The sequence below is a fragment of the Vidua macroura genome, chromosome 8 (genome assembly GCF_024509145.1).
Source record: "Vidua macroura isolate BioBank_ID:100142 chromosome 8, ASM2450914v1, whole genome shotgun sequence".
Classification (NCBI taxonomy): Eukaryota; Metazoa; Chordata; class Aves; order Passeriformes; family Viduidae; genus Vidua; species Vidua macroura.
Genome location: NC_071578.1, coordinates 3,951,458 through 4,095,636, shown reverse-complemented (window position 1 = coordinate 4,095,636; position 144,179 = coordinate 3,951,458). Strand labels below are relative to the sequence as shown.

Below are 144,179 nucleotides of genomic sequence, written 5' to 3'. Positions count from 1 at the left end.
TGGCAGAAGAGCCCTTAGCAAATCTTCAGAAGATGGTGCAAGCAAAATGGACTGTGAGCTTTGCTCACAGCCCTGCTCTCATTAGCAATTAACACTCCTCCCTGCTGGAGAGGAGTTAACGATTCCTTCACAGGGGTTGACATTTTCCCATCTCCAGAAGTTGCTCCCTGTAGGCAGAATGCCACAAACTGTAGGATTTCCTCTCTAAAGTGACTTGTCACTGAGAGAGCAACCAGGGAAACAGGCAGCCAAGAGGTTCACCACTTGCAATGACCACATCTCCCCTCCTGTTCCTATATCCAAATCCATCTGGATCCATCCTGATCTCTCTGGATTGCTCTATCCCCAGCTGTCCCACGACAGCCACCCCTACTGCACTGCACGTGTCTTCAGCCAAAAGTAGCAATTCATGAATAAAAAAGGGATTTCTACCCACTACATCCTATATTCATACTGCATGCACAGGATTTATTTAGCCTGTGTGGAGTGGTTTTATTTGATGGCACAAGATACCTGTCCTGTGCTGCAGGAGCTGAGTGGAGCACAGTGCTTCCCTAACACCTTCCCACTTCTTGGAAACACCCTGCAGGCAGCTCCGAAGTTGCTCACCTCAAGATTATTTCACACACATGCTTTAAAAGTTACATGGTCAGAAGTTTTCCATGTTTTACACTATGGTGAGAGGTCAGAATTGGCTTTTGCTCTTCTGACAGTGCAGTAATGCAAGAGGATCCAGGGGAATCAGAGAGTTATGGGATATCCAGGGTTGGAAAGGACCCACAAGGATCATCAAGTCCAGCTCCTGGCCCTGCACAGACACATCAAGAATCCCACTGTGCTCCCTGCCATGGGAAAGACGACGAGGAGCTGATGTGCAGCAGCAATCCTCCCTCACGGGCAGCCAGCCCAGTGTCTCCAGGGAGCAGCCAATGCTTTTTCAATGCCTGCTGCTTGCTGCCCAAATTTTTACCACCTGGAAAACCCAGCACATCCCCAGAAGAGGGAGGAAGAGCCCAACAGCAGTGATTTCTGGAGTTTGGGCAGTCTGACACCTTCCTTTGGATCCATTCCCTCCTGGGCACCACTATAGCTCAGGGTGGCAGTGACTCCCCCCTGAGTCTGTGATGGATCAGTGACGTCCATGCCTGGTGGTTGGTGCACAGCCTGAGCACATCCCTTCATCTTTTCCAGGGAATCCTGGAATTTTGAATTCTTCTGAATTCATATTCTGAGCAAATTCTGGTTTTACTGGGAAATGCTGCATTCCTGGAGACTTTGAGAAATGTCACATTTGTGGCTCATTTAATCTGCATATTTGTATTTGGAGTAACATTACATTAGGTCAACTGTTATTATCATTCCAGATATTTGCTGATTTCCATGTTTGTATCCAGCTGCTGTGTCCCATTTGATGTTGCAGCAGGAGCTTTTCCTTCTTTATGTTTAATCTTTACTCCTTAGAACATTTTAAGGAACTGTAACCCCCCCCCATAATATGGGAGATAAGGTAGTTTTCAAGTATAGCAGACCAGAGGAAGAAAATCCAATTTTTCCATTATTTTTATTTAAATTCACTTTATAACCAGAGAGCGAGGTTTTATTGCTCTTTAGAACATGATGCTGAATTTGTCTGGATTTCTTGGTACAGACATTCATCCAGTTACATTTATTTAATGTGCTAAATGACCTTTTAAAAGTGCTTTTCAATGTCATGTAGAATATCAGCAATACATTTTAGAACAGCAACAATTCAAGTTCTTTTTCTTTCTTACTTTTGCTGTAAATCAAAAAATGAAACATGCTGGCAGGTTTTTTTCTAACAGTTTTTTAGACCAACTACAATATCTGTTTTTTAAAAAAGAAGATAAAACAATGTTCAGTTCTTATAGTCCATCTCAGGTATTAGAAGAAATAAAAGACTGAGAATTAATCTGTAATTTCACTTATTTGACTAAAATTTTCATGTTCATAACTGAAGGGACCTATTAGTCCTATTCTTCTACAATTTGCTGAAAAATACCTGGAGGAAATGGCCAGAACACCAAACCCCAGAGGTGTTTAAGATGAGTTATACTGGATGGAAAAGCTTTAACAGAATAATCTTTCAGCATACTAATTGGTTGGTAATGCTGACAATTAGTTGCCTCAACTCTGTTTTATTTCCTTCAATTTAGACAGTTAAATATAGATGCAAAGTTTGATAATTACACTCCAATTGGGAGATGTACTATAAACAAATAAGATACAGTGTCTAAATTGATTAGCAAATCTGCATAAAGCTTTCTTTAAATGCAAGATGTATTTTTCATTACTGCATAATTATTCATTAAACACCAGCTGTTAAAAGTCAAGTTAATGAAATATGAAAAAGTGTAGGATAACAACCAAAGTCAACTCATTTCAAAAGAATTTTCTTGAAAGGGTTCTCTGAAAATAAACACGTTTGATTTGAGCCAGTGCAACTTGTCACACTAATCTGAGGAGGAGAGGATAATGTTTGCTGAGGATTTCACTGTGAAAACAAAACCATTCCCATTTCCAAATACCATTTTTATGTTGGTTTTTGAGAATCAAACATAACATTTTACCCAAAGTCTCCTAGAGCACAGTGATATTTAAGCTCTTAGGAAGTTTATGGGAAAGCAAAACTCACCACTGCTTTTCTGTCTGAAATAATTCCCAGATTTTCACTGTCAATTACTTCTCATTCTAATTTAAACATGAACTTAATTGCATTGAGCACACTCAGCTGCTTCCATGTGGAATAAGACCCCAGTGAGGTTTGACAGAGCACAGAGGTGCTGCCATTTGGAATCCTCCCATGAACTGAAGAGGCAGGAAAATGCAAAGGCACAGAGGAATTCTTCTGTGTACAGCTGAACACTCCTCAAACAGCAGAAGCCTTTACATAAGGACATGTGTGCTCATCAGCTGTCATGGGGGAGCTGCAGCTGGCCCGTGGAAAGCTCCTGGTGCTGGTTATTCAGCAGAATTGCAGAAACACTGGAAAATATTTGAGTCCCTGCTCCTCAGTTTCCTCCCTGCTGCTGATCTGGTGTCTGTGCCAACCAGTGCCACTTTATTCAGGAAAACCAGCAGTTTGGGTGTTGGAATCCAAAATGCAGGGAACTCTCAGAACTTTGGGCCTGTAAGCCAAAGCTTAAAATTGAACACAGGATTTGAACTGAGACCTTGGAAAAGGCTTCCAAACTTAGGTGCTAAAAGTGAGAATGTGGATTTATAGTTTAAAGGAGAGACACGTTAAGTTAAAAAGAGGAAAGTTTAGAGTTTTAGAATTTAAGATATAAAAATAAAATAACTACAGAGGTAAACAAGGAGTTTAGAATGCAGTACTGTAGGTTTGTGGGTCATAACATGATTGATTAAGAAAGCTCACACTGTAGCATGGGGCCATAAGATGAAATATTTAAGGATTGGATCAAAAACATAAATATCCTTGTTAGCAGTGTTTTATTGGTCAATAACTCCTTAAAATGTCTTGTAATGAAGGGTCTTATGACCTTCTGAGCCATGCAGTGAAGATGTGAGCTGACCTCACCCTTCCTGCCTATGTAGAAGATAAGAAAATAAACCTCATCATCTAAAAACTCAGAGGCCCCCTCTCGAATTCCTTCCAAAATTCCCCAGAAGTGAATTATCACATTTGGGACACAGAGAAACAAAGAATTATAGAATGGTTTGGGTGGGAAGGGACCTTAAAGCTCATCCAGTGCCACCCCCTGCCATGGGCAGGGACACCTCCCACTGTCTCCAAGCCCTGTCCAACCTGGCCTTGGGCACTTCCAGGGATCCAGGGGCAGCCACAGCTTCTCTGGGCTCCCTGTGCCAGGGCCTGTCCATCCTCATTGTAAAAAAACATCTTCCTTAAATCTGGTCTAAACTGATCTTCTTTCAGTCCCAAACCATCACTCCTTGTCCCACTGCAGCATGTCCTGCTAAAATGTTTGTCCCATTTTGTCAAACTGAAAAGTCTGACACAGCTCATCCAGCTGCGTTTTTCAGCCTCTCTGCCAGTTAAGCAGCAAGGGCTGTCATTCATAAACATTTTTTTCAGAAATCTGATATTATTCCCTGCTGCCAATTAGGTTTAGCATAAGCAATTTTTTTCCCCCAGCTCTTTTTCCACTCGGTGGAAAAGCCTGATGTTTTTCTGCCTAAGTCCAGCTGAGAAGTCAGCAAGCTGAGTGATTTGCAGAATGGAAAATTGAAGGCAGCATGGATACAGCAAAACATTTGGTTTTAATGGAAGCAAAAGGTTTGGATGGGCCCAAGTCAAAGTGTGTCATTTGGATTTGTTAAATGAAATCAAAACTCTGGACTGCAGTCTGGTCTGACACGGGATGCCCACAACATCTGAATATTGTTTCCCTGGATTCATGATGGTTCACAGACACCAAGCTGATTTCACTGTGGTTCTTAAGTCTAGGAGATAAATCACATGGAAAATCACTTTTCTAATGTTGTGGCAGCCACAAGGAAAGGGCAGAGTAGCAGGAGGGAGGGGAATATCTTTGGGCTGTTGATAAGAGACAAGAGTGGTTTCTAAACCAGTCTGCTGGCTAAGCCTGTATTACACTGGAGATGATGTTTGGGACTTCACCCTATTTTGATCATTTGTCATGGCTTCCTAATCTTGTTTTATTCCTCAGAGCTGGAAAATTTTCCTTGCGTGTCTGTATTGCACAAACCACTTGGGTGTGTATCAGCCCTTATCCAAAATGCTCTTTGAAATTCCACTGTCATTGAATTCTAATGGCAGGAAAAGACTACACAGTTTATTAAATATTGAGTGATTACCTTGGCTACAGAGTATTTATTTCCAGACTGATAATTTTCTGATAAGAAGCTGAATATGTATAATTACCTAGCTAAATTAGCTCTAAAGATTGTAACATATCTTACCTACTACAGTCTTTTTATTTCACTTAAAGTCATGACTTGAACAAGGGCCACACAAATGTAAAAATCTCTCTGTTAAAGCAATGATGGCTACTTAGGAAGTTTGTTCATGTTTATGAGCAGAAACTAATTTTTTAAGAATTAGAGTGCCAAGAAATCTGACTGCATATAATTCTGCCTCTTAGGGCAATAAATAAAATGAAAGCAGGAGAACACAACTGCTCCTTTTCTGAAATGTGTCCTAGTTCACAGAAAGGATTAATGTGCTTTTCTTTGGACATTTCTTCGGAATAAGAGGTCAAACTCTTAAAAGGGGTCTCAGCCTGGCCTTCAAATTTAGATTGTTCTTACTTTCCTGTCCCTGAATGCATTTACTCAGCTAAGACATAGAGCATCTTACTGCATTCCATTTTTTCCATGGTGAATTCCATGGTGATCAGAGTGCTTTATCATACTTTGTACAGGGCAGACCATGGTCACAGACACTCCTTGGAGCAGATATGACACAGACAAGGACCCAGACTTAGACAAGAACTCATCATTTTCACCTGAAGAACGAAAAGTTGGAGAGATCTGCACAGACACATGCTGAAGGTTTTCAATTATCAGCAACTAATGTAAAAATTGATTGGAGAAAACCCTTTAGGCTGGCAGACACTTTACTGACAAAGATGTGTTGGGAGAGGCTGAGAAGCCTTTAAATCAGTCATTTACAGGGCTGGATTGTCACTCATCTTTCAATCCCATCAAGAGAAAATTGTGCCTTACTCCATGTGCTGGTTTATCTACTTCAGGGTGACTGAGTTCATTCAAACCTCAGTGTCCTGAGTGACTGACTGCAAACTGACTGTTGGGTTTACTTTTTTGATTTTATTCTGGATAAATATACTCAATATTTGAGTTTCATAACTTGATTAGTGGTCTGCCACTTTGGGAAGTACTCACTCTTCCCCAATTAATGCAGGAAGGCAACCAAAGCCAATTAGTTTTGCCTGTTTGGGAAGTTTTCCCCTGTTTGCTGAGAAGCTTAACAAGGGTTAATTAAAAGCCCTCAAATTCTTCCCACTGATCTTTACATAAGTCTTTACTCCAGCAAGTTCAGGGTCAGGCCTAAAATACTGCATGCTATAGGGATGGATGTCTAAATCAAATAATGAGCAGGGAATATAAGTGACATGAATGAGAAATAATCCTGATTCCAGCATAAAGAATGACTTAAAATATTGAAATGCAGTAGACTCATGTCTTGACAACTCCTGCCCATGCTGCAAATAACAGCAAGACACATAAGTAATAACCTTTCCTATCTAATCTTGCCAGAATTGCTCAAGAAATATCTTTTGGGGGATTAGCTGTTCCTGAACACTTTCTTCAGTGTTTCAGCTCAGAAGGCTGAAACACTTTTATCTTTGTCGTGTCTTTCTTACCTATGAGATTTTTTTCTTTAGACAAAAAGCAACCTTAACCCAGAAAAGTGCAGCTTTTCAGATCCTATTAGAAAAGACCATGTTTTGCTTGTGCCTTTTATGCTGCTGTATTGAGGAAAGAAGCAATGCTGCCACACTCATCTGGGAACGAAATGCTCAGGGCTAACAAAAGCAGCCAGCTCAGGAGGAGCAGCATTGGAGAAAACAGAACAAGGATATTGTTATTTTTAAAAAATATCCAATTAAGCTCTTTCCATATAAACTCAGTAAATCACCAAAGGAGACTTTAGTGATATTTTAAAGGAGTTTCCTCCGGTAGAGACATCAGCAGATAAACAGGGTGGTTACAATCAGGAGACAGCCCAAGTAATCCAAGGACAGAGTTAGGACATGTTTTGCTAGGATGGAAGTCTGAGCAGGACATTGTTTTTATAAGGAGTGTCACTATTCCCAGTTCCCACTTTTCCAAGTCCACACCATAACATAACTCACCATACCTACAGGTGCTCACACAAACCCAACCCTTAGAATTCATGATCCTTTAATACCCATACAGGCAAAATCCTTCTTTTAATTGGTCTTGGATCCTCCTGACCCAGGAGCTGGGCAATGACAATATACATTCCCTGTTATTCTGCAAATCAAATGATCAGAAAATCCCTCCTTGGCTCTCTATGTGCCAGGTATAGCATCCTAATGTAGGAGAATTAAACAATTAAGGAAATGAGATGAAGCACTTTGCTACATGAATCCCTTAAAGCAGATACATTTCTGTTTGGATAACGTATTGCCTCTTGGAATTTTTATTGCTGGTCCTGTGCTGTTTTTCACCCCCATTATAATACAGCTTTCTCTGGTGAAAGTCATCCAACACAGTGCTTAATTAAGTTGCACAGCAACTAAACCTGTCCTTTGGTGCATAAAGGTAATATCCTGGAATATTCATGGATTTATCTGTATTTCTGTCTGTATTTCTGTCTGTATCTGTAGTAATTTTCCAAGAATAACTGCAGGAGGCAGGGTTATTCTCATGCTCAGGAAAGAGAGAGGTGTAAGAAGAAGGAACAAGATTATAAGTCCAGTTTTCCTGTTATCAGCTCAGGGATGGAGAAAAGAGGGGGTTTTTTAACTCATTCCTTGTTCTGGGACCTCTGTGGATTCCTGGGAGCAAGTTAAGGCTGTAAAGAGCCTCGAGTCCTTTCTGGGATGGAAAAAGGATTTCACCAATTACAGCCCCTACACCCCACAGGATCTGAGCAAAGAAAGGCAGTAAATTCTCACTGCTGTGCTCAGGATCACCACCCACACCAGGGATTTTACACACTGCCCTGTGCCACCACAGCTCAGACTATTCTGTTAAAAGCTGGAAAATCACACGATTTGGCTCAAATTTGTTGTGGGTTAAACCCTCGTGGGGTGTCACCGAGGCAAAATGGCTTTTGAGGAACATCCATGTGGAACACAGAGGATTTCTCTGAGCCTGTGTCAGTGCAGGTTTGTGTTCACAGCGCCACAAACCTGTGCCATCACTTCCATTACAGGCAAATATTCTCAGTGATGCATGTCTTGTCAGAAAAAATCATCTTAAAGCTGGGGTTTGGCAGTGCAGGACTCATCCTGTGAGGTTTATAAAGAAAAAAAAAATCCCAAAGCATACTTTGAAATAAAAATATTGATTTTAGCTGATTCCTGACTCAGTGGATAAATATGAGTTTTTATCTTGCTTTGGAAAGCTTGGGAATACAGAGTTTGGGTGTCTCTGTTGCAAAAGGAGATGGTTGTCTCTGGAATTACACTTTATTAGACCAAGCAAGCTGTTTGTTGTTAAAGCCCCCAAGTTTGTTTCAATATTGCTTTTTCACCTCCTCCACTTGCAACAGCCCAACAAATCTTTTTAAGGTAGGTTTTACTTGTCCCTGAAATGGGCAAATTCTTACAAGATTTGTTTCTGGAAATCATTCCAAAGACTACATGAAAATCATTGGCAGAAATTGTCCAATTTTGACATCAAAAGGTTTGGATTTTCTGCCCTTTCAATCCTGTTGCCACCTCCATGTAACACATAGGGAAGGAGATGACCTTTAAAGGTCCCTTCCAACCCAAACCATTCTGTGATCCCATGATCTGAAAGGGTTCATTGCCCTGCCAGAGTGAGTTAGAGGATTTCCTGGGGGGCAGACATGCAGTTTCTACTAATTGGATTGAACTTTATATTCTGTGTGTGTGCTCTCCAGTATCACTCACTGGGATGCTCTTCCCTTCCCTTAAGTCAGCACCAAAGGCAGACTGTCAGATGTGAAACAGCTCTGATGACGAAAAAAGTGAAGGAAAGTAGGGAAGAAATGAGGGAAGGTTTGCAAGAAGGATTAGAAAAAAATAAATTCAAAATCCAGTGTGACTTCTACAGCTGGAATCAAAAAGGGGAAGAAGCCAATGTCCAGAGGGGAGGAATGATGACAGCTGGAAATCCAAGGTAACAGCACTGCTTGCAAATGAGGAAACATTGCAGAGATTTGCATTAAGACAACCTCGATTTCTCTGCACTTAAAGCCATTTTTTAAGCCACTGTTTCCATTTCAAACAGTGTACTTGGAAGTAAAAAGAAGTTCCAGCAGTATCTGGCTGTGGGGCTGAGGGATATTTCCTGTGTCTCCTGATGTAGGGATGCTCCTCCTGCACTGTTTCCTCACCTCCCAGGCCCAGAGGATGAGGAGGAATATCTCCTTGAAGCTAATTGAATTATACTGATTTCAAATGGAAATTTTAAAAAACCCTTTTGTTAGTGATAATTAACATTTTTTCTTTCACATGAGAGAAAAAGATCAGCATTTTGTAAGAAAAGCAAATCTGCATTTGTAGCTTTTTGTCCAAATCTTTAGGGGCTTTGGCTTTCACACAAACAACAGAAGTGAGGACTCAGAGTTAATTAAATAAAGCTAAAACTTCTGATGAAGGGCAGGAGATCCTCATACCAGGAAAAGAAATCAGTCAGCAACTCCTTTAATTTTTCCCTCTTTACAGCTACCAGATCAATGAGGCACTCAGGGCTGCAGAGGAAATTCTTAACATGAACACTGTTAAAGCATTTTCATCTCCAGAGCTTGCCAAGAAAATGCAGGTGTTCCTGGAGCCCCAAGTAATAAAAACCCAGGGCTCCTGGGTCTGGCTGACAGGGGTTTCTGACAAAAGGAAGTCATCTTTCTGCGTGGGAGATAATTGCAGGTGATGTTCATTATGCCTTGGCTTGATAAAAATCAAAGAGTGATCAGGGACATAGACAAAACTTCACCACTTTCTTCTTTTCTGCCTTATAATTAGGCTTTGTGGCTAGAATCCCAGCTATCAGGTGAAATTTAATATAAGAAAAGTAAAAAAAAAAAGTTCTAGAATATTATGATATAAAGGATATAACAGCTCACTTCAAAGTCTCTGTCCTCACTTGCTCCTTCCACAAATCTTATATCTTCCTGTGTGTTTGCTTCTTTTCTTTCCTCATGATTTCTCTGAACCTTTATCAGAAGAATCTTTTAGAAAGACAAATGGATTAACCAGTAGACATGGAAACAGTCTACACGAATGTGGATTCAATCAACTTTTTCCATGGGAAGAACTTGCTTGAGACAGGTCAGGAGTTCTTGGTAAAATTAAACTGGAGAAATCCCTGTTCATTTACAGCTAATAAATGCACAGTGCTGCTGTGGACAGGGCAGTTTTCCAAATTTTTCCATCAGGATCTTGCTGGTTCTGTCTCTGTCTGACTTTTCTTTCATCTCAGGTAACTTGCATGGGAGTGGCCAATATTTCCTATTTCATTGCTTGGGTTATTTAAAACATTTACTGCATTGGAAAAAAAATAAAGGAGATGACAAGGCAGAGTTAGAGTTGACTCAAAGGCTGTGACTGTTTTAGAGGAGTTTTATCTCTGTGTTCTACTCTAGTAGAGAGATGAGTGACGTTGCTGAGCTCCTGAGCAAAACACTGTGGCAGCTGCATCTTGGCAAAGGATGAAACTCCTGAAACCAGACCTCAGAACTCTTTGGGTTGAGCTACTAAATGAAAAAAAAAATATTAACCCTTGTGGAATTTAACATAACTCACCAATTTAGCATTTTTATTTTTTATGGAACGTGCTCTGCTCCAGGCCCAAGGAGAGCCATCACACATGACCTGACATAAGATGAAAGTCATGTTTGCTGTAGAAAGCAACTGGTGGAGCTACAAATGGGATATCCTAGAGCTAAAGTCCTGTTTGGTGGCAATAAAGGACCTCAGGATTTGCTCTTCCAGTTTATTGCCATCTTAATAATTTGATACAAGAAGACAAGCTGTTTTCAAAGAGCAGCCACTGATCCTTGTAATCTTCCTGGATTACAGGGGAATGCCAGTTCAGCTGCGTTTCTGGTGATTTCCAGTGTCAGGCTCAGAACCTCCTGGTGAGGGTTGATGGACACAGGGTTGCTTTGCATTAATATAGAAACCAAGTGTGGTGAGTATTCACCTCCTTTCACCCTCCATTTATCACAGAAGCTGTGGCTGCCCCTGGATCCCTGGAAGTGTCCAAGGCCAGGCTGGACAGGGCTTGGAGCAGCCTGGGACGGTGGAAGATGTCCCTGCCATGGCAGGGGGTGGAATGGGATGATCTTTAAGGTCCCTTCCAGCCCAAATCATTCTGTGATTCTATTTTGCTTGTAAAATATTGACTGAGATTTACAGGTTCTAACCACAACCCTTTTACACTAATAACATTTCAAAATGAAAAAGCCAAACTGATGGCAAGGGCGGGCCACACCTCATTAATAGTGCTTCCCATACTATGGCCTGGAAATAACTTATGTATTTTTAAAAGGCTGCTGAGTTTATTGAAGGGATTGCATAATTTCTTCATTACCACAGTAAGCCAGTTAAATCAATAATTAAAATTAGAATTTCAAAGTCCTTAAACCTACTGGACTTTTAGAAAAGCTGCCAGTGAAAAAAACCTTATAAAACCTTGTCAATATATCACAGATCCAAGGGAATCACAACCCCAAAAGAGCTGTTACAGGGACATAATTTAAGCCCTTAATAGACTGCTTTGCAATGAGTTTTTTAGTCTCTGAGAGAATGAATTGTATGTCTCATTCCCTGAGCTAGAACAACATTAATAAGCTTTCCAGCATATTTAAATTAGTTGTGCAGAATTTGCAGGTGACACACAAGGAGTAGAGCCCTGAAGTCCAAAATCCCAGCAGAGTAGGGGAGGCAAAGCAAAACCAAGCCCTGAAAAAAAAAAAAATACATATGCTCATGGAAATTAAATGTATTTTTGAACCCAAACTCTTCTGCCCAGCCTGCAGCAAAGATCCAAATATCCTTCGTTAATAAAACAGACATATTTGGTTAGATCATCCCCATATGTATCATAACCTCCTCCCCTGCAGAACTTATTAGAAAGAGCAGAAATGCTATTCTGTTCACTTAAAAAAAAAACAAACAAAAAAAAAAAAAACCAACCCGAACAAACCAAACCCCAAACCAACCAAGATGCAAAAATCAAATATTGCAATCACAAGAGAACAAGATTAATAATGGACATGGCATGGCATGCAAAGAAGTGGATAGATAAGAATATCCACAACAAATTGCTATAGTAGAGGAAATGATGAGAAATAAAATACTTAGCTAATTGCTAAATGGAAGTTTACAAGGGGGCATGCTCATGTATGACTTTTTATATAGAAGCAGGCACTGACATCGATGTATCATTTTGAAAGCCTTCTGTTCAAGCCTCTATTTTCATCTTTGCTGAGTGAGAAGGAGCCAGCCCAGCTTAAAACAAGAGGAAATTGAAATACCACACATCTAAAAAGAGCAAGTGTGACAAAAGTGATTTCTGCTCTGACATTTTGAAGGAGTACAGGGTAAAGTGAACAAATTCTATCTAGAGCAGTGTAGATTTGACAGGTGTCACTTATATCACTTGTATCACATATAGGACCAATATAAAATGTAACATCTAGCAAATCCAGTCCTGCCTTTCCTCCTAAAAAATTGGGAACTAATTTGCTTTACCTGTCTTCAGACAGCCAAGAATATTTGGGGTCTTTAAATTAGCAACTGTCTTCCTTCTTCCTCTGCATTTCAAATATCCAGTGCTTTGCCCAGGACAGTTTAAATCCCAGAGTGACAGCACATCCTAGGTGACTTTATGAGAGGTTACCCAAGCTTAATTCTTTTCCCTGAATAAAAACCTTCCAGTTTCATCACCTTCCCACTTGGATACAGGTCCCTAAATCTCTTCAAGCCCTTTCCAGGTCCCTTGAACAAGAACAAACTTCCCAAGGCAAAGCAAAGCTCAGTCTGCTGCATCAATTCACAAGGCAGCTCTGATTGAAAAGACAATTCTCTTTCAGCTGCTGCAAAAAGCATCCTAGAGAGAAAGGGAAATGGGAATCTGGCACAGGGTGCCCAGAGCAGCTGTGGCTGCCCCTGGATCCCTGGAAGTGTCCAAGGCCAGGCTGGACAGAGCACCCTGGGACAGTGGAAGGTGTTCCTGCACATGGCAGGGTGGAACTGGATGAGCTTTCAGCTCCCTTCCAACCCAAACCACTCTAAGATTCCATTTAGAATTATATTTTTATTATTATATTTCTAAGATAATATTTCAACAGTTCCTGGAGGCTGGAAATCATTCTTTCCAGAAAAGTTTGAAACAGGAAGGGTGTTGGTGTGTGCTGAATAATTCTACAGGCTGTGATATTATGGATATACTAATTTAATTCCATTTAAATCAGATGGAATTTTGTTTGTTTAATTGGAGTTTTTCAACATCCCTCGAAGATGTTAATTTTCCCATTAGTTACTCTTTTATTCATTAGCATTAAGCAAGAGGCGAGGAGTAAAAATAGGTTGAGAACAAAAAAAAAAAAAAAATAAGAAAACCGAACTATAAGTCCCTTATATCTTTAAAAGCATTAAAATGTAGCTAATTATTTTTTGTTAATAAATATTTCCTGGGGTGAGAAATGGCAGTGCAATTAAAATCTAATGCCCAAGCTCTATTTTGAGCCCCCCTTTCTGCCTTTGAGGTAAACCAAATAAAGCAGGTACATCCACGCACTCCCTCCTTTAAAAGAATGCTGTTCTTACAGAGCTCCATATGAAGATGAAGTGTGACTCAATATCTGCATCACTGATGGTGCTGATAGGACTGATTCTAAAATATGAATTGTGAACCAGAGCCCCTGCTGGAATATGTCATTTAAAATCCTGCATTTGCCAGAATAACACAGAGGGACCAAGTCACTGGGCTTGCTCATCCCCTAATTGGTCCCCAGGAAGGAAGGAAGCTCTCACCTGGCTCCAAAGGAGCTCAGAGGAGGAGAGAGTTCTGCCATCCACCTACTCACACATCTCCACCCACAACCCTCCCTGACTCAAAGCTTCCCATGGCTTTCTGCTCTTCCTGCCTTGATTTGATTTCCTTAGCTGCCCTAAGAGTCCTTAAAAGCCCATCCAGCAGGCAGAAGTGCCAGGAGCACCAGCCATGTGCCTGATGTTTGTTTAATTCCGTGAAGCAAAGCAGCAGCGACAGCCCGAGCGTGGAAAATTCACCAGGAGGGCTCTGGGGAGCAGCTGAGGAGCTGTCCTGGCACTCTCAGCTCCAGGGCTCTGAGGTGAAGCAGTGGAGGGCTTCTCTCCCCACATCCCCAGAGAAGTGGCCCATGAGAAGCCACCTGGTTAGTCCCAGTTAGTCCCAGTGTGCCACACACAGAACCTGCTGGAGAGGAAGGAGCCAGGCAAGCATCCACTGGGTGATGCTCATTATCTGGGGCTGGGGAGAGTAGGGGCTGAAGTAAATTAATTTTTGGCCAGGGGAGGTGACAGAGGAGGTGTAAAGGTCACCTCTGACACCCCAGAGAGAGACAGACCTGTGGCTTCTGTCTCCATCAAGCAACCCTGCCAAGGGTTTGCAGAGTACGGGCTGTTAACCACGGGTTAACCAAAGTTAACCCACAGGAGAGCCTAAAGAGCTCCCTTGGCCTCGATGGTCTTAGACTCTGCTCTAACCCAAATTACTCTCTTCTAACCCAAATTACTCTCTTCTAACCCAAATGACTCTCTGATTCTATCCACAGTTCTACCCCAGGATTCCATCCTCTGGGGATAGGCAGTGACTGAGCAGTGCTCAGTTGCCAGCTGGGGTTAACCCTCGACAGATGCCTAGCAGATTCTTTCCTCCTGATCTGTATAAAATGAAGCCATTTCATGGCTCCATCGTGCTCCCTTAGGTACACAAAATAAATAAACCCAGAAGTGTTCAGCAAACCCCCTCTGCTGCAGGGATTAGCAACAGGGGAATTAGTTATGTAAATCATTTGGGCCTTCAGAATACAAAATACACACTGACACTCAAATTATTCACTGAGAAAAAAACTTCAGCTTCCTCCTGATATCTACAAAGGTTTTCCCTTTGATTGTAGATTTTTCCCCAAATCTGACCTTCCATATTCCATCACAGCTTCACTGAACTCTCTCCTTCTGCCTCCCATTATTTCACATCTATCGCTTAGGGAGAATCCTCTTTTCCCAACTGTCATCCCTAGTCCTTGTTCTCCAGGCATTAATTTCCTCCCCCACTGTTCACCCAGGCTTGACACTGATGCCAGACCCCTGTCACAGCAGGGAATTACTCAGGAGCAGAGTTTTTCAATCCTGGAGGCACCACAGCTCACTGAAGCATGCTCTGTCAGGAAACCACCCTGATAAACCCACGGCCTCGTGCACTGGAGGCAGGGGAAAAGCCTGAATTCCCCTGTCCTTGTGCAGCTGGGGGTCTTGCAGGGTTAATTTGAGCCCAGGAGGAGGCTGAGTGTGGAAAGAAGAGCCAGGAATCCCCTTGATGCCAACTGGGGGCGAGTTTCCCCTTTACCACTGTCACAGAGTTCCTGCCTCTCATAAATGTATCACCAAAATTTCCCATTTTTTTTTCCCCCCTGGTTCTTCCTAGCAAATTTTCCCACATTTTTCTTCATGGTGACTCCCAGCTCACACAGCACCTTCCTGTGGTCCTGCAGCTGCCTTTGCCTGCTGAGCTTGAAGGCTTTAAGCTGTCCCTGAGTGTCCCTTGGACACCCTGCTCAGGCTGTTGATGCCAGGAGACCCCTCTCAGCAGGGCTGCTGCTTCCTACGCAAGGAGGAAACTTGCTGGGGCTCTGGTGCTGTGAAGCAGCAGCAAAACCTTCATCTTGTCCCTCCTTTCCTCAGTCCACTTCTCCTAAGAGGGCAACAACCCCTCGTATTTAAAGAAGGGGACACCTTTAGGATTGTCTCACAGAATCACTAAGGTTGGAAAATCCCTCTTAGATCATCAAGTCCAGCCATCAACCCAACACCTCCACCACGTTCACCACTAAGCCACGTCCTCAAATGCCACATCCACACGTTTTTTGAGCACTCCCAGGGGTGGTCACTCCACCACTTCACTGACTTTGGAAAGGAGACAAACGCTGTAGGTCTCTCCTCATCCCCTCAGCACGAGGAGTCGTGTTCTGGACACAGGGAGCTCTCAGGGCTGAGGGACAGACCCTGAGCTGCTCCTTCCAGCCCTTTAAAGCCTGGCTTTTGAAAACAAAACAAACCAAAACTGAAGTGAAAGAGGCTTTTTCTCCAGCATGCCAAGCTCTGGCAGCGAGCAGGGTGCCAGCTCTGCTCCTGAGCTGCAGGGAACAGCTGCTGTTGGTGGAGATGCACAGCTCTGGAGGGCTCCGAGGGAAAACTGCCCGAGCATCGAGCATCGAGCTCTCCCACACGTGCAGAGGCACTTACTGAGCCCCAATAACTGTGCTGCAGGGGATCTTTTGCCTTCTCATTGTGCAGGGATTAAAGCCTGGCTGCCTCGATCAGAAAGCTGTCCTGATTGCTCACAAACTCTCAGCCTCCCCGGTTAAAACTGATTTAAAGAGACAGGAAAAACAATGAGAAATCAACTCCTGCTCCGTCCTTTAAAACAAACTTAATTTTGACACCTAATTATGTGCAAGTCAGACTCATTCCTACTCATTCCTATTTCCTTTGCCAAGCTGCTTTTTAGTTTTGATCTCACGGGGTGCTCACCCTCACAGGGAGGGAGGCTTTGATTAGGAGGAAGGAGAAAAGCTGAGGGAATAAAGGTACCTGCAGCACGATGCTGCCTCTGCCCCTCACCTGCTCTGTGACCTTGGGCATGTGGCTCTGGCATCTGGGCTTTGATTTCCCTGCTTTTAAATGAGGGGAAGCAATCAGTTTCCTCCTCCACATGGTATTTGGAGACAACGAACTGCAAAGTGCTGAACCCCAGCAGTAAAACCATTCCCGTAGCCTAATGACAGCTCCAGAGAAGTAGCAGAATATATCCATTTCCCCCATCTCTCTAAGCAGAGCTAATGAAGAGAAAAGAAAGCCCCTGCCCTGGCTGAGAGCAAGCAGCAGCACTGCAAGTGATGTGCTGAAATGAAGGGAACACGCTGGAGTGCAGGAATTCGGTTACAAGGCTTGTTTGCAAATTAATGGCTAAATCAATTAAAACCAAGCATGGGATTCCTCTTGAGGAAAGTCTAGTCACGGTCGCAGGGAGAAGGGGAGGGGTTGTGGAGCAGGGATGACATAATCACGTTTGCGAATCACCAGCAGTGTGCATGCTTTAATCCATTAATGGGGTTTTTATCTGTGATCATAAAAAGCAGGTTACATTCAGCCTGGAAGGGAGTGAGGGTTGGAGGAGAGGGGAGGGGAGAGAAAGAGAGAGAGGGAGAGAGAGGCAGAAAGCAAGGGAGAAAGAGAGCACAATTCACTCGGTGGATTGCTTGCAAGCTTGGGGCTGATAATTAGTGATCTCAGGAGAGCAGCTTCTCAGAATAACACTCTCTCCTCAAAATGGACCGATGGCAGACAGTGGTTCAGTCCTGCTGATATTTTTTAATCCCTCCTTGCAGTTTGATGGGCATTCCCAGTGCTTTTGTGCACGTCTCAGGAAGCGTTGACGTGGAAAGGAGCAGCGAGGAGGGGGAGGTTGGAGGAGAAAACTGCAGCTCCTCTAAAAATACGGAGGGCATGCACGGGAGCGAGCAGGCTGGGGAGGAGGGCGAGGCGGGGGCACCTCGCACCATGGTCCCCCGGTGCCGGCGCGGCGCAATTTCGGAGATGTCCCTGCTGTGACCGGACGCACCATGAGCATCTGGGAGCTGCTCCTGGCTTTCGTGGTGGTGGTGCTGATGCTCGTGGCCCTGCTGGCCAACGTGCTGGTGCTGATGTGCTTCCTGTACAGCGCCGACATCCGCAAGCAGGTCCCGGGATTGTTCATCCTCAACCTCACCTTCTGCAACCTGTTGATGGCCGTCTCGAGCATGCCCCTGACCTTGGCTGGGATCATTTACAAAAGTCAGCCGGGAGGAGATCAGGTCTGCCACGTTGTGGGCTTCCTGGAGACTTTCCTCACCACCAACTCCATGCTGAGCATGGCAGCTTTGAGCATTGACAGGTGGATTGCTGTGGTCTTCCCTCTAAGTTATCACTCCAAAATGAGGTACCGAGACGCCGCTCTCATTCTGAGCTACACGTGGTTGCACTCGGCGTCGTTCCCCATAGTGGCAGCTTCTCTCTCCTGGCTGGGTTTCCATCACCTCTACGCCTCCTGCACGCTCTACAACAAGAGACCAGAGGATAGGACACAGTTTGTGATTTTCACTGGGGTCTTTCACGCCCTCAGCTTCCTCCTCTCCCTGGTAGTGCTGTGTTTCACATATCTCAAAGTGCTGAAGGTGGCACGGTTCCACTGTAAGCGCATCGACGTGATCACTATGCAGACCCTGGTGCTGCTTGTGGACATCCATCCCAGGTAAGCTTCCCCTGAGTTCAGCAACTGGTCGTGGCAGAAGAAGTGAGGAGGGGGCTCAGTGTTGTGGTAAATAGAGACTAATCTGTCTCACAGCAGGGCATGGGGAGGGGGAGGAAACAAACATCCTGTTTCTGCACGGTTCTTTTCACTTGTGTTTAATTCTCTGATTGCTGAACTCATTTTTTGTTAGGCTTAAGGACTTGTTTTGGGAGGGAGAGCAAATGAACAGGCAGTTTTGGTCAAGCAAGCACTTCCCTTTGAGACGGTGATCAGATCACTGCCCTTTGTATCTGAAGGTGGATTTCGTGGTTGATAGCTTTGCATATTTTGGGCACTGTCAGCCCAAGACCCGTTGCTGGATCCCTGAGAGGGAGGAGGCTGCACATGTCCCTTGGAGTTTGGAAGGGAAGCTGAGTGTTGCCTGCTTCTCCTTTTCCCAGCAGTTTCCCCATTGCTGTGGTCTCTGTAACTTTATCATTCCTGAAGGCAGAATCCTTGAGGGAATTACATCTGCAAAATTCATGTGCTCGAATGCCTGTACTTAAACCTTAAGTGAGAGAGAATTCAGCAGCAGTGTTAATGTGACAAACAAGGGATGTATAAAGCTCATTTCAAATGGGAGATTTTAGGCAAGTCCCTCGAGACAAGAGGAGAAAAGTCCCCAGGGACTGGCAGGATTGTGGGCTGGAAGGCAAGAACCAAACAGGGAGAGGAATGTGTGCAGAAGTCACACCAGGAATTATGCGTAAGCCATAAATCTTGCATGAATAATCGATGTATAGGTCTGGAAGGGATGCAGGCTCAGTGTGTGATACTGGGAGGAAATCTGCCTGGAAGAGAGGAGAGCAGAGAGCAGAGAGCAGAGAGCAGAGAGCAGAGAGCAGAGAGCAGAGAGAGAGGGCACTCCCATGCCACACATCCCATCTGACCATCCCTGCTCCCCTTTGCTGCACCAGCCTCTCCATCTGCAGGCAGCCAGGAGCAGAGCTGCAGGGCTCAGAGCACATGTGGCTGTCCTCAAACACAGGTCACGGTCTGGGGATGCCTGAGGCTAAGACAAATAAGTCTGGAAGGATCAGGGCAGGGCAGCACATTTTAGAGGGACAAAAGCATTTGCTCAGAGAGAGAGAATTCTCCTGTTAAGCTGTTTGAGCTGTCTCTTGACCAAGAATGCAGAGCAGAACTTTGAGCAAGTCTTGTTGCCGTTCTTGAGAAATGCAGGGATAAATCTTCCCTTATTCACCAAGTCACACTGAGGAAAAAACACCCTCCTGCCTTACGTGCTGTCTGCTTGATGAACTGTGCCTCGACTGCTTTAGTTCCTGCAGCATGAGGAGATGTGCTGGCTACTCCCAGGAAAGTGCCATAAACCCACCAGTGCTGTTTGAAACCCCGTTCGTTTTGCCTAATGCTAAAAGTATGCCTGGACTGCACAGCAAAGTTTAGTAAAAGGGCAAAAATCTCAGTGTTGCTTTTCCTCCCCTGCATTTTTTAGGGTTGAGGTTGATTTGAGGGTGTTTGTGCATTTTGTGACCCTCTCACTGCGGGGTGGATTCAGTGGGGCTGTGGGAATGATGCTTCCTCCCTTCAGGGGAGACAGAGCTGTGCAGGCACTTTGCTGTGAGCAACCTGCACCACTGTCTTTACCTTGGGCACCAAATTATTCTTAGAGAGAGGTGCCTCTCTCTAAGAAAGGAGTTTTAGTTTCTTTCCTACCCGACAGAACTGATGGCTGATTTGACCCCTGGAGGGGCTGCTTTAACCAGTGACAGTTCCTGCTGCTGAAAGGGGCAGATGTCAGGTCACCAACCCTCCTGAGAGAGCTGCACGGGGGCTGCAGCTCTGCTGGCAGAGTCAGAGATGCTCAGAAGCGTCTGACATAACAAAGGCATCGTGTGCATTGTGTAACAGGAAATTCCTGGGTGCCCTGTGGTACCTGACAGCACAGCTGTGGATGCTGGCAGAGTCCAAATGGGAGAACAAAGTTTGCAACCCCACTTTAGACTACGCCAACTCCTCTGGCTCTTTGCAGAGGAGCCCCAGTTTTAACACTGGGAAATGTGTACAGACAATTTTCTGCCTCCCATGACTCAGAATCCACCCGCAGGGGGGTCTGGTGACAGGAGTTGTGACAGATGGCTTTATTACCTGTGACTTAGAAAGACACGAGTGATCTCCTGAAGATCATTCAGGATGAGCACAAAGGAAACCTCCAAATACCCTGCAAATATGTGTGAGTGCTTAGAGGGCATTTCAAGCTAGCTGAGGCTTTTTTAGTGGATCCTGCTTTTTCTTTGTTCTTAAGACCAAAATATCTTGAGTATTGTTGGAGATTTGGGCAAAACTTCACTTAAGTGCTTAACCCATGTATTTCTTAATTCAAATTATCTGTACTATCTTTTTGGTGTATCCAGCTCCACACATCTTAAGGTCCAATATCCCATAAACTTTGTTTAAAATGCCAAACCTTCAAAGGGATATAGCTCAGATTTCCCAGGATATTAAAATCTTTAAATGAAAGCTTAGCCAATAATCCTGTTCTATTACTGATGTCACTGCTAGAACTCACATGTGTCTTATCTTAGTGCATGAAAGCATGTGCAAAACCAAAATATTCATCTGTGTACATGGTCTACATGAAGGAGTGAGATAAAATAAATTTCTCTGTGATGTGGTATTTATTGGATACATCTGGAAGTGCTGAACAAAAGAAATGGGTTTAAGTCTACCAGGACAGTCATGGGTGAGCTCCAGGAGTGAGAGACAGCTTTGCATGTGCCAGAAAGGAAAAGATGTAACTGGGGAAACAGAGACAAAAATTACACCACCCTCTCCTCCCTAACAGCACCTTAATTGAACCTGTTTTGGAGATTCACTTTCCTGTATTGCCATGGGCTTGGGATATTCTGAATTTAAGAACACAGATCTTAAACAAAGCTCATGAAACACTTTTTCTGCACATAAAAATACTCCAAGTTCCTCAGCTCTTACAGAATTGAAAGCACACAGGTTCCCTTGAAAATGTGGATTTTTTTTTTTCCTTCTCACCTGTCATTTCTAGCTGCAAATAATCCACATATAGAACATGTAACACCTTTAAATGTGTCTTATTCTTTAAGACAAATACAATTTGTTAGAAGAACAAACTTTTCCTCCGGTATTTATTTCATCATGTCATGATAGCTGCTCTGGGCCTGGCAATGTAAGACCAAATTTAGAATGGAGCAAAGAAAGCACTTTAACACAACCAAAGGAACTCATTGCCATAGAGATCACTGAAACACACTGAGATCCTCAGGACACAACATGTGTATGGGTGTTGATAAAACATTCACAGATGAAGTAAATAATGTCAGGGTATGGCCATGAGCCTCAGAGCTGTGAGAGTGTGGAGTCTGACAGTGAGTCATCAATTAAAAATTTACAACAAAAATGGAAAGACCAATGCCAAACAGTTGGGTTTAAAAAATATATATATTTATATAAGTTCAGGACATGGGCCAGCCAACTCAGTTTGCCTGAGAAGTGACTGTGTCACTGTGGGATATGTGCAAGGAGCCAGCAGCTCTGCCATGTGCACAGAGAGGGGTTCAGGATGCCAGTCTGGCTTTGCTGTGCCCTTTCCAAAGGGATTTATTGAGGTACAGGCAGTCCTGGCACTGTGGGAGACACCAGTGCTGCCCGATCCACCTGCCTGGAGTAGACAGGAGCTCATCCACTTCCCTCAGAAACCATAGGGAGCAAAAGAGTCCCTCAAGCAGGCAGAGGAGGAGGATGAGCTTTCACATTAATAATTGTTTTCACAAGCCAGTGTGCTGATTTCAGGGATTTTTTTGCACTGAAACAAGGCCTCAGCCCTACTGGCACCCCGAGGGCATTCAGAACTCTCTGGTGGCCTGCTGAAACCACTGGCAGAAAACTCAAATGAAAAGCTCCTGTCCTAAAATACCATCGGTAGGAAAGAAACCAAGGTGTGACTAATTTGCAACTGTTTAGTTAGAAACAGGGCTGGTTTGAGGTGAGGAATGAGGATATCCCAGACTGTGGATTTATGAAACAGTTCCAGCTTTGGGGAGCATTCAGCCCTGCAGATCTGACAGGATGTTTATGGCCACACAGCTCACAGCTCTGGGACACAGTGGGAGCTCCCATGCTGGGCTGGAGGTTCAGAGTGTTCTTCTTCCCATTATGATTTTGTTGTTTTGTTGGGTATCTTGCTGGGACGTTTCTCCTCTCCAAGGCAGTGGTGTTGGGATTGCTGTTTCTAGGGAATAAGCATGTTCCCTATCCCACTCTGGATATATGGGGATTTTTGAAGGAACTTTGAATGAGTTAGAGACAGGACCGCTGAATTGCTTTTGATGATGAGATTTATTTTCTTATCTCCGACATAGGACGGGTGAGTTCAGCTCACATCTTCACTGCATGGCTCAGAAGGTCCCAAGACCCTTCATTACAAGACCTTTAAGGAGTTATTGACCAATTAAACACTGCCAAAAAGGTTATTTATGTTTTTGACCCAATCCTTACATATTTTGTCTTATGGCCCCATGCTACAGTGTGAGTTTTCTTAGCCAATCATGTTATGACACACAAACCTACAGTATTGCATTCTAAACTCCTTGTTTACCTCTGTAACTATTTATTTTTTGATAACTTAAACTCTAAAACTTGAAACTTTCCTCTTTTTAACTTAACACGTCTCTGCTTTAAACTATAAATCCACATTCTCACTTTTAGCACCTAAGTTTGGAAGCCTTTTCCAAAGTCTCAGATCAAATCCTGTGTTCAATTTTAAGCTTTGGCTTACAGGCCCAAAGTTCTGAGAATTCCCTGCATTTTGGATTCCAACAGGATATTTTCCAAATCTTTGAGTACCTTGCCTGCAAATACAGCTTACAGTAGTTCAAGAAGGAGCTGCAAACTGAATTCAAGGTTGAATTCCACCAATTTTTCTATAGATCAATTGATATAATGGGGCTGTGTGCACACAAACCAAGTATTTGTCAGGAACTTTGTGGAGGGTAAGACGAACAGAGAATGCATTAATATTTGGTTTTGTCCCACTTAAACGCAGTGCACCTGTTATTGGCTTACACAATTAAAACAGATTTTTTTCCGTCATTCCATGGTGAAGCCATTGGGAATTGTTACCTGGAGTTATTTGTGACTGATGTTCTGGTTTGTGTTGAATGTCACGCAGCGTGCGAGAGCGTTGTCTGGAGGAGCAGAGGAGACGGAGGCAGCGGGCGACGAAGAAAATAAGTACCTTCATCGGTACCTTCATCCTTTGCTTTGCACCTTATGTAATCACAAGGTAAGTGTGAACCTACATCCTGGAAAAGGCTGCTGAGATGCACCCCTGGCTCAGGGAAGTAGGGCACTCGGAGCCAGAACAGGATTGCAGTCTCCCGGGGAGATCTGACGCGCCGTTTCCACTCCTGTAACGGAGGTTGCATGTACTGAGCTAACAGATGATGTAAAGTGTCCCAGTCAATGTGCTGCTTGCATGGGAGGGATTTAGGAAGTCAGTCCATAAGGTTTTGCAGATGATGGCTCAGGTTTTAAGCCTTTATATTTTTCACATTCTGTGCTGATTTAGTGTGTGGGTCTGGGCTTCATATTAAGGGATGGTGAGCTCTCTGCACAGAGCAGGGAGACAAAACAATTCCTTCTCCAGCTGGGCACCAAGGACAAATGAACCAAATCTCAGGCCCAGGAGCACAAACAATGTGGGCTGAAGAGAGAAAAACAAGCAGGATGGGACTGCATGTGCTAAAGCTGGAATGGGACAATGAACTGCAATGTGCAAATGGAGCAGAACTTCTAAAATTTCTGGAGATCCTGTGACTGGTTGTGCACTTTGGGACCATTTTGGTTCATCTTGGGTGTGGCCCTGGCTGGGCTCTTGTGCTGCCCAAGGTGGATCCATTGAGGCCTTTTAATAAATCCCTGCTTTATTCTTTATTTCTATTCTTTAACTCTGTCCAGCCTCTGTTCTAGGTCAGCCTTCACAAGGCATCACAGACATTTTTTAGTTGTCACCTACTGCTCTGATTGACTTCCCAGTCCAGGGGTTGATCTCCAGGGAAAATCTCGCCCGAATAGCTCAGACTATAAAAATTTGATCAACAAGATTCAGCAGAGGTGAGAATGTGGTCAACAGACTTAAACAGTTTTGTCTGATTGGGTAGGGTTTATTAATCGTAAATATCAAATTTCAAAGCTGTGCTGGCTCATAACTGAAAAATCTTCTCGTGATTTATGGTAGATATCTATCCACCAGCTGATCTTTGGAAATGGCTTCTGTGGGAAACACTAAATTACTCCTGTGAAATAAAAAGTAAAGAAAAAAAAGTTATCTGGTTGTAAAGGAAATTTACAGCTTGCATTCCTTATTATAAGATTTTGGAAAAACTGAGACGCTGATATGCACAACAGAGAAAGAAAAAAAAAATCAAGGTATCTTCTATTCCAATACTATTAAGTAGAAATTAGTGTGGCTGACCTCATTCAAACACAGATCCACCTTGAAAAAAATCATTGAAAAATCTGGATTAAGAGTCAATGTAATTGGACATTTGGCCAACCGTGTGCTTTTCCAATTCAGTGTAATACCCTGAATCCCCAGAATTAGAAAATTAAAGTAATTTACTAGAATTACCTTCACTGTCACTTTGTGGGCACAAGACACCACTGCAAGCCATGCACTTAAATGGTATGAAAGGACTTGTAATTAAGGACATTTAGCCTTAATTCTCAAGCTGTAAGATATGAAAGTACTTGTCTTTTTGCAAATGGTTAATTTTCATTTCATGTTAGGTCTCTGAACTTACTGAAAATCCTCCCAGTCACAGAATAGCTGGCAGCTCATCCTGAGTGACACTGAGTGCTCTAACCAGAGCTGTCAGGAGTATTTCTGTGCTCCTGCAAAGGCATCTCAGCACTCAGGCACCTCCTCCCCACCTCCTCTTCACTCCATGGCATCCCAATTTGTGTCCCAGTAGCCTTAAAATACAGAAGAGGGGGTAGAAAAATCCTAAGCCTCCTCCCTTTAGTCTGTACAAGGATCACTTCAATGTTCTCCTGCTGAGGAACAGCTTCTCCACAGAGGGTGATGGTGAGGAGGGGGAAAATGCAGGGTCCTGGATGCATGAGGACGTTTTGGGGTAGGATGGGAGCTGGTCAGACATGTCAGGAGGGGTGAAGCCTCCCACATTCCTGGCCTTTTCAATTCTGGCATGTGTAAAAAGATCACTGCACATCATTGTCACTGCTAGAAATGAAGGGGTGGGACTATTTTCAGGCTAAGAACGATTTATTGCTCAGATAAACATCAGTCCCAGAGGCCCTGAGATTTTAGAGGAGCGAGCATTCGGCCACAGCCCAAGAGCAGTCACAATTCTTTGTTCCAAGGCAATGCAGAACTTTCTAACCCAATGGACAGTTGCCACAGGGTTTGTTTTGCTTTTCTAACACATCACCTTTACTCACTTCTGCTGCACTGAGGATACTTTTATCTAATGGGCTTCTAACTCACAGGCACACATCTGCTTCTGTCTTAACTTCTGAACTCTCAGCTTGTTCCATACAACCCCACCCTTACATTATAAACCCTGAATTCACCATCTTCTCAGTACAGTTTCTTACTTAAGTCATATTCTTACTTACAACTATAGAATTATGAGTTTATGATTTTTCTGCTTAATATCTGTGTATTGTATTTTTTACATCAATCCAAGCTTCTTCTAAGGCTTCAGATCAAACCCTTCAGTGTCTGTGGGAGTTTCTGGTTTTCCAATTCCCACAGCTGCACAGCAGGCTCAAGGGGAATTCCCTCCCTGAGAGCCCTTGCTGGACACGGGCAGGTTTGGGTGTTCCAGGACACTCATCCCTACCTGCCCTGAGCCTCACACACAGGGCTGAGCATCCAGACACCGAGGGCATTGGGAGAATTGGATTTTAATTGTGTGAGCAAGTGTGTAATTGTGTGTAATTTCTGGACTGTGTCCAGTGCTTTGCATGCTCAAGAGAGACACGATCCATCACAGTGTAAGCTGTGGACAGAAGTCAGGAGAGGGAGTGCCTTGCTCAGCCTCTCCTAATCAGCAATATATTTCAATTAAACATGCTTTTAAGTACTCCCTGAACTGGGGGCTGACAGCAGCAAATCACGAGGTTTCACTATAACATCTTCCTGTTTCCACACTAAAAATATTCCATGAATGAGTGAAGGAGTTGTGCTCATGACCCCAGACAGATAAATGCTTCTCTGGGTAAACCAGAGTTTTTCAGATCACAATGAGGTAAAAATCAGATTAGGCACTTCATTTATCAAGAAAACACCCTTCTAATTAGTTCAGTAGATGATCTTAAGTAGTGTATCAGAATCGGATTGTCTTTGATCCAGTGTTTGCACTTTACCAGCATGACAGGTGTAATCCCCCCATTAAATATTTCTAGGCATAGCTTGGTTCTTGTTTTGTAAAATAATCTGCTGGTACACATTTCTTCCTTTGCTACACTTATCATTATGCAATTAAATATACTTGTTCCAAACCTCTTTTCTCCAAAGTACTTTTTCATAGGAAAAATGAAGACAAGTCATACAAGTTTCTAAAATTCATTTCCAACTCCAGGCATTTCATACTGAAATATAGAACTCTGCTCATCTAAGTTAATAAGCGCTGTCAATTTGTGAGGAAATTGGCCTTAAATTAAAAATCCTGAAGTAATAGCAGGCAGAAGTTCATAATCCCAAGCCCTCAGGTTACAGAGGAGGATGGTGGAACAGGCAGATGATGATTAAAATTCTGTTGTATCATCTCTGGGGGATAGGGGGTAAGCAAAGCTTGGTTTTGAACTGTTGTTTGCCCTCTGCATATGCAGATCCTGCTTGGGCACACAAGAAGCAGAATTCTTGTACAATTTGTGTTCTTCAGCATCCCAGCTGAGTGGGCACACGTTCAGTAAAATATTTTAACTGCACATGTAAATAAAGGATTTCCAGTGTGCATTATGTGTGTGGAGATCAAGGTCACACTCTTCAACATGGCATTCTTGTTTGTTTACTGAAGGGGAAATAAAATAATTGGATAGCCATGTGAAATGACACACTCTACAGAGCTGTAAGTTTCCAAAATATGATCAAAATATCACAGAAAAAGAGTTTACAGCTTTGAAATAAGAAGGGTTTGAAGACCAGACAGTAGAAGAGAGGCTTATGAAAGCAAGCCAGGGAATTATGTAGTTGATATTGTAAAATTTAATTTACAGGTAGCACTGAAATATTAATGTTCCTTCATTGAAAATGTCTTTTAGGCCGAAACATTTCATGAAAATGGAAGCTGTGCATATAATTTCCCTCACAAATGAGAAACAAAACCTTTCAAAGGCAATAAATTCTGTGATGTGCCTTGAAAGGCTGACATTTATTTGTTTGTACATGAAATGGAAATGCATAGCTCAGGGTTTGGCTACATTTCTGTGGTTGCTGCTTGATAACAGCAAATGTAATTTACTATAAAAAATAATACATGAGAATTGAAAAATGTGTAAATGTCAAGGAAGCTTACAGAACGCAAGGAAAATATTTAAGATCTTGTTAATAAAAGTGTAGGCTTTTCATTTGATCAGTCAATGAGGGTAAAATTAGCAAGTCTAGGCTTGCAACCCTGAAGTGTCTGCTTGATGTGCTTTAAATGGAGATTGTTAATGTCTCATAGAACTGACTGACAGAGCCTCAGACACAAATTTGTCATATTTTGGTTATTCAAGGCATCCGCTGAATTTAATTAAACGTAATCAAATTCACATCTGTAAAGCACTCAGTAAAAATAAATCATCCAAATGAGATTCAACGTGGTGAAATTCAAAACGTGAAGTAGGCATTGAATAAATGAAGTGGAGAACAACAAGTTCTCCACTTGGTAGAGATTACAAAGCAAATATGACTCAGTAGGTGATTAATTTCCAAATTGTCAATTCTCATTTTAGAACAAGTTAACGTGGATGTCATAAGTTGCATTTTATTAAAGAAGAGAGAATACACCAGATGAGACCACCTTGAAACTGGAGCAGATGAAAATTATGTCTCAGTTCTCATCTTTGCAGGAAATATAAAGACTGTGAATTACAAGAAGAGGTTGAAAGAACATTCATTTATTTGAGATGAGAGAGAAATGGGACAGATAAAGGTTCTTTGGGGCCTCAGAGCTGCTGAGCCAAGCAGCACCAGTGGAGTGGCACAAACAATTCCCAAGTATTTTCATGTGACATTCCCTGGTCACCTGAAATGTCCCTCACATTGACTGGACCGTGACATCTGCCAACATTATTTTAAATAATACATTGTAGTGAAAGGTTATGAAGTGGAATGACTGAGGAAAAAAAAAATCCTCATCTCTAAACTGCTTGAAGTACCAACTTTATTGTCATTGCTGCTGCAGGAACCACCCTTCAGAATGTTCTTTGGAGGTGCTGCTTTGTCTGGAGAAACGTGAGCAACTGAAGTATGTCCCAGGCAGGTTTAAGAACACCTGCTGCTGCAGACAGGTCCAGCAAAGACCTGACCTGCCATGTGGGGCTCTGTAACAGCACACGTGGCTGTTTGACCTCTATAAAAATCAATAGTTTCTAACAGCTGTAGAGCCATATTGAACAGAGCTGCCCTTTGATGCTGCTCAAAGGCGTGGGGAGTTATCAATACTTCCCTGTCAAAAATGCTCTCCCTCAGTACACAGTGAACTATCTGGGCTAGTGTAGGCATGAGCAGTGTATTGAGCTCTTTCCTCTCCCTCTCCCCTAATGATTTAAAACTTTTGTGTTGCTATATTTGTTGCAAATATGAATCCTTGCCCTTTGAAGTGGCCAGTTTTTCAATTCAGGGTACGATACGCCGTCTCTCAGCGATGAATTTTCTGTATGTGCTTCTACAACTCAGACAAACTCAAAGGCATTGAACTCTCTCTAGGAGCTGGACTGGCCAAAAGAGCTGGGTAGCCCTGGTGAGGTGACTTAGGTGCTCTAGAGGGGACCCAGAACCACGAGTTCTGACTGAAGCTGGGTTTTTGGGTTGCTCATAGTAGAGGAATTTGATTCCCCTGAGACCAAGCAATGGCACTTTGGCAAACAGGCCTCAAGTTTACATTTGCAGCCTGTAAAATTTTTAAGAGGAGGACAGCATACACATTTTCATGAGTAAGGCTTTCTTTGCTTTAGTTTTGTTGCAGTTGCCCAGCAATAATTTGAGGGTTTGGGGTGGGTTAATGTGATTTTTAACATTCACTCTTTCACCCTCCCTCTTTCCCCAGACTCGTTGAATTATCCTCTGTGGTCCACATCAACTCCCACTGGGGGATCATTTCCAAGTGCTTAGCTTACAGCAAAGCTGTTTCAGACCCTTTTGTGTACTCTTTGCTACGGCACCAGTACAAGAAGACGTGGAAGGACATCATAAACAAGATCCTCAAGAGAAGCTCCATCAACTCCTCGGCGCTGGCGGGCGAGTCGCACAACCAGAACCTTCCGCAGCTGAACGAATGAGGAGCCTGCTATGGGACCTGGCAAGTGGTGTTTGTGAAACAACAGCAACTGGCCCACCCCTAGTAGCTCTCCTCAGCTGTCCAGGTTTTGGGAGGCAGCTGTGGGCAGGGTGAAGCCCAGACCATGTCCCTCCAGCAGCCCGGGTGACATCCAGGCTGCTCTGGACCTCCTCCCTCCGACTGGAAGAGCGCTATTGACCCGTGGACCTGCAGGCTCCACAAATACAAATCTCCCATTGATTTCCATCAGCAGCTGCATTTATAGATAAAAAAAAACAGTCCTCAGCAGAGGGATTCCTGAAGGTAATGGGGAGCAAACCGCTGCTGGTGTAAGATTATTCTGAAAAGCTGCACAGGGATGTTTGTGCTGTGTTTGTCGTTTGCTGCAGGTAAAGCTCCTTCTGATGTAGCTGCCAACGTGGCTTTACAAAAACCACCCCACCCTGGTGGCTTGAGAAGGTTGTTTGTAGAAAATATCTTAATGGGAAAAGCTTAAAAAAAAAAAATTCTAATTATTCATCCAGTGCCCAACGCAGTTCAGCCTTTTCTGATATATGTTTTAGGAAGAATCCCGTAGAATTGAAGGAAGAGAAAAAACACTTTTGGAGTGTGCTGGATTCAGCCATGTCTTCTTTAAATTTTTAAAGTTATTTACATAGAATCTCACTAATATTCTCCCCATTAAATTTCAGGGAAATACAAATGGTAGGCAGGGTGGAAAGGTCAGGATGCCTCCTGCCTACCTTCCATATATCTGAGCTCTGAATAGCTGGATTTTGCCCAAAGCTGCAGATCTGGGCCCTGTGCCCAGGAGGAAAAATAACAAATCTCTTTTTCTGAGGAGTTACTAATCATGGGTTTTTTTCCTACTTAAATGGAAGATGAGCCTAAATCTGAGTTTCAAGTATAATTTCCAAAGCAAGTGGAGCACAAATAATAGGCCCCCCTCTCCACCATGAAAGTGGAGCCAATAATCTGAATCCACATCTGAATGTGCAAATCTCTGGAGGTGTCAGTACAAATCTTTATAGCTCTGGATTGCAGTTCTGCATAGGAACATTATTAACATTTACCATGCACTCAGATGCCTGCCCAGATCTTAAAATAGGCTTGGTTAATTAGGCTTCATGAATGCAATGGCAGCTTCAATAACAGCTGACACAACTGGCTGTACTGCCATCTATCCCTGCTCACATCCCAACTGTCAATGCCATTCTGAGGAAATAAGGCCTCAAGTTGTAAAAAAAATGTGGGATTACTTTTTAGTTGCCATTTTCTCCCATGCAAGAGAAGGGCTTGGTGTGTTGCAAAAAATGTCCACTGTTGAATTTTCTGGCCCCTATTCAAAGCCCAGACTGGGGACTCAGTGAGGGGCTTCACCCCAAAGTCAGTGAATGTAGGGTAATACCTCAGTTATTATCTGAACATTATCAGCTACCATGTAAATAAAAAATTTCAGCTTAAATCTTAATTTCAGTTATAAAAAATACCATAATTACAATAAAATCCACATATAATTATAGCTACAGAATTTAAGAAAGCTTTTAAAACACTGCATTCAAATGAGCCCTTAGCCAGATTAAATAGTCTACCTCATCTTAATCATTTTGCTTCTTAGGCTTAACATAAATTTCTCAGGTGCAATAGATAAAAACACCCAGTTCAATACTTGTTTCTTAAGAAATTCGAGACATACTGATGATTGAATTGTATTAGAATACTGGATGTTAGAAAGTTGAATATTATTGAGTTTAAAAAGATAAAAAACTCCATATTGAGCATGTTTGACTTAAATTGTACCAGGAAAGACCACAGCTGTTGTAAACTTACACATGGAGCTGATGCCAAAGCCAATGGGAGGTTTGTATGTTAATAAGGGCAGTTCCAGAAACATTTAAACCTTCAGTTTCAAAGAGAGTAAGCTAATTTCCCAGGAGAAAAAAGCATAATCCATTTAGGATGTCTAGCAAAAGATGGAGAATACAGCACTGGACTTGTCTCATTTTGCTTGTGTATCACAGTCAGTCACTGGTTGATTTATATCCCACCATGAGCAATAAATCTCTCCCCTTGTATGTGTTTAAAAATTTGTCTCTCTTTCATGGTGCCTTTCTTCCCTAATTAATCTTATAACAGAGAGTAGATATAATTTCCCCTTCCTTGCATCAGCTCTCTGTCATATTTTGACCATCTGAAGCAAGCAGGAGTTGTAAATGCTGGTGCTTGACAAACTGCCTCAGTACACGAAATAAAAACACCACCCCAACGTTTCCTGATGACATTTTATAGGATACTCAAAATATGATACAGTGGCTTGTCAAGTGCTAGATTTTCAGCTGAATTCTTATAGGCAACTGGCAAAATTTTCTAAAATGTGTGTCTCAGTGATTGAATGTAGATATGAGTAACTATCTGTCTGCTGAGTATTATATGTACTATACAACACTCTGACTGGAGTGAGTTAAAATCATGCTGGTAAATGTAATGCACAGTATTTATGATCTCTGCTCATGAAGCAGAGCTGTTTTCTTGTCTAACACACGTGTGCAAGGGGCGGGGGGGGAATTTCCATTTGTTACTTAAATATTTTTGGAAAAGTTTGTCAAGTTTGGCTGCAACCTGTGCCCAAAATCTGGAGCTGCATGTGCAAAATCTGGGCAGCTGCTTAGGCAATATGCAGATTTCTGTTTGTTGTATCTGTGACCCATATGCAGTATCTACTCCTCACACGCATGTTCAATTAACATTTCCTTCATATCTTGTGAATTTGGCAGGCAGAGCACTGGCAGATGATTAAGAGAATGTAGTCCACCACGTTGTTTTGTGGATTCTGAGCTTTTCCCCTTGTTCATTTTAACGGTTTTTACACCATTTCAGAGCCCTAACTGTGAGCTGTGATCCTGGTTTCTGTTGTGCTCTTGAGCCAGTTTGAATGTGAAGATCTGGGTAATTGCAATTGGCAAAACAATGAGAGACTGATAAGGGTTTGTTGAACAGTTATTAAGTATCAGGCCCTCTCTTGACATAAATCAAAATAATGGTGGTTTCACCTCAGGATTGGGTCCATTAGATGATTTTATCCAGGGTTTATAGATTTCTTCTCTATGTGTAGGGCCCTGTTTTTATGGTGTTTACAAATGGAAGGATGTAAACAGGATTTAGGGAGCTCCTCTGATGTGCAAATACTCACTTCCAATGTCAGGCAGCCACATAACTAGTTCAGTTCTATCCCTGTTCTTACACTTTGAGTAGATATCCCTAAAAACCTCTTTTCAGTAGCCCCAAATCAGACTTTTTAGAGCTTCCCCTTACAAACCCAGAGATCAAAAATGCTTCAGACAAATCCTTATGGAGCCTGGTGACTGCTGCAGCTGTAGCCACACATATCACAGCATCCCAGACCAGCTGAGGTTGGAAGGAACCTCAAAAAGCCCCCAAAAGTCCCCAGAATCCACATCCCCGCCTCTGGCAGTGATTTACCCTCTCAGTATTGCCAATGCATCTAGGAAATTATCTTGATCTGCTTCAGGTCAACAGTAAAATCTTCTGGCAAGAATATTTTTTTTTTTAAATAACTTTGAGAAGACATTTTAGACTAAATTTAAAAAAAACATTTGAAGTTTTAGTCATTAGTTTCAAAAAACATTTAGTTTTAGTAATTTTAGACTAAGCTTCAAAAACCAGCTGCATCAGAAAATCTTAAGAAGTTCCAAAAGTGAGGCAGGAATGGATGTGAATGGGGGGGCTGGGAAGTCCAAGCTGGCTTTGCCACAATGGTTTGGGATTCCTTGGCTGCAGTGAGCTTTTCCCATGCCCTGTTTCCACCTCTCCAAGTCTCTCAGACCTTCACTCATTCCGAAGAAAAAGGTGAAAATCCTGTCAAAGCCCTGTAGCTGTGCCATGGATTGGGCTGAGGCTGCAAGAGCAGCACAGCTGCCATGAGAGGATCCTTCTGGGTTTGGGAAGACTCTCATGGTCTTCAGATGGTTTTGATGGGAACTACTCACATGGTTTGAATGACCAGAGAGTCTAATTCTTAAAGTCCAAGAGGTTTAGGTCACTTGCAGAATGTGAATTTTTCTGGACTTACATGCCCAAGGTTTCATAGCTCCCTCAGCTCTCTTAATCCTAAATGAAGAAGGCTCTGAATATCTTGTCCTATACATTTTTATGTGTACAGTGAATGTCTCTGGAATAACCCTTTGGAAATTGCTTTTCTCTGCTGTTAGATCTGTCTTCTCCCCACACTCAGTGTTCTTCTGATTAAACAAAGCTTAAAAGCAAAGACAGAGACTTCACACCTCTGTCAGCTCGTTGTTACTTGACTAAAAATCACTGATCAGCACGGAAAGCTCAGTTAGATCCTGACCCCAGAGTCACTGTGTGTTTGCTTTGCTGGATTGTGAGGGCTGAGCACAGGCTTTTGTGTCTGCAGAATCAAGGATTATATCTTTGCAACCTCCCCAGACCTGAATAAGTGAGAATAATGACATCGTAGCCTTAAATCTATTTATTTTTAATTTGCTTCTTGTGCTTTCAGCATTCAATATAGTGAAAGTTTTCGATGAGTGAATTTTTTTCTAGGAAAGCCATCCTGCTCCAAAAGGCAGCTGTCCCTGTTGGGAGGGTATAAAGGTTTACACGGAGAAAAGAGTTGCTGCAGTCTTTGTAAAATGTCAGCTTCTTACCTGTACTCCTGGCGTGCTTGGTGTAAATATGTATTTAGGATTGTTGGTTTTTAAGCAAATACTGCTGATCTATGAGCTGAAGAAGTTGCTGTAGTTTATCACATAAGTCTATATTTCTAAGGAGGAGGATTAGCCCTACAGGCTGCAAGTGCCCTTCAGAAATGTGTGTGCCAAGAAGAAAAGCATCAGGGGTGTGAAGCAGGGGTGGCAATTGAGGAGTAAAATAACATTTTGTTGTTGTTGTTGTTGAAGAAATGCTATTTCACATGGTTTCAATATACCCAAAGGCACAAGTCCATATGGCTGATTATTTACAAACAAAGTCATGTTAGGAAAAGGATTTCCATCTGGAATTTTTAGTGAGTCAGAGAATCATGGAGGGGTTTTGGGTTGGAAGGGAGCTTAAATCCCATCCAGTGCCACCCCCTACCATGGGCAGGGACACCTCCCACTGTCCCAAGCCCCAGTGTCCAGCCTGGCCTTGGGCACTGCCAGGGATCCAGGGGCAGCCACAGCTGCTCTGGGCACCCTGTGCCAGGGCTCAGCACCCTCACATGGAACAATTCCTAATTCCCAAAATCCCATCTAAATCTCTGTCAGTTTGAATCCGTTTCCCTTTGTCCTGTCACCCCCTGCTCTGGTCCAAAGTTCCTCTCCATCTTTCTGGCATTAGAAAACTGTTTCCTAGTCACTGTAGTTCTACAATTAGAGCTTTAAAACAAATGGTTTTTTAAAAGGCATACAAAGAGAAAAAAAAATCAAAAGTCCACATTCCCTTGGGATTTGGATCCAGTGCTTTTTAATGCAATGCCAGAGCATCCCAGTGGGATATCAGTGGGAGTGCAGCAGGTCCATGGTGCAGAACTGGCTGCAGCCTTCCCCCTCCTGCCCACCCCACTGTCCTGCTCTCTATTGCGCTCTGAGCTCTTGAACAAAAACTTCAAAAAGCCCTGTCGGATACCAAAGTGTTTTAATTTACCTCCTGACCACTAAGCCCTTGTGCACAGACAGGTAAATCCTCCTCCTGTTTTGCTAACAGGATCAACGACCAACAGAGGGGAAAAAAATACAAAGGAAGAAATCTCATTAACTGAGTGACTTGTGAGGAAAAAGTCAGTGAAATGCTTGGTGCCCCCAAGGTCACACAGCAAACTTGTGACAAGGTTGGGGACAAGTTCTCTGTGCTTTGTGCCCAGCCTCATTTTAAAAATAGTAAAATAAAGCTACCTGCATCAGCCAGACTAAAGAATGGGGTTTTTTATAGCAGAAACCATAGGGCTTCCCAGACAACACATTTGAAACTATTATCACATATTGCCTTGGAAAACAGAAATAGGTAACTAAGAGGTGCCTTGATTAACTTTATTTATGCACAGGGCATTTTTCTAATCCTTGGAATTTTTTTTTTCCATAGCGTTTTTAGTTTTGAAGATTATTTTAGGATTAAAATTTCCATATATTTGGCAATCACTAATCGTTCCCTTCTGAATTCTTGCAGGAATGTAACTTATTACCAATCCTTCCAGGTGCAGTTGGATATAAACTTTTGTCCCTAGATTAGACTATTAGAAGATTATTTGATTTTTTAAAATGTCGTTAGGAGCTGGTTTTACAACTCCTTGCTGCAAGGACAGTGGGGTTGCTTGGGTGAGTAAGGACCATTCATATAATGAGAGGTATAAAAAGTTCAGTCTGTGTATTTAAAATATTTATTTTGTTTTGCAAATATTGAAAATAGATGGTTTCCTATTTCTAAAAGCACCTAGAGCCAGTCTGAAGGAAGATAGTTATGAAATAACATTAACAGCTGCTGTAGATAGGGCATGTTTGATTATATTATTATAAATATTCCACTATAATTTATTGCATTTAAATTTTTTTTAATAACAATGGGGTCTAATTGCAGGGGCTATTTATTTAGGGGGGAAATGGGAATATAAATTAAATCTTTCTAAATTGCATGGATAAAGGGATGCACAGACCTCTTTTAATGACAACACACTTACTGGTGCCATGAGTTAACATGGATTTTAGGGTCCCAGGTAAGCTAAACTCTGAGAGTCTCCTGAGAGATATTCCAGAGAAACAAATCCTCTGTGTCTACAGTTTAAAGGAGTACAACAAAATAATTGTTATTCCTGAGTTCAGATTTTGAATAATGGGGCCTGTGCTGTCTGTTCTGTTTACAATGGCTTGTGCTTTGTGGATACATATCAAATGTTGTAATATATTTTTATTACATAGAGTTAATGGTTAATACAAAGTGACATATATAAATAAATACATACTAAAGCTGTATATTGTGATTTTGTTAACTTTACTGTTAATGAAATGTGATTATGACAAATGACTTGGCATGAGCTATTTTTTCATATAAAATTAATGTTTTAAAAAGCCTGTTTCACTTCATTCACTTCATTGTTGCAAAAGTCAAGCCTGTGGTGTCATTGCAATGATATGATCTGGTCAGTCCCTCCCATTTTTTTGGAAAACAGCTACAAAGTCCATTGCAATAGAATATTACTTCATTCCAATATGAGAAACACAAGTGGAATAATTGGAGAATCTGAATACACAATGCTTATGTCTAACCTTGGATATATGTTTAGCCTTGGTACAGGTGATTCTACTTAAGTTGAGTTATTCCCTGACATCTTGGGCAGGTTTCAGGGCTGATGTGAAATCAAAAATCAAGGTTGAGTGGCTTCCTCCTCCTGCTCCCTGAACATCCTCCCCCCTTCAGAGTTCCCACAGAAAGGTTGAAAACTCTTCCTCAACACCACCCAAGTGGTTTGCATCCTGCACAGGGCACAACTTCTGGTCCTCACAGAGCAGAGTCTTTCATTGCCCATGTAAGTCCAAATTCTTGGTCCCCAAATGGTTTTTTTCTGATTTACAGGGATTCATCATTAATACTTTAATAATTAATAATGAATTTCATTAACAATATAGAATCACAGAATAGTTTGGGTTGGAGTGGACCTTAAAGGTTATCTCATTCCACACCCCCTGCCACCTTCCACTCCCTGGAATCAGCAACATTTCGAGTCTTCTCCCTGTGATCTCCAGACACAGATTGGAGCTGAAGATTAAATTCCACTCCAGTGGAGTGGATTTAGGCCTCTTAAGGGCTCTTTTGCTTCCCATACAGGTGTTAAATCTCCACGGCAGAAAAGCAGAAGAGATCCCAGAAGAGCTGAAAATTCTCAGACATCAAATAATTTCTGATTTAACCAACACGATTGCTTTGTGCTGCGTCTTTTATTCCCACTTCCCCCCATTATTTTAAATAACTATTTCCCCCACCTTTCTCTGTGCATGCCCCACCTCCCTGCCAGGCTCACATTAGCAGGAGGCTCCAGAGATTAACACCCTGCTCTCACAAAGGTTGGTAGGGCTGGGTGAGGTAAATCATTTATCCACATTCAGCCTGCAGCCACTTTTAATTTTTACTGGGAGCAAGGCACAAATCAGGCTCCAAACGCAAAGATTTCACTGTTATCTTTGAAAGGAGGAGCTGGCTCTGAAAACCTCAGTACAACAGTGGTGTTCTCACACGGAGGGAAAGGCATTTCCCAGGATCACAGCTCCATCCTGGGCTCCAGGCTCAAACAAACAGGCAGAGGAAAGCTGCTAACAGCATGTGAGCGATTCTGGGATGCTGTTCCCTCTCTGAATCTGTGGGAGGTTTTATTTTGCTCTGGTCTCCATTACAACTTTTTTTTCCCATCCCTTAGGAAGGACCTAAATATTGTCTTTCATAGTACAAAGGCAATTGCAAAGGAATATTAATTCCTGGAAAGTTTCGCCTGGAGATTTAGCAGAGACAGAATAATTACCCTGGAAAATGCAAGGAACTGTAGTTTCAAAGGACTTACCATCTACATAATTATATAACTTTTTTTTTTTTTTTTTTTTTTTTTACCAGCATCATATTAGAACCAAGTTAAAAGCCTCATGCCAACTTCTGCTGGCCTGGCTTTGAGAGGAAAGCAGCTGCAATGCCAGCAAGACAGTGGGCACGTTCCCAGCACCTCCAACAATGCCAATATTTACTTGAATCCTTTGTACTCTGTAGCACGTGCAGTGCAGAAGAGAAGCCCAGCCAGAGCTGCAGGAGTCCCAACACAAGATAAAGAGCTCAGGTGAGTCCCTGAGCCACTCTGGTCCCTGACACTGGAGCAGCACAGCAAATCTCAGCACAGCTCCAGGGACCCAAGAGACCTCTGAAGGGAAAAGGCTGGGAGCCATTCAGTGGCCTCTGGGATATTTGGTGACGAGCAGCTGACCTAAACTGATACTACATCTCTTTGTGGGGTTGCACAGACTGCTTTCCAGTGGGTGGTCTGGAATATGCTGTGCAAACATCACAGAAATACCCATTTTGATCAGAGGGATGGAGCACCTTTCATATGGAGCAGGCTGGGAGAGCTGGGGTTGCTCACCTGCAGAGAAGCTCCAGGGAGAGCTCAGAGCCCTGCCAGGGCCTGAAGGGGCTCCAGGAGAGCTGGAGAGGGACTGGGGACAAGGGATGGAGGGACAGGACACAGGGAATGGCTCCCACTGCCAGAGGACAGGGATGGATGGGATTTTGGGAAGGAATTGTTCCCTGGGAGGGTGGCATTGCCCTTGTCCCTTGTCACCAGCTGCCTGTATGCAATGTCCCCTGTCCTCCCTTCTATAACCCCCCTTAAGCTACAGAATAACCCAGAGACAAACAGCAAACCTGGCTCAGAACTGATCCATGTTGAGTTTTTTCTGGACTTGGGCAGAAGAGTAGAGCCAGGGTTGCACTTCCCTCCATTAATATTTACAAAGGCCTACACTTTCTCAGGGTTGCAAATTTTTGCTTTACAACTATGAGAAAAAAACTCCAAGATTCAGAGTTTTTAATACATAGAAAGTCATCATTTGTTGGTTTGTACAAGGCTACTTTTCCCTTCCATTTTTTCTGATCTAAAGATTGCTTTCAGTGCTTTGTCATCTGTCCTCATTTAATCCATTTCAAAATTTATCCTTGCAGCATGAAACATTGCTGTTGATCCCATTAACTGTCATCTAATAATTGCAGGGTTTAAGAAAGCTAAGGACAAAAACTGACTGAAATTAAGCTTGAAATGAATAAGAACATGAAAAAAAAAAAGAGTAGGAGTATGGTAATTACATGCTTATGACTGTGACATTAGGCAAAAGAAAACAGAGCAGCAGATGGTATCTGAATCTAAAGAAAAATGTAAATGATGATGAACTCACACCATTCCCTAAATAATGGTGTGTTTAGCAGCAGGTAGATGTTCCATGTACAGAAGTGCTGCCTGATAATTCAAGGACGTACATGCAATCCAGGAGGGACATACCAGCATCCTTTATGAGATGAGAAATCACTTTCTCAGTTTCTGTGTATGGCAGGGCTTGTACCTCGCTTTCCTGGCCATGTCTACCATTGTGCCTGTCAATAAACTCACATTAGTGTTGATATTTATCACTGGTAATCACATAAAATATCATCTTCTCCTGTGGCCTTGGTAGCCTCAACACAGCAATTGCAGCCTGGGTCGGTTTGCTACAGATATTTTTTCTCATAATGTGTCCCTTCTTTGCAATGCAAAAGAAAGAAGAGGAAAGGAATATATATATCTGTGCATTTTTTCATATTTATATACTTCTATATTTGTAGCACCTATAAATATGTATGGCCTTTACAAATATATTCCTCTGAAGGAATACTACAAAGGCAATAAAATCTATTATCTGCTAAAAATTGGTCAATTAATTTTATAGAAGATATTAGTATTTTGTAATTATAATTTCCACTTCTTCCATGTCAAGAGGACTGAAAGATTATTTCTGCCTAGCAGCAAACAATGAATATACATGGGCAGTGAGATCATCTCAGAACTTGTAGTTACTTTGGATTGTTTTCTCCTCTATTTTTTGGCCAGTGTTCACAGACTCCTTCCAGGGACTGGGGCATGTTCGTGTTATGGTGAAAATGGGCAGAGTAGATGGAGTTGATTAGGTGACATAGGTACTACTGATGCCTCAGGTTTAGCTTTTCTGTTTTTCACATTCTGTGCTGCTTTAGTGTGTAGTTCTGAGCTTCACATCAGGGGATGGTGAGCTCTCTGCACAGAGAAGGGAGACAAAACAATTCCTTCTCCAACTGGGCACCAAGGACAAATGATCCAAATCTCAGCCCAAGAGCACAAACAGCGTGGGCTGGAGAGAGAAAAACAAGCAGGGTGGGAGTGCCTGGGCTAAAGCTGGAATGGGACAATGAACTGCAAGGTGCAAATGGAGCAGAGCTGATCCCAGTGAGAGCCCTCGTGCATTTTGGGACCATTTTGGTTCCTCTTGGGTGCAGCCCTGGCTGGGCTCTGGTGCTGCCCAAGGTGGATCCATGGAGGAGATCCTTTGAATGAATCCCTGCTTTATTCTTAAGCTCTGTATAGCCTCTGTTCTAGGTCAGCCTTCACAAGGCATCACTACCTGTGCCTTTCTAATTTTACTTTTTCTTCCTCCATAACCCAAATTCCTTGTGTGTTCCAAAACCTCCATCGATTTTAGGAGGGAGGCAAATATCCAGTGTGAGCTTCATTACACCATCCCAGGCTGCCTTACAGTGTATTTTCTCTTTTCCCTGTCCACCCCAGTTCCCACCAGCTCTTCCCATGCCCCACAGATGGGCTGGCAAGTTACAGCCTCTTATTCCCTATATTTTGCTCCTTTTAATGGATGCAGGTGCACACACTGCTGCACTGCTTTCCCCAGGAGCCCACAGCTCTTCATCATCCTATTAAAGTGATTCCATACTTGCCATCATTTTCACATTAAGATGATCTGCTTTGACTGCACACACAGAGATGTTCAAATTATTTGTTGTTGAACAGCTGATCAAATTTAGGTCTGCTTGCTCACAAATTACCCCCTGCCTATTTGAAGGGTTAGAGAGCTGCTGAGTCACTGAAATTATCCAAGATATTTCAGGTATTTTGGGCTAGAGGGGCACCACTGCTGCTTACAGAGAGCTGATGTGACAAACGGTGGCTGAAATGCCGAGGGGCACTTTGTAGGGAGCACCTTGGCTGGTGGCAATGCCTGATCTGCAGGAGGTTATCAGAGTTCTAATCATCATTAAATCACGTGTGCACAGAGCAGCAGTGCAACACAAACAGCCCCAGTGCTAACCAGTGGTTCTGTAGACAGAGCACTGAGGTATTAAGCAATTAAAAAATATATTATTGTCTCTGCTGTGGCCTCAGGACCAGGGCAGTGCCTGTCCCCTGTGCTGGCACTGCTGAGGGACCTCAAATCCTTGTCCAGTTCTGGGTCCTTGACAAGGACATTGAGGAGCTGGAGTGTGTGCAGGGAAGGGAACGGAGATGGGGAAGGGGCTGGAGCCCCAGGAGGGGCTGAGGGAGCTGGGAAGGGGCTCAGCCTGGAGAAAAGGGGGATCAGGGGGGACCTTGTGGCTCTGCACAGCTCCTGCCAGGAGGGGACAGCCGGGGGGGTCGGGCTCTGCTCCAGGGAACAGGGACAGGAGGAGAGGGAACGGCCCCAGGCTGGGCCAGGGCAGCTCAGGGTGGATATTTGGGAACAATTTCTTTATAGAAAGGGCTGTCCAGCCCTGGCCCAGCTGCCCAGGGCAGTGGTGGAGTCCCCACCCCTGGAGGGATTTAAAGCTCTGTAGATGTGCTGCCTGGGGACACGGCCTTGGCAGGAGGAATGGTTGGGCTCAGAGACCTCAGAGGGTTTTTCCAGCCTGAACCATACATGAAAGGCTCTGTAAATTTAAGAAGATACCTCAAATTACATTTTTATTAGTGGCTTGTTTCCAGCAGCACCCACAATGTGCTGGACCTTTTATGAACATCCAGGTGTGGATGGGTCATTAACTTTGATGCAGAAAATCCTCCTATTTTCCCAGTGGGAATCAGATAAAGAGCAACTCTTGGAAGCTTTGGGATGCTGATAAGGAAGTCTATCAAATGCACTGCCAAAGGGGCTGGGCAGTTTTATCTCGACATGAGCAGCCTTTGTATGGTTTCAGCAGATGAGAATCTGTTGTTTCCTCTCTAAAGACTCTTTACAACCTGGCATGAACTGTGACCAAATTCCCAAATATTTCAAGGTAACATTTTCAGATACACAAGTCACAGGAGACTCTGGGGTTTCATCAGCAGGGTGGGGCTTCTGTTTTGTTTGTTTCTTTTTCCTTCTTTTCTTTTTTTGGATGGTGGGAGGGTTGTTTTAACCACTATTTTACATCCTGAGTTCTTAGGCTCTCTGAAATTCGAGGAGATGCAATCAGGGAAGCTGAGAAACGCTGGGGACTCCTACACTCTGCTCTGACTGTTACTATATTAAGGCTGCATTTGCACAGTTTGGGGTTTCCAGTGTGGAACAATTGGCAGCTCTGCAGTGCTGATGCCCCCCAAGGGCTGCCTGCCCTCTCATTTCTTGTATGCCCACACAAACACACCCCACTGCTGCTGTGGGTCACAGAGATTCATTTCTACTTCATTTTTAACACCCTGATTTGCTCCTTCCTCCCCCTCCATAGTTTATATTTTTTCTTTCTAATTACAGGCATCTATTTTATTTTAAATTGGAAATGGGTAATTTCAGCATCCTCAACATCTCAATCAACAGTTGATTATCAAATCACTGAAGGAATGCTGCTCTGACCATCCCATTTCCTACCCTGAGCTTTTATCAGCTTTGAGTCCTTTGGTGTGAAAAATACCCACTCAGCTTTCTGCCAGATCCCAAATTTCAGAGTAATTTTCTGTTTGATGATAAACTCATTATCAGCATGTGCTGAAATATAATTTGCCACCATCTGCTTCTGAACTCTCTGGCTTGGGCTGGCAATCTTGAATGCCACCACTCATTATGTCCTTTGTTGTTCACCTCAGTGGCTGCTTCAGGAGCATGGACTGTTTGAAAATTCAGGAAAAAGAAAATTCGTTCAGGAAGAATAGGGGAGTAGAAGATTTCAACTGGAATCTTCTTTTCCATCTTTCAGTTTTCCCTCTCTAATAGAGGCTCTGTTTCTCCCACCCCAATCTCACACTTTTTCTGGTCTCATTTCCTAAAAATCTACCAAGTTCCCTGCAGAAGACAGGGATGAGTTCTAGGGAAGCTCTATTGATTTATATTTATATTAAATCAATCATGCAGCAGTCAAGGTCTTAATAATACATCTAAAGAATGTGATAATCTGAAAAATACCCTCTGGAGACTCATACTGCTTTAAGAATGACACATTACTTCTGCAGCTGAGATGGAAATCAGCAATTCATTTCTATGGACACTTTCATTAGTGAGAAACAGATTTTAAAATGCTGAATTTTCCCCAAATCAGGTAGGTTCTGCACACAGTGCTGAGGGTGGACAGGACCATCAGTACCCAAATTTACAGTGACTCAGAGTCATCAAACTGGTGCTTGATGACCTTTTTAGGGCAAAAGTCACAGAGAGTGTGTAAGTAAAAGCAGATAAATACCTCTGAAGAACAACTCTCAAAGTTCTAACATTCAAAGAATTTGTTTTAGTATTTAAAAATGACCATATAGCAGCCAACAGTAGCAAAGCCCTTTAGAATTAAACTGAATAGGGAGATTTAACAGCTTATGTCTTTCTGGTGGAGCTGTTGATCGATTGTCTTGGTCCTTCAGTGCAATCATTGGGGTTTGGATGTTCCCAGAAATCATTATGTTCATTACAGTGGCTCCAGCTGCCCTTCATTAGCCAAATATAGACAAATAAGGCAGATACAGGGTGGATCATAGAAACAGAGTCAATTTTTTCCCTTCACTTCCCATTCCTCTCCCAAGTATTCTGTAAATTCACCTGTTCTGCATGTGAGGACAACACTGGAGTCAGGAGATGATCCCTGAGCTAAGCCAGAGCTTGGCCAACCCAAATTAATGATTCGATTCACCCGTGAGTTCCAGGGCTCACAAAACTGTAATAAATAACAATGTGATGTTACCACTTTTTACATTGAGGCCATGGAACCAGATCCAGATCTTTGTGTAAGAAACAGATTTCAGATTTAAATCCCCTTGGTGTGCTAAAGTGAGATTATGCTGCCATTGCTCCTTATTAACCCAGGTATTGAATTTCTGTCACATCTAAACCACAAAAAGTAATTCCATTTCACATATTTTTACTTGCTCACAATAAGGCTGGATGAATATTTAATCTTTAAATGACAGTTTACTCTGAATGCTCTTTTTTGTTGCATTTGGGACAGCAGAGTTAATAAGAATGATTGGGCTGTTGACATAAGTGATGTATTGAATTTTAGAAAGCAGCTGCTGCAAATTAAGGGAGAGAGTTAATGACTAGCATAATTAAAATATCAGGTGGTTGAGATTACTTAATGTAATAATACATGGGAATTGTTACTATTTTCTCTAAACACCAGCAGTATTTCAGTATACACAGTACAATGCTCTTTTGTAGTGTTTTGGTGGAAAAAAAATCACTTTCAAAAGTGCTGCTGTGATGTGAAAATCCAAGTGTTCTCTGCTGGCACTCCAGCCATGCTCCAGGGACCTTCCCTGATGAAGGCTGGACCTTTCCCTGGGAGAGGCAAGTGATTAAAAGGAGTCTGGTCTGAAGATCAGTTTAGTGAAGAGCAGAAAACTGTGGGACATTGGTTAATCCAGCCTCTGGGAATCACCAAACACCAGCGAGGGGAAGGTGGATTTAACACCTCTGGGTATGACACCCAGCAGGTGAACAAAGGCACTCAAACTCCTGAAAAGGCAGATTAAGTATTAAAAACATGCACCTGTAAAGAACCTTTGTGTTCACTGCCTGGAGTTTTTTTACAAGCTGTCAAAAATCCAATTATTGTCATTTTTTACTGATGAAAACACTCATTTACCTTTTAAGTTGAAATGTTCCACCAAAAATTGTTAAGTCAATACAGCCCCTCTGAAATGTGTGAAATTTATAAAAATATCCTTTATGTGCCTAATGAGAAAAAGTGAGATGATAATGAAACTCAAGCATGTGAGCAATGTTTAAAATTTTAATGGAAACTGTAATCTCCATCAAAATCAAACTGAGTCTCTTGTCAGGTTAAGAGGACAGAGAAGCCACAAAAGTGATCAACAAATTCTTCTGCAAATCTCAGTGTGGACTTGGTGGATTTGTGAACCTCACCTAGCTATAAAGTGACCTTGATGCTGCCAAATGTTGATTTTACCAATGGAAGATGGCAAAGAATGGTTATTTAGTGACAAGATTGCATTCACTGTTATGGCTTCATTGAATGCAAATTTTTCTGCTAAAAAAAATCTTAAAACATTACAGTGAAATACAAAAATGTCATCTGAAGTGTAATGACCTTCAAAAAGAAATTGAAGACCAGTAAACACTTCAGATTAAGTGTATAGATATGATTTAAACTTGGAATATTAAGGGGGTATCAGAAGAAAACACTAAAACTTCTAGAAGTTAATCACCTGAAGCCAAGAGAATTCATAATTGTTTATTAAGGACTGGAAATAGCCAAAAAACCCTGTTTGTCTCTAGGATAACACGAAGCAGCACAGCCAAAAGTGATCCTAGAAGTACCCATGAAATCAAGTGTAAAAATCACTGATTCTTTCTCCAGGTGTGCAGCTGCTGCAGTAGGAGAGGAAAAGGGCTTTGAAAAGTTGTGTCCCTGGGGAGTGTGAAGCAGCAGAGCTCCCTGGGCTCTGGCTGGAGGGCTGGAAGATGTGTACAGAGCTGGCTGTCCTGCAGCAGGAGGTGGTGCCACCACAATTCACACAATTTATCTGTGCTTTCACACTTCCCCTCAGGCTTAGGGCTGCTGCCTAAATTCACTCCGAGCCTGGTTACAGAATAAAAGGTAAAAAAGCTCCAAACTTGGGCTTTTTCAGACACACAGCAAAGGTATGTCTTGTCAGTTTTTAAAGGTTAGTTAGTGGAAGGATTGGTGTGCATCCACTTGTGTTCTGTTTCAAATTTGTCTCTGTTTTGGTGTTTCTCATAAAGGTCAAGCACCTGCCACAGAGTGACAAAAGAGACAAGGAAATCTGTCTGGATCTCTGTCACTCATTGCTGAAATCCACACTTTGGGGAGATGTCCCAAATTCTGTGAAATTAATGAGCTGAAGTTAGAGGAAAAAACTGACAACTATTCATGGATAAGAGAAGGGAAAGTGGATGGTGACAGAAGCTGAAAATATGTGTGACAGGCTTAAAATATCCAATGAAAAAATGTACTTCCAAACTAGCACAGACAATGATTTCATTCACATTCATTTTCATCAGTGTTTTACCCACACGAAGCTCAACCTCCTGGTAAAAGCCATACTCAGATATTCCTAAAACTCTTCTGCTGCCAGTAAATTAAACTTGGATTAGAGATTACCAAATGGCACTACATTTTTACCAATGTGTGTAAACAGATATCATTTCTGTAGATTCCCAACCTGATTCACCCATCCCTGGAAGTGTCCAAGGCCAGGTTGGACAGGACTTGGAGCAACCTGGGATCGTGGAAGGTGTCCCTGCCCATGGCAGGGGTGGAATGAGATGGAGATTTTAAGATCCTCCCAACCCAAACCAGTCTGGGATTTGCAGGTACTGAGACCTGTCTTTGAGAGGTTACTGCACTTGTGGTTATCAGGCTGGATGAGAAAAACCCAGATGATAATGAAACCAATAAAAATGAGCAGCTGGATAACCTGACAGGGATAGTTAAGGAGAAGCCAGGCAGCTCCCACTGTGTTTTATGATTGTCAGGGCTCTGCATGGGAGCAGATGACTGATGGTTGGTATTATCAAGCAGAGTGGAGAATCTCCTGGTTTAACCTTTCATTTGTGTAACCTTTCCTGCGTGGGTGAGGTTGTGCAGCTGAATTTCTTATTACTTGGAAGGGGTTGTATTTGTCTCTTTTATATCGGGGATGATCATGATTTTGCAAAGTTCTCACATAAGAGAACTCCTATAAGCTGTTCAAATGAATCTGTAATTACAAAAGGGCTGAATCCACCCTCAAGTTTTATTTCTTGGCACCTCTGCAGAGTTGTCTGTTTTCCTACAACACTAGAAGGAAAAGAGATTTAAAGTGCAGACTTTAGAAAAAATTACCTGTTCTAAAGGGGTGGAAAAGGCAGCTAAATAGAAAACATTGGTATCCAGATTTACTGGTTTGTGGTTTGGATGTGTCTGAAGGTTAAATAATGGTGCTGTGTATTTCAAAGGAAAGGAACATTTTAACTCCCAAGTGCATAACTGCAGCAGGAAATAGGGCACACATCAGTTTGCCATCATTACATCCAGGGCAGGCATAAACAGCACGAGATACTCACACATCTGATATTCCTGGTAAAACTCCTTGGAGTCTGAGTGTTTTCCAGCGCTGGACAATCAGAAAATAATTGCACAGACAAGTCCACTTGACAGCTATTAGGCCATTTATTTAGGAATGCCTGGACTAAAATGGAGTAAGGTCACCTGCATTAGTCCCAGTTCTGCTGTGCCCAAACTCGTGTAAGCACTAGTGACAGCCAGGAAAGAACACCAAAGCCACTGTCCCCAGCACCTGAGGCCTTCAGCAATCAGAGTCCATCCAGTCTTAGCCAACACATGTCCAAGAATTCCCCATCAAATCCATTTCAGGTTATCAAATGAAAAAGAATTTCTCATAGGAAGAACCTCAGTTCTGAGAGCAAAGCACAGGAACCTCAAGGTTTGTAAAGTTAAACTCTCACATCATTATCTCAAGGTAGAAAGACCTCACCTGCCAGGACTAAAGCAGTGGTTTCCACCTTCAATCCCATTTGAATTTGGCTATTTTGTTCCACTTTTGCCAGTGCATTCCAACCACCCACAAAGTTGCCTTTGTGGGACTCCAGAGAGAATCCACCCACAAAACTCCATTCTTAACCCAAAAAATCTTGTGTGCTCTTGATCTATCACGATGGTCATAAAATCTACATCTGCCAGTGAACACATCAAATTTAACTGCAAACAAATTGTCTGCTGTCATTACTCCATATTCCAAAATGATTTCACTTTGTTACCTGCACAAAGACATCATTAATCCCTTCCCACCTCTCAAGAAAAAAATATCCCTTCTTGACAAACTGCAGTTGTATTTGCTATACAGAAATATATGGCATACAGGATGCTGTAAGGGTGCAAAGAGGGTGAAATTAGTAAAATACAATTCCACATGATGGAATGATTGGATGAGTTGTTTACTTCTGTTACTTAATTGAAATGATACTGACTTGGAGGCGTTCCATAATTTCAGTCACAGAGAATTAAAAGTGCACTCTTGTGTTTTATTGGAGCCTTTGCTGTTACTTAATGATATCTGCAGAACAAGGAAGGGCTGAAATTGCCTAAGAAATTTAGGAACATGATTATTTACTGTGCAATGGCTCTAGATTATGTTTTTCATTCTGCAGTCTTTCAACTTTTATGTTGAAACTTCAATGTTTCCTTCATTCCTTGACAATAAAAAAAATAATTAATACAGATGGCACATGGTATTTTACAGTAACTTTTCTGCTCATGCTTTATTTTTTCCTCAGTTTCAATGACATTTTGCTGAACATCCTTTCCAAGAATCCTATCAAACTGGCAAAACCTGTAAATAGCAATCAAAATGTTTAAAACAGAATTGTATTTGGAAGAGTAAGCTGCAGTCTGCTACCAAGCATGTTAAGAGATGTTTATTTAGCCATAGACTGGCTAAAATAATGCAGCTGACTCTTTTTTTTTTTTTTTTTTTAGGTATAATTTAGGCCATAACATTAAAGCTGATGGAGCAAAGTCGTATTTTCATCAGCTGGCACTTTGCCCAGTGTTGATTCTTTCCTAGAAGTGCTCTGCACCTTTCCTGAATCTCAATCCTGTCCTGCTGTACAATTTTACTACTCAAAAGCCAACAATAAAGCACAACTCCTGCTCCCAAAGAGGCATAAGGCCAAAAAAGCAGCAGCAAGAGGAGCAGACCTGCAGAGGAACCCAGAACCCCTTGCATCTCACAGAAAACAGTGGCATGAGATGTGCAGGAGCACAAAAGGCACTTCAAGTCAGGCCAAGAATTAAGAAAAGAGATGGTATGAGAGGATTTGTGAATTAAGCACCTCTCAGTGGCTAAGCCTCTCCTCTCATACATGACACACCTGGCTGTATCCTCAGGAAAAGCTTTGTTCAGATCCTTCTCTCACATCAGGGAAGAACTGCCACGCCACAGTGCTGGAGTGGTCCTGATCCCAAAACCTTTTTGTCAGGTTTAGTTCATGGAGCAAAACTGCAGCCTTAAAAAGCCAGAGAAGAAAACACTCCTGGCATTAAACTCTGGCAGCACAAAGCATCCTTAAATCTAAACAACCCAAGCAGGAAAGCAAAGGTGGGTTATTCGCTGCAGGCTTTTTTCCTGAAATATAGTGCTTATCAAAAGGGGAACTTTCAGAGAAAGAGAGAAATTTTGACAAAAGGTTTAATCACATTAAACAGAAGTTGTCACCCCTCAGCTTTTCCTCCCATATGAGAATAGAATATAAAGAGTGTCAAAATTTTCTGAGTTGCAAAAATATACCAATTTCATACTTTAGATAAGTCTTTCAATTTTTCATTCAGAACACTTCTTCTTTGTAAGTATCTCTTTTTTGTTGCTGTTGTGTTTTATCCTCTCTCTTCAATTTTTAAAGAAAACAGATTGACAAAGGATTAAACAACCCAACAAGCAAAACATTTCATTCCAGCTCAACTCAAAACACCTTCCTCCATTCTCCCTGTCTCTCCCCTCAACGGGGAGCTCCTTTTGGTTCAACTTGAACTTCACTTCCGATTATTTTCCCACCAAAAATGAGAACCCCCCCCCGAGCATCCATCCAGCTCCACAAACAGAAAGGCCTCGTGCAGAGAAAAAGGCATGAAGAGATGGGCTACGTAACTCTCACTACGACTACAGCCAGGCTGAGAGAAGCAGAGCTGGCGCCGAGCTCTATCGCCGCTGCCACCGCCGCGCCCGCTGCCGCAGCCGGCGCGCCGACAGGCTGAGGGGCTGCTTCCCAAACTTCCTCATGATCTCCTTGATCCTCGCCAGGTTGGTCTTGGAGATGGTGAAGTCGCACTGGGTGGCCCCCATGTCGTAGCCCACCTCGCAGGTCTTGGTGGCGGCGGTGTAGCCCTCGGCCTTGACGCCCACCACGTACTCGCCCGGGTTGAGGAGACGCCAGTAATCCCCGTCAGCTCCTGGTGGGGGAAAAAAAAAGATGGTTTTCAGGATTTTGGTCCTTTCTCATTGAGGAGAGTGGTGTTTATGAAGTCACAGAATCGCTGAGGTTGGAAAACATCTCTAAGTCCAACCATCAGCCAACACCATCACGGTGGCTACTAAACCATGTCCTCACGTGCCAGGGCCACAGATTGTTTGAACACTTCCAAAGATGGGAACTCCACCACATCCTGGGCAGCCTGCTCCAGTTCTTTAAAACCCTTCCCATGAAGAAATTTGCATCCAAACCTCTCCTGGGGCAACTTGAGTCCATTAGATGAGGACACAGAATCACATGGGAGAAGCTGATTTGGAAGGAGCCCACAAGGACCATCTAGTCCAACTCCCAGCCCTGCACCAGCCCCAGGATAAGTCCTTGGAACCCTCCATCCTCACACCAGGAGGGCGTCCAAGGGGCTGCCCCCACCACAAATACCCCTCCTCATCCTGCCAACCCTAGAGAAAAACACACCTCAGCAATATTTTCCAAATGATACAAAAAGCAAACCAGCTGTAGGTTTTTGGCAGTTGGAAAGGCCTAAGGCAAAATCTGGTGATTCTCATGGGATAGGAAAGACCTTTCCCAAACTAATCCTAACTGAGGGATCCAGAGGAGCCCCAGTGAAATATCCACATCACACAACCTTGATAAGACTGTCAGGACACAGATTTTGGTGCTATTTATTGGGAAAAGTGTGTGAATACATAATAACAACTCACTTGGAGGTGTAAGAAAGTATTCCCTTCTATTAAGCCTTACATTAGGGTTTATTACACCAATTTTCCCACAAAGTAAATTCACCAGGACATTTAACCACCTGGTTAAAGCTCCTGCAATCAACTAACCTACTCATAAAAATGTATTTTAACACCTCACTGAATCAGGAGTTTTTGGTTTCTTCTTTTTCCCCATGAATGATCTCAGATATACCCATTTTATGTACCCATATGTGCATCAGGATCGTTTTAGGCTTCTTTTAAATATGATTTTAACCACTGAGTATTCTTAGCTGTAAATTGAAAAAGGGGAAAAACTATTACCTAAAATTAGTTTTGCATTCTGTCCTGGAGAAACTTCCTGTAAATGAAAGGGAAAATTCAAATATGCAATTCCATGTAAAAATAGAAATGGAACATCTCCTGCATGAGGAGGGATTGGGGTTTTTTAGCACTGATGAGACCTGACAGCCTTACTAACACCAGCCTGGGCTCACTGGCAGTGCAGAATAGTGTAGCAAAAACTGAAGATGATTTGCATAAAAATATTATACTTGGGGAAGGATCAGGCTGGTCAGCCTCTGTTTAAAGAAAAAGCATTTTAATTTAGGGTTTGGTAAAATAAAAAATCTCTTTGCAAACAGCAAGTGTTAACAAATGGCAATATTGACTATACCCTGATAGTGCAGCCTCTGAGTGTGCCAGAATTGTACATGATCAGGTCCATTCTTACATCTCAATATGATCAGGGGGGTTTTAAGTCAATGTGACCACATTTGGGGTGATAATAAGGTCCAAATTTTCTGCTCCTCATGACTCGGGCCTTTTGAGGAAAGGCTCTAAGAGAGGCTATTTATTCAGTTCTCCCTCACCACTGCGACTGTTGGAAGCTGAACAAAAGGCCAAACCACAAATCTGCCCAAATTCCTCGTATTTATCCCCAAGGGCTCACTTTTAGCTGTAAATGCTCTGGCAGCACCACGGGGCAGGCAGAGGGCTCTGCATCCCCCCCGTGTGTGGCTGTGATCACATCCCTGCTCCCAGCCTGGCTGTAGCCCCAGGACTGCAAAGCTGACCCACATTTTTCTGACACATTGAACAGTCAGTTCATCACAACCCCACACAGGGCCAGGAATAAACCTACACATTCACACCCCACGGGGAATTTATTGCCAAGCTGGGTATTAAGCCTTCAGCAGGATGCACTTTCCCTGCTTTCCATTTAGAAGCAAGCAGACAGGAGTATTTCCGTCAGCTGTCAGTGCCCAGAATTTAATACCAGGCTAAAAGGTTGGGGTTTTTTTGAAAATCAGATTAAATATAGTAAAAAAAAAAACAAAAAAAAACAAAAAAAAAAAATCAGAACAGATGGCAAAAAGAAACACAATTAAAAACACAGATAAATTTAGTAAATAATAGGTTTGCTGAAATAATAGGTTCCAGTGGGAGCAGGCTGGAGGCAGACTGCATCCATACCCACCTACTGGGGCTGGAAAAGGATTGCCATGTCTGCTTAGATAAAATAACAATGCATTACAGGACAAAGATAGCATTGCTATGAATTTAATATGTCAGACTACTCCATAAATTCTACAATTAAGAGAAATGTCCTTTGAGCCTGATAGGACAGACCTTAGTTACAATTAAGTAATTGTAAAAGTGCAAAAGCAATTTTAACATTTAAAGGTACCAAACTGCGCTGACTTAAATACATTATAAAAATCTTTCTAATCTAAAAATCTTTTTTTTTTACCAACAAAAGACTCTCCAGGAAACCTGGCCATAGTGCTGCATACCCAAAGCATGTAACAACTTAAACTCATGGATTAGGCAGCCAGGAGTGAGGCTGGAGAGTTGTAATGCCAGAATTATGCTTAGCTTGGGCTAATTAAATAAATATTTAATATATAAATATATTTAATATATTAAATATTACTAAATACTACTTCAAAATCTTTAGGTTTTGGTTGGTACATAAAGTATACTGAAATCACTGCAAACTTACCAAGATATTAATAAAAATTTCTCTGGACACTGTGTGAAATTAAATTAATTACGCTTTGGTTCAAAAACCACACAGAAGCATCTGTCTTTGAAGTCTGGCTGTGACACAGAAGTGTTTCACCAGGAAGAAACTGCACATTTCTCCATCAATATCTACTTTATCATTTCCCAAATTATAGGAAGCAACCCCCAAAACTGCCTTGGCACCACGGAAATGGAAAGGTGCATTTGTTCACCCAACTGAACTCTTTTTCCAGAGGTTTTCTCGCAGAGCCCAGCCCAAATCTGACTGTAACCACATGGAATCACTCAGTCTTAATCAATAGTTACATCTGCATTGAGGGAAAATGGAATAATTCCCCACAAAGCTCTTGCTCTTGGAATCAATGCCTTCAATTAGCCCATTAATGGTGTTAGCTGAATGCCAGCATCCCTCTCCTTCCATCAGGGATATTGTATCCAGGAGAAAGCCAAACCAAGCTGCTTTTATTTCAGTCCACAGGAAGAAGCAAAGGAATTTTCTCAAACTCTTAAATGTTATTACAGGGCTTTTACAGGCAACTTCTGTCTGGCTCCACGGGGCAGCTGACCACGTTGATGCAGCAGTGAAACAGCAGAGCTCAGCTCACTCGAAACAAAACTTTTGTGAATAGAGATATTGGCTATAATTCTTCTCCTGCCTGGCCTATTTTTACATCAAGGCAACTCAGAGGTTTAAATGGGCACATTTTTCATTTTAAAAGGTATAAATGAAAGAAGACTGCTGACAATTTGCCTTCTTTCTCTGGAGTTATACATGTCATTTTAGCTTTTTGGCTCCAGCATACATCCTCTAGTTTCAGGGACTAATGAGATGTGTATTGTTACCTGGATAATATGAAACAAGATAGAACTTTCATGTTCCCATCTCCACAGTGATCCCAGAGTGTGAGCTTAAATGTCTCATTAAAAAGAAAAATTAAAGGGAATGAAATAAGTAATTTTATTTTTACTAACAAGTGCAGATGGCCTTGAGCCATAGAGGCTCAGCAATAAGTGAAGATGTAAATAGCTGCAAGATTCCCTGAGTGTTACAAGGTGAATTTTGGGATCTTGCACATTTATTGCACTTTTTTTTTTTTTTTTAACATGACAACCCAGAATACAGAGAGCTGGAAATTAATCACATATTGCATTAACTCAGAGCAATACATTAATTTTGTTAACAGAGTAATATAACCCACACTTTATGGCAGACTTTCAGCACTGCCAAGGCTTCCAAGACAAGAAAAAACAGCTGATTACTTTAATTTCCACTGCCATTTCCCAGTGGCCCCATTTTGAAATATTTAAGGCAGAATCATTATTGCCTAATTAAGTATCTGTCATTCAATGCTTTCTTTTACAATGGAGACACAGTAGCACTGAAATTAATCATAAACCAAGTTAGATATTCTAAGATTCAATATTGGCTCAAATCACCTCTTGTGGCAAACATTAAAGATTTGGCAGTCACAAAGCTCTATGATATTCCATGGCCTGAAATCAGTTTATGCATCCAAATCTGCCACTCTGTACCTCAGTGGCAAAGCACATGGAAGTGACAGCAAATGAAGAAAGCAAAACACCAGTAAAGAGATAAAAATACGTAAAATTAGCATTCAAAACACATGTGGACATGGTAGTTAGGAACATGGTTCAGTGGGTTTGTTTGTAAACCACAAATCTGTTCTTTTGCACTGATGTTTTGTATTTTTATTGTGGTTTTTTTTTTTACCTGTGCGAATATCATGGTTAACACCTTCCACTGAAATAACAGCATTTGGGATTCCCTTTCCATGCACATCTTTCACAATGCCTTTGATGCCACGATGGACCTGGGAAGAGAATAAAAAAAGCAAGTAAATATTGCACAGCAAAGAACAGTAGTATTCCTAGGAACTTACAATGCATCTTTAATTCCATAAGTGAATTCTAATTTTATATTCCTACTTTATGGCTCACAGCATTGGGGAATATCATTATTAACCCTGTAGCAGCCCTTCAGGCATTAACTTGTGGATCAGCTTGTGAATTTTGTTAGGATTCCTGAGGCATCAAATTCAAGATACAGATACAAAGAACAGATGAAGCAACAGACACAATATTGGGGTCTTTTCCTAGCAGCCTTTTCTGGCAACCTCAGCACCCACATCAAATTTTCAGGAGCTTCATTACTTTGTTCCCTGAAGTCAAACCAGCCTGGTTGAAGTTCTATGTCTATCAAAAATAACAATAACCACATAATTAGTCATGCAAGAAAAATAGTAGATGTTGGAACCTTAGTTGCTAAGAATTTTAGACTCTGTACTATCAGGCACTGACCCCCCAAAAACCACTACATTTAACCTAAAACCATAAAAAAACTTCCAAAATTAAATAATAAAACTGAAATGGTAAGTGTGTAGTTTAAATAAAAGTGTATAATATCACATAATAGAAAACTTAAAGTTTAAAGTTTTAGAATATAATCATATATATAAAATAAAAAAGTTTTAAAACAGAGATGAATCCTGCTTTACCTTCTTCTTCACCTTCTTCTTCATAAATTTAAGTAGTATTATATAATTAAATAAAAATGTCCACATTACAAAACACAAGAAATTAATTAAGTTAAAAATAAAAGTAATTTAAGTAGCATTTCTTAATCAGACAATCTATCCTTAAAAAACCTTATAAAAATACAACTCCATTTTTTAGTTGATTAATAAAATACTCTAAAACTCACAACGTATAAAACTGTAATATAAATAAAAACATCTAAACATCTAATAAACATCTAAATCCAAACAAAAAATACCAGGTGAATACCTGTTCCATAAACACAATCAGGGACTCGCGGTTGTTTTCCCACTCCTCTGGCAGCTCGCTCTCGTGGGGATATTTGTCACAGCCAACATAGATGGAGAGCTCAAAGCAGTTCGTGTGCAGGTAGCTGAAGTCATTGATGCCTGTCAGTATTGGGGAAAAAGGGAACAACTCCATGGCCTTTTTATTCTACTGATCAGATCTCAGTTTTTGTGCAAATTAATGTAACTTCTATAAACACAAGTTGGGTATTCATCCAGCTGGCTTAGCCTGCAGATTTGGAAGGGCAAAGAGGTTTTAGAAATGCCAAATGTTTTGTAACAAAGCACCAGAGTGCTCAAGGCCAGGTTGGACAGGTGTCCTGGGTTGCAAGATGTGGCTGGGGTGTGTGTTTTACTGTCATCTGTAGAGGTGGGGCAGTTCTCTGCTGTTCACTGGGCAGTTTTTTCTTTATCTCTCCCACAACCAATCATCCCCCCAGGAGATCTCTTCTGTTCATGGGCCATTAATTATTAATTATCTTCTGTTCATGGCCAGTGAGTGTCCCTGCATGGCTGATAAAATTCCATCATCCCATGGGGAGAGGCTCCTCCCCTGGGTGGGAGGAGCATTCCTACCTGGATACAATCTGAGATCCTGGGACACCACAGCAGCCTTTGCCCACTGCATTCCCAGAGGAGCAGCTTTCTGCCCCACTGCATTCCCAGAGGAGCAGCTTTCTGCCCCACTGCATTCCCAGAGGAGCAGCTTTCTGCCCCACTGCATTCCCAGAGGAGCAGCTTTCTGCCCCACTGCATTCCCACAGGAGCAGCTTTCTTCCCCTCTGCATTCCCAGAGGAAGCCCAGGCCCATCCACACCACCCCTGGAGCTTCAGAGGAAAACTCCAGCCTTGTCCAGGATCCTGCTCCAGCAGAAGCACAGCTGGCCCTGCAGGAGGGCTGAGCCCCCATGGAATGGCACTGCTGCCACCACCCTGACCCACAGGCTGCCAGGGCCTGCTCTGACTCTGGCAGTGTTGTTTTGGATTGTGGCATTTTTTTATTTTATTCTATTTTCTTCCCTAATAACTGTTATTCCTGCTCCCATATATTTGCCTGCGCACCCCTTAATTTCAAAATTATAATAATTCAGAGGGAGGGGGTTTACATTTTCCATTTCAGGGGAGGCTCCTGCCTTCCTTAGCAGACACCTGGCTTTTCAAACCAAGACAACAGAGCTTGTAGCAATCTGGGATAGTGAAAAGTTGCTCCAAGCAGGGGTGGAACTCAATGGGCTTTAAGGTCTTTTCCAACCCAAACCCTTCTGGGATTCTATTGATGGAGAAGATGGGGATACAAGCAGGAGAAAGGTCTCTCTCTACAAGAAAAAATTGTGCTTTTTTAAGAAAGCACTAAGCATTTCTAATCCTGGACATTGCCCACGGAGCAGCTCTCCCTTATGAGTGCCCTGGGTGGAAATGGAATTGTCTGTGTTGGGTGGCAGGAAGGTGCAGCTGCTTACCCAGTTCACAGAATTCCCATTTGATAGAACCCTGAAAGCCAGGACACAGAGCCATGTGCTCACAGGGGTTGTTATGTAAAAGAGATTTATCAGAGCAGCTGGTGAAATAGTTCCTCAGTCTGTTTTCCTCCCTGAGTAATCTAGCAGATAGAAAAGCCAGAAAAATCAAGGCAGTAATAATTATTTTATGTTACATATGGTGTCTGTAGTTTGTAAGAAATGAAAGGGTCTCTTTTCTCCCTAACACAGTGCTGCAGAAGACTGGGATCTGCACTGTTGCTCTGCAATAGGGATTCCATCAGAAATATGTCCTAACCAAGCCCCAGGAACCTCAGTGCCTCCACTCTCTGAGGAGCTGCAGTTTAATTCTGCATTACAGAGACCACTGTAACCTTTGCAAAGGTCTGCAGCAGTAAGGAGGGCTGTCTTTACATCGAGAGCTCAAACATTTCCATTCTCCAGGTTTCTCCTCCTGTTTCTCACCATTATTTTTCCTCCTTATTAGTTCTCCACTCTCACACAGATAACAAGATACAGAACATGAACACTAAAGGAAGAAATTCTGTGAGCTTCATTTCTTGTTCCACCTGCACTTCTAATAAGAAAATATTTTAAAATATGTTTGGTAGTGATCATTAATTGTTATGTTTTAAATAGCAAAGATCAGCAGGAGTTGCATTCACCGAGTGCTTCTGACCCAGAAGAGTTAAACCAAAATCCCTGTTCCTGTCCAATTAGCACAGAGCAGTAGTCAAGTATTTAATGAGCCCTCAGTGCCTTCTGGAAGCTGAGCAGGAGGATTATATAATACAGATGTTAAACTTCTCACTTTTGTTGATAGGGAAAACCTAAACATCAGCCAGTGGCATATGCTACTCTACATAAATGTGCTTCCCCTCCACTTGAGAAACAGCCACAATTATTTTCCCCTCACATACTGTATAACATTCTGATTAATCTGCTGTGAAATGTTTTGCCATACACACTAACTGCTCAGTTTTAATACATGTATTTAAGAAAATGGCTTTTTGTTGCCAAGAGTGACTCTCTCCTAGTGCCTGAACATGCAAATCCAGCCTCCAAAACACAGGAAATAAAATTAAATCAATCCCTTTTTTGCCTCAGTGCAGTTCATCCAGTGCAGAAACTTTATATGTAAAATTGCTGAAGAACTTGCATTTACTGCAGTCAAAATAATGGGCAGGAAATATCATGGCTGGGTTTTAAAGGCATGAGGAGGTGCTGGGTATCTGCGGTGCACATGCTTCTCTAGGGACTGAAATGACATTAGAAAAATCCCATTTAAATTTTCCCCTGGCATGAGCAGTGAGAAGTTTTTGTGCAGGACCACTGCAAGGAAGCAGATGGATGAGGAGAGAGGGGACAGGCAGTTTCAAGGCATGGTACAATGAAGAGATGCCACTCACACAAAAGGATGGGTGGGAGAGCTTCTGCAAGCACTTTTTTGGAGGTCTTACCATAATGTAACACAGCAGGACATAAATCATAATTAAAATATCATCAAGAAATAAAGAAATCAGTTGAAACAAATCCAAAATGTAATTGGTCCTAAGAAATCAGGGTAATATTCAGCATCTATATTGTCCATCTTTCCTTAATGGAACTCAGTGTGACAGCTGTTAGTTACAAGGCCAATGTCATCTTTTCTGGATTGACTCATAATGATGTTTCTTGTAGCACTTAGGAAAATTAAATTCATAAATTAGATAATTAAGTGGCCAAGTTAGCTCTCAGAGGATGCTTTAGAATCTGCAGAAATGCACGGGAATGTACTGTCAGACCTAAGAGTTCAAGGTTTCCCCCCCAAATTCACCCAACACTTTTTAACCTGCTGAAAAAATATTTGACAAGCTAATTCTCGACTATAGCCTTTAAAGGCTGGCCAGCACTAACTCCACATGGGCCAACATAAAAGCCATAAAAGCCATGTCCAAAATCCCAAAATGTTTATGCAGTGGAAGTACCTGCAAGTTCCAAACATGAGCCAGGTTCAGCTAAACCTGGGTTTCAGAGACACTGGCCTGCATCTGTTTGCCATTAGTGCTGTTCCTGTTGTCAGCCCACTGGTGGCAGATACCTGTCTCACTTCCTAATTGCAGGGAATATGTTGTTTGACTGATGCACTTAGAAAAACACGAGGATTTTGAGCAAAGGCAAACATGCCTAATGCTGTTAAAAATGGGCTTCTAATTGGCCTTTCCTGGAAATCGAGGTTTTTGGCCACACCATAGGCTGTGGCTTCCCCTCTGTGCTCCTTAACAGGGTGACAGGCTTGGGTGTGGGGAGATTGATCCAGGCTGTGACTTATTCTGGCAGCAGGACTGCTTGTGGAGCCCATGCAAAATTTAAGTGTAAAGACATCCAGTTTTTTTTTTTTTTAACTAAGACGGTAGCAGGCAAACAGTAGCTTTTTATGGCATTTCATTGCAACTCCCAGTGAATGTGAGTGAGGGCTGATCTGAGGCTGAGTTCAGCCAGCAGGAGGCTGAAATCAGGATTTCCTTATCTGAGAGCCACTGGAATCTCTCCCTGAAGCCCCTGCTTCAGCTCTGACACTGGTTGTGGTGCTTGGCAGCAGTTTTCTTCTTGTCACCTTGTGTGGGGGTTTGGACTGGGTTGGTTTCTACCTGACAAACTGTCTTGAGTGCACAGAGTTCTTAAAGCTAATGTTCTCCATGTGCATTTTTGGAAAACTTGTCTGCAAAAGAAGCAGTCACTGGGTATTAATGACAGTAATGACATCTGGAAATATTCCTCTTAGAACACACATTTTACCACCACTGCTGCTGCAGCGTACACCGGGCAGCTCTGACTCTACCCTAATTAGCAAGGTAACACTAATTGGAGCTTCTACCACTTACTTCCAGCCACGGTGTGCCACGAGGCTCCGTTCACAGTGCCATCCTCCTTCTGGAAGTCCTCAGTGTGGCAGGCTCTCCTCCTGGCATCCGTCATCAGGCGGTGCGTGGAGGCGTAGGAATAGGCCAGCCAGCGGAACACGTGGTCGTCCGGGGTGGGCGTGTAATCCTGGGTTTTCCACAGGGATCTCACCATGTCGTAGGGATAGGCCACCACCAGCTCTCCCCCCTGCAAGTTGCCACCCAGCACAAAAGGGATTTTTTCCATCCAGGCGATGATCGCCCGCGTCTCCACCGCCACCTGGGAGAAAAAGCCACAGCGGCTCTGGTTCAGCGTGGAAATCTGATCGTGCTGTTTCAAAGGGAGAGCAGGCTCAGGAGGTCCTGAGCGTGAGGGGCCAGCAGAAGGGATGTGGGCAAGGAGAAGGCCTTCTTTAAATTATGGTGCTTGCCAGCCATCCTTGGGAGGCCACAGACATCCCTTAAGAGCTAACAAAACTTTCACATCAGCAATTTAAGGAACAGGAACATCTATGTCGAGTGAGGCCAAGAGCAGGAACAGACAGAGGTGTCAGATGGTGACATTGCTCCCCCTCTTTGTTTCCAAAATAAGGGATTGTAAAGATAGAAATAGTGGCCATAAATTAAAACACAGGAAATTTCACCTCAAGATGAGGATGAACTTTTCCATGAGGGTGGCAGAGCACTGGAACAGCTGCATTGGGAGGTCACAGAGTCTCTCTCTGGAAACATTCCAAACCCACCTGGATGTATTCCTGTGTCACCTGCTCCAAGTGACCCTGCCTTGGACTGATCTCCAGAGGCCCCTTTAAACTGTAACTACTCCATGATTGTGTGATTCTAAAGTACTAAAAACGGCCACAGTGAAGCTGCTATTAATAGCTGCCATCATATTTAAAAGGCCAGGCTAAAATAAATTACATTTCTGGCACTACAATCCAATAAACGACTTTAATATAAGCCACAGCACGGGGTTTTTGATATACCAGAACTGTTGCTGTGTTTTTTGAGATATGAATATATTTCAAGTAAGAGCAAGTAAGAAAATCCCAGGACAAATCTGTGAGTGAGTGTTCAAAGAGCTCATCTATGCCACAAAACCTGGGAGAAGCCTGATTCACATGGCCAAGCTCATGCTGTGCTTTTCTTTGTCTACCCAAAAGTTGGGTTTTGAGTCCTCCAGGTTCCTGCAATAGCTGATGGGAAAGAAAATCCTCTAGGAAACAGTTTCTTCCTCAAGACCTGCCTCTAAATCCTGGGAGAAAATGGTGCTTTTGTGGTGCATTTTTATTTCCACTGACATAAAGGGAATTATTGACTTAGATCAGGTGTGGAACTTCACTCTCAGGTTATTCATTTCTTGAGAAATGTAAATTTCACTCTCTCAGTACATCCCAGCCTTTGTGTCCCCTCTCCTGGCCTTACTCACAGTGGCATTTTCGGACAGGTACCAGTCAGGGATTGGGATGTGATGGTTTGGAACTTTTCTTTTACTCTTCTTCTGATCTTCTGACTCCCAGAGCAGAGAGTTTAAATCAGGGAAGTTATTGTTGATGTCAATGCCGTCCTGAGTCCATCGTCCTAGAGACCAGCCCCCAAGTTCTGAACCCTTAGATTAAAAAAAAAAAAAAAAAAAAAAATTAATGTTCATTCAGAATACAGAAACCTGTGAGCCCCTGCAGAATGTTTGGGAATGTGCCAGAGGTAATTCTATACAGAGAAATGGAAGATTAATTATTTAATTAACTGAATTAAATCATTGGCACTTAAAAAAAAAATTGTATGAAATCTTGAATGTGAAGGAAAACCCATGAAAATTTACTTGAGGTTAGCCAAAATATATCTCTCAATGGAGACAGCAGACATTCCCTCCATGACTATGATTTTGACTTTCCTGTTCAAGTCTTCTGCAGACTGCTCTGGAACATTTTCCAGTGCATTTGACCAGCCCCTACAATTTTTCCTAGTGTCTGTCTTCATCCAGACTGAATTATTACAATGCCCAACACATCACACTCTCCTTAAAGGCACACTATTAAATTTCAGCTGCAGAGGAACGCAAATTTTCATGTGCTGAGCTTGGTTTCTCGTGAGAAACAGATTGCGTGGATTTTCCATTTTCCATAGTGGTGTTCCCAAGGTTCTGTACACCCCAGGATGGTTTGTTCTGGCAGTCTTTGTGACCCTCCTTTCATGTACATTTTCCTGTTAGCCAACATCACATCAAATCCTGTTTCTTTCAGCTTTTTCCCAAGATGGCTTGTGTTTACTTTGATGTGCGTATCTTTTAATTTTTAAATTTCGATCACTTGTAAAGCGTGATCTTTGAAGAAAATGAAGACAAGAGGAGCACTTTTGAGTCATCTACTGGGAAGAAAAGAATTCCTTGATGTGTTCATAATCCTAATTACCGCTTTATAGGCCTTGTCATATCCATCAGGGTTCACTGAGGGCAGCAGGTGGATCCTGGTGTCCTGGATGAGGTGCACAATGCGTGGGTTCCCAGCCAGGTATTCCTGGCACATGAACTGCATTAGCAGAAGGATTAGCTCTCGTCCAAGCACTTCATTCCCATGAGCTCCTGCAATGTAGTGGAATTCTGGCTCCCCTGTGGAAAAAAAAAACAAACCCACAGAGCAGAGTTGTAGTCAGAGCAGCAAATCCAATCTCTATCAAATGGCATCGATGTCAATCAGCAACGTTTCACTTAAGGGGTGTTGGAGAAATGTCTCAGCTGCACAGATGAGAGGTGAAAATGTCACTTTGGAGAAATAAATTGCTTTCTGTTGCTATTTTAGAACAGGCTTACATATTAGTGATATCTAAAGCCACTGTGTAAAACCTCTAAAAACCATATTTGATTAAACATACCTTTAATTATACTCACAACTTCAGCATGTTAGAGGTAGATTTTAACAGATTTGATGGTCTAAAAGTCACATGAAAAATGCTTTGCTAGAAGAGAATCTTCCTAACAAGCAATCTAAAGATGCTATCAGGGTATTCATGGGTACAGCAAAGCACAAAATTCCTTTATTCCAACAGCTGTCCCAGGCACTATCACAGCGAGAAGGACCAAAGACTGAATGAGTTTCTATGCTGAAGAATTATATCATGGTAGGAAATTGAACTCCAGACCTCATGAGTGAAAAATTATTTGGAGATTTGACCTGTCCCTGCTTGCAATGCATTAAGGTCAATTTCTATCCAAAGCTACATCAATCCCACTACTAAACTTCATCCCCCAGTATTAAAGTTCACTTTTATTTTATTACTGTGAAGAATGATCATTAAAGAATTTGATCCCACATTCAAAATGTCCTCTATTTGTGCTCACCCTCCCCTTCCCAATTTAGAAATACAGCGCTGAGGTTCCTCCCACATACATTTGAAATCTTTGCTGCCATGAATATAATTCCACCAGTGATAATTAGCGCAGATACAGAGAAAGAGGAGGGGAGAAAAAGCCAAACCCAACACCCCTTCAACAGATTTAGTTAAGATTAAAATCCTAACCAACTTCGTGTTCTCCTGGATTGTCAGAAATCTCGACTGCATACAGCTTCAGTCCTTGGTTGCTTTTTCCAATATTGTAAATTCTTGTGATATTTGGGCACATTTTATTCACAGTTTTCATCAGCTGCCAACAAAAAAAAGAGAAAAAAAAAGGAATGTATTTAGACAATGCAGCATCAAAATAGATCCACAATGAATTGGTTCATTCTAAATTGGATGTGGCACAAACTCTTCATTTGCTTCTCTGATTACCTCTTAGTTGTAACAACTTTATGTTTAGTTCGTGAATTTATAGCTCTGCTATCTCATTTTTAAAACATTATGCCATGGAGAGTAATTAAAATAATGGAGAGTGATTAAAACAACCACGCTCTGTGAGGTGCTATAGATAAGGTGACCCAGGGTGTCAGTGCACAGAAATGCATTTATTTTGCAGGTTGCCACATTTCAATAGAAATATGATTTTTTTTCCCTCTGCCAGCAAGTAGAGATATTGCATTAAAAGCAGTTCTATTTTAGCTAAAGGCTAAAACCCTACTGTATAAATAATGTTACTGACTCAGACCTGTGTTTACTAATTTCTCTCCTCACACCTTCTTCAAATTGAAGCAAACTGAGCTGGCTGATGTTTCCCTGCATCCATGCAGCTCCACAAGAAATAGGGAATGTGAGCCTCTGAAACTTCCACATGCAGAAGCTTTGCTGACGTGCCTGGCACTCCAGTGCTCACAGGATACCAGGAACAGCAATTTAGAAAAGTGGTTGAAATTATGGAAATGCTCATTAATAGTGAGAAAAATGTCCAGAACCAAGTTCAAAGTATATTACATTCAGTGGAAATATTTGCATTGGCCTCAGCAAACTCCCCATCATCTTTTTAATTGCAAACATGTGATTATTTTCTGAGTCAAAGAATGTTTCTTGCACTAGAGCCTTTGTAGTAACATTTACTGTGACTCTTGGTGACATGTAATGCAATGGAGTTAATGGAAATACAATGCTGAAATTTAACATATTTCATATTTGATCTTCTCATTCCCATTTCCTACAAATGGCACAATATTTCACCTATGATCTGGGTTTCTTGTCTCAAAGACAAGGTTGTACTCAGATATCCACAAACATGTAACAGCTTCCTGTACCACATGAATATATACAAATACATGCATAGAAATGAACAAATAAGAGGCATTTTGGGCTGTGAAACAATCCTGCACACAAAACACAGTGAGGGTTCCCACTGACTGGAATAAGAATTTGGAATGTTCTTTTATAAGGAGAAAACTGGAGCTGTAAATTTCATCTTCCTAATCAGAGAGTTCTATTAAAATGACCTGACTCTGAGAAAATCCCTCCCTCTCACAAATACTTGACTTATTGCAATGTAATGTGATGCTTCCAAAACATGGCCCAGGGAACACCATCTCCTCCTCCTCCAGTGCTGATAATAAATCAAAGAACAGCATTTTTCTAAGATGGTTTGTAGTGAGGTAGCCATTAAAAGTGACAATAATGTATATTTTGGGGGCTGGGGAGGTTTTTGGTTGTTGCTGTTTGTTTGTTTTTAATAGGAATTTGACTCTGGCGGTTATTCCATTTTGCACTGAAGTTTTGAGAATAGTTTTGGGAATATAAGACTTGTTGCAATGCAACCCACAATATTCTGCCCAGCAGCAATTAAAATCCGATGAGCTTTACAAAAAACAACTATTTTGACACAGAAGAAAACAGAAATTGGGAGAGCACACAGTTCACAATTCTCAACCACAGTCACAGATTTTCTATTTGTATGAAGAGTGCAAAAACATTCTGGCTTAAAGCTGTGGTTTTTTTCCCCAAGATATTTCTAACCTGACCAACCTGTCTTTCTGCAATGACAACATAAATGCATTTTATTTTATTGTTCTTGACAGTAATTATGCCAATTGAGTTCCTACTCATCTAATCTTTGAGCTAAGAAATATAGGCCATGAAATCTCTACCAAAATAAACGTGTGACTCAGTACACAATTGCTCAATAAGACCCAGTGGTGATTCATGCAGTATAAATACACTGAAAATCCAGCACACAGCAAGTGATTCACACACACCAAGTCCAAACATATTATCTTTATATTTGAAGAGAAAGTGGGCAGAAATATTTCTTCAGGACAGCCCACACTTGTGTCTGTGGTGATAAGAAGCAAGATTAAAAACAATAACAAAGCCAAGAACTTCTTTGAAGTTAAAGGAACAAGATTAACAAGGCTGGTAGATTTAAAATTTTACTAGCAGGGTTTTTTTTTCTGGTGTTTCTGGTGAATTTTTGCTGATTTCCACAACTGTGAATATGGAATTGGATTCTAGAGTTTATTCTGATTATTCAAACCCACAGAAATATATGAGAAAACTGATGGCTAAATCAGAGTCAAATCTAGAAGGAGAAACCACTGTGTCATTCACCACTCAAATACATACAGATGAAAAAGATTGGCACATTATATGAAAATACTTCCTCTGTTACGTAGTGTCACCTCTTTCAGGTTAATTTATTTACAAATAAAGACTTTGGGATTTTATTGGAATGCTTCTTTTAATAGATTAAAACAGAGAAAATATTTTTAAAACATATTGCAGACAGAGTTTAATAATATTTTAAAATTAAAATAATATTTTATTTTTTGTGGAATTCGGATTCCACAGGGCTGAAAAGCCTCACCCATCCACCCTCCAACACACACCAGCCTCTTTGCCTACCTGCCTCATCTCCTTGTAGTTGTGATGCTTAAAGTCCAGATTATCAGTGGTTGTCATTTCATTCCTTCTGTGGTAATAATTGTTTGGGTCTGAGAAAAGAAAAAAAGGAGTTTTCTCATGCTTAGGAATTTCAAATATAGATGTGCTTTGGCACAATGCATGTAAGGAACGTGGAAATCTGAATTCCACTGTCCTGTGTGTACTTAAAACAGGTTTTCAAAAGCAAAACTCAGGGAAACAACTAATTTTAAATATTTCTAATCACTGCACAACTCAATTCATACAGATCCAAACAAAAGCAAAGAGGCATCAGCTTTCCAGACAACTTCTCTGCACAAAAAACCAAATTTCAACAGAAAAGCAGAAGGGCAGCCTCAGGCTGCAGAGGAGGGAAAAAGTCTTTGGGAAATGATGAGTCAGATGCAAGATAAAAGAGTGGAAGAAAAATCAAATCAGAGGGAAAAGCCACAATAAATGTTTTGTGTCCACTTGATTAATTTACTATTGCAAGGAATATTAGTTTTCCTGATGAGCATTTTCCATGCCTATGCACTGATTGCAAAACATGCAAAGGAATAATTTGGCATATTAAACATTCCTAATCATCTTCCAAAAGAGCTCCTGTGGAAGTCAGAGGTGTTTGTTACTAAAAATTTACATATTCACTTATTTATGGATATTATTTATTGTTTGTTCATTTTGAAGTATCAAAAGGATATGTGGTTAGAAAAGAATCTTTTATCTCCTTGACATTCCAGGCCCTTCACCTGGGGGAAAAAAAAAAAAAAACAGGCCAAGACTGTTATGGCTTAGCTTTGAAGCTCCTGATAAATGTGCTCCTAGCCTAATCTATTATGATTTATTTTCAGAGACAAACAAGTCTATTTGGAAAACATCAGACACATTCCTTAACTTGCCACATCTGGGATGTCTGGAATTCTGAGTAATCATTTGTCAATCCAGTGGTCGTCAGGCTTCTATGAAAAATTGTTTCCCTTCACACAAAATCATCTTCATTGGTTTAAAATCACTGGGGGGAAAGTGAAATATGAAAAAGTCTAAATATCATCCTGTCTTATTGCAACACAAAAAGGCATTGTCCCTAGAGAAAAAAAAATGGTTTTAAACAGTGTCACCTGTCAGCTGTGACATTTTTTGGGGGAGAAAAAAGTACAATTCCGAGTAGGAAAAATATGTAGTTACCATCCCACAGCAACAAATCCTTACTGAAATAATGGAAAACTCACAACAGTGCAAAATACTTTATAACATTTGTAAGTTTCATATTTCTGGCATTAAAACCACTAAATATTCCCATAAAATTCTAAAATATTTGGGGTCTTTTGCAGTATTTAAGTTATTTATGAAATGAAACATGCAAGTCCCATTAAGCTTCACAGTAACATGACCCATCCTTGTTTCCACTTCCACTTCCTAATCTACAGCAGAGATGCTGAAAGGTCAGTTGAAGTCTGCTCTACAAATATGACAGAAAAATGTCAAAAAAATCTTGTCTCATGTTAATTTGTAGAAATTACTCATTAATATGCTGATGAGAAATGGAAATCATAAAGAAAACCCCCACTTCTCAAAAGAGACAATGTGTTCAATGCCCCACAGAATATCTTCATCATTGAAAAAATACCTCCATGTTGTAAAAATATAAAAATAAACGTCATAAAACTGCCAGAATGTTGAAAGTTTTCTGTATCCCCATGAGCCAAAATATACAGCAACCGTTTTTTTTTCCTGATACTTTAATCCCATTCCTTTCAAAGCCTGGCTCTTTTTCCATACATCAAACACTAATATCATGGGAATGACTGTGAATGCTGTAGAGTTGGTGGAAACTTAAAAAAACTGTGCAGTGAGAATGATGGTATCTCTGGCCCTTCCTCAACAACAGAGCTCAATTTGACAGTTCCCTGGGGAATTAACACTCATACTTTGCCAGGCTCTGCTGCAGCCTGCTTGGATCACTGGATTTCTGCTGCAGCAGGAATACAGATTAGAACATTACAAGCTAAAATATAGAAAGGCAAACAAGGCTTGCACACAGCTGGATGGGTCCACTTCGGCAATTTTTTTTTTTTTAATATAAAACTGAGAATAAAAGACTGAAAAACTCAAATCACAGAAGAGTTATAAGAGAAATATACTGATGTATTCACAGAAATTCTGGAGAAAGTCTGGCTTTCTTCCATGGAGAAAAGATCCTGCAAACCTGTGGCATTCACATTTATACAAGAAGGATATATTAACTTTTTCTACCATTAATCTGTCTTTGTATCACCAGTAGAGGTAATGGAGTTTGCTGGTAGAGACACCTTGAGCCCTTCATCCTTCTATTCTTGTAAAGAAGGACAAGTGACTAAAGCTGGTAAATCATAGATTCATAGGAGCACAGAATGGCTTGGCATGGAAGGGACCTTAAATCCCATCCAGTGCCACCCCCTGGGACACCTCCCACTGACCCAGGCTGCTCCAAGCCCTGTCCAGCCTGGCCTTGGGCACTGCCAGGGATCCAGGGGCAGCCACAGCTGCTCTGGGCACCCTGTGCCAGGGCCTGCCCACCCTCCCAGGGAACAATTCCTTCCCAAAATCCCATCTAACCCTGCCCTCTGTCACTGGGAAGACATTCCCTTGTCCTGAAACTCCAGGCCCTTGTCCAAAGTCTCTCTCCATCTTTTTCGGAGCTTCCCTCAGGCGCTGGAAGGCCACAGTTACATCAGCCCAAGGGCTGCTCCTCTCCAGGATGAACAATCCCAATTCTCAGCTTTGCCCCACAGCAGAGCTGCTCCATCCCTCTGATCATCTCTGAGGTCTCCAACAGCTCTGTGTCCTTCTGATGCCTTGGGTTTTAGGTTTTCTATGTTTCACATTCTGTGCTGCTTTAGTGTGTGGGTCTGAGCTTCACACCAGGGGATGGTGAGCTCTCTGCACAGAGCAGGGAGACAAAACAATTCCTTCTCCAGCTGGGCACCAAGGACAAATGATCCAAACCTCAGCCCAAGAGCACAAACAGCGTGGGCTGGAGAGAGAAAAACAAGCAGGATGGGACTGCATGGGCTGAAGCTGGAATGGGACAATGAACTGCAAGGTGCAAATGGAGCAGAGCTGATCCCAGTGAGAGCCCCCGGGAGCGCTCGTGCATTTTGGGACCATTTTGGTTCATCTTGGCTGCAGCCCTGGCTGGGCTCTGGTGCTGCCCAAGGTGGATCCATGAGGAGATCCTTTGAATAAATCCCTGCTTTGTTCTGTGACTCTGCCCAGCCTCTGCTCTAGGGCAGCCTGCACAAGGCATCACTTCCTGTGCCGGGGATCCCAAAACTCCAAGTGGGTTAATGCCCAACTACTTTGCAGCATGAGGGCTCTGAGAACTGCTTAGAAAAAGTACCAGAAAGGATCAATTACTTGGCAGTTGATGAAAAAAAAAAAAAAAAAAAAAAAAAAGGGCATTTTCACTTATTACAGCTCTACAGCACCTCAGCCAGTGAGGCCCTGATGCTTCCAGCGGGTTTCAGCTTCTCAGAAGTGCTGCTCCAAATTTAGGGCATAATGAAGGCAATCCAAGGGATTCAGAGAAGCTTTTAATAAAAAGAATATTCTGGTTTAAATCCCTTAGACTGCCTTAAAAACTCCAATGTGCTATTTCGCAAATGACTGTTTTTTTTTTTTTTTAATTTCCATGTAATTTAAGTGAATTTGACTTGTCTTCACTAAATTGAACATCTCACAGACAGCAAATGTGTAATCTGGAAATAAATCCGCTGGCAGCCACATCAGGTGATCCTAAGTTTTTTTCCACATGATCTATTTCATGGCAGCCTCATGAGCATTGCTTATGAGCATTAACATCACACATGAAATCAGCAATGAAAGAATAGTTTTCAACTATAAACTGACTCTTTTCTCCTTTTATTCTCAGAGGTAGATGCTGGATTTATAACTGCTGTTTACATGGACATTTATAATGAAAGATACTTGTAAAAAGTCACATTTTTATCAAAAAAAAATGAACAGAACTTTAGACTTGACCAGGTAGCCTGGCACTAAGAGAGAAGCAGAAAAATAAGACTGAAGCCACTGCAAAACACAGTACTCCATTACAGAGCTGTTAAAATTAATTTTATATCTTGGGTTCAAAGTAATGGCATGGTCCTGGTACCAGTGATAGTTTTCTATATAAGAACTATTAAAAATTAAATTTCATCACAAATTTATTCCGTTAAAATAATTGTCTCTTACTCAATACTCTACAATATAAATAAATGCATGAAGAACTCCACTAATTTTCTCTTTGCAATCTCTGGGTGCATTTGATCCCATGCAATTTTGTTTTGACCTTCCTTAGGTTTGAGAAAGAGAAGGCAAGGAAAGCACATCCATCCCTCTGAGGCAATTGCAAAAGATTGTGTGTGTCAGTCTCCCTCTATGTAAATACCAGCATTTTTGGAAAGTGGAGAGGGAATTAAATGTTTTTGGGGTTTTTTTCCTCTTTTTGCCCTCTTTTTTTGAGACATGGCAGCACTGATTGTTGTTGCAGGTAAGATTTTCTGGAATCTTTTCTCCACGGAGAAATGTCTTTCTGTTGATGAAACAGCAAATCCTTTCTGCTGCCCAAAGGTAGCACTGACATAGTTGGACAACACAGCTTTATTTTTTTTTCTTTTTTTTAGAGCTACTGTAACAATCTAGAAAAGGTTGTTTGTCCAAACTAGCCTAAGACACAACAAAAATGTACGTTATGGATAAGATATAAGCATTTCACTGATAAAAATTACAATTATCCTATATAATACTGCTTAGATAAGTATGTTCCACTTGTCCAAATAGTGTTTTATCATGATTTATCCAATTTTTAGTGCATCTAGCACATGCAGCAGGTTTTATGGACAGAGCCCTACCCACAGGAATGGGTTCTAGCTGTCTTTAACCATTTCCATCTCATTCTGACAGTCAATCAAACTTGAATATCAGTCTTATTCAGGTTTTTTCTTTTTCTTTTATCCTTTTTCCTTATTCCTTTATTTCCCACCCTTGTGAGCCTGCTTGATGGAAAGCTGATACAGAGCACAGACTGAATGCAAATGGTTTAATATATTTAGGGATTAATGAATGCATAAACCCTAAAACCACAAGTCTAGAAGACATGAAAAGAAATTCAGAGTTATGAAAAATGGGTTTCTTTCCTTCCACCCTCCTTTAGTTGTTGGGGTATTTCCCTATGCCCCGGGCTTTGGAAAAGCTAAAAGTGTGTGAATTAACAGAGCTTCACCTCCTAATTTTGGTAAATTTAGGAAAATTGGTCATTTTTATGGAAAAAAAAAACCAGCCAGAAAAGAAGAGCATTTGATTTCCAGTCCCACAGATAACCCTCAATACAGAGTGTTAGAGCAGCACTGTCAAAGTCGCTGCTCCCACGGCCAAACTATCCAGATATTTAACTTGGAACGAGCAAAATTACACCAATAAAGGGTGGGGAATCCACTTAGAGGGAGCTGCAAAAACATGTCCCATCCTAGAGGAAGAAAACGTGCGTGGAAAGGCCTCTGGAACCTGGGGAACAGCTTTGTCCCGGGCACCTCGCGTGCGATGCGCAAAATGAGCAAGGAGAAAGAAATGCCAGCTCTTTCTGAGCTAAAAAGATGGGTCAGCACTTATCAAAACCTATTAGTTCTTCAGCCCAATTACATTCTGAATGAACACACCCCATTCCCTTTGTGTTTCTCAATGAATGATTCTGGTATTTTCTTTCAGGAATATACTGAATCAGCCACTGCGGGCAATTAACTCAATAAATGACTACCAGGGGGATGCTCTGATGCTGTTTCCATGTGAATCCAAGATCTGTGAAAAGCTGGAAGAGCACTCAGCAGGACAGTGCTGAAAGTGGGGATGTGTTCCCAGCTTCACCCACTGACACAGACACGTGAAGCTGAAGGGTAACCAATGCCAGCACTGCCAAGCAGAATCTGGCCCTGGATGGATGCAAAGCCAGTAAGAATCCAGGGCAAAAAACTGCTGCTGCACTCAATAAAAATCACCTTTCCAAATACTGTCACTTTCCTCTTTAGATGCAGTTCTAGGGGAGAGAAAGGGATCATGAGAATTTCCCTACAAATTGCCCTAGAAAACAGTTTGGGTGTCATCTCTGTTATTCCCTGGGGACCTCTCTGTGTGTGTCCTGTGTGGCAGTAAAAAGTCCTGGTGCTGAAGAAAGGTTCCTTTTCCTTCAGCCTCACACCCTGGTTTATAGAGAGCAGATCCACACAGGAATTTGGGAGAAATCTCTGCTCTCAGAGAGTCCTTTTAAGGGCTGAGAGGAAATGTTGGCTGTGGAATTGCCCATCACAATGGGAAACAAGCAACCCACAGAGGTGCAGTGTTCTAAACCCAGAGCTGAAAGAAATCCGAATCCGAATCCTCCTGAAAACAGGGAAATTCACATGCACAGGCACCTTTGGTCACTGCCATCAAGTCCAGTATTTTTTACCCACTGACAGCAGCTGTCTGTGTGCTGCTGAATTTCAGTGCTTCTGATAACACATCTACAGACTAAATTTTATGACAATGCTTGCCCCACACTTTTCTTTGGCAGAGAATTATCCCTTCCATGCCCCAAACAGTGTCATTTTGTTTTGTTTTTCCCTGAGTGTTTAAACATCTAAAGGACAAAAATAAATCTGTGTCTGCTTGGCATGTGAAGACCCTACATCACCAGAGGAACTGGAGGCAGCAAGTTCTGAGCAGAGGCAGGAACAGTAAAAGCAACGATGAAAGGCTCTGCTAAGTTTTTTTCTGGCTCTAGTATTTCTTAAAACACTAATCACAGACCTCTGCAAAAAAGAAATCCCCATGGTGCCAGAATTTGAGATCAAAGAAAACAACAAAAAAAAGCAGATGAGAGGTGTGGAATGAGTAGTGAGTAATTTAGAAAATATTTGAGGAAAGAGGGTTTTAAAATATTTATATACATGTACACACAGAAATGAAGACGTAAATACCCTAAAAGATTATTTACAATGTGCCTAGCAGAATCATGGCTTTGGCAGAATTTGCAGTATTGAATGGTTTTGGGTTTCTTTTTAGAAGTGGCCTTGCATAGCATAGGACAATTTCCCCTCAGTTCTGATTTACCAGGGATGATGCTGGATTTAATAACACTTGAAATATCCTAGAAATTCCTCACAGCCCAAACTCCCCTGCTTCCTCCCTACAAGCTAAGCACTAGTTCAGCAACAGGATTTGCCTTCAAAATATTTCAGGGAAGTCCTCTGGCCTATATAATGAAATAGAAATTAAAAATCAGGCTCTATAATTGTTATTTCTTGTCTTAGAAGCATGAGACATCTGCAAATGCCTGTCCCAGTACATAATCCTGTTGTCTCCATTGAACATGTGCACTCAGGAAGATTTAGTGCACTGCATTTAAGCCCAAACAATAAAGAAAATCTTGTTAGGTCACCAATGCAATCTGGTTTTATTAATAAAGGCAAAAAAAAGAGATACTATGGGTTGCATATCAAAACTTATCCTGATACTTTCTGTGGGCTTGGGCAGATATTTCTGTTTCTTTTTGCACAACCCTACTCACTAAAGATAAATATTATACCACAAGCAAAGCTATCCAAAGGAAATGCAATTTTTGAGTCTTGCCACATGCAGCCATGCCAACACTGATTAAAAAGGCTCTCACCTGGCAAGGGGCAGCCCAGGATTTCCAGTCTCATGCAGATGCTGCCCTCCTGGAACCAGGAGCGGGGGTTGATGCGGATGTAACGCGCCACCAGCGGCACCGGCAGCATGTTCAGCACTGGGATCTCCTTCTCGCTGTTCCCTTCAAAAATCTGGCCAGGCCAAACAGGGGGAAATGGCAACGTCAGTGCTTCAAACTGTCTCTGAGTGCTTTTGGTAAGAGAAATGTAAAATCACCTTTCAGGTCCAGGCTGATGGTGGCTCGGGCCAGAACTGCTCTTCGAGGACGGCAATCCCCCCATTCCCCGTGGCAGTTCTGTGTCTGAATCTGTACCTTGGGATTTGCTTTTAAAATCAATGGGAACACTGAAAAATGCTGCCAATGACTAATCTGTGGCCAGCCCCTGCTTTCCCACCTCTGCTCTTCCTGATAAAACATGTTTTGTTCTACTCACCACATCTCCAGATTCGTTTCTGACAGCAGTCCACGCGTGGCTGTCATTGCTCACCAACACTCTGTAAGAGGTCACCCAGTTACTCCTTGAAAAAGAGAATAAATAAGTTACTTTTCATAACTTAGAATGACTGTACATTATTTAATAATCAAGCTTATAAGGCTGCTAGCAGTGGAAATCCCATTTGGCAAAGTCGTGCCAATCTGGATTCAACAGACTACTCAAAAAGCCTGGCACATAGAAGCAAAATCCTGGTGAGATAATATTCTGGGATTCCAGGGGGTGAGAGACTTGCTGCTCTCCTCTCCTTTTATATGCAGAGTTTGGGATAAATGACTTGCCTAGAACAGATTTATGCAGTGTTCAAAGATCATCTTTTCAGCAGCAGAACATTTATTAGTTCTGCTGTTATTATCAGAGAGATTGGGAAAGAAGTAATAAATCCTCAAGGATGAAACATCTGTGAATTTCAACCAGCAAAATTTCCATTTCTTTCAATAGAAGAATAACTGGTGCCTGCAGTTATTCTTGTATTTATTAGCAAGAGATAGGGACAGAGAGACAATTGATTACAGGACTACTGCGCTCCTACAATATCCTGATCAATCCCCAATAGGCTGATTTTTCTAATGTCATCTGATTTACAGCAAAATCCCCTTTCATCTAAAAAAGTCAAATACCTCAGTTATGCCTCGTCTGGATCCATCTAAAGAAGAGTATGAGGAAATGTAAACTGCTGCTTCCTATATTCTGGATTAAAGCTGTTGAGTTTCACACTGCTCGGGCATTACCTGTGGAAATGTGTGTACAGGGATGGAGAAGGTAATGCCCAACTCTCCTCTCACATTTGTTACTCAGAAAGAACAGCAGTGATTTAATTTTTCCCCTAACACCTGGTTTCAGTAGTCCCTTCAGTAGGGACTTGGAGGAGAGTTGTGGGCTGGAGGAACATTTGTACCATGAAGCCAGTCCAGGATGATTAAATTCTGTATTTATGTGCAACTAGCAAGGCTCTGGAGCTGCTCTTCTTCAGCACAGGTTCTTAGCTAAGCTACAGTCCATGGCTGGGAGTGAAACCAGGGTTAGGAAAGCTCTTGGCACTTGGAGAGAAGAAAAGGGGACTTCGAGGCAGGTGCTGGAGAAGCAGCAGAGTGTGACATTCACATTCTCTGGACAGAGAGACACAATTCTGTCTCTCAGGATTTCTTAGAGAAACACAGAGCGAAGAAGAAAAAACCAGCTTTATCTCTACTCCTTTGTTTTCCCCATGTGGAACGTGGTGTGGAGATTGTTTACCTGCAGTGATTGCTGGGCTGATTCTGGTGAAGGTTGTTTGGGGTCAGTGACCAGTGGGGTCCAGCTGTGGCTGGGACTCTCAGCAGAGTCACGAGTTTGAGTGGTAAGTAAGAAGTAAGTATGTAGAATAGTTGAGTATATCTTTAAATAGTATATAATGTAATATAGCATAGTTTTAATAAAGCTATCCTTCAGCCTTCTGGGGCCAGACATCATCATTTCTTCCCTAGATCCGGGGTTCACTGCATTTTACTATAGCAGAGCATAAAAAATTGGAGATCAGGAGTGCCTGGAAGGACAGACACACCTAAGAACTTCCCCTTGTACTGCTCCTATGCAAATACAACTTTGATTTGTTTTGTTCTTCCCTTTAAAATCGACTAATAATAGCAAAGTACCTATGAACACACACACCCACACTGAACCCACTGTGCCAGTGTTTAAAGGGACAAACCAGCCTTTATGTGCTCACTGCAGAAAGTCAGGCTTCTAATGAAGAGCAAAAAAGGGACAAGGATGGAATCAGAGTAAAACCATCAGCCCCAGTTCACCAAGCCTTTTACAAAACAGACAACTGAGTTTTTTTAATACATCTCAAAACAAAGATGAGGTAAATATTTAGTAAGATTTGAAAAATCTCTTCTGGAAATTCTATACTAGCGCCCCCAAAAGAAAAAAAAATGAGATTTTGAAAAAAACCCAACAAAATAACAACTGAACAAACCCAGCTCTGTTTTAGACACTAAACCAGTCCTTTGCAACTCTTTCACCAGCCTCCTTCAGTGAATAGATTTTGCCATTCATGTTAGATTAAATGGAAAAATCTTGACTATTGCCAAGCAGACAACTTTTTGTTATCGCAGTGAAAAGAAGGGTACATCTATCTCTTGTAATGCACACAACTTTAGTATTTGGTAAACAACTGTAACAAGTTAGCAGCACTCTGAAAATCCTAATTGTCTGCCTTTCAGTGGAAGGGCTCCTGGGGTAGGAGATTTACTGCAGAGCTGAGAAGTGCCATGCTGGCTTCTCTAGAATTTGGCTGTAAAATGATAAATGACACACAACAAAATAAACAGTGACTTCAGCATGCTGGAAAGTTTCTCCTGACTCTTGCAAAGAACTTTCTTCCCTCAGCTTCTCTGCGTTCCTAAGTTGAAGAAAGGCTGATTCACTTCTGTCAAATAAAGGAGCTGACAAGAGGGAAGGAGAGGGACTTGTGACAAGGACATGGAGTGCCAGGACAGGGGTGATGAAAGAAAGTAGGTTTGGATCAGATATTGGGAAGAAATTCTTAGTTGTGGTGAGGCCCTGGCACAGGTGCCCAGAGCAGCTGTGGCTGCCCCTGGATCCCTGGCATTGCCCAAGGCCAGGCTGGACAGGGCTTGGAGCAGCCTGGGACAGTGGGAGGTGTCCCTGCCCATGGCAGGGGCTGGTATGAGATGAGCTTTAAGGTCCTGTCCAGCCCAAACCATTCTATAAAATGGCCAACAGCAAAACTCTAAAAGGAGGAAAATAGCCTTTTCTGAATTACTATAAAAAGATAAGCTTGAGAGCAAAACTCCTGGGTTTGAAGGAGGGTGCTGGTGGCACTGTACATATTCAATGCACATAAAATTATATTGGGCTTTTTGGTGTGTTTTTTTTTTTATTTTATTTTTTTATTTCCTTGCTCATTTTGTTGGGGGTTTGCATGAGCTTTGCATAATTGTTTTTTTTTACTATTCTTGGTCATCTCTCAAAAACAGGCTACATTACCAAAAGAGACAACACCATGAACCAAATAACACCATTGATTCTGAAGTATTACAGAACTTTTTTCACTTCAACTGCACAGATCAGATAAGGAGGGCAAACACAAAACATCCACATTCATTGCTCAACGTCTGCACAAGAAATTCAGAATACTAAAGTCACATAAAACCACAACAACCGTGGACTTCTGTAAGAAAATCATGGCACATATAGGATGTTCTAAAAGAACAGCTTGCTTTACTGGCATGAGAATATGTTGCTGTCACAGTAACATTTCTAAGCTGGGACTTTAATATATTTTGATTTTCTCACTCCCTACCATTACAAAAGTTCAAGTTTCTCCCAAAGGAAAACATATACAAGTAGTCCTGCACATTTTCCATCTTGACTGGCAACAAGTAACGTGCCATGGAGAGGCAGAATGCAATTAAAATCCTAATGGATTGTATCCAGTCCTGGACCCTGGCAGGATAGAAAGACCTCAGAGGGTCATGGATGAGGTAAATCAGTGCAATGTATGAAGGTACACACCATACACTATTCATTGTTTGCCTGTGAGGAAAAAGCAGAATAAAAACATCACAGGGGATCAGATTCTCCTCTCACTGGCACTGCGTGCAAAGCTGCCTCCAGGGGCTTAAATCCTTCCCCCTTTTTCCCCCAGTGCCACAATAAAAACGGATTCTGATAATATTAAGGAGGCTCCTGTAAATTCAGACTCCCCAGGGAAATGGCACCTTCTCCCTAAAAGCCACATCCCCCACACTGGGGAAAGGGAGCTCTGTGTGTGTTCTTGTGGTCAGAGGATCTGGAAAAAAAACTATCAAAGCCTAATGCTCAGGGCTTTGACTGAGTGTCTTCAAATCCCAGACACTTCCACAGCTCCAGACCAGACAAGAACACCCAGCTCACCAAATCCTCCCAAGAGCTGCAGTTTTCCCACCCGTGTGTGGCACAGGAGAGCTGCTAACCTCAGGAAGCAGCTGGATGTGTGGCACATTCTCCAGGAACAGCATTTCCAGGGTCCAGGAGTTCCAGAAACACCTGGTCTATTCATGTAGGCACAGAAATCTGAAGCTTTTTTTGTGGCAATCCATCAGAGGAACACGGCAGCTAAAGCAAAGCCTTGTGCTAGGAGAAGTATTGGGGAATTTTGTCTGTGTGATCACCTGGTGACACCAAGATCCATCTCCTCAGGTCTGGGATTTGCAGACAGGGATTTCTGTCACATCCAATCTCTTTGGGGCCCATCAGCACTGAGCAATAAAGCTGTCTAAGGAAGGCTGAAAGAAAGCTGTAATGTTTTCCAAGACTCAGGATGTCCCTGCTGTTGTTTCAGAAAAGTGCTTCTGGTCTCACTCTATAAAATCTGCCAGGACCTAGCGTTGCACTCCTAAGAGAAAAATACAGATATTTGCTGGGTTTATAGAGCTGAGGAGACAGAATTCCGGGGAAGTCCTAGGCCAGCATTCAAAAAAGAGTGCATTAATCATGGAGCTCTTTCTTGGCAGGGGGCAAGGCAATCCAGAAGCCATTGTGTGACAATCCAGGAGGGTTTGAGGTTACCCCCAGTTCATCACCCTCTGCCACAAAGTGCCACTTCTGCCTCGCAAATTTCCTCCATGCTGGAAAAAGATCATGGGGTACAGATTTGACAGGGATCCTTTGGATTCAGGTGCATCCCTTTTAAATAATCCCTTCTAAAATTTATGGCAGCCTTATGTCTTCAGAAGCAGCCTATCTGAAAAATCTCAGTATCCCCTGACAATATTAATCAATTCCCTTCAGAGACAGTAAATGCAAAAATCAAAATATGACTCAAATTCACTTAATGTGGTGGATTTTTGAATTATTACTAATTACTTAATTTTTATCTGTAATGCACTGGCCTCAGACAAAGCTTATTTGAATACCTTCAGTTTCAAATTCAGTCTCTTGTGATGCATAGAAATGTCCTGCTTTTCCATTTTCATCCAAAAAGAAAAGCTGAGGGATTAAATAACTTGCCCGGGGACAGAGAGAGTAAACCTGAATCAAAGCAGAGAATTAAAAGCAGAGCTTTGGCAGGTTCCTGTCCCAGTAATCAGCTTTTCCTTATCTAACCACAGCATCAGCTACTGAGCACAGGCAAAAAAGATCATGGGCAGCAGCAGAACAACAAAACATCTTCCAGCTGTGCCTGCCCTGATACAATTTCCAGACTTTTCTCTCTGTGTGTTGGACCCAAGGCTGAATCCCAGCTCAGGAGAGCACACAACGAGTGCTGAATGGGAAGCAGTGGAGGGAATGTCAGGCTTTTCCTGCCCAGGCTCCAGCAGGCAGCGGATCAGCTGGGAACTGGGATTGTTTGGGTTTGTTCTGTTTGAGCAGCACCTGCTGCATGTCATATTTTAAGGCCAGGCTTCTCAATCATGGGAAGCTGAACCAGCAACAAATAGAAATAAATCTAACACTTTGATCCTCATCTCTGAGGGTGCTTTTCCACATCAAGGAAAGCCCAGGTGATCTGAGGTGCTGGTGAGCAGAAGCTCAAGCCCAGAGTGGCAGAGATGGGCCACAAAGAAGATTGAAGGGATGGAGCACCTTCCTGTCTGGAAAGGAGAGAATTGGGGTTGTTCAGCCTGGAGAAGGCTCTGGACTGGACCTTAGAGCAACTTCCAGAGCCTAAAGGGGCTCCAGGAGAGCTGGAGGGGGACTTGGGACAAGGGATGGAGGGAAAGGACACAGGGAGTGGCTTCCCATTGTCAGAGGGCAGGGGTGGATGGGATACTGGGAATTAGGAATTGTTCCCTGGGAGGGACTGGAATGGATTTCCCAGAGAGGCTGTGGCTGCCCCTGGATCCCTTGAAGTGTCCAAGACCAGGCTGGACACTGGGGCTTGGAGCACCCTGGGACAGTGGAAGGTGCCTGTGGCAGGGGGATTGGAGCAGGATGACTTTTAATGTCCCTTCTAACCCAAACTATCCCGTGATTCTCTGACATTCTTGGAATGAGAGCAGCAAACACCAGCAGAGCTCCCATGAACAGCAGACCTGGCTCCAGCTGAGCATTTTATTCTTCTGCTGTTAGACTAACCTGATTTATCTTCAATAGAAACCCCTACAATTAATATAAAATAGACCCAGTCAGGCAAATTAAATGTGTACCCAGCAATAATAAATAAATTGACATGCCAAAATACTTGATATAGCAAAATCTCTATACCAAATAAATGATGGACAATCCTTATACTAAATGATACACATGCAACAGAATCAGCATGCTGGTAATTAAATGGCTTTCTACTTGAAAAATTAATTTGTACTCTCATGCAATTAAATGTAAAACTATTAATATTAACATTCTATAATAATATTTAAGCAGATAAAATTTTAAATCACCCACTGCCAAACAGCTTCCAAATAAGCCAAGTCAAAAAATGCCCAGGCAGACCACAGGTAGCCCAGCAAGTTTTGCAAACTAATTAAAATAAATATGATTTAGGAGATGAAGATTGACTAGGCACAAGGGTATTTTTTTAATAATTGAAATCTTTGAATGTTTAATTTTTAAAATTGCTTCTAGCTGACTGAAATGAATGTACTGCTGTGAAATCAATGTCTTTGGAGGCCCTATGAAAAAAAGCTCAGAACCAGAATTTCACTTGCTTGAACTGAATTCAGCACAGATTTTTCAAAGCTTTACTCAATAAACAGGAGTTGGGGTTGCAAATACCTTTCCAACCCAACAGCTGAAACTTACAGCCAGGTTTTTACAAGGATTTTATGACTTTCTTGAAAATCTGGTGCCAGCTGTGGATGTTTCTTTATGCTGTTGTACATTCAGCCAGTAATGCCTGAAGGTGCCAGGGTCAGAGACATCCTCTGCCCCAAACATTTTGGTCTTAACATCCCTCATTTTGGGCCACTCTTTGCAATGAGATCTGCATGAGTTTGAAATTCTGCACCAGATCCTCTGTATCTGCTGAACACAACCAAGCTGTGATGCCTTTTCTCCTGAACCTCTTTTTGTGGCATTCTTAATTTTCCGTTCTTTTTTGTGCCTACCTCACCTTTGTAAATCAGTCATGCATTTGAGGAGAAAAATCCAGAATTTCCAGGCAATGCCTCACTTCATGAATGCTAAAATACAGGAAAATGAAAAGCCCTGAGAGTAACCAGCAAACAAACACTGCCACTCGTGTCCACAGCTGAGAGAATATTTACAGCAATGCTGAAGGCTCTCACCCTTGGGCTACCAAGCCCACAGAGAGGTGGCCAAGTGCCACTCAGTGCGTGTGGAAGGGCCACTGGTTTGGGAAGGGCACAAGTGGAGGGACAAGGAGGCTGATGACCCCAACATGACCCCCACCCAACCATTCTCATTGCAGCAAGTCATCGTGCACGTGCCAAAGACACAAATCCAGGCTGTGGTGAGTAAGGGTGAGTAATCAGCTGCAGCAGATGCCCAAATTCGCTGGAAGTCGCCTTTTCCAAAAGGATTTGCCTCATTTGATTTCAAGTCCCTTCCACGGAGGTTAAAAAGCTTTCCTTCCTCTTCTGAGCATCCCCACTGTGCAGGGCAGGTTCTGTCCTCTCCTCAGCACCCTCTGAGAGTGCAGAGTGAGCGGGCAGGAGCTGTCTCTGGGGTGGCAGTGAGCTGCTCCCTCCCAGTGAGTGACGGAGGCTTGGGCAGAGGATCCCCGTGACAAATCAGAGCCGCAGCAGAACAGCATCAGCTCTGACATTTCTGTCAAACAAACTTGGGAAAGCATGAATCTGTTCCTGGGTGTGCTGTCAGCACCCCACCCACACAGGATCACCCCAGCTGGTCACCGAGGCAGCTCCCCAGAGCCAAGGGGAGGTGGGGAGTGCTCACCAGGGTGCCCAAGGCTGCGACAAAACCCTGGGCAGGGGACAAGAACTGAGCTGGAAAATCAACAAGGCACAGGGGCTGAAATTAAACAAATAGATGGAGAGCCCTGGAGGTGCAGCTGCCAAAGGCTGGCTCATGAAAGCCCATGAGAAGGATTCACCAAGCCACGCCAAGAGAAAATAAAACCTATTAGGTAAAGCCATCATAAACATTAATATAACACACAACTGCTGACATTATTATCTCAAGGGAGCTTTTCCTGCAATGAGTTCAGGTTGTTTTATAACTCCCATCAATACACTTGATATGATTTCTATGGATTTGGAACGATTCACCCCATGAGGCTGACTTTGGGAAAGCTGTAATCATCTCCGCAGTCCTGTCACCCAATCAGGGCAAATAACAGTTTGCACTGATTTAATGCACCAGAATTACTCTGCACACAGCAGCTGCTTGCTTTGTTACATGATCTGGATAAAACATCGAGACATATGCCCTGAACTTGTTGAAGTTTCACCAGGGTGTGTTTTCACAGCCTCTGTGAGGAGACAGGAGGAACAGCTCTGAAAGTTGTACTTGTGAGCTGGGCAGGGTTTAGGGTTTATTCTTCTCTGCTCTCACAAGCAGCACTGCAGTGCTGAATTTTGACCCTTCATGTGTACAGTGCAAAATTCTGTTCTCTTAGATTGTAGTAGCAGCTCAAAATACCTGAGAATATCCACTCCACTTTCTTGAATGCTACCACAGTGTCACTGGAAGGATTATCACTGCTCTTTCTTATGTTATTGTTTGAAGACTGAAGATGCTCATGTGATTATGTCTTCTGGAAGCCAGTGTTACTACTGAGACCATGACCTCAGTACCAGGAATAGCTGAAAAGACCCTGGCAGTGTTGGACTTGATGATCTTAGAGGCATTTTCCAGACTTAATGATTCTGTGACTCTGATTTTTACTGCCTTGCAAGCAAGGAAGTTACCCCCTTGCCACAGAGACTGCCTAAAAGACAAATCTGACCTTCTGAGAAACTGCCAGTGAGTGCAGCAATAAGTTGGAATGTGGGGCAGCACATTCATTTTGTGACTAAAGAGCAGAATGCTGTAGCACCGAAATTAGAAGCAAGCAGGCAAATTGCACTGACCTAAATTTATCCTCAACTGCATCTCTGGAAGGCACCCAGCTTGTTACAGACCTACAGTTCCCTCAGGACAGTTTGTCAAAAGGGATGCTGGGGCATCATGAAGAGCTGCACTGCACACAGGGAAGGCTGAGGTTGAGGGTGTACTACCAAAAAAAAATTGCAAAATCATTCCCCTATTCAATCACAAGGATCTTGTCTGTAACCAAAGCATGATCAGACACAAAATCCAATCTGCTGGCTATTTATTATTTGCTATCCCTACAGAGCAGCACTGGGAAATCAAACAAGTGCCACAGTAGGGAGTGTGCAATGGTGTCTAAACCAGCTTCTGGGTAAAATGTTTCTTCAGCACTAATGAAATAAGTGACCAGCTTAAAAAGGTGACAGTTTAGAACCAGGCAATACCTGAAAGTCATTCCTTCCAGCCAGCAGCACCCCTGGTTTGGTGTCTCCTCAAACCTTTCAAGAGCTATTGCAGTTTTGGAAGACACGGGGAATAACTTCTACCCAAATCAGACTTGAAAAATTAAGATGCTTCCCCTACATTTTTTTTTCCTAAAGACAAATATCTTGTATAAAAGTAAAAAATCTTCAATATTTTTATGAAGCTGAAAGGTGTTAAACAGAACATGCTTGAAAGTAAGTCTATTTTGATTTTTCTCTAAAAATTTCATAATTTTGCTGCAGAACTCCAACTTTCTGCACAGATAATTTCATCCATGCTTTTCCTTATTGTTGTCATTTTGTCATTCCATGGCATGGGGTGATACTTCACAATTTACCATGACTGAAAGGTTAATTTTTAGAAAATACGTCTCACTCACTGTAGCATTACATCCTCTCCTGAAAACCAAAACATCCTCTGCACTCACACAGCCTGAAGCTTTATATTGCTGTCAGCACACACTGACTCTATTTTGACATCTGGGTTTTCTCTTGATACAAAAGATGATGCTGAATTATCAGAAGAGAGTTTAGTTTGTGGGAAACAAGTTTACTCTGTTTTTTCAAATTCCTGCCAAACTGCTAAGAGTGATTAATAGTTTCTTTCTTTCTGTCAAGAGAGTGCATACTTTAAACTACCACATCATTGCTTTAAATCCCTGGCATAATTCCACAGTGATGCTTCCAGTGGCCCACTCTACAGCCTTGAACAGTTCTTTAAAGATATTTGGTTCCTTATACTGGAAGATGTATTGCCAGCAATATGAAGAATTAAATATATTATTATTACATGTATTATTATACATAAATTATTATTACTTAAGAATTACTTATTATTAAGAATTACATATTATTATTACATATATTGTTTCTCCCCCAAAGCAACAGATATCCTGCTCACTTTCAAGGCATTGGATTTTATTCCTATTAACCAGCACTTGTGGCACTCCTGATTTTTGGATATCTTCAGTGTAAAAATCAAAAAGAAGTCCTGGTTCTTGCAGCTGGGCTCCACTTTTTCTGTGAAATTCATCATCTGCAGATCTTTTGGATGGTCTAAGCAGATTTGCCCATTTATGGTGGCAAAAGAACACTTTTCCATGATTTCAGGTTTCCCAGGAATGACCGAGGTGCCTGCACAGCAGCAGCCCTCAAGCTCATGTGCTTGCTTTGACTGGTCAAAGGAAGGACTCCTCAAATCCAGGATTTTTTTGTTCAAAGCCTGTATTTGCTTGTTACAGGCTTAAAAAAGAGAGGAGAAAGATTTGATTCACAGAATTCACAGCCGAGAAAAAAATTTGACTCAGAAGTGCTTTTCCTCAAAAAGGAAATGATTAAACAATCCAAGTATTCACTACAAACCAGGCCCAGTTTCCTTCTCTCCCCTCAGGTCATCTGTGTTTCCAAGAGCTGCTTCTGCAACTCGGCCTCTTCCTCCTCAAGGCTCTCCTGTCTCGAGCCTGGGGTGGGCAAGAGGAGCCACAATCCACCAGAGGAGACAGACAGGGAACAGCAGGAGGGGAAGGGCTGAGCAGAAGCAGCTCCTGCCAGTGCACAGGAGATGGAAACCCCAGGCACCAAATTTTGGTGCTCTTTGCATTGTGTGCAGTGCTGCCTTCAGTTGATCATTGCCCAGAAAGCCCAAAAAAACCCCCAGTGAGCAAAGCTGCAGGTGAGCAGATCGTGTCTGATCAGAGCGGTCGTGAACAAAACCAGCTCCAGGTGCCAGAGCTGCCCCAAAGGAGGAAAAGGATTTGTCCAGCAGCAGTAAAAGAGCTCTGGCTGCAGCATCGCACACAGGACAGCAAAGGCCAGACTGCTGGGAGCTCAAGTGTTGCAGCTTTGCAGTGAAAGGCAAAGATGTTTGACAGAGGACTCAGCAGGGTGTCCCTGCCTGCCCTCCCCTGGCATTTTAAATGTCCTCATTAAATCAGCAGCAGGAAGCTAGAGGGACCAGGACAGGTACAAATCTGATCTAGGCACATCTTACAGTGAAGCACAGGGGTTTTTTTTCATTTTGCAAAGATTCTTGTTCAGTAAAAAGAGTTGGTTTACTGGTTCTTTATCCCAGTGTCATGGAATCACAGAATGCTTTAGGTTGGAAGGGATCTTAAAGATCATCCTGTTCCATCCTTGCCATGGGCAGGGACAACTTTCACTGTCCCAGGCTGCTCCAAGCCCTGTCCAGCCTGGCCTTGGGCACTTCCAGGGATCCAGGGGCAGCCCCAGCTGCTCTGGGCACCCTGTGCCAGGGCCTCTCCACCCTCACAGGAAAAAGTTTCTTCCTAATATCTAATATAAGCCAGCCCTCCTTCAGTGCCTTGATTTTTTTATTTTTAAAATATAAAGCTGGGAAAGTCTCCAAGGCTTTGGACTAAATAAAAATCTTACCTCGGCTCCCCTGCTTGGCAGGTTTTCACTTCTAATACAACACAGATCAGAGAGATGTTTTTTTGGCTCTCATACCTACAATAACATTATTCTCCAGCATATGTTTCCATCAGTCATGAAAGCATCTTCTTGTCACACAGCCTCATAAAGCTGAGAAGGTGCCTCAGGTAACAAAAGGGCATCTTTTGGTACAAACTTTGCTATCACAAACAATCCTTTTTGATACCATCCCAGTCAGAGGGTGAGGGAAGGAAGCTGATGAGTCTCCTTTGCTTTCTGAGCAAAACAGGCACAAAGGAACCTGCCCACCCCAAAGCAAGTCCCACCCCACTCCTTTTCTGTCCCTTACTGGGACTGTTTCTGCCCTGCTCCTTCCGTGGGGCACAGCTCAGTTCTCCAGGAGGTGTTTTCAGGAGACATTAACCTGCCCCACAGCGCAGCTGGCTCTGGTGAAACCATCTTTGCTCCCATCAGGCAGAAATGTGCCTGGATTTCCTCAAATCCCAGTAGTACTCCAGGAGGAGCCTGGACCTGCTCTGCCAGCACCAATCCTGCTCTTCCTGCAGACCCTCAGGGTTCTGCCCACCAATTTTTTATGGGAAAAGAGGCCAAACCAAAATTCCCAGCCCATGGCAGGGGAGTTGAAACTCAATGATCTTTAAGGTCCATTCCAACCCAAGCCTTTCTGTGATTCTGTGTTTCTATGGCTCAAAAAAAAACCCCAAAACCCCAAGATGACTGTGAACACCAGCCATAAATAGAGTGTCAAGATCTGCTGTAAACTCCTAACAGAGCTGAACTAAAAATAGAAGCATGACAGGATGAAGCAGTGCAGCTCTGGCGTTGAGAGAAACAGCAATGTCAAGAGGATGAATAAAGAAAGGAGTAAGGCTTTGCTACAGTAATTATCTACCTACCACAGAACAATGTGGAATAAATATAGAAACCTTATTGCCAAATAAGCACCTACTCCCACAGGCACGTTAAAAGAAATTAAACAAAAAAAAAAAAACAAAAAAAACCAAAAACAAACAAAAAAAAAACCCACCATAGAAAATTCAACTGTTGAAAGGAAAATATTCTTTTTTTTTCTAAGATACAGTGGCATTTTTTCTGGTTTACCTTCAATTACATGTCACATTCATTTTCGAAAGGAGAGTTCTGACAGAATGGATCTCTCAGAGTGGTTGTGCATCTCCTGCACACTTGTGCAAAAAGTCCAGCAGCACAAGTGGAATTATCTGCTCACATAAATCTGTGAGACTCAGTGACAAATTAAAAGCCCAAACAAACACGTAAAGAGCAGGAAAAAACCCAAATCCTCCTCTCCAGTTCCTGTTCCTGCCATCTGATTGCTGCATCCCTCATATACACTCCACAGCAGTCACAGAGGAGTAAATGCAGACAAATCTGGGCAAAACACTTATTTCTTAGTGCCATGAGACATTCTCTAGCACAAGCAGTGGCCAGAAAGCTCAAACTGATTATATTTTAATATATATACCAGATATGTATTTGCATAATTATATGCAGATATGTAATTAATATTTTAAATATAATTAATTCTAAATATATATAAATATATATATATATGTAAATATATATATATATAGTACTATAAAGTTTGTTTTATCTGCTCACATAAAAATTATATTGTTTTGGAATTACAGCAATTACTTGGTGATTACCTAGGGATTAAGACCTCTCAAAGAGGCATGGTTATTTGAAACTGAATTAAAAAGCTCCCTGAAACTATAACCTGAGCTAATCAAGTCAAATATTGGAAAAGAATGAGGAAGTTTAACACAAGTAAATATGACAAGGTGAGTGTAAAGGCCCAGATGTAGATCATGACTACAGAAGTTTGCTACCCTTAAACTTCTATTTTATGCCATATATAATGACTTTGCCTTTTATATATATATAAGTATATTATATTATTATTATTTTATTATATGTTGCCCCTATTTTTAAAAGTGTTAAGTTTTCTTTTATAGTTCTTTTGAAAGTTTTATAGTTATTTTAAAAGAAGTTTTCTATGCTTTCTGATGTTTACATCTTTCTACTGGAGTTCTCACACACTGTTCATGTAAATAATGATTGTTTTGCATTCTTCTTTGTGGGAGGAAAGAATTGATGGACTGTTGATTTGACCACTGTGATTGAAGAGGTGATAATTCCATCCTCCAATCCACTGTCATTTTTGGAATTCTAGATATTGCGAGGTCAGAAATAAAATTGGCTCTTTTTCTCTTTTGAACTTACCAAGCTTCTGTGTACTCATTTCGTGTCCAATAGTGACAGTTATATATATATATATTTATTTTTATATATAATGAATTTGCTTTTATATATAAAAATATATATTATATATTTTTTAAAAATTATTCATATATATATAGATATATATATAAAATGACTTTTCCTTATATATAATAACTGTTGCCCCATTCAATGACTTGATGTCCCACAGCATTTCCAATCTGTTTGTTTTTTTTTTTTTCCTTGAAGAACCAAAGCACATCAGGACACGAATTCCTCGGTCTGAAAGCTCAGAATGCCATGGAGAAAAGTCAGCGTGTACTTACGACCAGAGGGAGTTTCTTCCCTGTGTGATGACTCCAGTGAATTTTGTCAGCCTTCGAGCATCTACTTCAATCCACTGGTAGGGGTCATTTCTTCCTGCACACCAAGCACCATCATAAAAATCATTTTCGTTAACACCTGCCTGAAAAGAAGGCAAAGCTGACCATAAATCAGAGCTAAGAAACTGAAGGTCTTTGATGGGAAAAAGAAAGGAACACATCATTCATCCCCCTCACTTGAAGACCCTTGAGGGCCTCACCAAAATATTTCCTTACTCAAGGCAGGGCAGGAAATTCTGGGAAGTCCCATTGAAAATTAAGAATGTTTACATATAAATTTAAGTCAGAAAAGATAAACAGAACTTCAGTCTGTTCTTGTGGCCTGACAGAGCCACAGTCTCTATCCAGAACAAATTATCCACATGGTCTGCAGAGTTTGGAAGGTCCTAAAAAGCCAGCTCCAGCCCATGTAAATAATGGTCAGTGATTAGAAAATCTTGTTTTCCCTGGAAGCAGCAAAGCAGAGTGCAGGACATAAGAAAACAGTAGCACTACTTCCCACCAGAAACAGAATTATTAATTTTCATAGCCAGGGTGGCAAAGGTTAAAAATTCAGCAAAGTCTGGCTGCTCCCCAACTTGAGCACTGATTTGTATCCCAATTTCTGCTGGGAAACCCACCACAAACAGCCTTCCCAGCATTTCAAAGAAATAGCTGAAGGTATTTTGGGTAAGCTGTTTTCCAAATAAATCTGAACTAGAATTTCATGAAACATAGCATCTGAAGCCTTCAGAGGTTTATTTTCCTTCTAAAGCCCAGGAAATGTTTGGCACCAAGCTGGACACTGCCATAAAGAGCACAGAAGCTTTGCCATGTGGTCCTCTGAGGCTACATGTATTTTTGTGGTATTTCATCTGTGGTTTATGTGGATTATCATTTCCATCCATGCAATTCCAAGAATGGAGATTGTTAAATATTTCCCAGATGGAAATGAAGAGGTTTACAGACTTTTTCTACCCAAATGTGTGGCTCTAACTCAAAGAGGATGCAGTGGTTAATCCCTTTTTCCAGTGTGACTCTGATGGCACCTGAAGGAAGTGCTGCAAAACACAGGACACTGATTCAATTCCTAAAACTTCTCATTTTCTCAGGTATTCAGGTCTGAGATAAGGCAGCTTAAAAATGATTTCTTTTCCTACACCTACCAAAATTAAATTAAGCCTCCTACTTCCATACATTAACTCTGATATTTTAAGGAGAAATTTGTATAAAAGTCAAATAAGAAAACACAGAGAAAAAGCCTGTTAATAATGGGAGATAAATTCTCCAGGGAGAGCAGAACAATGGGAAAACATGAGAATACAAACATGGTCACTGACCTGAGTTATAACCCCTGGCAAGAAAAGGTCTCAATGCATTTTAAAGTAAGATGGAATCTGAAGTAGCCTGAGGCTTTAAAACCTTGCCAGGAAGTGTTAAAATCTGCAGAGCACCTTGAACCAGCATCCTGCTAATCCCTTCACACTGGAAATTCCACCAGTTCCTGCAGAACAAGTGCCCCTATCTCCCAATCCCTGGTCCTTTTTAAGCTGAGGATATTTCCCATTGGTGTGATGCTCATCAGGGAATAAACCTCTCCACCAAGGTTGCAATGAGAAGTGGAAAGCAGGGGGAAAAAGTATGGAAAAAGTGCTTATTAAAATAAAAAAAAAACCCTCCCACCTAAATTACATGCTTGAGTATCCATGGTTTCAACTGGGTTTAAATAAAGTTAAGCTGAATATCAAATATTGGGAGTCTTAGTTATCCACAGCTTAAAATAGTCTAGCCTTAAATAGGGGCAAAGATACCATAAAAAATAAAAAGAAAAAGAAGAAGAAGAGGAGGAAGAAGAGGAAGAAGAAATAAATAACTCCATGCTTCTACTTCTCCCTGCTCTCTTATTTTCTGATATCAGCTTCTCTGAAACAAAAAAAAAAAAAAAGTTTTTACTGGATAAAAAAAAGCAGGTGTCTGTGTCTAATCAGCATAAAATACTACATGAAAAAGAGGAGTTTAATTGATGAGAAATACTTTTTAGAAATGTTTCTGAAGGAAAAAACTCAAGAAATTTATGCTACAATTTCTCTTCTCATCTTCAAGTCTATATTTTTTTTTTTTATGAAGGTGCTTTATTTCCCTATGGCCACTTCAAAAAACTGTTTCTATAAAATAAAAACTTATAGATTCAATCAAGTATTTAGTAATTAGAATCCCTATTCAATTTCTTTGGAAAAATTATCATTCCTGAGAGATGGGTACAGTTATCACCAAGTATTCCATCAAATAATACAGCTCAAGATATCTTTCCTCAGTAAGATGTTTACTTGAATTTCAAAAATCCATATTGAATTACTGGAAAAAGCAGATTCAAGTTATGTCATGGGTACTTAAATTATCTTCATAAGCAGGAGACTGAAGGAGCTAATGAAAATTGGAAGCCAGGGCTAAGTCTTGAGCAAATCCTTTTTCCCTTCACAGAATATTCAAGAATAACTCCAAGTCTAACCCAGTTTGTGCTTCATTTGCAGCCAAATGCAAAAATATTTCTCAATATGCAGTGTCTTATGAGAAAAAAAACCCAAAAAAACAACCCTTTTGGACAGAGGAAAAGAGACTTTTTTCTGTCACTCACAAATCAGTAATTCCCAAGTGTGAAAGCTGAAAAATGTAATTCAGCTAAACCAAATGAGCTGCTTATTAGGTATCCAGAAAATAATATGAAGGTTATATTTCTTTACAAATAATATGACTTTGCATTTTAATTCATGCTTCTCTTCCAAATTAGATGTGTGCAAGGCAGAATAAAAACTTGCTCACAATATCAGAAAGCCTTATTCTATAATGAGGAGAAAGAGATACTACCAAAATGTACTCAAATAAAGAAAGAAACTCCAGTCTTCTGCCACAAATCAGCTGGAGCAGCAATAAAAATACACCAAATATCAAACCACCTCTGCTTAAATTCTTTTCCATTCCCAGCAGGATGGTCAAAAAAATTATTTTACCATAGGAAGTTTGGGAGGGGGAAAAAAGAAAGCATTGCTCATCACAGGTATTTATAGCAACCACTGCCAGTAGGGAAGAACTAAAACACACAGGCTGTGAGTAAATCTTCAATAATTTTGCCTTTTCCTTGTGATTTGATAATGCAGCTTTTCAAAGGGAACAAAGATGTGGGAAAACAATCGTAGAACCATGGAATGGGTTGGGTTGGGAGGGACCTTAAAGATCATCCTGTTCCATCCTTGCCATGGCAGGGACACCTTTCATGGTCCCAGGATGCTCCAAGCCCTGTCCAGCCTGGCCTTGGGCACTGCCAGGGATCCAGGGGCAGCCACAGCTGCTCTGGCAAATCCATTCCAGTCCCTCCCCACCCTCCCAGGGAACAATTCCTAATTCCCAATCTCCCATCCATCCCTGCCCTCTGGCAGTGGGAGCCATTCCCTGTGTGCTGTCCCTCCATCCCTTGTCCCCAGTCCCTCTCCAGCTCTCCTGGAGCCCCTTCAGGCACAGGGAGGTCTCCTTTATACACAAATGTCAGTGTTTGCAGACATGGGATTGCTTTACTTGGTTCATCTTCAGTGGTTGGATTTCTCCAACCAGGAAAATGAGGAAGGGAAAGAAACAGTTTGACAAATGATTCACATTTCAACCACTGTTAATTATCGTATAAGTGACAAATACTAATGAATTTTATCCCCGAAGGCAGAGAGCCTCAATTAGTATTATTTTATGCCACGATTTCCCTTGATGATGTTAAATTACTCTGAGTTGTACCTCTACTGCAGTTAGATCTCCAAAATATGGGGCTCTACTAATGGGGCTCGTGCCCCTGAGAAATCCCACCTTAATCCCCAAATTCAGGCAGGACTAGGAGGAAAATCAGGGCCCACACAATTCAAGGACACAAGAGAAGCAGATCCTGCAAAGTCTTATCCCATTCTAAGCCTGTCCTTCTCTGGAATAAAGGACACACCAACTGATTCATTTTGTGTGCTTCAGATAATCTAAACAGGAAAAATGAAATAACCAAAACAAACCCTGAAAAGCTTTGGAAAAACTTAATTATTCTGCAAATTCTCTGAGAACTGAGGCAGTGCCAGTTACCTGGGGAGAGCCCTGAGCTTCTCAGCTGACTTTGCATCAGATGATGGGGTTGGGCAGAGAGAGGATTTTGTATTATTCTGGGGGGGGGGGGGGGACACCACAGCCCCACAAATATTGTGACAGCTCTAGGGTGAAATCCAGATCACTGGACAGTGGCAGCAGCCCCTAAAATTGCTTGTCACCATCCCCGCAGCACAACATGTTCACAGAATTCCAGTGGCACAGCAGTGTCTGCGAGCTGGGCCAAGTGTTTTCCTTCCTTTCCATGTACAGCTCTGCACAGCAGGAAAACACAGCAGCTTCAATCCCAGTGCCTTTTGCCTTTCCCCAGCATGCTGCAACCTCCTGTGCTGAGCAGCAAAGAGAAATCACCAGGGACCTCATTACCCACCTGGCACATCAGCCACCTGCAGCACCTGTGCCTGGTTAAAGCAAATTCCCTCTAAATATGACTGAAATTCACAAATATTCATGCACTGAAACCCCAGTGACAGGGACCTGCAGATCCCAGGTTTAGAAAAGTTTTAGTGCTATTAATTTTTAACTAAGTCCAGAGAAAACTGTTTTTAAAGAAAAATAAAGGCAAGCCCATTTTTTTTAAAACAGTAGCAGTAACCCTGTGTGGTGAGGGGGTTTAGGGAATTATTGTATCTATAGTTTCAGTAGGGGTAAAAAAAATTGGTCTAATCCAAGCTTTGGGAAATTTCAGGAAGAGCTGAGTGGCATTTTTCTTCTGCTTTGCTTCCCAGTAAAAGACTGTGCCCTTGGCTTCTCTGGAGATTATATTTAGAGGAAACAGCAGCCATTGGTAACACTCTAGTTATTATATATATATATTATATATTTATTTATCACCTCTCTATTTATTTTAACACGCTACTGGTGATGACAGGAGTGGATGGACACACCAGTGTGGTCTTGTGTTTAAATAAATTGAACTTCAACAACAGCATGAAAAATAAGTAGCCAGAACCAACAGAGAACTCAGAGGTTTGCATCACAGTCTTTGGTTTTATGCCATTATATAAACAAGACTGTAATAAAATAACTAAGCATTCCTCTAGAACCCCCCTGAATATCATCTGCATTCCATTTTTGTGATCATGAGGGTTTTTTTCCTAGCAGAAATACCAAATAAAGAAGCAAACTTTGTCTCTCCAAAGACAATGAATACGAAGGCTGCAGGTGAGAGCTCACCTTGCCCACAACCCCATGGACCTGGATTGGAAAGGAAGGGCCCATTCCCACTCTGTGCTGGCTGCCTCCACTCCCCCCAGCTGCCTTTTCCAAAGTGGCTTCCTGAGCTTTCTGACCAGCTTTAATACATTAAAACAAACACTGAAAAAAAAATTAAGAGGTCAATGCAGGCATTTTCCTGCAGAGAGGCACAGTGGGATTTTAACCACGGGTGATCCCTCTTCCAGAGGGAACCATGTGGAATGGAACTGCTGATTAGAGCTCATCCCTCCTAGTCCCAGCCTTAGCCCCCTAAGCACCAAACCCCTTCAGCTGGGGAGAAACACAAATGGAAGGGTCTAAAATGAAAGATAAATTAAATAAACTTCAGAGATCTTTCACTGTTGGCTCGGTGCTGATATCCTGTTTATGACTCTAAGTGTTGTGCTTTATCATGCAAAGTAACATTTTTAGTCTGTGCAGACTGTAATTCAGAGAACAGCCCTAATAATAAAGTGGGAAACAGAAACACGAGAAATGGGACAATGGCATTTGGTCCTGCAAAGCACCCAAACACATTTTTAATCTGAAACAAAAGAAGCTAAACAGGATTGTATGTTAGAGAGTTCTGAATAGAAGCATGTTTTTGGATGGTATAATCACTGCTTCTGAAAAAAAAAAAAACTGCCTTAGGGAAAGGGTTTCACTTGAAACCACACTTTCAATTAAGCATTGTCATTAACTACAGGCAAAAGAAAAAAGCGACTTGCTGTGAGAGCTTCCTTGCAGGATGGTTGTGAAGGGAGCAGGGAAGGGAGCTGCCTCCACCTTTGCTTCCTCACAGAGTGTGGATTTGCACACCAAGTCTGGACATTTTCCTGACTAGCCCACGAACCCCAAGGTTATCCATCAAACTTGCTCCCTTCTGCAACCCCACCGTTTCCCCTTCATTTGAATTCCATGAGCTGACGAAGCAGTCAGAACCAATAACTATCCACTGGTTCTCTTTATTCAGCAGCACAACCTGGAGCCATTCTCCCACTTAGGAGAAAAAAATTGATGTTACCTGAATATTGAGCCTTCCTCGGTGGGCCCCGAGGCCGTAGCGCTTTGCTGTGGAGGCATGGAGCTGGAAGTCAGTAATTTTTAATGTCTCCAGACCAAGTGGAGGGCAATCTACAAAACAAAAGGTTGATTAAATTTTAATTAAACAGGAAAAAAAAAAAACCACCCAACAAAACAACACAAAACAAACAAGTATTCAAAGTTTCTGGATTTCGGCAGTGCCAAGCTGGCTGGGTCCTCCCTGGGATAAACGAGCAGAGCAGTGCTGAGGGCAATGAGGAATGGCAGTTCTCAGAAAATCAATGAGGCAATGCAGATTTACATCATTTGCAGGGGCTCAGATACTTATTACTGCTTGCTCTGTGCTTCAGTTTTTCACAGATATGCACAGTATTTCCTGTCAAGTGCTTTTCATGACTAAAACGCCCCTTTTATTTTTCATTTTGGTGTTTTCTTTTTCATCTATTGCTTGGATTTTTTTCCCCCCTCCCTGTACTCATTCCAAGCTACTGTATGAAATTATGTTTCTAATTAAAATCTCTTCTGGAAACTTCACTCAGAGTTCCTCCCATTGCACAACAGCATCTGTTCCAGAGGTCTGGGAGCCCTGACAGAGCTGAGCTCTGCAGAGGTGGTGATTAAACACAAACAGAGCAATTTTGAACCAAGGACCATCTCTCTAAGCCCCAAATTCTGCACATCCTTGAGGACAGAAAAGCAAATGTCATTACTTCAGCAAAGCGGTGCTTGGAGCTCTGGCTTTGGAAGATAAGAGGTTGGGAAAAATCTGTTTCATGATTATCAGACAAATGTCTGGCTTTCTAATCACCCACCAAAATGTCATGAGGTTATCAAAGTATGAGGGAATCGTTTATGTTGGGAAATCCCTCAAAAATCACCAAGTCCAACCGTTCCCTCAGCACTGCCGTGTTCACCACTATTGTCCCCAAGTGCCACATGCACACCTCTGTTAAATCCCTCCAGGGATGGGGACTCTGCCCTGGACAGTGGGAATGGACCTGATTGTATTTAACTTTCAGGTGGTATTTAATCTTCAGGTGCAGTTTTTTGCATTATTAGGCACAAACTGGCAATGTTTGAGATGTCCCAGACTCCTCCTGAGTGCACAACAAACTAAAATCCCACAGGAAAAATGTTACAGGCTGTCAATTCACGCTGCTGTTTCTCTGGTCATCCTTAGGAAGTTCTCACACAAATCCAGGGCCAAATGTCTCCTTCAGAAGTAGTAAAGATAAAATGCAAAAATTAATATATTTTCTAAAGTACCAACAGTGATCTTAGTGTTACATAAGAGCTGAAATGTAGACAGCTCCTCATTTCAAAGAGCTTTCAATTCAATTACCCAAAACAGAGAAGAAACAGGATGTGTAATGAAAGCCAGAGGAAGGAATAGCTGGGAGGATTTTGGTTTGATTGTCTGATTGTTTTAATTTCATTTCCTTATAGAGTGTTGCATCTTTCATCATACTCCAAGTGGAAGAAGTCTCAGGCTCTGACAGATCTCTACTGGGAGTAAATTGCATTGTTGGGAACTGCCTGCTTTTTTTAACAAGTTTTGTCCTCAAGATAGGCTTGGAAATCAATCTCATGGTGCAATTTGCCACTTTGGTGTATATTCCTCTGTGAACAATCTCAAATTCCCCTGAAGTTACCCAGAACTACCTGTACCAGGTCTGAGCTGAAAATAGAGGTGAGCTGCAGAATAAAAACAATCTGGTTTTGCATGCTCAGTTCATAAAATATCATTTAATTCAGCATTTATGCTGCTCCTACCAAAGCCAAGGGGAGATCTACAGGTGCTGCTGGGAGTTACAAAATAAAAGTTGAAAAGTCTCTGTGTTTCACATCCTGTTCTCTGCTGCCAAACTGCAGCAAAGGCTCACAGCTACCCCAGGTGTCACATCCCTGCTCCATGGGATGCACAGGCACAGTCCCAATCTGTTGGAGCCCTGGATGCTGAGAATTCCAGATTTTCTGTGCTGCCAGGCACTGACCCCCAGGAGAGCTCTGCATTGACCTGGGGCCGTGGAGAAGCTTCCAACATGGAATGGTAGAGCTGGGATTGTGGGTGTGGAGTTTGGATAGAAGTGTGTGATATCACAGGGTGGAAAACTCAGAGTTTAAGAGTTTAGAATATACTAATAGATATAAAGCAAGATGGAGGTTTTAGGGCAAAGGCTGCTTCTTCTTCTTCACCTTCTTCTCCATGGGTTTGGGTGGTTTTGTGTAATTGGGTAAAAAGTCCACATTGCAGGGCATGGGTGGTTGGGTATTGGGTTAAAAGTAAAAATAATTTAGGTGCCATTTCTTAATTGGACAGTTTATCCTTAAAAGGCCTTGCAGAGAGAGAGATGGGGCTCCATTTTCAGTTTGTTGGAGTGAAGTGCTGCAGAACTCAGGGTTTGTGAGACTGTGGCATAAACAAGAACTAATAAACCTCTGAGTCCCAACAAAAAATACCCTCTCACACATTTAATCCCAACCTTAGCAGAAAAAAGAAGCAAAGAATCTGCACCTACCCACCACTGCTCTCAGCTGTGCAAAACCCCATTTTGATGAAACCTGTAGGAAATGCACTATTTTTGAGCCTGGCAGCTGCCTGTCAGAGCAGTTCAGTGACATTCACCAGCCCATGCAGGTATGAGAAGCGGGTTTAGTTTTATTCAGAGTGAAATGTTATTAATTCACTATAAAGCTGCAGAATTCCTGGGTTGCCTGTGGATTTAGGCTGCAAGATGGGTATTTCCAGGCTGAAAAAAAAAAAAATCCCAGAGTGTTTTGGTGTTTATCTCTGTTTCTAGAGAAATTGAAGCTTGCTAATAAATGTTCACACGGATCTCAGAGAAAGGTGCTTGACTGCTCTTTATTTTTCTAGGATGAATTACTTGTGTTGTCTGTGGATGCATCAAATTATTGGGCTGATATTAGGAAATGCTCAATTTAGCAGGAGCTGTCAGTGAAACCAAGATTGGGCTGTGTGAGCAGGCAGGGACTACAAGAGGCAGAGCAGGTAACTCTGATGAAAACCCTGCAATGTTCACAACACTCTCCTTTCCCAACCTGCTCAAGCCTTACCATATTCCAAGTGAAATCATAAAAATCTTTACCATCAATTCAGTAGTATCCTGGAATTTATTTTTATAGTTATTCATATAAATTGCTATGAGAACACCTGTTTTCTCTAGACTTTAAGCTGTGACTTCACTAAGTAATCAAATAATTTCTTTTTTTAATCTCGGTAAGAAAAAAAAAAATTTTGCTTCAATACTTGGCTGAAAATTAATGAAAATACTTTCTTCCACTGTTGGCTCCTCTTTCTCCAGTGGACATCCCAAACTAGGAGCAGGGCAGGAGGATTTGCATTTGAAGACCTTTAGACATTTCCACCTGTGTAACCCTGCATGGGGATGATATTCTTGGAGTCATCAAGACTGTTGTTTGCAGCAGCTTGGATGTATGGAATTCATGCAGTTTTCCACAAGAGAAGACTTCTGATTTCTCTTTAAAATAAAATTATGTTTTCTATTTTTTTATTCTATATTTCTATTTTTAATAAATAGAAATATAGAATAAAAATAGAAAATATTTCTACTTTTATTTCTATATTTTATTCTATTTTTTTTTATTTTCTATTTCATGCAGTTTTCCACAAGAGAAGACTTCTGATTTTTCTTTGAAATAAAATTATGTTTTCTATTTATAGCCATAATATTTGAATAGTAACACTTTAGGAATATAAATGTTTTCCACATGCATAGAATTCCAGCATCAATAAAGGGATGAAAAGAGGAGCATGTAGACCAAAACAACAATTTGTAATGTACAGAGATGGTGGGGACAACTTTTTCAATACAGCCTCTTCTGAGTACCTCAAATTTACTCATTATAACACAACAAAATCCACCTGAAGTTGCCATATCACTACTGAAAAAAAAATTCTGAGTCTACTGAGAATTTAATTTTGGATAAATTATTTTGTTGGGGTGTGTGTCCCCTGTTTCTTACAGCTCCTGGAGATAACCAGGACAGCCTAGTTTTGAAAAACATACGGGAAAAGAAACTGATTCATGGCATTCATAAAAACTTTGTAAAGTATCGCTTTAATACATTTTATTTAACTTGAAGAAATATTTCATGAAACAATGAAAATTTCCACCCAATCAGTGGGGCTGTCTTAATGATTTTGTACTCCATGCCAGTTTGAAAAAACCTTGGGGAAGCCACAGGAATTGGACAGCAGGAATGACCAGAGATTGTGTGAATCCATTGCATAATGGATTCAGCTGGAAATGACCCAGTTATTTGGTTTTTTTCTTTAACCAGCTGAAAATTTAATCATTCAACTGTGGCTTTGAGACATTGAAATACACGTCCTGTGTACATAAGAACTTAATAAATAAATGCACCTACAGAATTCCTGGTTTTGAGGGATAAAAAGCAAACATTAAGCTTGAAGGTGCAGGGAAGGGGCTGTTGTGGACATTTCTTCCCTCCTGGCCTATATTCAAGCATGATTTTGTGTGTGATTTGCAGCCATGGATAGGTATTCACTTTAGAAATGAGCATTAATAAGATGTCTGGATCAAATGAATTAATTCCAGTAAAATAAAATAACATTTGTCTGTGGAAGTGTGTTCCTGTGAGGCTTTCAGCCCAGAACAGCTTCCCTGCAGCAATGCTAAATGGCCACATCTCAGTGTCCAGACTGTTTTTTTGTTGTCAATTCTTCTTCTCCCAGGAGTCCCAGCAGGGCACCAAGGCAGTTCTGGTACCTGGGCACTGGGGGAAATCCCCTGGCCCTTAAAATCAGCTCAGGCTCCACCTCATCTCTTGAAATCTGAATTTACCTCTTATTCTAGGTTTGCCTACAGCAAGAACAACACCTGGATGTGCAGCTGAGCTCCCTCCTCAAGCCAGCAGGGGCTCACTTTGCAATCTCAGTGTCTGGGGATATTTGAAAGCACATTTCATCCTCGTGATGGCTTTGTCCTATTGCTGCAGCATCTTCAATTGAAGCTCTGGTCAAGACCCCACCTTTTGCAGAGCCAGCGTGGTTTCCTTCACTCCTGCAGGATAATTGCAGCTGCAGTGCTGCAGTTTCAGATGTTCTGTATCACACAGCTGTATGAGCAGGCAAGGAAAACACTTGTGCTCGTCTCTGTTGCCTAAATTGCTAATTTATTTAATTTTATTTCTTTCTGGTCTAACTAAAGAATGGCATGTAAGTCCAGCCTGCCTTTGTGGCTCTTGTGTCTAATAAAGATGCATTTAGGAAATCATTCTGTCCTCCTCTTTCTGAGGCAAAGCAGACAAACAATTCTTTTACTTAAAGAGAATTTTCCATCAATTTTGGAATATTTCAAATGGAAGGGCAGAGAGAAGCGTCATGTTTCGTCTTCAGCCCATATCACAAGAGTGTAACCCTGTAACCCTCTTCAATTCCTGCAAGTCTGTGCTGGTCTAACTCCTCATGAGCAGAGGTACCAGGATCTGGAAAAGGAGAAATATCAGCTTTGTGCTCCTGACAATCTCCTATCCCAGGGGAGATATGGGATGTAAGTCTTGTTTAAACAAAACACTTCAACACTCAGTTAACAGGCAAAACTGTGAATTTACCTAAATATACAGGTAAATTAAGCACACAAATAAGTGTATATTTTGTGGGAATTAAGACTAATGCTCATTATAAATGCATACTGTTCTTAGGTCTTGATGGTCTTGCACAAAAATTTCTTAATGAGGCCAATATCATAAATTTTGCCCTAGCAGCTAAATTTAGAGGTTTTCCCGTGAAAAGTGTGGTTGATTATTCATCTTCCAACAGCAGAAACTTTTAATGGGAACTCTGGCAGTCTAATTTCTGTGGCTAAACTTATGCTTAGGACACAGGTATGCAAAGTACTTTAATACTGCAATGCACCTGAAGGTGAAATAACAGTAAAAGCACATTTCTGACAACCTTCACCTTGATGAAAATATCTTTTGATTATGTTTCTGTGATGGACAACTTTGTAGGGGCTGAGTTCAACAGAATAAAGTTTTCCATTTTCTAAATAATTTCTTATGTATATATTATTTAAATAATTTATATTTATTTATGAGGGCATGGGGGGGTGGAAATTCGGTCTCTAAATGTTGCTGCTTTTGATGATGTGATCATGGAAGTGTGAAATTCCCACAGATGTTCATGACTCACACTCCACAGTTGCTGTGGCCCAGCTCTTGCCTGGAAAAATGTCCATGGATTTCAGTCTGAGTGGTTTTCTGACTCTGCTCATATCTGAAGTGTTGCTAACAACAACAGCAAGTTTCTTTTCTGGCCTGAATTCAGGCCACCAGCCACCCTAGAGCCCAGATCATTTGAAGCAGCATCTTGGGGCAGCTTAAAGTTCCCTAAACACCCCTTGCTTTTATTCACTTTTTCTGAAAAACTCATTCCCAGAGCGCTGTGAGAGCAAAGCAAGCAAAGTGCACTTACAACAAATCCCCTGCACAGAAGCTGAAATACTGAATTATAGTCCCAGGCCAAAGATCAAATAAAGAATTAAGGAGATGCCAACATTTCCTATCCTAAGACCACATTAATTATTGGCTAATGTTGCACTGAAGCTGTATATTTTTCCAGGACAGGCACCAAATGCTGCATTGAGGTCTACAACGTCAGGGACTTCTCTCAGGAGGAAATATTTATCACAGCACTGCAACCTACCCTTGTGATTGCTCCTGAAGATTTAAAAAGAAATGAAGAATAAATGAAGAATTCTCTGGGTTCTTTAGGTCAGGTCTGACATGAAACCAAATGAGATTCCGAAAATACACTTTTTCGTTTTCTCTCATTAACTTTTCACATTTTTGCTCTCTCACAAGCCCAGGTTGTGGCTGGCTCAAGATGCAATGAAACATTTAGCAGGAAGAGCTTCTATTATTGCTGGCACAGCTGGAGGCAGCAGTTTCCAGAGTGCCTGGGAGTTTTGTGGCCAAGCCTTCAGACTCAAGAGGTTCATCTAAACTCCAGACATCACACTCCCTCCCTGAGCTGCCTTCTGCTGCCACCAGCCTGGCACAGGATGGGATTTGTGATGTGGCACAAGGTACCCTCCAATTTGTACCCGCATCTGCAAAGATCTCCCCTCTCTCTACAGAGAAAGTATTTAATTTAATCACTCTGAAAAAAACATATTTTCTTTAGTGGCCAAAAGAACCCAGCCTGAAAAATATCGTATCAGCTCTTAACTTTTTATTATGAGCTTTGACAAAGGCTGAATTCTGTGCTATTAATTTTAAAATGTCTCCTCTGGTGGTTTTTGTTTTTGGTTTTTTTTTTTTTTTTTTTTTTTTTTTTTGAAGCACAGGGTGAAGAGTTTCTGTAATTCCAGCTAAAGCCACAAAACTGAGTACAGCCATCAAAAATGAGAACAATTCTTTTTTTTTTCCAGAGCCAAACAAACAGACTTAGCCAAAAAAATGAAGAACAAAACTGAGACAGACCACTTGCACAATGGCTGGGTATGGGACAAAAATTACCATTCAAAACAGATTTTCATGCCAGAAATAGCTAAAAATACCAGGTCACTGAGGTATACTGCAAGAGCAGAGATTCTACACTCAGAGCATTAATTGTAGCCATCAAAAATAAACATTAAAACTTGGAATGCTATTAACAAGTATAAAACCAAGACAGAAATAACTCTGATCTTAAGATACAACCCTGGCTCAATAAATGAGACATCTTAAAAGTGCTCGAGTTTAACCATATTAGCAATCCAATTTGAGTGCATTTTACCAAAAATAGGATAAATCTATAAGAAGTTGTATGAGTACAAAACTGGCTTGAGGTGCAGTTATTCCCCTCTCCCTCCATGAGAGCTGTAGTAGGAATTTTATACAGCAGTAAATATATCCAATATAGCCATAGTTGGTATAGAACATTCACTGGGCACAGTCATGAAATTCCTTAAAATAAATAAACTGGAAAATATCCATAACTCCTGGTCCTAGAAATACACATTTACTGAGCATCCTGGCTGGTTTTTGAGGATTTTGCAACACAGCCATGCTTTTGGGGAAAAAAACCCCATGGATTTGAGGTGGCCCAAAGGAATTATACAAGTGGGAGGACACGGGAAAGGGGCTGTAAATGCTCCACTCTGGGAATCAGAACTCCTCACCTGGGGCTGACACACACAAGAACAGCTTCAGAAATCCTCTGGAAGCACCTAATTCCACTGGAATAAATGGCACTACTCTGATATCACCCAGCTTTCACCTTCCCACCCTCCCCACACACACGGAGCAGGAAAAACCTGAGAAACTGTAAAGTTCTCATTAGTAGTGACGAGCCATTAAATTTCATCCCCACTTGCTACAGTCACCTCCACTCCCAAGTGCTAAATTTACACTTGAGAAGGACTGAAATCAGCAGCTTCCCAGTCAGTTCCACTTAATGTTATTCCAATTTTAATCCAGTTAAACTCCAGCACAGACAAAACTATATTTTTTTTTTACTTCTCAACAAGGCGGAAAATGAGCTGAAAATGACACTGAAACAGACGCGCGAACTTCCTTCGGTGATGTAGCTCAAAGCCTAGCAGGAGTAAATCGTGGATGTGGATAGAATCACTTGGCTCTTCAGTTTTGGGTTTCCTAGGCTGTTTTCTCCCCCTGTAGCTGTCTGACTTAGCTCCTGATGCAGGGCAGGAAGCTCCAGAGCTGATGAAGTAGCACGAGCTGTGCCCTTAGGCAGCCGAGAGCCATTAGTCATCTTAACTGAGAGCTGAGATGTCATCTTTCATATTTTTATTATTAAAGTTAAAAATACTCCAATTGCCAACAGAGTGCAGACTAGCAGCAGTCCATATCTGCAGTGAGACCTGGGTGAGGATCATCCCTCTGACCTGATCACCAGTCCTCCTCTGCTGCCCTGGGGAAAACTCATCCTTTGGAGGGATGAAATCCTTCCAGGCTTTGGATTTGAAATCTTCCCAACAACGTGCTGCTCCTCAGTGCTGACATGAAAGTTTGAACACACGGCTGCAAACGCAGCTCCGTGCACAAGCAACACCCTCAAAGATGGGCTGGGATTGCCAAGCCAAGCCTCACCCCTTGGAATTGCCACCCCTTCTCCTCCAGCAGCACTGGGAGCATCGCAGGGAGGCTCTGCCCCAGCCCCAGCATCCCTCAGAGCTGTCACCCTGCTCTCCCTCCCTGCCCAGCCCACTGCCAGCCTGCACATCTGGGAAAAATACTCGACCTATATAAGGAGCCTGTGACAGGAAATACCTCAAACCAATCCAGCTTGCTTTTAAAACCTTTTATAAAGTGTAAGGTCTGAGTTTTATGAAGACCTGGTGTGTCTGCTCTAGCAAGTTTAGACATTTATACACTTTTTTTTTCTTCTAGCATCACATCTGTTGTTATGATTTCACACGCTATAATAAGAGAAATTAATAAACCCAAACATTTCTCATAAGGCACAGAAGTTCTCATAGTGCCTGGAGCTGTTGCTCAGGCAGTGATTCCAGAGGAAAGTTGTGTGGTTACAATAAACCTGAACTCAAGCTTTGTACTCCTTCCCAAACCTTAAAAAGGAATCAGTTTGTAAGTTCTAGAGCAGAGTAAAAGAAAAAATAAGTTTGGTTGGGTTGTCTGCTTCTCACTTAATCACTCTTTTTTAGTTAACTGGTTATTCATTTGATAGACTGTGTATTCTTTGAATACACGTAATTCTTTGAATTCTTGGGTGTTCTTTGATATGCAGCTCTAAGACAGCACTAAAATGTCAGAAGTAACTTATACTTTAGATTTAGATTAGTAACTTATACTTTAGATTTAAATTCCCAAAGTGGAATACTACTTCAGTGGAGGGATAAAAAATTGGCCAGGTGCACATAGAAAATAACCAGAGGTTCTTTGGATAAATCCAGAAGTGCAGAAAAGCAAAAGATTTAGGAACTCATATAACAGAGCTTTCTTGTTTTCTTTAAAGCCCACTATGTCCAAGCTGTTGCACCCTGAGAGCAGAGGATCTAAGAGTTCAAAGCATCAAGAAGCAACATTTCAAAAAATATCTAAATCTCTGAGATCTGAGAAAATCAGATCCAGGCCTGGATTGAAGTGTGAGTACCCTCTTTTATTAAAAAAACCAAAAAAAACCCAAACCAACAACCAAAAACACCACAGCCCATACCAAACCCCAGAAATAAATAAAAAAGAAAAGAGGAGTGGAATTGTAGGGGTGCATGAGAGAGGCTTCCCTTGGGAAGAGGTCTCTAATTGGCACTTGGGCTCACTCAGGGGACACAAACCCCACACCAGCACAGGAATCCCACTGGAGAACATGGAAAATCTAAGGACAGAGCCCAGCCAGGGGAATCAGCTCCTCCCCAAAGTAATTTTAGAGGAAGGCATGATTCTTAAGGAGCTCAGAAAGCCCCCTGTGCAGCCAGGCTCTTCCTTTCCCACATTTCTGCAGGTGTGATTCCCCGAGTCTTTGCTCATCTTCCCAAGGATTTCAGCTCTCAGGTGACTTTTTAGCTTTCATGATTTCAAATTCCATTGTGAAGATGACATTTGGACACACCAGAGTCTCTCTGTTCAACTTCCCCCTCCCTACCTGCCTTCAAACCAATCATGGAAAAGTCAGCTTATGGAAATAAAGAAATAAGTTTTAAAAAGCCTCAAACCCAAGCAAGCACTAGGAATATGTGGATTTAAAAGCTTGGTTATTACCTTTTAAATTCTGAACACTCAGCAGTTTCTCAAGGCTTCCTGCATTGCAGGAAGAGAAATGCTAAAATTGAGCAAGACATTGCTTGTGGGTATCTCTGGGAGGATTGTAGGGAAGGTTTGGAGCTTCTGCTGGGAAGTTGGTGTGAAGCTCCAGCTCCAAGCTATGGAGCAAAGGAGATAAAGCAGTTCAAGCAAGGTTCAGACAAATATCTCCAAGGGTGGGCACCTCTCCAGCCCAAATGTTCAGAGCTCCCTTCTCCCTATTCCAGCTTCCTACGGTCACGCAGCAGCCTGTGAAAGATTCCCAAAATTCATTCTGTCCAAACATCTTTTCTGCTTTGTTTAACAATTCAGCTGTGGTCCAGCAAAGGCTCATAATCACAGGCTCCACATTTAGCACATTGGAGGCCTCACTGGTTCAAAGCAAAGTGTGTCAGGAGCTCCAAATGAATTGGAATATGAGTTATTAGTGAATATAAAACTGACTGCATTCCCCTCTGCCTGCTCCAGGCTGAAAGCCCAAAAATCCAAAAATCAAAAAAAGCCCAAAAATCCAAGCTGAAGGCAATGCATTTCCCAGCCTGTGGAAGCAAGGAGGAATGCTCAGGAGTGCATTCAGATAAAATCTAATTTTTAGCAGTTGCCCAGTGAGGTTTGACATCCTTTTCCTGGAGAAAAGTGCCCACATTGTCACCAAGAGATTCATCTGCACTGCAAAACATCAATGTGTTAATGTGAAAAGTTCAGGTTATGATTTGGGATTTATTAACTCCAGTGCTGCCTTGCAGAGTCCAGCCTCCTCCCCATCCACAGGAGCCAAAAGTATTTGCTAAGTACAGGTATTCTGCACTTGAAAAGCCATGGAATAGGGAAAGCTTCAAGGCAAGCTTCCCTGAGCATAAAACTCCTCATTTTTCCCCTTCCTAATTGGAAAGGAAAAAAATCTAGTTCAGGATTAATGAGCAGAAATATGGAAAGACTAACAGAGAAAAAGTTCTGTGCTATTTTCTGTCCACTTTTTCAAAGAGTTCTGTGGCATTTTATCTGCACTAACTCCATACTAGCACTTTTTTACCATATTTTTTAAAGTTTCCCATTTTACTCCTCTTGCAAGATGGCAAGGGGTCTACATGTCTGATTGCCAATTGACTTGCATTCGAGCACCAAAAAAGCCAAGTACATATTTGGAGTATGGAACAAATCAGATGTGTCTGGAGGATTTTGGATACCACATGCTACCAGCCTCAGACCCCCCAGCCCTCATTGCTGCAAGCTTGGAATTTAGCATTTTCCTTGGGCCTTTCATCCATCTCTTGGCTTCTGCAGTCCCTGGACTCATTTTGTCAGCATTCTCAAAGGTCTTTGGAGGAACACTCAGAGATCACTCACATTTCTGGTTCTGTGTGTGATTCCCCAATCCTTTGTTTCACTACCAGATGGAATCAAAGTTTTTGGGGTCCCTTTTTGTCACTTCCATGTATCTCATGAAAGGCAAAGGAACTGGTCTAGATCTGAGCCGAGTTCTGGACTGCAGTTTCTGCTGGGATCTAAAATTATCCAGAGGAGCCTGAGGAACAAAATATCCCCCAGGAGATCTGCCAGACACTTTTTTCTTTGTTTTAGCTCGGGTGTGTGCAGGGCCTGGCTACTCCTCTCCTCATCCTCTATTCCCCAGCAGCACAAGAGCTCTGGCCTCACCTGGGGGAAGCTCCTGCTCCAGGGACATGCACTGAAGGCTGGGACACATCCCCATGTTCTTGAGTCAGCCCCATCCTGTAACAAATCCAAATCCACTCCAGAGTTACCATGGGAAAAAAGAAAACCACTAAGTTTGTGATACATGAGAGAGTAAGGAAAAAATCATCTTCAGGAAGCACTCAAGCCCCATAACCTAAGGAAGAAAATCAGATTTAGGAAGGACTATCAGCCACTGTCTGGATGAGCTGCTGAAGTCCAAAAGAAAGAATCGACATGAACAGAGGGCTCTGGTGCTTTATCCAGCTGAGTCCCACTGTAGAACTTTCAAAATTCCCATATTTTTAAGTTTATAACTATAGATATACACATAATTCTTTACTATCAACTTCATGGAAGATCTCAGTTGGACTTGGTCTTTGGGAATCACGTTGATTGTAGGAGAACAGTTTTGCCAGGTACATACCTTAAATAATTCACCAGCAGCCCCAGGCTGATGTACAGTCACAAAAGTCTGTCTGGCAATTCATTAAAAAAAAGTAAACCACAAAACAAATCTGTAAGTAATTACCCCCCCCCCCATAAAATAAAGCTCAATTAATCACTTCCACTACCCACTTTGAAAGCAATATTTTCTATGTCAGTAGCTGGAAGCTACAGAGCAGATACACTCTGTAGCAGAAAGTAAAGACATGCAACTATGATCTATGTTTAACTTATGTACACAACTTTTACTGTGCTCCTTGCTTGGCATGTTGGATGCAGCAGCACTTTTGCAATTACAGCATCCTGCTAATGCTTGTGTGAAAGAAGGAGCAAAAATCTGTTACTTACTCTTATTTACAGACCTGTACATGTAAATAACCACAAAGAAACAGAAGATTAATCCCATATCTGGGTATTTTCACCCCTAAATAAACTCAGCTCCAGCCATGAGTCACAGCCACTGGAAGTCACTGTGGCCCTCTGAAGCTTCCCAGCTTTTTTTCACTTTTCATGTCAAATCCCAGCAAGGCAGCCCCACAGAGCCCAGGCAGGGCAAGTTTGGGGGGCATTCACGTGTCAGAACAGGAAAAGATTCACTTTTCCTAAACCAAGGTAAAATGAGTTTCTCCACTTCTGACGAAGTAGTATTATCTCATGTAATTCTTTGAAATGTATTGTTATAAAATATGCTTCACAGTGCATTGGGGCTGAGTCCCACTTATAAGACAGCTCCTTTAAACACCCCTCTAGAATCAGGAAGTCACTTTAAAGCCTTTTTTTTTTTTGTAAAAATGATGTAAATCACTGAGCAAACAAGTCTTTCCTTGTCTCCATTTAACCCTTCATAAGATGGATGTTCCAAAACACTGGGATGTTCCCCACCAGGAGGGAAGCATTTTATGTCCAGAAGGGGACTTTAGATATCTATCAGCAGACTCACCAGAACATCCTTTGTAATTCAATTTGAGCAGGGCTGGAGGGATTTACAGCTAAACCCAAGTGCTCTGAAGATGCCTGAAGTGACCCACACACACTCCCTCTCACAGGCACTCTGACTCCCTGAGTCACCATCTGGCATCTCTTCATTATCCTTGTTTTTCTCACCTTTTTTTCGTTGCCATTTTTAGCTACGGGTAGAAAAGAGAAACAGTTTTCCCTTTAGACATGTCAAGTTGATTTAGCACTGCCTGGCACGTGCATGAGGAATAAAAAGCCTTGCTCCTCTCTGATAGTGCTCCATCCCTTCCAGCACACAGCAGACATCCAGAATACCCTGTTCTTGCTCACACCAGTTTGTTAAAACCACAGGGGAATGGAATCATAAATGTTCCTTTTGCTGTGCCACAAGGAAATTATAAATGTGGTTGCACCAGAAGTAATGAATTAACATTGCAGTGTGTTTTACTAATGGTTTGATGTAGGTGTTTCTCATTGCTTGATTAGATATGCAAACACCCCACCAAACACCTTTTGGAGCTGAAATAGCCAGGAAAAGGCTCCAGAGGAGCAAGGATTGACCCTGAAAGATGCAGGAATTTGTGGCTCAGGAACCTTCGTCAGGAAAATAATCAGCAGCAGTGGTGGAGACCTGTCTTTGGGCTGGCCAGTTTCCTCTGAACATCCTCATTTCATTTCCCAGGCACTGAATCTAAAATTGCATTTTAAAAGGCAAGTAATTTTGACTATATCAGAGCTTTACTTGTTCCTGTTTTCCTGGAGCACCCAGTCTTAAAGGCACAGATTTATGTTTCCATAGACCAAATAATCCCACAAGACATCACCTCACTAGAGGCCTGACAAGAAGACCAAACCTAGAGCATCCTTTGCAAAATAACAATAAAATCACAAGCAACCACCGTGTGAATATGACACTTAAATCCCAACTCTGTACTCAGACCACCAGTCTTTTTGGTAGTTTGCTTTTTGCACAGTGAATTGGGCAAGACTTAAAAATCCCAGCTCAAACATTGAAAATTCAGGAAATTACTTCTTCTGCACCACAGCTTCTACTTCCACCACTTCATCCTTCTGACAGATTTGAAGTTCACGTAGCTGACAGAAACTTCATTCCAAACCCAAAAGAAATAAGTGAAATTTGGTTGTGAGCCATTGCATTGACCTGTCTAGCCAGCTCACTGAACAGATAACAACATTAAGCCCCAAGACTGAATTCAGCTAATGAGTGTCTCATAATATGCTGGCATTTCAGGAACAGCTCTAGGCTCAGGTTGAGACTATGAAAATCTATTCAGTGAAATCATCCCCTTTTTAAAGACGTGTTTTTAAAGAGACATTTTTCTCACCTTAAACATGGGGTTGAATTCCAAGAAGGCTGCTGGAAGAATTATCTTTGAAAGTGGTTTTCTCTGGCATAATCAAACGTGTTTATTCCCATTTTTTTCTTTCTCGTGTTACATTATTCATTGAAGCCATGGGTAAGGAAAGATGCTAATCAAAAAGATTTGTCCAATTTTGAGGGTATTGCTCATTATTCATTCTTAGTCATCCCTTGTCCTCTTTGTTGTGACATTCTTTAAAGGATGGGCTCTTAAATGGAATAGTGAACATTACATTATTCTGCATATTTTAGAAGTGTTGAGGAGAAAATAGAGGCTGGTAGATGAAAGAAAGCTCATTAAAAGCCACATTGCTTGTCACATATGGCAATTAGGATGCAATACAGGTCATATTAACATTCATGGGATACCCACCTCAGGCCAGGAAGTCCATTCTTAGAAGTCCCTATTATGAGAAGTTTAAGCAAAAGCTTGAAAATTAAAATCTGTGTTCTAGGTCACAGGAGAGCTCCACTTTGGGCTGCTCAGAGAAGGAAGGTTTAAGAGAGGGGACACCAAAGGACTGGAGAAGAGCAGCACTGGTGGCTTCCCAGCACAAGAGAAATTCTGTGCTGCTGTATCTTGGTGACCAGGTCTCAAGTGCTTTCAGCTGTCAGCTCAATGCCTTATGTGTCACTCTGTCATCTCTTCTTTCTAGCGAACAATATCACCACCCAAATGCCAGTAACACTCCAAACCTGTCATGTTTTTAACTTCACACGCTCCCCAGATCTTCGCCCCCATTTCACACCAAAATATCTCCAGCATTTCCTGAGTAACATCCCTGTGATTCAGCTTTCCCTCCTCATTCACTCACTGATCTCTCTCCAAGCTTTCATTATCTTGATAAACATCTCAATTAAAGTACTATTGGTCTATTTTTATAAATTCAGATTCTCTCTGCTGGATTATTTCCATGTTTGACTTCGCTGTCCATTTTATCCTCTCCTTGCCTTCCCTTACTGACTCCTCCTCACACACGTGTCCCAGGAAAGACCTGGCCCATCCTATGCACTACAGGAATTAAAAAGAAATAACAAACCAAACCCCTTAAGAATTGCATTACTGAACAGGTGGCAAGAAAAATAAACAAATATGGGGCAAGTAAACACTGATGCATCTGAGGAGTTTCATCAAGCCTGGGGAGAGCACCAAAGGAGATGAGCCAAAGGAAATCCTGATTTCAGCTAAACATAGACAAATGTTGGGCTGTGCAGAGATCAAACACTGGGAGATCTGTGAAATACAGAAAAATGTGCTCTAAGCCCCACTCTGAGCACTGCCATACAAATAAACATCACTCCTTTATTTTCTAAATACATTCAGAATTGAGGTATGGCTCTACAAGGACTACAAGTTTAAGTTTTGTAGATCGAATCAAAATAATTACAAACTTCACTGTGGCAGATTTGGGCTACACTGAGGAGGTTATTGGGCACCTCAGCCCTATAAATCTCTTGATGATGAATTTTTGCCTGTAGTCAGACCCCAGACTCTGAAGGGATCTGCCCCACAGATGGTAGCTGAGGTACCATATATCAAACTATTAAAAGCCTCATAAAAGAAAAACATTGATGTTAACAAGACTCTTTCCATTGATTTGAATGGGCTTTGGACAGAGGCCTATACAAACAAGGACAGAATTAGAAAATGGAAATCTGTTTATACACAAAAACCCGTCAATCCAACTGTTTGCCTTCCAAGGATGGCCTGGTACTACTTAATTTATGGGGAATTTAAAGGGCAAAGAGGCAGATGGATACTTTCAACTTTGACCTGAACTGACTATTTGCAAATATCAATTCTTATATTTAAGCAAAAAATTGCAAACCCACTGTCACCAGTTGGGTTTCTTTCTGCATTAATATTTCACAGACTGCAAATATCCATTTTCTGGCCACCTTCAGTAATTAGCTGAAATAAATGGAGTGTGTGTCATCTGTTTAGTGCCATGTCCTTGAGACTGCTCTGTTTGATTTCCACTTTGATTCAAAGCTGGGGTTGATCAGGACCAGCTGCTCAGCCAAAGGGCACATCACACATTCCCATTCCTCCTCCTTCCCCATCCCAGCTCCCAGCCAGGCTATTGTTTGTTACAACTAATTAATCCCACATGTCTTGGCTGCCAGAGAGCCTCACAAACCCCAAATTTCGGTATTTACTGCATGTCCAATAAATTAATTCCACCTCTGGAGAGATGCATATACACAGTTGTGTACACATAAGCACAAGACACACTCTTACCCAGCCAGATTTATGGTTATTATTATTATTGATATCTGTTTGACAGCTGCTATTATTATTTCTAGCTGGCCTCTTAACATCCAGATGTGAGTAAATATAGGTATGTATTAGTATTTCTACATCTCTGTGAGGGCCAGATTGTCAGATCTTCATTCCAAGCTGATCCCTGGTGACATGGGGACATGGCGCTAAGCATCAGAGTTACTGCCCCGGCAGGACCTTGCCCTTGCCTGCCTCTGGGTGAGGAGAAAAGAGAAATTTTAAATATTATAGCCAGGGCTTTTAACACTGCAGCTCAAACTGCCTGACACTTGCTGCTGGCACCCTCCTGTTTTCACTCCCATCTGTAACAAGTGGTGCCCGTTCTCCTCACTGGGTATTCACCTCAGGGTTTATGATGCCTCTTGCAGTTAAAATTGTTGAGCTGCTCCCAGGGAAATCCACTGAATTTTCCTAGATAAACAAGTCCAGTTTGCTGAGTTGATGTCCATCACCCATGTCTGGCTCAAGGAGGAGTTTGGTGGAGGAGATCAGTTGCTTGTTGTACCTCTGGCTGCTTTTTTAAAAGCTCACAGGCTTTGAAACCTCTTATTGCACATGGCTGGTGAAAGCTTGGAAGCTCAGCTGTGTCCAAAGAGCCCAAAAGTGCTGTGGAAGGAGGGATTGAGCCATTTCCAGCTGATTTTGGTGGTGCCCCACGAGCCTCTCCCCCTGTGCTCAGTGCAGCAGGTGGGGAACGAGGATAATGCCAGTCTGTAAAGATAAATAAACTTTGCCCTCATGGATTGGATTCTCTTCTCATCACTGTCATGTTTGGAGCAAGTGTGAATCCCCAAGTGCTGGGAAAATTGGGAAAAAGCCAATGGGGAAGGTGAAAGAAGAGATGAACCACAGAACATCCCACCACAGGATGGACATCTTGACTGTCTCCACCACAATGAGGAATCAAAACCCTAATTACAGAGCTTTAATATCCAAGTGATCCCCATGGTCATGAATTTATGGAATGGTTTGGGTTGGAAAGGATCTTAAAACATCATCCAGTCCATTCCACTATCCCAGGGTGCTCCAAGCCCCATCCAACATCCCTTGGACACTTCCAGGGATGCAGGGGCAGCCACAGCTGCTCTGGGCACCTGTGCCAGGGCCTGCCCACCCTCCCAGGGAACAATTCCTTCCCAAAATCCCATCCAACCCTGCCCTCTGGCAGTGGGAAGTGGTTCCCCCTTGTCCTGTCATAATCCACCTGATTCAGTCTGTGGAGGTGGAAAGCAGAGCCTTTTTCCTTAATTTAAAAAGCCAAACCAACGACACATCGGAACAAGAACATTCTCAGAAGATCTCCTGCAGACTGCAGTGGCCATACTGAGATAATGAACCTTGAGATGGTCCAGGCAGTGTCATCCCCTTGGGAAGCTGCTGGACCCCGAGGGGACAGGGACACGGATGTTTTGTGTCTCTGCTCCCCAGACAAGGTGTCTGCTCCCCAGACAAGAAGTCACTACCCTTGACTTCTGCCTGGAGTTACCCTGACAAGCCACTCTGCCTGCCCCACAAGTGGTTTTAGAAATGTTAGGTGTTAGAAATGACATTTTCTTATCACAATTTATTAATATAAAGGCCCATGTTTTTGCTGCACAAATGCTAATTGATTTCTATTAGTGTTAACATGAAATTTCAAATATTTTGTTTGCTATCTGCTGGATGTCACTGGATAAAGTTAAAGCCACTCTACAGCCCCTGATCCCCTGTTTTGCTGCACTGATGGTTCTAAATCACAGATTTTGTGCCATATGCCCCAGTCATTAACCTGAAGTTTCCTCCTGAAGTAAAGGGAAGTTCAGCTGTAGGGGAGTGAGATTCGGCCCCAAATTTTACAGCTCTAAACTTCATGGACCAAACTCACTCCTGAGTATCCCAAACCAGTAAAGTACCTACCAGACAGGGAACACAGAAAGGGATTACTCTTTTGGGGTGGTGCAATTAGGTGTTAATGGGAACACGTGGGCGGTAAAAGCTGATCAAGTTTCTGCAAACTTTAGAAAATGGAATTAAGGGTGGCTGTTTAATTATAAGGCCGTTTTGTTGCTGTTTAATTTCTTTGCTTAACTGGTGGATAACTAAATTGAGCTTGATAGGGCTTAGTCTTTTCCAGGAAGATCTCTGTTTACATATCTTCCTCTGGAGGGCTTAAAAGTGAAATCTCAGAGAAATTCACAGGTTTAGAAGTGAAATTAAGTCAGAAGCCTCTCTTAGATTAAAGTGACAAGGGATAAGGTGAGATGTCACTATCTATAATCACCTTTTACTATGAAATCTGTCTCTGTTCTTCTGCTTATAGAACAGCAGCTTTCACAGCAAGCCAGTTGCCAAGTGTAATTAAGAATAATTAAGAAGGAAAAGTCCACAGACTAGCCAGAGTACAGCAGAATTACTACATTCCGACTCTTTAACTCCTTCCCTTTCAAGTAAAGAGACTGTTTCAAAGTATGTAAAAGTTCTGCAGGTCTGTTCTGTGCGATATTAAAATTGAATGTGTTGTCATCATCATCACCACAACCACATTTATTGTCATTATTACCAAGACTGCCATTAACTGGATATTCATTAATGCTAGAAGTCAGCGTGAGATTCAGCAGGCTTCAAACTCTGGAGGAGAAGGCGGAAAGTTACCTGGTGGCGTTTCAAGAATGGATTTTCCTTTTTTGTTGTTTTTCTTCTGTTTTAACTCCTTCCTGCTCGGTTTGAACCCTGGGTGCTCCTCTGTGTCAGCAGCACGGATAGGTCCTTCCTCTCCGGGTTGCTCCGTGAAAGGAAAGAACTCTTCCCCAGGATACGGAAAGGAGTAATAATGATCCCTGTTGGTGATTTCCTGCAGGTAATAATCCTGATCGTCCACGGGCACAGCCCGGGACACATCCCCCAGCAGCGCCAGCCCAAAGGTGCAGAGAGCGAGGCAGAGCCCAGAACGGCCACGGGCGGTCATCGCTGGCTTTCGCAGGACTCTTGGAACTTTATTTGGAGAGAGGGCAAAGAGAGTTTGGGCAGCCGGAGCAGCGCGGGGAGCGGCGGGGGATGGAGCCCGAGCGGGACGGGGCTGCGGGGAGGGGGCAGAGCGGCACCGCCGGACACACGGACACACAGACACACGGACACACGGACACACGGACACTCGCACACACGGACACACAGGCACTCGGACACTCGGACACACGGACACACACACACGGACACACGGACACACAGACACACGGACACTCGGACACACAGACACACGGACACACGGACACACAGACACACGGACACTCGGACACACAGACACACAGACACACGGACACACAGACACACGGACACACAGACACACGGACACACGGACACACAGACACACGGACACACGGACACACAGACACACAGACACACGGACACACAGACACACGGACACACAGACACACGGACACACAGGCACTCGGACACTCGGACACACGGACACACACACACGGACACACGGACACACAGACACACGGACACTCGGACACACAGACACACGGACACACGGACACACAGACACACGGACACTCGGACACACAGACACACGGACACACGGACACACGGACACTCGCACACACAGACACACGGACACACGGGCACACGGACACTCGGACACTCGGACACTCGCACACACGGACACACGGACACTCACACACACGGACACACAGACACACGGACACACGGACACTCGGACACTCGCCCCGCAGGTGGGATGCCCCCTGGCCGCTCTCCTGCCCTGCCCCGCCGCTCTCGGTGCCGCTCTCTCCCGAGTTCCCCGAGTTCCGCGGCAGTTCCCGCTCCGTGCCCGGACTCCTCACTCCTCCTGCGCGCAGCTCATCCAAGAGAGCGCTTATTCCAAGGAAAGGCAACTTGGCAGGCAGCCTTCTCCTCCCAGCCCGTGGCCAAAGTGTTTCCCTCCCCCGGGAGAAGGGGGTGGGCGCGCAGAGCCCGTGCCTGGCAGGGGTCATCTGCTGGCACTGCCACCCTGGGCACGCAGGGGGATACGCGGGATGCGGGACCGTGGCAAGCAGTCCTCGTTCCACAGAAGTTATTCCCTTTTTCCCCCCTCTTTTGACTTTTACAAAGTAGGATCCATCTCCGGCAAGCGTCGATCTCAGCCTCCCTTCTTCACATTAGTTTACATCCACATGACAACAAAATTTCGATATAACTTAATTTATAGGTCTAAAATTCTATTTTACTTTGTAGATATAAAACGATATTTTAGTTTATAGATCTAAAACTATATTTCATATATATATATAGTTATATTTGTTTATAGTAACTTAAAGTAACTTTATAGTAACTTATAGTTTATTATTTAAATGCTATACTTTAAATCATATAGCTTTAGGTAAATTTATACATTGCAGTTGCTTATTATTGTATAGCAACTTATAGCAGGTTATCCATAACTAATACAACTCAACACATATCACATGCCAAGTCATAAGAGGATTCTCCTGGGGTACTTGGCAGCTCCCTGGATTCAGGCCAGCTGAAAACCAGGAAGAGCATGGCTCATCTGTGACCCTTTTTCTCACTCTTTTTGGGGATAATCCTGACATTTGTTCCCCCTGAAACATCTTCCCAGCAGACCAGGATATTTTGTGCTACACACACGCAAGCCAGTGTCGTTAATGAAATCAATTTGTCTGAGAGCAAAATCTTATCTTTCATCTTTTTCATACCTCTAAAATAACCTTCAGTGCTGAAGGAAATGTGCAACAGTTGGCTCCAATGAAATATGAATTCTTACTCCTGTGCTGAAAACACCAGCTTATATTTTCATCATGAATATTGTATTTCTTGCCATGGTCCAGTCAGCTGGGAGAAAGCACCACATCTGTTACCCCAGTCTTTATTCTGGCTTTGTGCTTGCATTTTTTGTTTCTCATAATTTTAATACCATAATAAGCATCATTTCATGTCTTGGTACCTGTATCTTTTGATATATTTGGTTTCCAGGCTGTGGGTGATCCTGTCCCATATATGCAATGATCATCCTTGCTTTCTTAGTTGCTATCCCAAAAGGAACGTAGTGATTATGTTGTGTCTGTTGTCCTGCCTTTTATAAAAATGCAGCTGTACTTTTATCCTTAACTTTTACTTTTTTTTTTCATTTAAATCTGAAAACTATGCAACTTTCTATTTTCAATATAGGAATTTTTGCTTTTTAAAACTAGAAGAAAGTGTACTTTTATTTTTCACTGCTTTGCTGAATTTTATATATATACATAAATAAACTTTGTTTGTTGAAAAGCTGCTTCCCACCAAACTTTCAGGCCCTTTTATCTGTAATAGATGGCTTTGTCACCTCTGCCTCTGGGAGCAGTGTGGGAGCAGGCTGAATATCCTGGAAATCCCCTCTTAGTGGTTTCACAAATATTCTGACTTCATTTTCCCTTCCCAAAGTCCTCTCCCTCCTTGGCCCTAATTTCTGAGGGCAGAGCACAAGCTACAGAAAATGTGTTTAATTTTGCTGCCATTTGCAGCACAGCCACTCTTCTGAAAGCATGATGAATATTCACACACCTAGAGAAGTAGTAGAAAAATAAACTATTCCATGATGTCAATGAGGACTTGGCTGTTTGGTAACTAAAGGAGCTTTAGCTGCAGATCATTATTTAACTTGCTGTAGTGTTTAAAGATGGACAGAGTGGTGAGTATTAACATTCTCAAGCATAACAAGAAGCATTTTCACAAAATACAAAGTTGAGTGTATTTAATTAAAGACCTGAGGAATGTGATTTGGGGAAATTTTGCCTTCCACTGGGAAGAACTTTGCAGGACATAAGGCAGCACTAAACCCATTGCTGCTCGTCCTGCAGTCACCACAAACAGTCCCTCTTTTCTCTCTGTCTGCAATTACCCTTCAGAAAGATTAATTCAACAAAACCTATTCCAGGGTATCAACCTGTGCAAATAAGCAGCTCCCCTGTATTTCTCTTTTGGGGTTTTAATACTTACTGTGGGTGTGGATTCACTGCTTCCCCTTCCACACCCACCTCCCTTTTTGGGATGTGCATGAATTCAGCCAGCTGAGACTACAGAAAATCTGTCCCTAGGCACAATTTTGATCTACTTCACCATAAAATGTTTTTACTACTTTTTTATCTGTCAGCATCCTAGAAACAACTTACAGGAAAGGAGGTTTTTCTTCTAAGAGTGTCACAGAAGTATTAAGATCAGTGAGGGCTCAGATGTTTTGGGCCTAAGGGCTGTTTGTTTTCTTTTGCCAGGGAAATATCAAAATAGCTTATAAAAACCTGCTCTTGATGTGGAAGGAGATAAGGCAAACTGAGATTTCTGTAGAAAACAACTGTAACTAGCATCACCCTCCCTCCCTGAAATGATGCCTGTGAGAGTGTAGAAGTCATTCCACACTTTGCTTTAAATGTTTGTCCTGCTGCAGTGAGACACAACATGCTGGGGTCTGCAAATGAGTGGGGTTTCCCTCTCTGTTCCCAAGAAGGATTTATTTGGAAGATGATGGTTTGCTCTCTAAGCTGGGCTAATTTCAACAACACTTCTGGAAAAAGAGGCACTCCCAGCTCTTCCTTGTTCCTGCCACTCTCCCTGCCAGGTTTAGGGTGGATATTAGGGGAGGTTTCATCATGGAAAAGGTGATCAAGCATTGGAGCTGCCCAGAGCAGTGGTGGAGTCCCCATCCCTGGAATGACTTAAAAGCATTGTGGATGTGGAACCGGGGGACATGTGTGGGATTAGCAGGTTAATGGATAGACTTAATGATCTTAGAGATCTTTTCCAACCTAAATGACTCTGGAAAATGCAGATTCAGAAATGCTTTTCACTGAGGAGAAAGTAAAGTTGTACCTGTAAGCACGGTCCTTGCTGAGGATCTTAATTTGTATTTATACCCCACAATCAGTGACCACACGTTTAGGTTTAACTCAAACAGCTCAGTGACTCCTGCAACTTCTCATTTGGAAAACCAATTTTTAGTTGCAGCAAAGCTTCATTGATGGGAAAAAAAAAAAAAAAAAAGACAAAAAAACAGGCATCTCTGTTTTCCTTGCCATTCCAGGATAACTTTCTGAGGTAGCACATAAGGTTTCTATATGCTTTGGCAATAAAATGAGTCTAAAAATAACTTTCCTCTTGAACACCAGTGAAGTTTCTGTTCCTTTGTACTTCAGCTCTGTAGTAAATCATGAAGCACAGAATGGAACAAGAGAAGAGAATTACACTTTCCAAAGTCATTTTCTTTGCTGCATAAAGCATTTACCCCTGCTGTCAACAAGGTCAAACCATCTCAGAGGAAATGGAAACCTAAAAATGACACTGGGAAATACAAAGGAAACTGCATTGAACATTTATGTGGCTCTTTGATGCCTGTTTCTTACACGTGTAACAGAGACAGCTACTAAGGTTCTGTTCACCTGCACACCCTGAGTATCATGGCATTTAAAGCCCTGTTTACACTTATTGATAAGGCAGATCCTTAAAAGAGTGGTTCTTACCACAGAAAAAAATGACTGGAAACATAAACAAGCTCTTACATGAAGACATTTTACTCAGTTTTAAGATGCATTTAACTTTAAAGGGAATATAATTATTTTACCAGGTGAGGGATGCCAAATATACCCAGAATCTCAACATTTGTCTCTGAACATATCAAATAATGGTAGAAAATATCATCCTGCGCAGGCTGCTGTTCCCTTTGGGCAAACAGATTTTAAAATAAACTGATGCCATTAATGAAGGCAATTCTTTCCTTCAGCAGTTGTTTATTTGAACTGGTTAGAAATGCAGTGTGCATCCTGGTTGGAGAATTTATCCCAGTTCATTCTCCCTAACTTTTTCTCCTAAGAACAACATGACCTTCAGATAATCATTCAGCATATTGCCTTTGTGCCTGTGTCTGGAGAAGGATCTCAGATTGCCATGGAAACAAAAGTTCCTTGTTCTCTTATACTTCCCCATGCTGTGATATCATTTTCACTATATGAACCCCTTTCCAAGCCAGAAATGGAATTGTGGGATTTTCCTGTTTTGAGCACCTCCAAGTGATGGATCAGTTCATGGTGCCAATGCTGTGAATGCCAAGCAGAGACTGCACCCACCATGTCCTAGATTGAGAAACCAAAACACACCATCATCATTATTTGGGGATATTTACATCAGATCCATCTGCATCAGCCCCATTCTGCTGGAGAAATGAAAATTCTCTACCTACACTTTCCCAGAGTTTTCTTTACTTTTTCCTTCTGTGCTGAACACATGAGATGAAACAGAATTTTAAGAAAGGCAAAGTTAACCTGTGACATAAACAAAGCCAGAAAAGGAATTTCTGGCATTTTTGCAGAGAACATAATAGGTTTTGGGGGTGTTTTTTATTATTATGGCAACTACATTTCTTCATGCCCCAGAATGTCTGTAGATTTTGTGTTAACAACACATTGCCCTGGCATTTGGCAGCCACTGCTGGGCCAAAACCAGCAGGATTATCACTAGAAAAGGGACTGGAAATGCAGCCTTGGGATTAAAAATTCTCTAATGCTAGCACTACAAAAAGGAGAACTAATTTTTTTTTTTTTTTTTCTAATACTATTTGTGTTTTGTAGATTCATCATCATTGGGAAGACTGTAGCTCTGAACTGGTCAATGGTTTAGAGTTGTCTGCATTGCCCAAAAATGGGCAAGTTTAATGCGTAAATTTTATTTTAACTGTAAAACCGAGACAGCACTGAGACAACAGAGATGAGTGGATGACAGTGGTTATGTGGAACAGTTGGAGAAAATGGGATGAAATTCCCCTGCTGTGCTCACAGCCCGTCTGGAACGTCCCTTTTTGGTTCACTTGGATGAAAACAGCCACTTCCAGCAAGTCCCCGTGGACATCATCTACCTGCCAACATCTGAATCCCAAAAAGTAACGACTCTCACATTTCAGTCTGGTATTTCCTGGACTGAAATTGCTGCACATGTGCCATGTGGAGTGTGAGCAGCATGTTTAACACATCCCAGGCAGCAGCAGGGAAATGCAGTGTGGAGTTTGTCTGAAAGGTCATTTTTTTCCTGGGATTTCTTCAATATCCACAGCCTAAGTGTAGCCTGAGAAGTCATGCATGAAGGTCCACTGGGAACTGAAGATGGCTGCTAAATGTAGAAATATTTGTTATGCTCAATGTGATAGAGCTGGCAAACACATCATCAGAGAGTAGTCCTTAAAATTCTGTATTTAAAGATTGTGTTTTAAAGATAGAAGAGCCAGGAATTATTCCTTTCAGGTAAAAACAGTATTCATGGCTGGGATTACTTTGGGTGAAGAAATATTTAATGTAATGCAACATTTTCTTATGATAACAGTGTCTCTGCATGGCTTAATTCCAACCCCAGACTGATTAATTTAGTGATGTTTAAAGCCAATATTTGAAGATCTAATTTTATCTTCATAATCACATATTATTGACAATATACTGAAGGTACCTTCCACAGTTCATTCACTTATGAAAACAGTGAAAATGCTAGAATTAATGTGAAAGGAAGGCAATGAAATGAGTTTTCACTTGTCACACAGAGATTCATGTCAGACTTACATTACCGGATATGCCAATATAATTTCACGGCTGTGTAATAAACTTGTTTGAACTTAACTTGTAGCCATTAAAAAAGGGCTTGTGCCAGCATGCTGGACAAGACTATTTGAGAGGTGAAATGATAGGATTTAAAGTGAAGTTCTAATGCTATGCAGATTCTTGCTAATAGGTGGCATAACATAAATTATAAAGTTTCACTGTTTGAAAAGCATTAATATATTTTTCCACACAGGACTTCACACTAATTTTGCCAAAAAAAGCAGTATATAAAAATTACCTTGCATTTTAAAATTTATCCGAAGTATTTTTTTTTTTTCCAAAAATCATAGAACAGCTTAGGTTGAAAGAGATTTTTGTGATCTCAGCATGTCCCTTTTTTAACCTTCTTTGTAGGTTTAACTATAAGATCTCTTAAATCAGAGTATATTTCTCACTGTGGGGTTATATTTCCCACTCATCAATGGGATCAACAGTGCTAGGGATACTATTGAGCCCAACAGTTTTACCCTCAAGAGTGTCATTATCATTTAGGTTACTGAATTTGGTTTTGGAAATACTGAGATTTAGCCAAATGCACCCCATAGTGCAGTTCAGATATGGTTCTGTTTGCTTCCTACTGGTTATGGCAAACTCAGTCCAAGCAAAACACCTCGGCCTCACTTGAGGCCAGATAAGCTTGTCAGCAGAGTGGGGAGTAATTTCCAGAACCATCCATCACGGCTTAAATGGTTTTATCTCAGAAATAATGATAATATTTTTGAAAGGAAATCACTTGTGACTAAAAGGAAGAAGATCTGCTGGTTCCTTTGATCAGCACCTAGACAAGGGAGTTTCTTGTTCCCTATTTATTGCTATAACTGGATGAATAACAAAACTGGTAGGAAGCAATTTCAACATTTTCCCGATATTTTAGAGATGCTGTTATGTGCTTTTATTGCTTATGATCTTCTCTTTCTCTCCTTCCCATGGTCCCTACACATTTGCTCTGGGAAGGGCCTCCTCTTATTGATATTTTAAGATACTCAGCATAGTGTGTCAGGGGAGAGGCTGAGCCCAGAGGCTGAGCAAGGACCAAGGTTCTCCTCCACATGGTGAGGTGTGATAGAGCCAAGGAGGCTCCCAGTGCCACTTTCCCAGATTTCCACACAAATATTGCTACTGAGACCTCGCCCACGCTTGGGGTTGTGTCTGCTTTATGGCTCCCCTCTGTTTGTCAGTGACCACAGGCTCAGGGCTCCACATCATGGGAGATTTCAGATGTGCAGTGGTTTGGGAATGAGATCAGCAGAACTGCTGCAAGGCTGGCAGCCTGGGGAATGGGACATCTGTGGGAAATGCAAGCACTGAGAGCTCCCAAGGCCTCGAGCATACAAGCTCAGAGATAGAGATGGATACAGGGTTTGACCTAAGACCTTGGAGAAGGCTTGGAGCTTTAGAATTGAATAGTGAACAGACACAAAATAAGAATAAAGGTTTGTAGTTTAAGCAGAAATATGTTTTAAGCAATTAGATATAGGCCTCATGTAAGTGAAAAAGTATGTTAAGCAACATAGAAGGTGTTCGAGTTTAACAATAGAACTTGTTATAGAGTTGGTAAAAAGTAGAAGATGAAGCAGTAAGTTTCTGTAGAGTTATAGGAAAAGACACATTGTGGTAAATGTGTAAAATGTAGCAATTAACAATTGGTTTTGAAGATGCTAGCGAGCTTTGTGGAAGTAGCTGTTTGGATAAGAAATTTATAAAAGACATTGGAAACTAGAATTATAATGGCTTCTGATGTGAGGATTCTAATATACGGCTTCTAATGTGATGGTTTTGGATGTAGCAACCTTACAGTGTCACCCTTCCATGAGGTTGATTTTGCAATAACCCATCTTTTAAATGCCTCTTCAGTCGACCCCATCCCAAACAGACATCTGCAGAGCTGAGCCTGAGGTTGGCCTGGTGTTTGTGCAGGCCAACACCATCCCATAATCATCCTCCCCATCTCGTTTCACAGGTGGCTTGGAGCTGTAATAAATAGAATGTGATTTCTAAATATAACCAAGCATTTTCAAATGCATTCATCATCTGTGTTTTATTCACTTCAGACAGAATCCCAGCAGAAACTCACGAGATCTGGAGCCTCACAAGAGGCATTTACAGGGAACCTCACCAAAGGCCTCTGCCAGCAAATGAGGAAAGAATGAAAACGTGGCTCCCCTTTCTCCCCTTTCTCCAGAGAACTCCATCACAGATTCACAAATTTTGGTTATTTAATGCTCAGTGACAGCTTTAGGCTTTAAGGGTACTTTTCATGTATTTTAGATGAGATTACAGTCATATGAGGTCAAAATGTTTTATAAATTTTAGAAGTCGCTTGCGAACAGTCCTTTGAAAACTGGTCTTAAGAAAAATGCCACACCCTTCCTACACATCTGGATCACCTCCAGCAAATCCAAACTGTTACAGAAGCATCATTTTTTCATTTTTTCTCCCTCAAGCCCCATGGAAGATCATTTATGTAGTCGTTTCTCTGGAAATGCCTGTCCCATTGTGTTGCCCTGTCACCAAGCTGTCTGTCCGCTCATTTTCCCAGAAGTCTGTCCATCCGCAGTGCCCTCATCTCTAGTGATGCTGGAATTCCTGATGGATTTCATTTGAACTGAATGGAAAAATCAAGATGGCAAATAAATTCCCTTCACATGTTATGAAAATCGGCTGAATAGTAAAAACACAGCCAAGTTAATAACCCCAGGGATGGAAAACTGTGTTGGTGAATTTAACAATTTTCTGCTTTCTTTAGCTAGCTGATTTCTCAACATACAGACAGCTGCAGACCAACCCAAGCACAGGAATTCTCTTGCAAAAATGACAATTTGAGGATGGAGAAGAGAGCCAAAGGTACTCAATTAGGACAGGGGAACTGGAGATATGAAGAAAAACTGAACTCAGAGTGATGAGCAGCCCTAGGCATTGAGTCCCTAGAGAAGAATCATAGAATCTATGGAATGGTTTGGGTTGGAAGGGACCTCAAAAATCATCTCATTCCATCCCCTGCCATGGGCAGGGACACCTTCTACTATCCCAGGGTGCTCCAAGCCCCATCCAGCCTGGCCTTGGGCACTGCCAGGGATCCAGGGGCAGCCACAGCTGCTCTGGGCACCCTGTGCCAGGGCCTGCCCACCCTCACAGAGATCAATTCCTTCCTAACATCTCATCTAAATCTTCCCTCTGCCAGTTTGAAACTGTTTCCCCTTGTCCTATCATAACTTTTCCTTGTAAAAAGTCACTTTTTTTCTTTTTTATAAGCCTCCTTTAAGTACTGCACTAAACATCTCTGGTGTATGATTTGAACAGCCCTCCCAAGGCTGACAGGCTGGGCAGGAGGGCAGAATGCCAAAAGCTCTTCCTGAGTGAGCTTCCAGACATGTAGGCAGCACATCAGCACTTGGAATGGAGCTTTAGAGGCACGTTTGGTTTCAATCACATATATTCACCCCAAGTGCAAAGGGAGAAGGAAACTTCCCTCCCAATAACACAGCAGGGAGGAAGGATGTTATGTGCCTAGAAAGTTTTCTCCTGCTCTACCAGAAGTATCCACACCTTGGTAGTGGAAAATAAGCTCCAAAAGTCCAGCTGGAGGAGCACTTACAGCTATTTTCTACATGGTTTGTTTCTGACTGTGATCCATCACACATACCAGACTAATGGGTTGCAGTGCAGAAACCTTAGCTTCATCTTCCTTTATCTTGGAAAATCTGGGTAATGGCATTAAGTGTATTTTTCCATAAATAATTTACAGGAGGAGACCAACCTTGTAATTGCAAGGGAAAATATTTATTTCTTGTTATTTCGCCCAATCATGTGCAAATTCCTCCTGCCTACTTGTCTAAGACTGCCACAAAAGAAAAAAAAATACTTAAAAGGCAGTGTTTAAGATACCCTGGAAAACACCAGAAGTTTAAAACAAGCCAGTAGGGTAGGAGAAGGCAAAGCAAGACACAGTAAATTTCAGACAGATGGCCAAATTCCACAGATAAACATTAAACTGGAAGAAAATAAAATCCTTGCCATTTCTAAGATTTCAGCTTCCTGTATTTCAATTCTTTTTAGCATTTCTGCCCTTCCTGCTGCAGGAATGGCCCGGCCCTTGCTCACCTGCCCCAGCCACAGCAGAGTGATGCCTAAAGCAGCTGGAGCAGAAGCTAGACGGAGTTAAGGGGGAATAAAGTGGATATTTATTGAAGAGCCTTCAAAGGCCACACCCTGGCAGTACCAGAGCCACGTCGTGGCTCTGCCCGGATGGCTCCGAGGTGGAAGCAAAAGAGGCCTTGGTCACCAGATTTCACATTTTTATAAGTTTTGGTCTGTTTGCATATTGGAGTTTACTGTCCAATTCCAGCTTTAGCCCATGCAGTCCCATCCTGCTTGCTTTTCTCTCTCCAGCCCACGCTGTTTGTGCTCCTGGGCCTGAGGTTTGGATCATTTGTCCTTGGTGCCCAGCTGGAGAAGGAATTGTTTTGTCTCCCTGCTCTGTGCAGAGAGCTCACCATCCCCTGATATGAAGCCCAGACCCACAGACTGAAGCAGCACAGAATTAAAAAAAATTAAAAACTTTTTATCAAGAGGTATCAAGAGACAGCACCACGAGCCAGGCTTCAAACCCAACCCCAACCTCAACCCTCCTGCGACCTGCTGGGAACGTGAAATCTGCTGGCTGCAAACATCGCTCCCAGCTCTAAAACATCAGTCCCAGCTCTAAAAGATTGCTCCCAGCTCTAAAACGTCGCTCCCAGCTTGAATTCCCAGCGATTTTCCTCTCAGAAAGCTCTAATGAGATGCTGTTTACAGAGCGCTGCTCCTGCGCAGTGGCAGCAGAGTGAGCGGCCCTGCCCCATGGTGCCGGGGCCTGTGGCCAGCTCCGGCCTCCAGCAGCCCCAAAAGGCTTCCTTCAGGCCACCTCAATTAGTGATTCCCTGGATTTCTGTCTCCATTCCCTTCCAGACATCCCAGTTATTTTGTAGCTTGGGCCTCCATGCCTGTTCCATGGTTTCGTGTGGCTCCTGGTTCCGTTTGTTACGGTGTTGGTGTTCTCGGTGCCAGTTTTTCCAATAGCTGTTTTTCTACAAAAATAGGAGGTGTTCTACAAACCCAGGAGGTTTCATTATCAGCCCAAACATCCATCTATTGAGGCAACACTGCCTTTACAGACAGACATTTCTGCTTGCTCTGTCAGTCTCTCAGTTCCTTGTCTGAAAAAAACCCATCTGTGCTACAAAGAAAGGTTTAAAATGGCACAGTTGTGACCATGGTCTCTTCAGAGTGGACTGTATTGTGATTCTATAAACTACTGGAAACTATTCATTGTGGAGAACCAAAACCACAAGTTCATCATCTTGCAACAGATAAGCAGCAGTAGTGCACTCCTTAAACATCAGATTTAGGACTCAAGAGAGAGGAAAACTTTCCTTTTTCCATAAGTTACTCCCTTTCCCCAGGCACAGGAGAGCTCCTTGCATATTTTCCTTTCTTTGCACTACAACAACAAAAGGTCCAACCACGAGCACAGAAAGCTGAGGAATAGCAGAGCTCTGAGTGTTGCTCTGAACTCTGCCCATGTTGCTTAAACTTTCTGCAACTCACTTCCTCCATTTATTCTCCATTTTTGTGCAGCTGAGGAGACCTGTCAGCATTATTCACCTGCTCTTTCATGTGCATTTGTATATTGAACACAGATAATTGTGGTTTTGTTGGGGTTTTTTTAATTTATATTAAGAGTAAATGGTGTTCCACGATCCTAATGAGAAGAAGATAGGAAAATTCTTGGTATCTTTTCAATAGTGCCTCCTGCTCTCACTCTGATTTGTAATTTCTTGAAGAACCTACGACCTGTAAACTGTCAATAAGTTTTACAGGCATGTTTACAAAAGGGATTGTAAGAACCTCCCTCCTGCTAAGGCAGCTTTTGAGGTCTCATCTCTGCAAATTTCCTGATTAAACTGGTGATAGAGCGTAATCATAGTTTTCCTTTGTCACAAAATTAAAAAAAAAAATCCTAAAATGCCTGTCATATGTATAGTTGATTCAAATTAAAAAGTACTTTCCTAAGAAAATGAGGCAAAAAAAATGTTTATACTTTTCACTGAAATTACAACATTTCCCTAATGGGCAAATCTGGTGTACAAAAATTTGAGTTATACTCTAAATATCAATTTCTGCATATAGCAAATGTGATAGGTGGCTATGTTTTTAAAGAAAGGTAGAAAGTTAATTACTTTTCAAAAAAGCTCCACAGTTCCTGAATTTAGGGCTGGAACCCCAAGAGGATTTGTGGACTTGTGATAGCTGGTTGTGTCCGCACTGGTTTTTTGGTGGTGCTGGCCATGAATCCCTGTGTCCTTTGGGATGTCAGAGGGATTGCCCAGGAGGCACCAGGAAGAGATGCAGCAGGAGCTGTGCTGGTGGGTGTGGAGCAGCCTGAACTCCTCTGCAAATGCTGCTAATGAGGGTTTAAAACTAAGGTGAGAGATTTGGGTTTGTCCAGAAAGACATGCAGCTGGTAATAACATGTAACTTCCTCCTTTCTCCACACTTTTCATTAATTCAGGCTAATTCTGAAGAATAGGCTCATGATCTGGATGGTAAAAATTGTTATAATTGGATATTTATCTCCCTTTCCAGAAGCTCTGGGGAGCTGAATGCTCTTGGACAAAAGCAGCAGAAATTCTTTAAAATGTCTGTTGACATTCTCGAAGGCTGATGTCATCACGCAACTTTTTTAAATAAAAGGTTGATATGTGTGTGTGCCTACAATTAATTAACTCTTCTTTCTGTGTGGCTCTGGGTAGTTAATGATGTACCACTTCTATTTGCATGATAGTGGTCAGAACAGGTTAGCTCAAATTGCTCCTGTTTCATCTGTAAATAAGTGCAGGTCATAATACCAAATAAACAGCAGCAGCAGCCAAGCTGACCTTAAAGTATAACATGCAAATGAGCCCAGTATAAATAATGACCCTAAATTAGGAGTAAGGTGTGAGTGTCCCTCTCTCTACAGGTAGATGCTCTCTCAGGGAGTTTCTTGTTTCTGGCTTGTATTGATATTAATTCTAAAAGCCATGCCTCCTGCCCAGACCTGTTTGAGTCCCCACATCCCCCCAGCATGTATCCCGTGACAAGCCCAGGAGGATGGATTGATTTGAGCTGTAAATGGAATTTTTAGATGCCCAGACAAATGTTCCTGTATCCCCCAGACAGGCAGTGAGTGAGCCCAGGAAGCATTTTCTTAGGAGAGGAGCTGCAGGAGGATGATTCCCTGTTTGCTTTGAGGGCCTCTGGGTTTCCATGATTTCCTTCATTTTGTGATCTAGTTTTTCCATTTTTTAAACTCTTCTTTCTTCTCTTTGTATGTTATTGTGGGTTCACCATGTGATTGGGAGGGGTGTTCTCCTCACTGATCCTGATTTTTCCTAAAATCCAGGGGCATCATTGTGCAGACACCAAGAAGTAACTGTGTTCAAATATAGAGCCAAAATCTGTCTCAAAATCAGAACAAAAACTATAATACACACTACATAATAACCCGTTGCAATAAAATTTAAAATTAATAATGTTTTATGGTGACTGAGCTGCTTATGATGTATCTGCCCAATAAATTCTGTATTGGCTGTTAACAAATCAGTTCAAGCTATGGACTGTCAGAGCATCAATAATCTGAATTTCATAAAATTAAGAATATGGGAGAGGAAATCTGTAGCAATATTTTTAAATCTCTGTAGCCTCCATATTCTCCATCAAAATCCAACGAGCCAGGCCAGTTGAAACAAAAGTTTATTAGAGAAAACACCCTCACAGTATGGGCATAAAAACCTAATTAATTAACAAAACAGGCTAATTAGAGAATCAAACTGGGATTTGGTAACCACATCCAGAGCACTAATAAAATTAATTACATGGCTGCAATCAACAGGCTGTGATGATTTGGGTCAAGAGATTATGACTCTGGAATCTCCTTTGAATATTAGGAAAAGGTGAGAGGGGTGATCAGGTTCACATCAATTAGTGCAGAAGGCCCTCTAAAGCAGAGTCCACTATTAGAAATTTTTTCAGAAGTTTAGAAATCTCTAAAAAAAATTAGAGATTTTTAGAAATCTCTAAAGAGATTCTTGCAGTGCCACAGGTGACATTGGCAGAGCCAAGATCATCCTCTATCTCAGGGGAGCCTTTCAGCTTCTTGAACATGTCTTTGAAATTATCTCCATTTCCATGGATCCATTTACAAGAGGTTGCACAGAAATGTTCATTATAATTAATAAAAAAAGCAGCTGCCAGGACCATCCCTGCTCATTTCTCCAGCCCCCAAGGTGGCTCATGCTGAGCCCCATCACTGCTGCCACAGCTGAGTGCTCTGGGCCTGCTGGTTTGAGCTGATCCTGCCAGACTGGAGCACGTGCAGCTGTAAATTGCTGTAACTCTTTGCAGACAAAATTAGCATTTCATTCTGGCTGGAAGAGATGACCCAGTCGTGGCTTCCACAAAGTGAATTTGCTCTCCAAGGACTGTCTTTAATGATGTGTCTGCAGCCAGTTTGTCCTGTCCACTCCTTCCTTTTCTTCCTTGAGGTGCCCCTAAATGCCTGTGCTAGTCAGAGGGACACTCCCTGTGCTGCCAGGAAGGATTCTTGTTTCTTCACCATGGATTGCTCTGCAGGATTCAGCAGCCCCAGGAAAATCCCATGGGGATCCAGGTCCATCAGAGTGAGGGGAGCAGCAGCCAGAATAGAAAAAACTTTCACAGCTAATGTTCAAAGAACAGATGATGCCTCAGGTTTTAGGTTTTATGTGTTTCACATTCTGTGCTGCTTTAGTGTGTGGGTCTGAGCTTCACATCAGGGCATGGTGAGCTCTCTGCACAGAGCAGGGAGACAAAACAATTCCTGCTCCAACTGGGCACCAAGGACAAATGATCCAAATCTCAGCCCAGGAGCACAAACAGCATGGGCTGGAGAGAGAAAAACAAGCAGGATGGGACTGCATGGGCTAAAGCTGGAATGGGACAATGAACTGCAAGGTGCAAATGGAGCAGAGCTGATCCCAGTGAGAGCCCCCAGGAGCGCTCGTGCATTTTGGGACCATTTTGGTTCCTCTTGGGTGCAGCCCTGGCTGGGCTCTTGTGCTGCCCAAGGTGGATCCATGGAGGAGATCCTTTGAATAAATCCCTGCTTTATTCTTTATTTCTATTCTTTAACTCTGTCCAGCCTCTGTTCTAGGTCAGCCTTCACAAGGCATCACAGGAAAATGAAGTTTCAACCAGCACATTGCTTCCACTTTGCAGTAGCAGTGGTTTTGTTAAAGGTCCATTCACACACTTTTAATGAGAGCCGTGAAAATCAATCAGAAAGATTCAGTCTTTGGACTGTTTCTAGCTTTGGTGGCATTTGCAGGCACTGTAATTTTACATTTTTAAAACTTCATGTCCTTCTCCTGCTCTGAATGGTGATGCTGTGACACACAGTCCAAAACACAACCAACACACCACAGAACTGGCCTTCTCTCGGATTGTCAAATCCACACCTTGTGGCTGCCTGGTTCTCACTAAACACAACATCTCAGATGAATGGCTCATTTTTTAATCATTTTTCTCAATATTGTTTTGAAGAACAACCAGTTCCAGGTGAAATCTGAGACGTCAAAGTTTGAGGAAGGGAGATGAGGGAGAAGGTATTTTTGAATCCCACCACAGCTGAAATGCCAGTGTTTGCAATGCCAACCCACACACCTCTTGGCAGCTTTTAGAAATGTTTCAGAACACAGCTATAAGAAGGTTGCCAGCATATGAAATTCTGCCTTCCAAAAGCTTAAAAACTTGTTTTTCTGCACTATGAAACTGGACTCTTGGCTGTGGATTAGAAGTCCCCTGGGTGGAAGTAGGTCTCCAACAGCAGAGGGCTCTTTTGGCTCAGCAAATGATGGAATTGTCAGCCCTAGTAGCTGAAACCAGTTGATAAAACAAATTAAAAGCAGAACAGAAATGAGCTGTGAATTTAAACAGCAAGGCTAAACTTTATTGGAACAGCTCAACTGCTGACAGATGTGATAGAGAAGTCAGAATATCTTTAAAAGTGAATTTTGCTGTAGAAATAACCTAACAAAATACTCCTGCTAGCCTGTATTATGTAGTAGATCAAAATGGATTATCATAACAATCCATTCCAAATTTACAGCTTCTTATTCCTCTGTGAGAAATGTTAAAAGTTGAGGATTGGGTGCTCAATATGATTTTAATTCTTGCATTTTATATGTTGGTATTCTAGAAATTTGTTTTGATGCTAATGCTGTCCACAGAATTTTCACATTTTATCAAGTGATATTTTTTTTTCTCAGTTCTGAATTTGTTGCTGATATTTATTGTAGAAAACATTGCTGTATCCATCTATTCTATGGGGAAATTGTGATTAATGTCTGTATAATCTGAGTCTGCCAATTAGAGGTTACTTAGCTCAGCATCATGAGTGAATACAGTGAAATTATTTCAGCCTACACATGGGGTCTCTTTGTGGGACATAGGGAATATTTGAATGTAAACTGAATACAGGCAGCTCATTGAATTTCATAAATAAATACCATATGTCAAACCTTTTCACATGCCCCTGTGTAAATTGTTGGTTTGTTTGCACTCTGTAACCAGATGTTGTTCTATAAAATATCTCCCATGCTGGGGGCTGTTACTACAGGCTGCAGAGAGCAAAAGAAACAGAGTTCTTGCCTTTTTTTCCTTCCAGGTACAGCACTTTAGAACATTTTATCTCTTACTCAGAATGGATCTGGTCTTGATTTACACCCCCAGAAAGCAGCAGGTGATATTTGTGCAATGCCCAGTGCTGGCATTTCCATCAGCCTTAACAACTTAACAACTACTCTTTCTCCTCTTCCTTGGAGGTGATGCCACCTTTTAGCCCCCAGGCACTGGGCTGAGCCTCCTGCAGAAACCTGCTCCTTTTCATGAGGAAAAGCCCAGGGAATAGGATCCAACTGCACATCCCTGAGAATGAACAGGTTATGGAATCACAGAATGGTTTGCACTGGAAGGAACCTCAGTGATTATCTTGTTTTCACCCTCCTTCCACCAGAGCAGGCTGTTCAGAGCCCCATCCAACCTGAATGTTCCCAGGGATGAGGGAAGCTGCTCCAGAGCCTCACCACCTTCACTGTAAAAAACTTCATCCTTATCTAATTTTAATAATTTTTTCTCATCTTAATTGACTCTCCTTTTGTTTCCAGGGCTTCCTTCATGAGCAATAAAAGGCTGGGGGAGTGGGGGTGGTGGAGAAAATGGAAAAAGGGCATTTGTGAGTATTTATCTCTCATAACAACTGTGGGCATTTCAATGCCAGCAGCTTCTCAGAGCTAACTGCTCCTTTTGGAAATAAAAAAGGTGCAGCTCTTCTCATACAAAGGGATCTGAGGCAGGATCTTCTTCAAATTCTGAATTCTGCAAAGCTTGAATCCCACTGAGAAAACCTTCCAGATTAAAGAGGAAGGTAGGGGGGAGCTCACAGACTTTGCTGAGTTCTCAGAGGGGTGAGAAGGACCCATTGTCCCTCTGGGAGCAAAAAGGCAGATCCAGCCACGTTTATGAGTCTTGTGACAAAGGAAAGAGTCCTTCAGATAATGAATACAGCACCTCACAACAATCTTCTGCTTTGATCTGCTCAGCAGCAGAAAACCTGTGTGCATTGTCACTGCTCACAACCTGTGTGCATCGTTGGCATTTGGAGAGCTCTGCAGCAATTAGAAGGAAGTGGGAAGAGCTCTTCTGCCATATGACCTTGGAGTTCACTGAAATGGCCCTTGCACAATGAACAGGCCACCAACTGCTGGGAAGCTCCATCAGAAATCAGCATTACAGTGAAAAATTAGCCTGCTAAGGAGCAAGTGCAGTTGGGTTCGCCTGAGCAATGTTCTGAGAATGTCTCTGAGCATATGGCTCCCCTAAGATCCCCATTTAAAAACAATCTGAACTGATCGATGGAGGAAATTAAAGGGCACATCTAAGCATTTTCTACAGCTGTCACAACATAAAAATATTTAATTTTCCCCCATACAGGAATACAGAATATAAAAATTCTGTAAGGCCCCCAGCCCTACCAGCATGTTTCCCACATGATCAGCAGTAGGGGCAGAAGGCCTGGGTGATGTTTATCCCATAAATGCTTATTTTAACCACCTCCTGGCTTCACTCATGGCTGTTGTCATCTGATAGCAGAGTCTGTCTCTGGAAGTAAAACCATAATGCATTTCACATCAGCAGTGTGTTACTATTTTTTATTCCCACTATAGATTTCCCAAAGCCCATCATGGGGATTTCTGGTTTCAGGTTTGGATGCAGAAGCTGATCAAATCAAAGTTGCTCATTCAGGAAGGGGAAGTGCTTATCTCCTGAAATTTGAACAGGTTTGGTGCTCTGTACTAGGGAATATCCCACCCAATTTTTGCTGCTGGTGTCTCCATATTTCTGCAGATACCTGGCACCAGGTATTCCCAGAGACTTTCACCCTATAGACTCCACAGGGGCCAAGATATTCAGGCTCCACAGCCACTACAAGTCATCAACATCCTAGACCTGGAAAAAGCCTTGTAACGTACAATGGAAAGGGGACAGTGGCCAGGTGAAGAAATAATCTTTTAGATCACCTCCACATGAATTTTCAGGGGTGATTTGTAGGTATCTGTGTCCTGCCTCCTCATGTTCTCAGCAAAAAAGCAGAAATTGTGGAGAGGTAGAGACTCTTTGTTAGGCTCTGGGTCAGTTTGTCCAAAGTGTGACGGAATATCTTGATGTGGATTTGCAATTAAGGGAAATGGTTTTGTTCAGCTTTAGATAAGGGGGTGAAAACCAAGTCTTGAAATCAAATCTCCCAAATGTTTTCCTAATATTTTTTCCTGTGGCTGAACTAATAATATTTAAGAAAATAACAAAGGACTTCTTGCAAAAAAAAAAAAAAAAAAAACAGCTGGTAATATGCATATATATAAAATTTTCTACTAAAAGCTCAAGGACGAGCTATTGGTTTGATTCATGACCTGTGGTCCAAGAAGAATCATGGAATGCATTCCCCTTGCTCTTGGATTCCTCTGGGAAGAAAAGACACCACATGAGCCCAAGTTTAAGGATCTGCCGTGCCCCAAAGGTGAGATCAATTTCATATTGCAATATTCAGTTCATTCAGTCTGGAGATACAGACCTACCTTGTGCTTCCAAAACCTGATATTTGTCCTTAGTGCAATATCAAGGCAAGAGTTTCTATGTCTGAAACTCCCAATAATGCCAACAGTTTGATTTGTTCTTTTGCAACATTTTCTTATCTGTGAGTCAGTACTGAATCAGTATTTGCTTCTCTGATAATGAGCAGTGAAATCTATTCATCTTTATAAACACAAGGAGGCTGAGTTAGTGTTTTAGGGAAAATTACTGAACTGCTCCAGCACTAAAGAATGCAGCTTCTTTGCATTTCTGGTGCTGTAAAACGCTCTTTGCCTTCAACACATCCTCACTGGCAGTGTTTTAATAAGAAACAACTTTATTGACAGAGCAATGGCACAGAAACCCCACACCAATCCATTGTTGAGCAGCAGCCACAGCAGTGATATCTTTTAATAAGATTTACATTAAAATTCAGTGAATCTCAACCCACGTGGCTGAGGCAGCTGGATATTATCAAATGTGAGGTGTCAGAAGATAAAGATGATTGACAAGAACTGTGACAATCACTGGTGAGACCTGTAAACTCTTCAGCCAGGATCTTCAGTGGTAGTTTGATGCCCTAACTTTAATGGGAACTGGCAGTACGATGTTCCATAGCAAAATATAAGTTTTGCAAAGAAAAGGAAATTAAGCAGAACTTTTAAAAAGCAATACATAATTTAAAGCCTAGAAGAGATGCCTTCTAATGAGAAACTTCACATTTGTTCTGCTCAACAAAGTGAAGATTGAGAGCCTCTTGTTTGCACTGACAACATCTTTGCAAGTTGCAGAGATAATCAAGTTATCTCTGATCTAATTTACATTTTGAAAGGGGAGAAGTGATCTTACTGGGCTCTTCAGCTGTCAAGTTCATGGAAAAACATGCAGAGCTTTTCTCCAGAGCCTGATGGCTGTTGATGACTGTGAGAAATGCACATATAAAACCTCCACAGAGCTGAGGAAGCACAAGCATTTCAGAACGCTTGCACTCATGTCTTCCATTCCTTTTCTATTGCCATCCCAACGCACTTTCTCCACTCTTTTATGCATCCCATCTCCTTCTTTGCCTTTCCCACCTGGCTGTGTTTCTCTGTCCAAAATCACAGTATTTCTGAGGATGTACCAGGATGGTTTTGCCAAGCATCTCTGGGAGTTTCATGGCTCTGGACTGCTGTGTAAAAGAGCCCAGTGCTTCATATCCCACTAAATGTTTTTTGTTTGTTTGTTTGTTGTTTGTTTTGTTTTGTTTTGTTTTTCAAAAGTCAATAGAAGTCTTTCTTCTTGATCTAGAAAATGTGTTGCACTGCTTCTCAATCCCAGCTTGCCCAAACATTGTCCCTGCTACTATATATTGATCAGAGCTGCTATCCTGATCTCCTAATTGCAATCAGGGAAAAGATAAATCTGGAGTGAATTACAGTATGAATGTAAACAGCATTTTTTCCATCAAAGTGCCTCTTTTCTGGCTTGTGCAAATGATAAAACTGCTTATGTGCTGTAATTGATTGTAAGTAGAGTTGACTTGAACCATTCATGCTGTCTGAGTGATTAAAATTCTCCAGATGGATCCTCAAAATGCAAAGGTCATATAATTAGTCTCCCTTTAAGTGAGAAATTCTTTCTTCAGGGTCTATCTGCAAAATAGAGTGGAGTACATAACACGGGTGTCTCTGCAGAGTTCAGTTCAGAATTTTCATGCTGTAGCACTTCACAGGTGGGGAGAAAGGGCCCCATTTAAAACACATTTTATACTTAACAGTGAGCGTCATATGAACAGTAAGAACCTTTATTATGAAGTTGTTAAATAACAAGCTTAACTTTTTATTCTGTGTTTTTAATCTCAATTTTGTCTACTCCTTTAGTCTGCATGAACTCTAGATGCATTTGCTACAAGAAAATATGACTTTAGAAAGATGCCAGGTTTTTATTTTCTGTATTGTAAGTAGTGGAAATAAATACTTGCTGAATTATTGAGATAATCTCAATTGTATTATTAAATGATTAATGAAATTATTTTGAAAATATAGAAAAGTCATTGTCCCTTCTGCTCTGTTTTTCCAAAAGCTTAATTTAGATTAAATCACCAGATGCTGTATCTCAGTGTAAATGTAAACCATGAGTTTTATCTTGCATTTTCTGCCACATTTTGCCTCTGATATATCCATAGATGGTTGAAATTTTTCCCATACACAGGACAGGTACATACACTCTAAAGCAGAACTTGAGTGCAGCTTTTCTAATAAAGTGCTTTACTTCCACTCAGATCAGAAGAATAATTTTAGTCAATATTTTCTTTTAAATATTTATTTGAAGAAGAAATATTTAAATAATATTTAATTATGAAGAAATATTTAATTGACACAATTTCCATTTTAAAGTAGAAATAAGTCTGTGCCTGCCAATGAATAGAAAGATCCTAACAGGTTTTCCTGCAAGCTGGAGGTTTTCCCTCAACCTAATTTCTTGTTTCATTGACCTGCGGGACAGTTTAAACACAGCTGAAGGAGAAGTGTGAGCCTGCCAAAGGGGATGCCAGATGGAAAATAGGGAATTGTGTGTCCTCAGAAAGAGTTCCTGGCCCCAGCTGGCCAATCCAGGGAAATGGGGACATTTACAGCAAGTCTTTGATCCCCACTCATCATTCTCTTGAGCTGTCCCTTCTTCAGGAGTGCAAGGACAGGAACAGGATGCTCTTCCCTCGTTCATGAGCAAGGAGCTCCTCCAGGTGCCCCAGGGATCAGCAGCTGCTCTCCCCCAGATGCAGAACTGAGGAGCTGCCCAGGCTCCAGCTGAGCCACGGCTGATTTCCCAATCCCACAGGTAGACACAAATCACATCTCCTGTGCCGGAGCTGCTCCTTCAGGCTCAGCAGTGAGCTCCCTTCTCTGTGACTTGGAAGGAAGGATTTGGTTTTTCCCCATGTGCAATTTTGCCCACACACCTCTCTGCTCAGCCCTGGGAAGCAACTAAATATTGTTTTCAGCCAGTTGTCTGCACTAAATAAACCCTCTGCTGCCTCTGAAAGATGCTGATACATTTCAATCAATACTGAGCCTGGAGTCTGCACTCCTCGCTGGGAGCACATTTTTCATGTGGCAGGCACATTGCTGGAGCTCCAGAGGCTCCAGAATCCATCTGGGGCATCGTTTTTTAAAGGAAAAAACATTCTAGGTCATTATAAACTGCACTAATCCCCCTTGTTGAAATTTGCATTTCTAAACCATGATGCATTTGTCCTGTCACATGTTGTGGCATTCAACCAGGAGGTTAATTCATTGATTGACTTACCCCCTCTCCTCAGCATGCTTTGCTACTAATCTTCCATACAAATGGGGTTAGGGAATATAATTTAGATTTACCAGCACAAACAAAGCTTCCAACAGCCCTGCTAGGGTGAAAAGCTTAGGGAATTCAGAGGATAAGAAGAAAACAGCGAGGCTGAAGCAAAAATCAAATTAACACTGAAACCCTTGTGCTGAAAATAGTGGCAATTAGAAGGAGCAAATTGGGGAAAGGAAATTTTCTGCTTCCAGCAGGCAGGGCTGGGCACAAAGGCAGAGGAGATGGAGAAAACAGCAGTTTCCCTCACACCTTGTAATGGGTGTTCATGAGCTCCCTTCTTGTGAGGTCTGAAATGGGGGCCCAGTGGCCAGGCTAAGGGTTCCCCTGACCCCCCCAGATGTCTGTGGTGGCTTTAAGACCCCAAAGGATGCTGGCATGACTCCCAAAGTGGCTGTCACTGCTGAGCCATGGCATGGCAGCTGCTGTACCATGGCTGTGATGGGCAGAAATCTGGCCCAGTCAATTTAAAGCACCCAAAATACAAAACCTGAAAGAAATAAATTAAATAATCAATCCCATTCGTTGTTCTGATCACCTTCCAGCAAAACCCCCCAGATGAGACATCTTGCTTCCTGGGGAAAAAAAAAAAAAAAAAAAAAAATAGAAACACTGGGTTTGTTTCTAGCTCAGTGTCTTAGCCCACCTCTCATCCTGCCCTGCACAGAGCAGTGCTGCCCCTGCAGGCTGAGAACCAGCACCTCTCCACATCAATCCCTCCATGCTGCTCTTCCAGTTTCCGAGCAATTTCTGCCCTGAAGATAAATCCTGTCAGCCAAGCCACATGGAAATAAATGCTGATTATTAAATGTATCATGAGCTCAGCAGCTTGGGGACCCAGCAGGCTCCAGGGACTCTCTGGAAACAGCCAGTGTGAAAGAAAATAGCAATTTCTGTCTAAGTGGCACAGGTTTTGAAATGTGCAGGGAACGGTTCTTTATATCCATTGTCAACCTTGTGCTGCTCTGGTCATCACTACCAGCCAGCTGTGCCATGGAATGCCATGGAAATGCCAGGAAATGCCATGGAATGCCATGGAATGCCATGGAATGCCAGGAAATGCCGTGGAATGCCATGGAATGTCATGGAATGCCATGGAATGCCAGGAAATGCCATGGAATGCCATGGAATGCCATGGAATGCCAGGAAATGCCATGGAATGCCATGGAATGCCATGGAATGCCAGGAAATGCCGTGGAATGCCATGGAATGTCATGGAATGCCATGGAATGCCAGGAAATGCCTCTCCCATGCCATGGGACTGAGGTGCTGATCTGACACCTGATGGTTTCCCCACATGCACTCAGAGGAATTCCCAGACTTTTGGCTTGCTCATTTTTGTCCCCCTGAGTGTCACAAAGGTGCAGAATGAAACCAAGCGGGTTGTCCCACAACTTGTCCCAGCACAGGAGCTTTGTGGAGGTGACACTGATGGAGGAGAGGGCTCTGCTGGGTGCTGACATTGTTGGGTTAAAAGATGCTTTGGTGTGCTTTGGGAGAAATGCTGGGATCTTGCTGAAATTTGTGGTGGGAAGGTGGGAATTATATAGAATTATATAATCTATATTATTATATAGAATTAGATAATCACAGAGTGGGTTGGGTTGGAAGGGACCTTAAAAGTTCATTTAGTTTCAACCCCTGCCATGGCAGGGACACCTTTTACTGTCCCAGGCTGCTCCAAGTCCTGTCCAACCTGGCCTTGGGCACTCCCAGGGATGGGGAAGCCACAGCTGCTCTGTGCCAAGGCCTCAGCACCCTCACAGGGAAGGATTTTTCTCTCAATATCCCATCCATCCCTGCCCTCTGGCAGTGGGAAGCCATTGCCTGTGTCCTGTCACTCCAGGCCCCCGTCCAAAGTCCCTCTCCAGCTCTTTTGGAGCCCCTTTAGGTGCTGGAAGGGGCTCTGAGGTCTCCTCAGGGTCTCTATCTGAATTAAGGAATAAAGGTTAGGCACAGTATTTTACTCCCTCTGCCTCTGTTTTCTTCTGTCTCCCATCCTCTGGTTAAAATGCTTTAATTACAGAAGTCAGGAGATTTTTCCACTGGGCAAATGAGGGGAAAATGGATCAATCTCAGGTTCAGAAACGAGGGGAGGAATCAGAGCTGCCTTTTCAGAGAGCGCTGTGTTTGAACCGCAATCTCCCGCTTTCCCTGGCAGTGAAAATCCCCCTCAGGAGATGGTGGCAAAGACCTCTGCTGGAAAAGGCTCAGTGAGACGCTGACTTCAATCTCTCTGCAGAACATTCAGACTTTTATGCAAAAAAACCCAACCAAAATGAGCGTGCTTTGAAACTGCTGAATGCAAATCCTCACCAACTTCGGCTTTTACCCAGGGGAGAAACTTTTCAGTCTGGTCATTGTTCTTTAGCCTGGATGACTTGTCATCTGAATTTTTTTTTTTCTTCAGAAACATCAAAATCAAGTTCTTTTGGCCTGTCTGTACCTTATATTCCAATATAAATTCTTTACTGGAATGATAAGCTGGCAGAACTCTGTCTTGGGACAAAGCCCATGCAGCCCACAAGCAGAGTTGCCTTTACAGGCTTTGAGACAATTGTAAAAAGAGAGAAAAACCTAAAAAATTTAATGGAAACACCAATTTTTAATAAAAATAATATTTTAACTGAATAAGAGATTATTCACATCATTCCACTTACAGAGTGGAACAAAAGCTTATTTAAAAATTACAAAATTTGGATAAAATTGTCAAAGGCTGATGTTCACTCGCTTTATATATTTCACTTAAAAAAAAAAAATCTGTAGAAAATGACTATGTAACAAAATTTTCCTCTGAGTTAAAGAAGACTGTAATTCAGGAAGTTATCATGGATTGACTCTCAAAGTCGCCTTCCCTGAAAAATGTTTATTCCATATTTGGCTGCTTTTCACTCTTTGTCTGATTTCAGCCTTACAAAACCAAGAACACAGAGTTGAGGGATGTTGTCTGGGACTTGGACAAGAAAAATAGATGTGAGAGTGGTTTTTGATCTGCTCCAGTTAGAAATGAAATGGATTGTTCTCTATTTTTTTAATTATTGTGTCTGAATAATTTCGACTTTCTGGGACAACACCAAGCCAGAAGTATTCAAAATATTCCCAGGATCCAACAGGGAAAGTCAAGTTGGGGTGCCTTATTTACTGTTCTCTTGGAGGAGCTGGAATTTTCTGGCTGGTCTGACTTTTCTTTACCCTCCCCACTGAGCAGTAAAGGATGAGTCTGAAATGAGTCTGGCAGATCCCAAGCAGGATGGGAACACAAATCTGTGGAGTAGGGAGCATTTAAAGGCAAAGATATCACAATTGACCAGGAAAATGTCACCAGCACATTAATGGCAGAGTTTTTTTTTCAACAGAATAGGGTGCCCAGAGCAGCTGTGGCTGCCCCTGCATCCCTGGCAGTGTCCCAGGCCAGGCTGGACAGGGCTTGGAGCAGCCTGGGACAGTGGGAGCTGTCCCTGCCCTTGGCAGGGGGTGGCACTGGATGGGATTTAAGGTCCCTTCCAACCCAAACTATTCCATAATTCCCGTGTTTTGTCTTCAGTCAGCTGCTGACTGTGATGAGCAAATCCCTTCTCATGGGTCATCAAGAAGCACCACGATGCTTCTCTTTGTGTGGGAATATCCCTGAATTCAAACACTCTTGGTGTGGATACAAAAGCACAGAGAATCAATAACACCCCCAGAACACACTCAAGAGGATAAACAGTAATTAAACTTTCATTTCTTGGAGATTCCTGTTCATATTTTAGCAGGTAAATCCACAGTGGCTTCATCACACAATATGTCCAAGGAAGGCAGAGATTTTTTATGTTAGAAAATGCATTTTGCTTACCCTGGTATTCTCAGGGTAAGGATTACCCTGGATCTGTTTGTTGTACTTTCAGCTCTACAGGCTGGTCTCTGGTGGCTTCCTGAGGAGCATGTTTTGTGAAATAAAAGGCTTTTTCTTTAAACAAACTGTGGCATGGCTTTTCATCCAGCTGACAAAACAAAACACAGAACATTTTCAGCAGTGTGTGGGAGTGGGTTTGGGGGGCTTCTGTTTACATGCAAGAATTACTTGAGGCAATGAATCAAATTGCTGACAACTTGTGTTGTCAGGACCCTACAATTTCTTTTTCTTTGTGTAATAATATTTACTCTCAAAGGACCTCCAAGTACAGCCTCAAAATGTCAGTATAACAGATAAATTTCACTTACAAGAAACAACAGACACTTCCTTTTCTCCCTTACCATGAGGCTGTGGTTTCTGCTTCAGATTACTTTCCTTAGTTCTCCCCCTGCGTTCATTTTTCTCCAGCAACTTCCATAAGGTTATTCTTCATATCTATCAGCATGGAAAAAATGCACATTCTGAGACAGAAATATTATTTAAAATCTTTTGCAAACCTCAAACCCAGCTCATTTATTTTATTTAAATAAGAACAGATTTTTCTGAATTTGCTACCATTTCTTGGTAATAACCCATGGTACATTAATAAAATATGGTTTGTTGCTTGCAGTCAGTGTAGGCTTTCCAGAGGTTATCCCAGTAACAAAAAGCACATCCAGATATGTTCTTTAAGTGAAGTAAAGACAATGAAGT

The 144,179-nt window shown here is 42.0% G+C and overlaps 2 protein-coding genes across 2 annotated transcripts; one reads left to right on the top strand and one right to left on the bottom strand.

Annotated features, from left to right (window-relative positions):
• The first annotated feature begins 17,533 nt into the window (after window positions 1-17,533).
• Window positions 17,534-29,745, top strand: GPR26 (G protein-coupled receptor 26). The gene is made up of 3 exons (XM_053984202.1): window positions 17,534-18,201; window positions 23,405-23,518; window positions 29,514-29,745. Exons 1-3 carry the CDS (start codon window positions 17,534-17,536, stop codon window positions 29,743-29,745), a joined length of 1,014 nt encoding a protein of 337 aa, XP_053840177.1.
• An 18,118-nt stretch (window positions 29,746-47,863) lies between these two features.
• CPXM2 (carboxypeptidase X, M14 family member 2) lies at window positions 47,864-117,303 on the bottom strand. The gene is given in 15 exon segments (XM_053984319.1): window positions 47,864-50,678; window positions 55,178-55,277; window positions 56,251-56,390; window positions 60,631-60,928; window positions 62,078-62,257; window positions 63,060-63,256; window positions 64,165-64,288; window positions 66,901-66,989; window positions 74,600-74,750; window positions 75,054-75,138; window positions 89,521-89,660; window positions 95,909-96,018; window positions 116,091-116,420; window positions 116,423-116,478; window positions 116,480-117,303. Coding segments are annotated over 15 exon segments (3,075 nt in total). The 3' UTR covers window positions 47,864-50,427.
• Window positions 117,304-144,179: the final 26,876 nt, after the last annotated feature.

Bases quoted from the DNA above. Each gene is read 5' to 3' on its own strand.
- GPR26 (XM_053984202.1), top strand. From the start codon at position 17,534: ATGAGCATCTGGGAGCTGCTCCTGGCTTTCGTGGTGGTGGTGCTGATG. The intron at 18,202-23,404 runs GTAAGCTTCCCC...AATGTCACGCAG, and splicing joins CTTGTGGACATCCATCCCAG to CGTGCGAGAGCGTTGTCTGG. The intron at 23,519-29,513 runs GTAAGTGTGAAC...CTCTTTCCCCAG, and splicing joins GCACCTTATGTAATCACAAG to ACTCGTTGAATTATCCTCTG.